The 129,880-nt window shown below is 34.5% G+C and overlaps 3 protein-coding genes and 4 long non-coding RNA genes across 11 annotated transcripts; 3 read left to right on the top strand and 4 right to left on the bottom strand.

Moving 5' to 3' along the window:
* The first annotated feature begins 12,373 nt into the window (after positions 1 to 12,373).
* LOC126693764 (thioredoxin reductase NTRC) lies at positions 12,374 to 28,938 on the top strand. The gene is made up of 10 exons (XM_050389894.1): positions 12,374 to 12,677; positions 16,235 to 16,442; positions 16,561 to 16,666; positions 20,704 to 20,969; positions 22,962 to 23,241; positions 23,875 to 23,982; positions 26,077 to 26,163; positions 26,303 to 26,407; positions 28,015 to 28,145; positions 28,660 to 28,938. Exons 1-10 carry the CDS (start codon positions 12,401 to 12,403, stop codon positions 28,718 to 28,720), a joined length of 1,629 nt encoding a protein of 542 aa, XP_050245851.1. The 5' UTR covers positions 12,374 to 12,400; the 3' UTR covers positions 28,721 to 28,938.
* Positions 28,939 to 33,700: 4,762 nt separating this feature from the next.
* On the top strand, positions 33,701 to 65,983 carry LOC126693759 (putative disease resistance protein RGA1). Its single transcript, XM_050389884.1, has 2 exons — positions 33,701 to 36,265; positions 65,846 to 65,983. Exon 1 carries the CDS (start codon positions 33,701 to 33,703, stop codon positions 36,236 to 36,238), a length of 2,538 nt encoding a protein of 845 aa, XP_050245841.1. The 3' UTR covers positions 36,239 to 36,265; positions 65,846 to 65,983.
* Positions 62,963 to 66,716, top strand: LOC126693757 (putative disease resistance protein RGA1). The gene is made up of 2 exons (XM_050389882.1): positions 62,963 to 65,845; positions 66,446 to 66,716. The coding sequence occupies exon 1, from the start codon at positions 63,206 to 63,208 to the stop codon at positions 65,816 to 65,818; it is 2,613 nt and encodes an 870-aa protein (XP_050245839.1). The 5' UTR covers positions 62,963 to 63,205; the 3' UTR covers positions 65,819 to 65,845; positions 66,446 to 66,716.
* A 3,708-nt stretch (positions 66,717 to 70,424) lies between these two features.
* Positions 70,425 to 71,960, bottom strand: LOC126693767 (uncharacterized). The gene is made up of 3 exons (XR_007645520.1): positions 71,816 to 71,960; positions 71,158 to 71,602; positions 70,425 to 70,844 (listed from the first exon to the last, which is right to left on the bottom strand). It is a non-coding gene; the product is annotated as an uncharacterized LOC126693767 (long non-coding RNA).
* A 24,073-nt stretch (positions 71,961 to 96,033) lies between these two features.
* On the bottom strand, positions 96,034 to 101,227 carry LOC126693768 (uncharacterized). Of its 4 annotated transcripts, none has more exons than XR_007645521.1 (7): positions 101,038 to 101,227; positions 100,451 to 100,525; positions 99,937 to 100,045; positions 99,671 to 99,767; positions 98,911 to 99,128; positions 97,389 to 97,461; positions 96,034 to 96,779 (listed from the first exon to the last, which is right to left on the bottom strand). It is a non-coding gene; the product is annotated as an uncharacterized LOC126693768 (long non-coding RNA). The 4 variants fall into 4 exon arrangements; XR_007645523.1 differs by having other exon boundaries at positions 100,451 to 100,520; XR_007645522.1 differs by lacking the exon at positions 99,937 to 100,045.
* An 11,190-nt stretch (positions 101,228 to 112,417) lies between these two features.
* LOC126693769 (uncharacterized) lies at positions 112,418 to 115,454 on the bottom strand. 2 transcript variants are annotated; one of them, XR_007645526.1, is made up of 3 exons: positions 115,003 to 115,454; positions 114,753 to 114,893; positions 112,418 to 112,717 (listed from the first exon to the last, which is right to left on the bottom strand). It is a non-coding gene; the product is annotated as an uncharacterized LOC126693769 (long non-coding RNA). The 2 variants fall into 2 exon arrangements; XR_007645525.1 differs by lacking the exon at positions 112,418 to 112,717 and adding an exon at positions 113,586 to 113,734.
* A 5,746-nt stretch (positions 115,455 to 121,200) lies between these two features.
* LOC126693766 (uncharacterized) lies at positions 121,201 to 127,060 on the bottom strand. Its single transcript, XR_007645519.1, has 3 exons — positions 123,959 to 127,060; positions 123,223 to 123,329; positions 121,201 to 121,701 (listed from the first exon to the last, which is right to left on the bottom strand). It is a non-coding gene; the product is annotated as an uncharacterized LOC126693766 (long non-coding RNA).
* Between the last annotated feature and the right edge of the window lie 2,820 nt (positions 127,061 to 129,880).

Here is a 129,880-nt window from a genome sequence, read left to right as displayed (position 1 = left end):
CCACGGCTTTGCTGGGTGCAAGTTGAGACCAAGTTGAAGTGAGGCAAGCGTCTGGGGATTAGACGACTCTTCCAGCAAGTTTGATGGGTTTGAGTTCAATCGATGGTGGTGGGTTGTTTTTCTCTTAATCTCTGACTTTCTCTTTATCTAAACCCGACTCTCTCTCTCTCTCTTGATTGTTTGATAAGTGTTGGGGTGGTGGCTGGATTTTTCTATGTTTGGGTAGAAAGAAAATTTCTGGGTTTGGGTTCGAGTGGAAAGAAAATTTCTAGGTTTGTGTTTAAGTTTGTTGGTTGGGTTTGTGTTTATGTTTGTTGGCTAGGTTTGATCGGTGGAGGTGGTGGCTGGATTTTTCTGTGTTTGGGTAGAGAGAAAATTTCTAGGTTTGGGTTCGGGTGGAAAGAAAATTTATGGGTTTGTGTTTAAGTTTGTTTGTTAAATGTGACGAATTTTAGTGTTTAGTTTTAAAGAAAATCTTGATTCTCTGGGGAAAATGTTGATGATTGGAGAGAGGACTCAAGGGCATCGATGCGTTATTTTAAATCTTCGATATTTTAAATTTCTGGGCAATCAAACATGTTTAGAGAAGAACATGAAGAATATGAACAATCATGTTCTTCCCAAAAACTAATGATTTTTTTTTTAATTTTAATGTTTGTTTTTAATTTAATTATTTAATGTGTGTGATTATATTATTTTTTTATTCCACCGTCAGCCACGTCAGCTTTTGCCGTTAGTTGGGTGACGGAAAGGACCTAAATGTCACGCATTGATTGGTTTAGGAACTAAAAGTGGTAAAAATAAAATGTAGGGACCAAAATGGAAAAAAGTGCAAAATGTAGGGACTAAAAGTGCATTTTCACCTAATATTTTCCAAGTGTTTAACAAGATAATATCACAATAAAAACCAAAATCTCATAATACAAAATCAATGATTCAATAATATAAAAAGTTTGTTTCTAATAAAGACAAAAGAAAATGTTAAAATTGATACCTTATTTCTAACCTTGATAGAGATTAAAAAAAGAAGAAGAAGAAGAAGAAGATAGAGAACCACGTTAGGTAGAATAAAATAAGCTGATAATATATTTGTTTAAATAGTAGGGTTTTATGGTATGAAAAATTTACAATTTAACTTTTATCAACGCAGGACGAGTCTAAAAAGTCTAAACCCATCCTTACCCCGCCCCAAATCTTGCTCCATCCCCACCCCACCACTTTTGCGGGGTGTGGAAAACCCGTGCAGGGCAAAGTGGAAAGGGGCAGGGTAGGACGGGGCAAAATTGTCATCCCTACTAAATTTTTTACAATACATGAATTGGCAAGCTTGTACGAATAGTTTTATCTGAACTCACAACTGACATCATTTTTAAATTATGTGCAACTAATAATTTGTCGCATCTGCATGTGTTTATTTTTTTTATTTTTTTATTTTTTTTTGTCTCTGCAGACTTCCTCTTTTATCTTTCATGTAATAAGGAATTCCATTTGATTAAATTCAAGATAGACCCACCTATGAGAAGAAGTGTCATTTTTTTGTAGTATCAAATAAATTAATATCTCATATACATAGGATACTTCAAAAAATTTCAAAAGAAAAATCTTTTGGTTGTGTTCTTTAAGGGTTTTTTTTTTTTTTTTTAATAAAGAAATTTGAGTTTAGAACCGCATGAATCACCTAAGATTTTGTAAAATAAAAACCATTGCATTTAGAGAACGTTCAATCCATTGTGGGAAAATTTTCAATCGAAGTAACCTAACCCAATTCACATTATTAATATTTTAAACATTACATGTATTTTAAACTTGCTAGTTTGATTTGTTTTGGATTTTTGAATTTAGTTTAAATTTATTTACTTTTATTTATTTTGAGATTTAGTTTCGAATAATTTTAATTATTAGTTCAAATTGTGTAAAATGTAATCATTATTGAAATAATGAGCTTAAATAGTTAAATAAAAATCTAGGTATTTTGTAATGAAAATTACAAGAGGGAAGAGGGTATTTTTAAAAATTTAGGGGGAGCCTTGGCATCCCCTTCCCCCTCCCTCTCTGTCAATGCAAGCATACCTTATACTTGACTAGACTTACCCTTTGGGGTTGACTTATCATGCTTCTTCATAAAATAAACCAAGATATATGATATATAAGCTTAACCTTTTTATTTTTTATTTGTAATTTGATAGTTACAATAAGGGGAGGTGGGATTTAAATCTTGGTTCCCCTTATAAAGAAGCATATAAAGCCACTAAGATGCAAGATTCTTAGCATTGTTGTTGTTGTTGTTATTATTATTATTAAATAAGAGCTCAATTGGTTTATTAAGTCTAATCTAGTTAAACAAAAGTTCAAATTAACTAATGGGACTAGTATGCAAATCTATTTGAACTTGTTTAATTTTGGAAAATATTTTCCTCCAAATTGGGTTGGAGAAATCTCCTTAAATACATAATGTGGTAAATCATTAAATCATCAATGCATATTAAATCACATGATTCATTTAATTATGGACAAAGTTTAGTTATAAAATTGATTGTAACCTTAGGCTACAATCTTACTCAATATCTTTTTATTAGAGGTGAATTTTGACAAATCCACCATTGGATTATATCTTCTTCTTATATCCTTCATACTTGCAAAATCCCTATAAAATTAAAGATCAATAACTATGTCATCAATAGATTGTTTAAATTGCAAGTTTTTGTAATTAAAAATTATACATAAAATATAAGTTTATAGATCATATAGTAAATAATACCTGATTGACACAAAATTCGACATGTGTATTAAAAGCGTAAAGAACATGCAATTCAACAGTTAGATTTCCAAAATATGCAATAATGTTTATTTTATTGAGTAAAGTTGTATCCTAAAGCTACAACCAATTTTGTAACTAAACTTTGTCCTTTAATTATTTAATCAAGTTACATGACTTTAAAAATAGGTCATGTGATTAAAAGTACTCAAATGGTCATTTAAATCGTCATGTAATGGGTTGAAATCCTCTAACTTAAGGACCTGTCTGGTTGGGAGGATAGAAAATGAAGGATAGAAATGTGCAGAGAAAATGGTATGAGAGGGTATTTGGTTGAAGGGGAAAAATGGAAGAGAGAAAATAGTGGGGCACCGCAGTTTTCTCCCCATGCCCACCATTTGGGGTGATTTTGGAATCTCCCCTAGTTTGAAAAATTACCCATTACCCCCATCTCTTCCCATTTTGTGTTTGACATTAGATTCATTTATTTTCTTATTTTTTTTTTCAATTTTAACATATAGTTTTTGTAGGGGTATTGGGCCCAGGAGCTCATTATCTATGTTTATATTGGGCCAAAGGCCCAAGCCGAAGATAAGGGGTCATCCGAGGAGGGGTAAACATTGTTAAGAGAGCCCGTGTTAGTAAATGAAAAAGTTAGTTTTGATCATAATGGCCTAGGAGGTTAGGGCGAGGATGAATGCCTTCTCGGCTAACCAAAGTTGAGGTCCGTAGAGGTGGTATGTCGTTCGGGGGAATGTTCCAAAAAATTCTGTTGGCATTGATATGCATTGTAAAAACAAATGACAAAGGGGAGTCCTAAAATATTTAAGGAGAAAGTTGCTACCATCGCATTAAATGCTCTACAACTAACTTTCTGGTCGCATTAATGTGCAGGTGATACCTAAACAGTGGTTTTCAGCCTTACAGCTACTACACAAAGATTTCAGGAAGGTGCTGATAGGACAAGTATCAATACCAACCATTTGGCCTGCACGTGGAGGGCAGAAATGAAGGGGGAAGAGGGTATAAAATGAGGCAATGAGAGAGAGAGATCGAGAAATCAAGAAAGAAACATCGTAGCAATCAGGAACCAAACTTGCAATTAAATTTGTGAGAAATATATAAAAACTGATCTCCTCAGATTGTGCCGATGACGATTTCCTTTAGTTTAAATCAATCTATCTTCATGTTCTTGTTATTTGAGCCCACTTTATTTGTTGTTCAACTCATTTTAACCCAGTTTTCCAATCCACTCTCTACAAATTCATTGTTTTGGGCTTTTTGGGCCTAAATCCATTCATCTTTTGGGCTAGAGATCCGAATCTAGTTCTTACAGTTTTTTTTTTTTTACAATTTTTTTTCTTTTAAAATATTAATTTTTTTAATGTAATAGGGGCATTGAAGTAAATTTATACAGACTATATTTTCTATCATTTCATTTTTCTTTTCAACCAAATAAAAGAGTTTTCCATTTCTCTGCTTTTCCACCCACCAAATCAAATACACATAAAGGAAAAACTAAATATTTTCTGTCCCCCAACCAAATAAAACCTAGGGGTAGAGGGAGGTCAAGGTGGATTAGGCTAAAAATAGAACCTACCCATTAATGGTGATTGATTTTCCCATTAATATTTTGTATGTATGTATAAATGATACAAATATTTCTTATTTATACGGTTAAACCTCTTTTTTGAAAGAAGAAAAAGTACCTTTAAGCTATAAATTTGTTGATTTTAAAACTAAGAATGAAGTTAATGTTTTGGCAATACTATAAGAAATAAACCTTCAATTAATGATAGAATTTTTTATTTTTTATTTTTTTTAAATATACAAATTAGAAATTATACTATAGCCTAATTTAAGTGTATATGTGTATGAAGCTTCCTTTTGAAAATTTAAACCCCGACCTTTACCCCTCACACCTCACAAAAATTTATACTTGCCAAGAGTGCGCGGTGGGGTGCTAAAGATTCAATAGTAAAGCTTTTCGCACTATACAACTTCAACCAAAAAGCTCTTTAATGTTTTGAGTCATGTGGCAAGTTATAATAATAGTCTTAAAACGTTGGATTTATAAAACATGAAACATGAACATTAAAATGTAGAGCTTTTTTTTTTTTTTTTTTTTTTTTTGGGTTCAGCTTTTACTTGTAATGCTTTTGAGTGGAAAAAAAAAATCTTTTTATAGAGTTTCCTAGGGTAGGATTTTCAAATTTATTTAATTATTAATTATAATTATTATTATTATTTAAAAGAGCTCTTTAGCTCAAAAAACTTAGTAAGGCTTTGCTTAACACAGAGTCAGATAAAGCCTAGACCTATTTATAGAGACAAATTAAATAAGAAAAATGTTAAAGGATGCCCTTAGGATAATGGTTAACAAACCATTTTAAGAAAGTTATTATTGAAAAAAGAAAAGAAAAAAGTAATTAATATTTTGACAGCTTTTTCTATTTCTCATAAAAGTTGTATTAAATTTTTCCTAAAATAGATTGTTAACTATTGCTCTAAGAGCACCCAGTAACATGACCCGTTAAATAAAAGAGATTATACTCTTTCTATAAGGAATTGCCTTGCTTGCATTACTTTTATATAAAGCCTAGACCTATTTGTGGAGATTAATTAAATAAAAGAGATTATACTCTTTCTATAAGGAAGTGCCTCACTTGCATTTCTTTTATATAAAGTTTAGACCTATTTGTAGGGATAAATTAAATAAAAGAGATTATACTCTTTCGATAAGGAATTGCCCTCACTTGCATTTCTTTTATATTTTCCTTTAAAAAAAAATTATTTAGGGCAAATTACACTCCCCTCCCTTAACATTTAAGGAAATAACACTCTTCTGCACACCTGAAGGGAAAAAACAATTTCCCCCCTTGCAATTCATTTGACCATACTATGTTAAGTTAAAGTTAACAATTTTGTATTAATCTGCCTTTTGGTTAAGGGCAAATTTTCAAAATTACCCTCCACTTATTCTTAAAAAAATTCCTAAACCCAAAATTACCCTTAATGTTTATCTCATAAATTTTGGTGCAAAGCATTGGTGAAGGGTGCAATTAAAAAATTCAAGAATTTGCATACTTAAATAATATCAATTGGTAAGGTGCTACAAAAAGCAACTAAAAAATCCACTTTAGCTACATGTTTTATAATATGCTCTTTTTTTTTTTCCTTTTTTTTTTCTTTTTTTAATGTGAATGCTCTTTTTATTAACCATAGTTAAACTTAGGTAAAATGGATTTTTTAAAAATTTGGAATATTCTGTTACTAATATTAATAGAAAGGGGGTGATAAGGGTAATTTTGTAGTATTGATAAACTCGTCCATATTAGGCAAAGGCGACGGTCCTAATGAACTCGTCAGGTTCCCTTACGCGTTCATAGCCAAACAACGATAGGATAAAGTCGATGGTTCCACCTAAAAGCTGACGATGCACCTTGAAATCAACAAACACCTGAACAAGACAACTAGAATATATAGACGGAATAAGAAGTTGATGGAAGGAAGCTGAAGGGGATAAACGAACCTTTGACGAGTCTGACATGGCCTTACTTGGCCTCCACGTATGAGTATATAAAGAAATATCTTGTGCTCCACGATTAACCCTAATCAAGGAAGTCCCATAAGGAAAGGATCCTGTAAGATACGCGAAATTAAAGAAGATGTCTCCCACAAGGAAAGATCTTCTAAGCCAAGGAGCGTATGTCAACCCCATGCTACTATAAAAACCCCCCAAGACCCTCACAAATCAAGGTACGTATAATTTCCCCAGCCATGGCACTCTAGAGTTGTGAAAGTTCTCTAACTTGACCTTCGAAGGGTATTTGGCCGGTACCACACCGGTATCCTTTACAAGGTCTTCTTTGTTGTTGTTTTGTAGGTGTTGTTTTGAGCACGTGAAGATTATGTGACTTACTGACGATTTTCGGCATCATCAAGGAGAGTGTCATTTTCTTCAAACTTCAAGAGAGGTGAGTGTTTTTTCCTTTCATGTTGGGGGTGAGTATCATTCCTCCAAACCTCAAGAGAGAAAAATGTAATTTGCCCATTTATTTATAACTGTCCTTTTAGTTTTCCTCTAATTAAGTTGAAAAAAAGAGGTATTGTATTGTATTTGTAGAATGCATTTAAAAAACGAGGCTGTACATTTATAGAATGCATTTTAACATGGAACATGGTATAAGCATTAATTTTATTAATTAAGCTAATTAGAATCCATGTCCTAACTATTTTTTTTTTTTTTTGTATTATGTAAACAATATGAGCATATTGTTTACATAATACAAAAAATAATAATAATAATAGTTAGGATGTAAATTCTAATTAGCTTAATTGATAAGTTGTAGACTTAAGACCTGGGTTTGAATCCCACCAAAAAAAAAAATTAATTTTTTTTGAGAAACAAACTAACTGTTAAACACACACACGCACGCATACACACACACACACACACACACACACACACACACACACACACACATTTAATTACACTCTCTCACAAAACTCAAACACATTATTTCGGTTTGATAAAAAGAAGAAGTAATTATCATAAAATAAATGTCATAGATTTGAAATCTAACCTCACATACTTAAGTAAAAGGGAGTGGTGTCTCATACAGGAATAGAGCCAAAATTTGAAGTTAGGAGGAGCGGTTTTGCTATTGGTTACGTGTGGCTACTCCATCCTCTAGCTCTGTTGCTTAACCACTAAGTTTTAAAAAAAAAAATTAATTTACTATTTTTTTTTATGTGTGCGTTGGCTATTAGGTAAGAACAATTTTTTTTTTTAATTTTTTAAAGGACTGGGTTGTTTTTTTTAGGTAAAATTAGTTGATTGAGTTTAATTGTTTTTAAGCTATTATTGGTATTTTTTGTTGTTGGGTTACTTTTTTTGGGCTTGCATATTTTGTTTAAGATTTTAGGTTTATAAATTTTTTTTTATGCCTTTTAAAATGAGGAAAATGCAAGAGTTACAAATAAACCCAGATACAAATCAATAAGAATTTACTACCTAAGTAGTTTGTAAAAATGTTATAAAAAAGTTTCTAGCTATAATATTACTCTTAAAGAATCAAATGATATTATTAAAGGGAAAGGTAAAGTGTAATTTTATTCTATAAAATTACTTAAATTTATACCTATATATACTAATATTAAAAAAAAAAAAAAACCAATTAGGGGTGGCCATTGCCCCTTAGTTAAAAATCTGAGACCCAACACACATAATGCAGTTCAGTCTCCGTTTGTCTGGAATCGTGTAGTGCTAGTCCATTAGAATTTAGGACTCGAGCCCAAAAAAAAACAAAAAAACAAAAATTATAACATGCTTATTAGAAGGAACCAATATCCATAGCCAAAATCTAAATAGATTCAAGAGAACAAGGAAAGAAACACGAAGGTGAATGTCTCAGTACACTAAAAGGTAACCATAAACCATATATATCATCAATTATTATCTAACAAAAAATAAAATTACAAATTAATATCAGGTCTGGGTTAAACTTAATAGAGGGTTTAAGTTGGCTATGCTTTAGGTCACTCTGGGCCCAAAATCTGTTGGCCCAGAATAATGATAGTATGTTATATATGGTTGCATCTCCTGCATAAGCCATGTGTCCATTGATAAGGATTCTTAATTCCTTTTGGATATGGTAATTGGTAAGACCTTCTTTTTTTTTTTTTTTTTTTGAAAAGGGTAAGACTTGAAACTAAGATATCTGTTTAATGGATAAAAAACACATATGTTTTGCATAGATTGATATATTTTTTAGATAGGTAAATAGACGAGATAGAGGTAGAGTTCAAACCATAAACATAAGTAACCACAAAAGAATGTATTATTAGATTATCACTCTCCATGCATAATGTATGAGAAACAATTAATACTTTGTGCATGCATTATGCATGTGCTTGAAAAGTTTTTTTGTTTTTGTTTTTGTTTTCTAATCTCATTACGTGATTTTTTTATTTTTATTGTCAAAATAAGTAAATGTCTGAATGTGAAAGAGTTTTGAAAGTGTTTTGTGGTTATAACTATGGATAAGACATGGGGTAGGGAATTAGATAGATTTAAGAGATTTTTTCAATTTGATTATTTGACCCTTTATATTCTTTTTTATTTTTTATTTCAACTTGTTAGTTAAATATTTTTCAAAGCATTTTTTTTTTCATTAATTTTTTGAACTAAAAAAATAAGGATAGTTTAAGAAATATGGAAAAGTATACACCAAAAACTCTTAGTCCAATTATATAAGTAGCTTATGAAGTGATTCAATACTAATAACAGAATTTTATTAGGCCTTTTTGTACTGGTATTTTGGGTTAAATAATGTGTTTGAACTTAGTAAGAGAGTATAATTAAGTGTACATTTAATAGTTAGATTGTTTCTTAAAAAAAAAAAAAAAAACTTTATGGAGTGGTTACTTCACTAAGGCTCGAGTCTAAGTTTGGCCCAAAACTTAAACACTAAAAAAATGTGGCCCAAAGGCCATTTATTAGCTAAAATTTGGATGACAGAATACTAAGGCGAAAAATATCTCATGAAATTTCTCTCTTATAGTATATGTAAGTTCTACATATATAAATCCACAATGCTATGAGAGATTAATATTATGAGACAGTGTAATGAGATATTTCTCATCAGTCATGAACATACTAAACAATTTTTGTTTGATCTCGTTCTATTTTTGTTGGTGGAGGCCAAAAAAAATTCATTTTGGTATTCTCTCTGTCATTAGTTGGTGGATTTGTAGATTAGTCAATAGTTTCATATTTGAAAAGTTAATACACACAAATATTAAAAACTTTTTTCTTAACTTATGTCTACTTAATTTGTAAAGCTAATATCTTTTTTCATTAGCTTAGATTTTTTTCATTTATTTTGTTAAAATATAGTATACATTTTTCTTTCTTATATATCAAAAATAGGATGAATAAAATGGCTAGAGAGTAGAGACTACCAATTCCCATTAAAGATTTTACACATTAAAACATAATTAGAAAAAAAAAGAAAGATATATAGTGGTACTTGCACATTATTAATACTAGTTGTGATTTGAGATTTAGAATTTTTTTTTTTTTTTGAGAAGGCTTAGAAATTTAGGATAGTATTATTTTTATGGGAAACGTTTTGTTACATATCAAAGATATGTGATAGTAAAAAGAAAAAGGACAAGTGTCTAAGACTCACCTGATCATATGTATTACACATAACTCTTAAACACATGTTACTTTTTTTTCTTTTTTTTTTTTTGCTACATACTTTATTTTCCCCATTTTTATATACCTAAAAAAACTATAAAATCATTATTTTTACGGGAATTTATTATTAATTTCAAATTTTCAATCATAACACATCAAAATAATAAATTATATAATAAAAAAATTGTGACTTATAGGCTTATAGCACGTAAAATCATGTATACTGGATCTGGATGCAGAAGCCCGACACCAAGTGAGAGTAACTGGCAGCCGTTGATAGTTGAGGTCCCCAAAATCGACGGTGTATGTTTCGCAGACACCGGAGTCACCAAGATTTCTCGTCAGGACTTGGCAAACAACAAGGTCCATGCTTGTCTTGATTGGACCTACGGATAGAAGTTGAATGGTTTAAAACGTACCTTCACAGTATATACTCGCTTCGTTTGTGTTAGTTACTTTGTCTCTTTTTGTCTTTTTCTTATTTTTTTTAAAGTAACTATATATAAAAACTTCTAATTCCAAAAATACAAATCCCCTACTTGATAAAATAAATAAAAAAATTGAAAGAAAAGAGAAGCCTGTTTTGCATTTTTTTTTTAAATTTATAAAAAGCTTTTCATCATTTATCATGCATTTTGGCTCCTAAATTTTTGAAGGAAGGTTTAAATAAATTGTAAAAAACATATTTTAAGACTTTCATATGAATTGAGTAAATATAAATTTAAATAATTCTAAGAAATAATGAGTTCATTTTGAAAGTTTAGTAATAGAAAACAATTTGAAAATTTGATTATCTGATGCAACAATTTGTCAATAAGTTATATGTCAAATGTCATTTTATGGTGTTTTCTAACAAAAATATTTAGGGTTCGAATCTGAAATTCCCACTAAAATTTCTCCCACCTCCCAAAAAAAAAAAAAAAACAATATTCATTTGCTTTAACAAAAGATGTTTTCAATAACATAAATAATTTTTCTAGGAAACTAATTTGTTTTATGTTGTTTTGATGTGACCTTGAAAATGGGATAAAAATTATTATTTTTAATGTTTTTGGATCACACAGAAGTTCATTATATTTTTTGTAATTCTAAATAATTATATGTAAACAAAATTTTCATTCATGGAAAGATAACCTATATATGAAATTATTTTCTTCTTAGGTAATTTGGCAGCCTTAAATGGAAATAAGAAAACCCATAAATTTGGAATATAAGCACAGAATTAAGTTGGAAAGTGGCTAATTTACATTTTTAAAAAGTCATTTAAAAGAAATTTTATGGTTGGTCAACGCCAGTTAATAGTTGACATGTGGAGAGAGAGGGGATTAAGAAATAGAAGCACCATTGAGAAGGGTTTTTTTTTTTGGTGGTTTGTTGAGTATGTGACATTCCAAAAAATGTTTTTCAATTTATTAGGTTTACTTTACATTTACTTGCATTTTTTGTTGTATCAAACATAACAAGGAAAATGTTTTTCATGTAGAACAAATTTAAATTAATGAAAGTGATTATTGCACCAATGAGGGAGAACCTATTGATTCAAGTGGAGAGAATGAAAAAATGTTGGGTTTGGGACGGATTGACGACATTTTGCCATCCATGATGAGGTAAAGATGAAACAAATAAGGAAGGGAAAATTATGAGAGTTCTAAGAGAGCAAAAATAATAGCACTCGTATTATTTGGTGTATAGTAGATAAACGTGTAAAATTTAAACAGTTTTGCTTAAAAATGATCCACATTAATCAGTGTATAATTGTGTAAATTTACAAATTTTTTTTACAATAATTGTGTAAATTTACATTGATACTATTTATTTTGCATTTAGTTTTTATCATTTCTTTATGTATCTTAAGGACAAAGGAATATAGTGAATAATGGTTGTCGTGTGTAAAGAAAGAAAAATAATTAAAAAAAAATCAAGAAAATTTGATATTTTAATAAAATATAGTATAAAATAGATAACTTAATTTGGGAGTTTTGAAAAATGAATATATAAAACAGGAAAAAAAAAAGTTCTTATACTAAAATAAATAAGAATTTTTACAAGAGTTGATGCGAATACTCTAAATATTTTGGAGATAATAATAGAATGATATAGAACGGGGTTGGATATTTAATCAAGGCAATATTTAACCCTATACTTTTGGTAATATGACCTAAGATATTACAATTCACATATTGTTCAAATAAATTTCAATTCTATGAACAAAACTTAAAAATGATTTTTTTCCCACTAATACTACCATAAATTATCTGAGACTAAAAATTAAAAAAGAAAACAAAAAATTCTAGCGAGTTGCAAAACTAACCGCTAGTCTTGCAAACACAGCTACCTATCCAGAGCGTGTGCCACAGTTGCTGACCCCAACAAACAAAATTACGAAACGCCTCATTATAAACAGGCTAACCGAAAGTCTATTGTATGGTCTGAAACAAATGTGTGTTGCTGCTGCTGCCTACTCCAAGATAGGAATCGGATTCGGACTCGGAATCGGATCTCCTACTACTGTGTCGACTCAGCGAGTCAGACTCACAGCCATGTCCACCACCACCACCACTGCTTCAACTCCTCCTGCTTCCGCTGCACACATCCACAGCCTATTCCTCCTCAACTCCTTCTCCACTCGCCCACGCGCTCTCCGCTTCCTCTCTCACCGTACTCGCCCACGCGCTCTCCTCCAAGTCCGTGCCTCTTCCTCATCTACCTCTCCAGGTAAGTTTAGCTTTAGCTTAAGGTGGTGTTTGGTTGTGCATTTTGGAAATAGTTTTTTGAGGACAGTTATTTCAGTTAAATTGCTTTTTGGTTAAAGAATTTGAGTTGGTAAACGGACCTTCCTGCTTTCTTCAAAGATTGCTTTTTGTGTGAATGAAAATTTTACGATAAATCACTCTCTTAAGGAAGCTTAAAATCAAGTTTTGGTTTAGAAAACTGGTTTTTAGTACTTTCAAGATGGACTTGTGTAAATTATTGACTAAACCTACATTGTGTAGTTTAGCTTATTTTTATATTTATTTCCTAGTTAGTGTTAGCTCGTACAAGTTTGATTAATAGTGAGGGTTGTTGTATAGTATGCTCTGCTAAGTTTGATTAATAGTGAGGGTTGTTGTATAATTAATCTGAGTGAAGTTCTCCTACGTCATAATATATATAATTCACATTGAGTCAGATAAATGTTTAGTCACTATGTGGCGATTCAAACAACCATTCACATGAAGTTTTAGTCATATGACTCGATTAAATAATTTAATAAGTTGTGTATGATTTAATGCATGCATATGGTTTTATGATTCGCCACATAATGTGAACGCGTTTGGAGGAAAACCGTGTCTTTCTTAGAAACTCTTGGTTGTAGAATTTTAATTGAGTAGTATTTTTTGAACTTTTTAAAAATTTGGCAATGGAATTTTACCTAAAGCAACTATGTTAATTATTTTCATTTAATTATGAAGAAAAAATAATAAAAAAGTAGGGGGTGGGCATCTGGCTCAATTACAGTGTATAGGACACAATTTTTATTATGATATGATATGATTTAGGCATGATCTTATATAATATATGATTTACTGTAAATTTTTTGGTGACAGTTACTAAATGATTGATAATTATATAATTTTATTACTCTCATAGGGTATAAAGAGGTCTTAGAATTTTTATGTGAATTTATGTTAGTTAATAGTGAGCCATTGAGGGTGGGAATGGCAAAGATTTGAAATTTTAATGGTTTTAATTAAAATGGTTTAAAATTTAGGGTTTAATTTGAAGCAACCCCAAACTATAGGAAAATTTTGTACTTTGCCTAAGTTTTTAATAAAGAGTAGCCAGTTGGTGCAATCACGGGTTCTAAGACCCAACTTTTATTATATAGTATATGATTTGTGAGCTTTATTTATGGCAAGGTTGTTGAGAATTTGTCAAATGTGCTAAATAATTTTATTAGAAATTATTGGAATTTTAAGGTGGGCAATATTTTGCAATCAAATTATGCATGTACTTGTGTTATATTGAGAACTTGTAACTAAACTAGGTGGAATTACTGCATTAGTTGATAGGAGGTTGATACGACCCCCACCTCGGCCACGTGTAGCACCTCTTTTCCTGCGTGGGGCTATGGTTAGATCGAGGAAATTAACAGAAAAAAGAAGGATAAATTTTTGGTTATGCTTCGAGGGATAACCGGGACCTCCTTTTTTGATAAGTAATAAGAATTCATTGATAATAAAAAGATACACCCAAGCACACAGGAAGTATACAAGGGGGAGCAAGTCAAGAACGAAAATTACAAAAGTCAAGTAAATCCAAAATAGAAAAAGGATGGTTTCTCCACACAGAGAACCAATCAAGTAAGGTTCGGAAGAAAAGAAGCTTGAGGTCAGGCATAGCACGCTCAGAGTCTTCAAAGCATCTACTATTCCTCTCCTTCCAAATACACCACATCAAACAAAGAGGAATGACCTTCCAAATAACTCAATTGCGGAGGCGACCAAAGTGACCTTGCCAGCAAGCTAAGAGACCAACAACAAACGAGGGCATGATCCAACACACTCCAAATAAACCAAAAACCATATCCCATAACTCCGAAGCAACCGGGCAATGAAGGAAAAGATGGTCAACACTTTCACTACTACGCTTGCACATATAACACCAATCCAAAATACAAACCTTTCTTTTCCTAAGATTGTCAATAGTCAAACATTTCCCCAAGGCTGCGGTCCAGACAAAAAAAGCCACTCTAGAGGGGATCTTCTGCTTCCAAATACTTTTCCAAGGGAAAAAATGCTCACTATGGCCAACAAGAAGATGGTAGTAAGAACTAACCGTGAACCCCTTACTCTTACAAGGCAGCCAAAATCTCTTATCCTCCTCGATTCCCCTTACAGGAGTGCTATAAATGGAGTTGATGAAGCACCTGAAAGCTTCCAATTCACGATTATGCACCTCCCTACAAAACTGAATCTCCCAATGAAGGACTCCATTGGAGAATCTCATAAGATCCGCCACACTTGCCTCTTTGCTACAGCTAATCCTATATAAATCGGGATAGCGGACAGCGAGAGAGGAAGTCCCACACCAACGATCTAGCCAAAACTGCACTTTTGAACCATCACCAATCTCATACATAAAAAACCGAGATAAAGAGTGCCACCCCCTGCTAATATTTTTCCACAAACTAACACCATAAGGACTAGAGGAAGGGCTAGAACACCAACCACCCCAATCACAGCCATACTTTACCTCTATCACTTGACGCCAGAGGGCATCCCTTTCTTGCCCAAATCTCCAAAGCCATTTCCCTAAAAGAGCTATATTGAAAGTTCTCAGGTTCCTAATCCCTAAACCACCTGAAGAAAGCGGGGAACACACCGTAGACCAATCAACCAAATGAAATTTGGGCTCATCTCCTAGGCCACCCCACAGAAAGTCCCGGTGTGTTCAGATAACCGGGACCTCCTTAACAAGCAAAAGCTTGATTGTTTTACTGGAATATTCAGATGACTTCTTATTAATAAACATAGACTATAAATAGCCTCCAACTGAGCATACAATGCATTCCTAATGATAAAGATAAAATAGCATCAAGTCCTATCCTATTTCCAACTCCTATCTCTGTTGGACACACCCAAGCAGAGTCATTATTTGAAAAGCAACCCTATAAACATAAATAAGATAACCATTAATAACTCCTAAACAATCAGATAACTTCAACAAGCTAGAATCAATCTTGTGCAGCAGATAACACCCATCCAGAGCAGCCAAGAGATATTAACAACTGTGCTGCATAATCTGATCTGATTTGCTGTCCAAATCCACTTCAACAAGCTGGTTCGTAACAGAGGTTCATAACGAACCTTATTCATATGTCATCAAACCATTCAGTTGAGTTGAGCTAGAATGGCATTAAACCATTCAGTTTCTCTGATGAGCCCTATGTTTAAATTGTTGTTTAAATATGCCTACAGACCTTGGTTACATCTTGACATTTGTGGCTTTGATTCAACATTATAGACGTAAGCACATAATTGTGACATTTGGTTTAATATGATATACTATTATGTTTTACTTTCTTTATGCCCTGATTGATTAACCAAAGGCATCTTAGCTTAAGCTAGGATTGGATTGGGTTCTTCTTTTTTCTTTGGATGCTGTAAATCCCTTGGTTTGAAATGAAAATCTGGCTTCTCAATTCAGGGCTATGCTTCTATAAAGGAGTTGTTTTGTTATTTGTGATAACTATCAAAATCTAGGGAATGATTGTTTTGCTATTCTTGCAGCAAAAAACATCGAGAATGTGGTTATTATTGGTTCAGGTCCTGCAGGATACACAGCAGCAATATATTCAGCTCGGGCTAATTTGAAGCCTCTAGTGTTTGAGGGATATCAAGTGGGTGGTGTTCCTGGGGGACAGTTGATGACTACCACTGAAGTCGAGAATTTTCCTGGGTTTCCAGATGGAATAACGGGTCCAGATTTGATGGACAAGTATAGTAAACATATATGATGTCAATTTTATTTTTGGACTGTTTTCATGTTCTGTTATTAATTGTCGGCATAGGAAGATGCGATTTCAAATAGACTCTTGACATTTGGTATTGTTTAGGATGAGACGGCAAGCAGAGCGTTGGGGAGCAGAGTTGTTCCAAGAAGATGTGGAATCTATTGATGTAAAAAGTCGTCCTTTTACTGTGCAAAGTAGTGAACGTAAGGTGATATATTATCTTTTCAGCAGGTTGTTTAATATATCTGTTGAATTAATTGCATACTTCATTACTGAACTTCCAAATTGTTTAATAAAGAACAACTTGATTTGAACTGTTTCTTTGAATCTGCTCATCAGAGATGACCTTTTATGAATGTGATTCCAGTAAGTTCTTTGTAAACCATGCATCATGATTCATGCATCAACTAAGCACTTATCTTGTCTTGGTTGTAATTGTCATTAAATCGGTGGGGCATGAGTAGAACATGATTTGTCAATGTGGTACATTCTAGAAAAGGATTGTGCATCGCTCTCTTACAGAGGCTAGAAACTATGATGGAAGCAGCCAATGTGTTACACAGAAAAAAACCAGGTAGCAAAAAAGTGGCTAAGTCCAAAAATAAGGGACGTAGAGAGTTGCAAAACTTGATCTATTCGGTGAACTATGACAGGAGATAGAGGGTGGTCTTGTGCTGGTGTCAGTAGTTGGGGATAGATCTGTGTTTATGAAGATAAAAATGATTTCATGGAATATTAGAGGTTTAAATGATCCTCGGAAATGTCTTGTGGTGAAGAATTTGTTGCAGGAGTGGAAATGTGATGTTGTTTGTTTACAAGAGACGAAAATTGCTAGCATGAATAGACAGCTGGTTTGTAGTTTGTGGAGCTGTCCATATGTGGATTGGGCTGTTTTGGAGGCTGATCGGACTGCTAGTGGTATCTTGATTATGTGGGATAGAAGGGTTTTGGAGAAGGTGGAGGTTATGGTTGGTACTTTCTCAGTTTCGGTAAAGTGGCAAGGGGTGGGGGACGGTTTTATATGGGCATGCTCATTGGTGTATGGCCCAAATGAGAATACTATGAGGGGTCATATGTGGGATGAGCTAGTGGGTATTCAGCAGTATTGGAGGTTACCGTGGTGCTGCATTGGGGATTTTAATATTGTTTGCTTTCCTAGTGAGCGTAGGGGTGAGACTCGTTTGACCTTGGCTATGGAAAAATTCTTTGAATTTATTGAGGATCTTAACATGATTGATTTGCCTTTGGAAGGAGGTAGCTATACATGGTCAAGTGGTACTGATCAACCAGCGATGTCTAGGGTTGATAGAGCTTTGGTCACTCCAGATTGGGAGGACCATTTTCCAGATGTTATTCAAAGGATTTTACCTCGTCCTATTTCAGATCACAGTCCAATTCTTTTGGAGGCAGGGGGAATGGAAAGGGGGAAAAGTCCGTTCAGATTTGAAAACAGGTGGTTGAAGTCGGAGGGATTTGTGGATAGAGTTTAGTCCTAGTGGAATCGACATTCTTTTGCAAGTACACCAAGTTTCGTGCTTGCAAAAAAATTGAAGGCTCTGAAAGAAGACATTGTGCAATGGAATCGCCGAGAGTTTGGTAATGTAGAGCGTCAAAAGAAACAATTATTGGAGGAGCTGAAAAAATTAGACGCCAAGGAAGGGGACTTTGGTCTCATTGATGGGGAGAAAGGTCATAGGGCTGCTTTGAGGTCCTAGGTGGAGCATCTTCTTTCCCTGGAAGAAATATCCTGGAGACAAAAATCTAGGATGTTATGTATCAAGGAAGGGGATAATAACACCAAATTTTTTCATGAAATGGCTAATTCCCATAGAAGGTTTAATCATCTAAGGACCTTGGAGGTGGATGGGGTGGTTTTTGAGGAGGAATCCGAGGTAAATAATTAGGTAGTACAATTCTATAAAAATTTGTACAAGGAGTCTGAGGGGTGGAGGCCTTTTGTGGAGGGTTTGGAATTTGATCGTATTGGGGATATAGAGAGGGTTTGGCTTGAAAGGAAGTTTGAGAGGGAGGAGATACTTCAAGTTGTAAGTGAATTGGAAGGGGACAAAGCTCCAGGTCTGGATGGGTTTACTATGGCTTTTTATCATTATTGTTGGAGAGTAGTGGAGAAAGATGTCTTAGCAGTCTTTGAAGAGTTTTTTCAACATTGTAAGTTTGAAAAATCCCTTAATGCTACCTTCATTGCATTAATTCCTAAAAAGAATGATGTCTCTAATATTAGAGATTTCCGACCTATCAGCTTGGTGGGAAGTGTGTATAAAATCTTGTCTAAGGTTTTGGCAAACCGATTGAGAGTGGTTTTAGATCAGTTGATTTCTGAGACTCAGAATAGCTTTGTGGGTGGGAGACAAATTCTTGACTCAGTTCTCATTGCGAATGAGTGTGTGGATAGCCGAGGGAAGAGTAGGGTTCCTGGAGTCATTTGTAAACTTGATATTGAAAAAGCCTACGATCATGTGAATTGGGAGGCTTTGTTGAATTTGTTGAATTGAATGGGCTTTGGAGTGAAGTGGTGTAAGTGGATCCGTACTTGTATCTCCATAATTCAGTTCTCTGTTTTGATTAATGGGTCTCCAGCTGATTTTTTTGGTAGTTCGAGGGGTTTAAGATAAGGGGATCCGCTATCTCCTATGCTGTTTTTGATTATGATGGAGGTGTTTAGTAGGATGTTGAGAAGAGTGGAGGGAGTTGGCTTGATCCGTGGTTTTAAAGTAGAGGGTAGGAGGGGTGGTGGAGAATGTGTTACTCATCTTTTATTTGCAGACAATAATATCCTTTTTTGTGATGCGGATGTGGAGCAAATTCTTCATATTCGGTTGTTGTTACTTAGTTTTTAGGCGGTAACAGGTTTGAAGGTTAATGTGCATAAGAGTGAAATGGTTCCAATAGGGGAGGTTGATGATGTGCATGCCCTGGCTGAAATTTTGGGTTGTAGAGTTGGAGAGTTGCCTATGTCTTATCTTGGTATGCCGTTGGGGGCTTCTCATAACTCCCCTTCAATTTGGAATCCTATTTTGGAAAAATTGAGCGGAAACTTGCCGGGTGGAAGAAGTTGTATTTGTCTAAGGGGGGTCGGTTGATGTTACTCAAGAGCACGCTATCTAGTCTTCCTGCCTATTTTCTTTCGTTATTCACAATTCCTACTCATGTGGCTAATAAAATTGAAAAGTTGCGAAGGGACTTTCTTTGGGGTGATAGCAAGATTCATTTGGTAGGTTGGGATAAAATTTGTGCGCCTATAGCCAATGGTGGCTTAGGGATTAGGAAACTTACTACTTTCAATAAGGCCTTATTGGGGAAATGGTTGTAGCGGTTTGGGAAGGAAGAGGATCGGTTATGCAGGAGAGTAGTAGCTTCAAAATATGAGGAAGAATGGGGGGGTTGGACCTCTAAGCTAGGTAGGGGAGCTCATGGGTGTGGGTTGTGGAGAGGTATTCGCATGGGATGGGAGGATTTTAGTAAAAATTGTCAGTTTGTTGTTAGGTTGGGAAATAGAGTGAGGTTTTGGCAAGATGGTTGGTATGGGGATCAACCTTTTAAATTGGCTTTCCCAAAGCTGTACGGTATTGCCATTGATAAGGAGGTTTCTGTAGAAGCTTCTTTGTCAAGGCAGGGGGTGGAGGATAGAAGAATTTGGGATGTTCGTTTTATTCGAGAATTTAATGATTGGGAGATGGTTGAAGGGTTGCATTTTCTTCATATTTTGGGAGCTAATACTCCTCCAATGGACTTTAGGAACCAATTTGATAGAGAATCAAAGTTAGAGGGTATTATAAGTAATGAAGTCTACTTTTTATTTAAAAAATCAGGCCTGATTGTTGGGATTCAAAATAGATATTATCACATGTAGGGGAGAGAGAATCAAAGTTAGAGGGTATAATAAGTAATGAAGTCTACTTTTTATTTAAAAAATCAGGCATGATTGTTGGGATTCAAAATAGATATTATCACATGTAGGGGAGAGAGAGAGAGAAGCAAGAAGAGAAAAATTTCTTGTTCCCTATATTGCATGCATTTTATATTATATATATATATATATAATATTTGATAATCTGTCATAGCCATTGTTAAAAATAGCTACATATCCCCTTCCATTATGTCCTTATTAATTAGTCTATATGTTATGCGTATAGGCTGCCAATCCTCATTTCTTGGTTATATAAAGAAATCTGGTTGGTTCAATTTTTGTGAAGGTTCATTTTTTTGCTCATGTTTATATCTCAGGTTAAGTGCCACAGTGTCATTTTTGCCACAGGAGCTACCGCTAAAAGGCTCGGGTTACCCCGTGAAGATGAATTTTGGAGTAGGGGAATTAGTGCTTGTGCGATTTGTGATGGAGCATCACCATTGTTTAAGGGCCAAGTTCTTGCTGTTGTTGGTGGAGGAGATACAGCTACTGAGGAAGCAATTTACCTAACTAAATATGCTCGTCACGTTCATTTACTTGTACGTAGAGACCAACTAAAGGCTTCCAAAGCAATGCAAGATAGGTGAGTTCTGGTGGCCCTTCCTTCAATGTTGTTGTTTTGAAGTTATCATTTACTTGTACAGCTACTGAAGTTCTTGTTTGTGCTACTCAGTCTCATTGTCAGTTTGTGTCTCATACCATATATAAAATGTAGTGAAACTTCTCATTCTCTGAAAGATTGTCTTCGTCCTTTTACTAGCTTCTTAGTTATTTATCTATTAATTTATAGTTTCTTTTGATGTATCAGATCTGTATCTATCTTTGTTCCTTTATCCGTTTTTTTTCCCTGCCACATGCTCCTTAGTAATTTCATGGGACCTTCCAGTTGAGTCTATCTGTCTTAATCTTTGTTCCTTTATGCTTTATCCTTTATCCATTTATTTTTTAATACATAACTCTGTCTTAATTATTATTTTTCCTTTTGTGAGCAAATAGATTGATGGTGAAGTCATAGGTTCAATCTAGTATAGATGCATGAGTTGGCCTGTCAAGGTGGGGGGGGGGGGGGGGGGGTGAAGAATAGGGCACAGAAATTCCCCACATCCTCACCCAACACAGATTGAGACTCATAGATGCCACTAGGGATATTGATGGAACCATTTGGTCCAGGGACAAAGATGAGAAGCATAGGCTGCTTGATCTGGATGGTACATGGATTTGGAATTGTTGTAAAAATGATTAAATAAAAAAAATTAAAAAAAAAATCCTATCAGCTTGAGCTTTTGGGACAGGAGTCAGTATATCATGGTATTAGAGTACGTGGTTTTGAGTTCAAACCTTGTGTCCATTCTACCTCCCTTTTTAAGAAAAATTAAAATTTCAATATGTTGGGCCCCACTTATTTAGAGGGAGCTTGGGCCCATACATGAGTGGGAGTGTTAGAATAATTATTAAACGATTAAACAAACTCATTTCCTATTGGCTTAAAGTTTTTGGATATGTGGTTTATTAGATACGTACAACCCATGTAGCTGGAATTTGATGAGTTACTTTAAAATGCAGGTTCCTATGTATTTATAATAAAGTAATTGATATTTAAAATAATCTCTGAATTCATTTTTTCTCTAGATATTGGGAAAACTTGTTTTATATGGATTTTGGAGAATATGACATGCTTTCTGTTTACATTTAGGTCTTGATGAACTGGGCCTTGCATGTCTTCCAAGAAGCCCTCTCTAGTAATTTTCAGTCCATTGGGTTCTAAAGCTTTTCCTTGTTTAAGAGGGAAAAAGAGAGGAAAAAAGTGGGTTGGGGGGGGGGGGGGGGGGTGGGGGGTGGTGGGGTGAGGAGATCAAATTGGACACTTTAGGATTTAATTGTGCCCCATTGATAATTTTGCTACTGGGTACAAGGATTATAAAAAGGGGAACATTGTTGTTTATTGATAAATAGTTATTAGATTGACTTCATGAACAATGCTGACCTTGAGTGGTTTTATCAAACAATTTATTTGTTGCAAGTAGCAGCTAACTTTTGTACCTATGCGGTTGGGGGCATCAAATAACACCAATTAGATTATAGCATATCACCTTTAAATTTCTTTGTTGTTTACATGATTGATTTTGGTCCTTTCTAACTTAACATGGCATGTTGCAGATGGTAGTGCATTGTAATGTGTAGGAAGGTAGTCTTGCTTATAACAACATTTTTTACACAATCTTTAGTGTGATGCCCATCATAGAAGTGATAGAACTTTATATTTTTACCTGAATTACCATGCAATAATTTCTATTGTTTAAATTGTCTAGTGAGAGCCAACTTCAAAGAAGGTTAAATCTCATTTATGCCATTGTTTAAACCTTGTGTCTTATGGGACTTGTAATGGCCCTCTGCCTTGACACTAATTATAAGCCACTGTCAATTTCTTAGTAGTGGCTAAAAAGTTTCAGTTTGTGGTGGTCTGTTTTTTTGGCTGCCTTTTTGCTGGTGAATTATCTACTAATGAACAACTTGTATGTGAGTTTTCAACTCCCTGAATGTTTGCTTAACAGGTTGATTATCGCGAATGTTTCAGAGTGTACAACAATCCCAATATCACCGTGCACTTCAATACAGAGACCATGGATATTGTTAGCAATACAAAAGGCCAGATGTCTGGAATTTTACTTCGAAAAGCTGATACTGGGGAGGAATCTGTGCTTGAGGCCAAGGGGTTATTTTATGGTATAGGTCATTCACCGAATAGCCAGTTGTTGGAAGGCCAAGTTGAGCTTGACAGATCTGGGTACGTGTTAGTTGAAGAGGGTACTGCAAATACTTCAGTTGAAGGTGTATTTGCTGCTGGAGATGTACAGGTAATCCTCTCCAGGGTTAGCATATTTATTTCTTCAGTTTTCAATTGGTCCAGGGCCTGTCAAGATTTATTGTGTCTCCCAGATACCTTACCCTAGCCTCTGGCCCAAATGTTGCAACAGTTCAACTAGTGGTCATCTTGTTGGTTAAGAAATTGTATTGATTAGATATGTAATGACAAAGCTTGTGTCTATTAATTATTGCTTGTTGGATTTATGAAGAATCAGGATACATTCAAGGAAATTCTTTGAACAAGTTGGGGAAAATTTTGTATGAATGGAAGTGATGCATGCTACAAACTTTGTCATCTAATCAGTTTCTTGGCATGCACCATTTATAGAGGAAAGAGATAGTGCAAGGCATTAGGTTTTAGCCTTCTGTTACATTTTGTATTGGAAGCTGTGAATCTTCACAATGTCAAGAAAACCTCTTTGTTAATATTTCTAAACAACAGAAATAATTGAATTTTATAGCTAAGCAGAAAGCACATCTGCCTATCAAGTTTAATTACATTGTCATTTGGCTGTATAAGTCCAATCTCATCTTGTGATCTGAATCATCTGATTTTACCATATGTTTGTGAATCATTATCATAGTGGATAATTTTCTAATTCAAATTCTTGTTATCTTAATAGGACCATGAATGGAGGCAAGCTGTAACCGCTGCTGGATCTGGATGCGTTGCTGCTTTATCAGTTGAGAGATATCTTGTGAGCAAAGATCTCCTTATTGAGTTTCACCAGGTATTTGATGAGGTTCAAATTCATCTGTTCTACTTGTCTATAGACTCTAGAGATAAGAGTACCTTAACATGTGCTTATCATCCCCATGCATTGGAAATTTGTTGTTAACATGACTCTGGTAGAGAACTTATTAAAAAAAAAAAAAAAAAAGCTCCAGTGGAGAAGGGAATTTTGATTGCTTAAATACACAGACAAAGCTGAACATAGGATGTGCAATTAATTATTGTGTAAGAATTTGGTGCACATAATTTTTGTTAGCTTAATTCTTATACTAGCATTTGTTGGGACAAATATTGGTTAGCCTAGTGGTCAAGTCAATGCATTATCTTTCTTAAAGCTGGTCAATTGGTTAATTTAACCATAGGCATATTTTAGTTAATGGTTGTATAGTAAACGAACCAAGTTATCGCTGCAAACCCCAAGACTTTATTACAGCCAGTGAAGCCATGGAGAGCAAAAGAAGTCTGCAGACCACCTAGATGTAACAATGAGTAAAATCTCCTAGTGCTTTTGGACCCATGCCCATATTAACTACAAAGAGTGTTAAGCTATTAGCAGTTGCAGTCTCAAGTACAAAGTTGCCAATCACTATGCATACTATGCAGCTACAATGGTTGTACCTGTTAACCATCTCTGTAATGTGAAATTGGCACAGGGAAGAGCAATAGACTGGACCAACTATCTTGTTGATCACGTATTGACCAATAAACCTTGTAAAACACGTAGTAGGGTACCATGCATATATAATCAAGATGGTGGATGTGTCTCTCTTCCAATTACTAATGGCTTATCCAAAAAGAAAGGAAAACGTTTGCTTATTTACAGAGCAAGATTTCAGATCCTTTTGGTTAAATTTGGATAGTCCCATACTCAACTAATCCATTGAAGGGTTTATCTCTTATTATATTTTAATTGGTAAGTACACATTGGCGTGGGACAAAACTAAATCCAATACATAAATAAATTTTAAAGGAAAGAAAAATAAAAAAAATAGATAACCCAGGAGTCAACACCATTGGAAGGTACCTAAAAGGGTGTCTTTCTTTTTATGTACAGCTACTTGGGGTAGAATTCTTACCATTGACAATATTTTTCTAAGAGCTCTATCCCTGGTTAATTGGTGTTGCTTGTGTCGTTGTGATGAGGCAAATGTGGATCATCTTGTGCTCCATTGTAAGTATGCTTATGCTTTTTGGTGCGAAGTTTTTTTGATGTTTGGGATCCAGTGGATGATGCTGAAGACAATAGCCGCTCTTCTTTTTGGATGGAGGAATTGGCTAGGGAAGCATTTTTCTAAAATTTGGAATATGGTTCCAACTTGTCTTATGCGATTAATTTGGAGGGAACGGAATACTCATACTTTTGAAGTTACCGTGAGATTTGCAGATATTTTGAAGTCTTAGCTAGTTGGGACTCTATTTCAGTGGTCTAGAATTTGGGGTTTTACACAACGTATTTCCATTTCTTATTTTCTACTTTCTGTTCGTATCTCTTCTTGAGTTACTTGTATTTTGTCACCATCGTGAACTTGATGTTCTTTTTATGCAATAAAACTTTGATTACCTATCAAAAAGGGGGGGAAAAACACATTGGAAGATTCCAAGAGAAATTTTATTAATCAACTAAACTGTTAATTGTCTCCATAGGAGTACAATACTGTGTTTATATAGATTAGTAGGACTAAACCTTAATTTTAATTGACATAGGAAAACACTAATTCTAATTGACTTGGGAAATCCCAATTATTGAATCACAAAAATGCCCGTGACTCTAGGAATTAAATAAAATACTAGTAACCTAATTAAATATGAAGATCTAAAATAAAATCTAACTGACTTCCAACATTAAAATAAATTACATTGCACTTTCCACATCAAACATATACCTATTTTGAACCCATGACCTTATCTCTTATCTTTCATCCCATTCTTGTTGGATGAGGAAGTGCCATTTAGGCTAGAGCTCATTGGCTCCTAGGAAGTTTAGAATGAATCGAGTAATTTTGGTTAAAAGGTTCTAAGTGTTGACCAGGGATGTTGATAAATTTTGGTTAAAAGGTTCTAACTTTTGTCTTAATGAATTTTCTTGTGACAGCCCCAAACTGAAGAGGTTAAGAAGGAACTTACTGATAGGGATGTCCAAGCAGGCTTTGACATTACACTTACAAAGCATAAGGGCCAGGTACATGTTATTTCCAAAATGCTTGCTTCAATGTGAACTTACATGTTAATTGAAATCTCACGTCAACGAAGCATTCCCATTTTTGGTTTTTCTGTATAAGTTGGCTCAGTGCTTACATTTTTTCCCTCTCTTTCTTCAGTATGCATTAAGAAAATTGTACCATGAAAGTCCAAGGCTTATATGTGTACTATATACTGCACCAACCTGTGGTCCATGCAGGACTTTGAAGCCAATTCTTAGTAAGGTACTTAGTTTGAAACCTGTTCTGCTTTTGCATTATATATCAATGCCAGCTAAGTTGTCATGGTAAATGATATCTCAGTTATGATACACATGATAGAACCCATTCTAGCCATGTGAAATTCTGGTAAAAGAAATTCATTATGTTGTATAAAATCTTGACGTGCATGCAGCATGTTGCAGATGACAATCTGTTAATAAAAGAGGAGATGGTAATTTAAAGAAAATTTGCTTGTTTCATATGTTGGGCATAATACAAATTACATTATGATCATAGTGACTCTCTGAGCCTTATTTCTCATACAACAGTCCGATAAAGTGCCTCAGGAGAAGTGACAGACATATGGGAAAATAATGTGCCTTTCACTTAAAGCTTGCACAACATGAAAGGATGGTTGCAAAGTATATCTATGTTATTTTTTTCTTCTAGCATGGTTGACTCTAGGGCGTACCCAATCAGTTGGGAACTGCATCTCATAAGGAAAAGGTCACTGACTTTAATATTACATCCTTAGGGCCAAAGTCATTAATCCCCCCCAAAAAAAAACATTTATGGTTGAGTATGAATATTTTATAGGAACTTTAAAAAAAAATTATGAAGTTATATATATATATATATGTTGGGGTCAAGTTTCTCCTAGTGTAATTCTTTCTTAATATTATACCTCTTAATAACTTTGTATTGAATCCATATTTTGAAAATTCTAATGTTGAATTACACATTCTCTTTGTTTTTAACATGCCAAATTTATCAGATGGATGTTAGTTACTATCCAATCTATACATGAGATAGTTTTTGATCTTTGTTTACTTTGATATTTTGCAAGCATGGAGTGTGAAAAGAGAAAATGTAATTGAATGATGGATTTGTCAAAAATCTCATCCAAAGCAAAGTTTGAAAGTGGTGTAATATTAACAAGAGTTACAATAGGTGTAACCTAAACCTAACCATAAACCAAAAGGAGGAAGGAATGTGCACTTAAAATCCAAATATTGTAGCACAATGAATTTCTCTTGGAAGTTGGTGTTAGTTTAATAAGTAAAAGCATGAGCCAAAGGCAGTAGCATTAGTATAATATAGGTTTCATCATGTATCAAGTTTGGCTTTATAGATGGAAGATGTAGTCCCAAGTACATGTAAATATAACATATCTTGATTTTCTGCATTGAATGCCACATATTTTCCACCAGAAAAACAAGCCATTTTATAATCCTTAATGAATAAGATGACATCTCCAAAAATTTCTTAAATCAGAACATGGCGAACTGCAGTACCAATATCCTTAATGGCCAACGTATCACATGGAACCTTATCACTTTTGCAATTGGTCCATACTTAAGTGTGGATTGTGAGTGGAAGTTGCATCTTGTAAGTGATTTGCATATTCTGTTAAAATTGCATAGAATATGGTATAGCCAAGTCAACTCAAGACCAGATATAGGGTATTACTGGGAAGAAGTTACCAATGTTGTGTGAAGAGAATAAATAAGCAATGCTTCTCATGCATGATGGAAACTTTACATTATGTTTCATGATTAATGATTCATGCTTTATATTGTCGAATGACTTACTAAGAATATGTCAAACTTTCACTTAACTTCTGGTGGCAGGTGATAGACGAATTTGATCAGAATGTTCATTTTGTTGAAATTGATATTGAGGAAGATCCAGAGATAGCAGAAGCAGCTGGAATTATGGGTACACCATGTGTGCAGTTTTTTAAAAATAAGGAAATGATCAGGTTGGTTATATATTGTCCTTTCATTTGTCCCACTGCATGTGTTTTCTTGGATTTGTTTTATTTTATTTTTTCTTTTGTCCTCTCAGACTTAATTCTTTCTATCTGGTTATGTTTTTCTAAGTCTTCTTATTTTATTGGTCCAACTAAACACTTTAAATTCAACGGATCCCCCGTTTTCTTCTTTTTCTTCTTTGGACTATGACAGACAAACTCATTGTGTTAACGAATTTTTGTTGTTGCATGGAGGTGTTTTATTTGGCAAAATTTTGCATATTCATGTGAAATGTTATGATATTGATACACAGTACAAAAGTAGTTCTTTTTTTTGTGTATTAGTGGTTGATTGATTTTGACTTTGGAAAGCTTTCTTTTCAATTTATGGAGAGGGAGTTGGTGAAATTATAATCTTGTGTTGACTCTCTATGAATGTCTTTTGCATGAATCTAGGCCCTATTCTATTTATGTGGTTAGTGGTTCTCGGCCGCCACTTACTGTTTCTATTCTGGTTATGCAGGACTGTGTCAGGGGTGAAAATGAAGAGAGAGTACAAAGAATTCATTGAAGAAAATAAATGAGAGAATTTCAAATTGGGTGATGCCCTCATTTCGTGATCCAATTTTGTTCCTTCTAAAGAATCTAGTTGAATAATGCCTTCAATTTTTTCAGTTGTATCTCATATTGATCAACTACACTGTAAATTATACAAGCAGAGCAACCAATGCATTGGTTACGAGTTTTGAATCTCTTTCTTTTGAATTTCAATGATTTTGTAAAGCTTTGAATTTTGTTCTCATATCGACTACTTGCTACTAACTAGAATAATTTGCAGTCGTGCCCAATTACAACCCTTCTGTTTTGATGATTTTCCTCCATTTGCAAATGTAGTTGTCCACTTGTCCCCAATATAAGAGGGATGGTTGAGAAGCACGTGGATGTAGACATGAGTTCTATAGCCACAACAAAATCTTACAACATTTTCACAATAAGTGAGGTGTCAATCCACCATAGGTCAAAATAAAATGAAAAAAAAAAAAAAAAAAAAGATTATACCAGGACTCACTAGTGCCCAAAATAACAGTTTTTTTAAAATGTTGATAGATTTTATTGTGTCCCTCAGCTTTCTCTATAAAAATATGGTCTTACACCAGTGAAGTATGATGCAATTTTTTGTTTGTGAGGTCTGCAACGCACTGTCAATTGCATTAGAGTACAAGATTGGTGATTAATTACTCTTGCCAGAGAAATTTCTTTGTAATTATATTTGTTGCTCATTTTTCACTACACTAGTGACATTACATTACTAGCCCAAAAGAAGAAGAAAAAGACCAAGAAATCAATAAGATATCCTTTATTGGAAGGAGAGAAATAAGCTAGAATAGCTAGGAAAAAGAAGAGAAAGGAAAAAGAAATTGATAAGATTTTAACTTCTGGCGTCTGTAATATGATAATTACTCTTTATCACCAGGCTAAAACACCGAATATGGTTTATTTGATGAGAAGAGATTTTACCTATTTTTGAACTTAAAAAATTTTCATTGGAAACTCCAAGAGGTGTTTATTCTTTCCATTTGTTTTTCTATTTTATTTTGGCGTGTTTCATAATATGATCTATTTTTAGAAATCAATAAACATAATTTTTTTGAAGTTGTTTTTCTTTTATGTATTAGAAATTTCAATAACAAATTAAATTAAAGAGAGTGACGTATTTTTATTTGAAAGATGATATATTAATGATATTGTGATATTTCAGTACAATGTTGGATCTTCTAAACATTGATATTTCAGTAAATATAGGACCAAGGGAGTATTAAAGGGAGGGAGGCATTGTAGTCAATGCTATTATGATATTTCAGTAGTTTGATGATCTTCTCTCCCTTGCTTTCAGATTCAATTGAGGCCATAGCAACACAAGCCAGATTCAATTAATTAATTCAATTGCTATTACAATAGTCGTTCATTTTAATTGACAGTAGGAATCCCCTCCTATTTATTTGACTTTGTGTGGTTTTCATTTCTTTGCAAGGCTTTTTGGTGTTTGACATACAACATGGTCCACATAGTGGACATTTTTTATTTTGGCATGCAAACGAAGTGGACTATATTAACTTAGCAAAATACAAACGAAGTATTATGTACCAAAATAAGTTACAACCATGAACCAACAAATATATATACAAAACGTTAGGGGTATGCATGTGCATCATCCTTATATGGTTGCAAAAGAAAGAAGTAAAACAAAAACAGGTGGGATATTTGCCCTAAAGTATTTTCCTCTGCATTTGGTTAGCTAGTCTGTCTCCACATCTATTTGCCTCTCGAAACACATGCTCAACTGAGATTACCCGTACCTCCAATCATTGATTAAATTTGCTAGCAATGGAGTATATGAATAGTTCTCTGATATAGTCAATTGAACTGCTAACAGGGAATCCGATTCTAATTGGATCTTGTTGTAATCTCGATTCCAAGCCAATTGTAATCCAGAGTTTGAAACTATACTATTATGGTAATACCCAAATCAAGAGAGAATCTCTTTAGCCAACATCCTTTATCAACTCAAGGAATCTCTTTACATTTACATTTTCATTATAAAATTAACTCTTAAAGAATAGTTCATATTTCATTTTTAAAATTCCATGCAAGTAACCAAGAGCTTATGAAATTTCGGTGCCAATATTGGTAAGAAAGGAATCATTCTTTGTATGGTATGTCACGGCTTCCAGCCCCTCCTTTTGCTATCAAACAAATAATGAGATTCCACTAAACTATCTAAATTACAGTTCATAAATACAGTTTATCTATTGTCAACTAGAGCATGAGTTGAACTGTTAATTTACTTGCACCTAAAGAAAAAAGATCTTACCCCAATAAAATTAAAGGATATACTTTGTCTCCAGGATTAAGTCATTTCTATTCCATGCTTTTCTAATGGCCTAAGAAAGCATCATGTGCCAAGTCATGATCCTTGGTGCAATAAGTCCACCTATGTAAAAAAGGCTTCTACAACTGATTTAGTTATTACAAACTTTTGATCATTAAAACAGAGACCTAACCCTGATAGTTATATTCCCCAATTCACATAAACCTACAGACACTTGCTAGCTTTAAAAATATATATATATATATATATATATATCAAAAGCAAAACATAGAAATATAAATTAGCAAGAAAGCTAGGGGGAAATTCAATCCATTAAGCCAAAAATATGATCCAAGATTGTAAACATATTGTTCCTTTTCATCAATAAAACTCTTATTATCTATCAAAAAAAATATATATATATAATCCAAGTCATAGTAATTCCCCGTACTTTATCTGTGGTCAAACAATATAACACAATTCAAAATAAGTCCATAACTTCCTAGCAATCAGTCTACTGCTCATAAAAGCAAGAACATCAACAAAATGTTAAGTGATAATGGTAACAAAACAATTCACAACCAAATGGTCCAAATCTACAAGATCGTCCTACCAACAATATCAATATCAGGGTCCAATCTCAGATTTTGAGTCTTGATTGTTGAATGCTAACAACCATGAAACACACTTATTATTATTGTTATTGTTATTCTTCTTATTATATTGTTATTGTTATCATGTTCTCCTGCACTATGAAAGAAAACCGAAGTCGTTATTGGTCAATAATTTACTAACCTTCACCACAGTTTCATCCAACCATTATGTAGCAAAAACATAGTAATAACTACCAGAAAAGAAAGTGTTAAATATTAGCATAGAGATGTGTTATATCATGTTGTGTATGCTAAAGTAGATGCGGAAGAGGAAGCATAGAGGAGGAACACTGAGAACACGAGGGTTACGTGGTTCAGCCTTACGGCCTACATCCACGGAGGAATCCCTTAAGGGCTACATCTTTATTGTATGAGAGTGTAGTACAATAACCTGTGTTACAATGAACCCTAACATGAGTATATATAGGCGACTAAACCCTAGACTACTAGTACAAGCAGGAATGGGCTTGGGCCTATTACATTGGGCTAATATGTCTAATATATATCTCTAACAGAAAGCAAGAAGACGCAATTTGATGGATTGAATTAATTAAAGCTGACTTTCCAACATTAGGAATGCCAAGCACCAAAACAAGTAGAGTAGGTTCCCTCGAAATCACTTCCTCTAGCTTGAACTCCACAAGCTCAAGAAGCTTTTGGTACATGAACCATGATAAGAGACCATCATAACAACATATTTTAATAAACCAGAGAGTCCAAGTTACTATCTAAGAAGCATGTACAAGGACACTGATTGACACTAACACGGACACAGACAAGATAGGACAGGACAGGATACAACAACAACATAATTTTTGAAAAATTAGGACATGATTGATACAATATATATATATATATATATATCTTCATTTCTAGGTATATTTTATGTTTATTTAAAGTCTTAAAAATAAATAATAAGTTAATAACTACCATAGTTTTTAAAAATATATCTAAAATTGAATTACTGATTTTAATATTAAAAAAATGATAAAACTCAAGTTAGTCTCTTGACTTTTACTTCAATTGCCAATTAGTCCTCAAAATTTAATTTTTGTCAATTTAGTACCTCACTTTGTCAAAATGAGTCAATCCAATCCTCCAATCCAGATTTTTTTCAGCAAATTAAGCTGTTTTAGCATTATTCTTTATATATATATATATATATATATATATATATAATAGTCATTAAACAACAAAATTTATTAAATGATGCATCTCAAGAATATTTTCAATAAAATTGCTTATATATATATATATATATATATATAGTTTAAATTGCATCATTTGCTGATAGATTTTGATAAAATGACACTCATTTTACAAAGTGAGGGACTAATTGGATTCTGTTGTAATCTCGATTCCAAGTCAATTGTAATCCAGAGTTCTGCAACTATACTATTAGTGATACCCAAATTAAGAGATAATCTCATTAGCCAACATCCTTTATCGACTCAAAGAATGCCCCCTGCACCAGCCATTCCTGGATTTCCATTTACACTTTCATTTAACAATCAACTCTTATAGAATAGTTCATATTTCATTTTAAAATTCCATGTAATTAACCAAGATTATATGAAATTTCAGTGCCAATATTGGTAAGAAAGGAATCATTCTTTGTATAGTATGTCACGGCTTCCAGCCCCTCCTTTTGCTATCAGACAAATAATGAGATTCCACTAAACTATCTAAATTACACTTCATGAACACAGTTTATCTATTGTCAACTAGAGTAGGTATTGAACTGTTTACTTGCATCTAAAGAAAAGAGATCTTACCCCAATAAAATAAAAGGATATACTTAGTCTCCAGGATTAAGTCATTCATATTCCATGCTTTGCCAATGGCCTAAGAAAGAATCATGTTCCAAGTCATGATCCTTGGTGCAATAAATCCACCTACGTACAATTTTGCCTTCACTTAGTTGCAATTATATCTGCCCTCTTGGAATTTCTCTGTGATAAAAACAACTGCTAAGATTTAAAAGGCATTGATTTACTTCACTATCTCCTTCCTTACCATTCCACCACCACGAACACAACAACATGGCTGAAATTGCCTACAGTGTCGCAGGGAAGGTCCTAGAGCAGCTTGGATCCCGTACTTTCCAAGAAATCAGCTCAGCATGGGGTGTCCGAAGTGATCTGAAAAAGCTTGAGGACATAGTCTTAGCCGTTAAAGCTGTACTCTGTGATGCTGAGGAGAAGCAAGCAAGTGACCAAAGGCTAAGGACTTGGTTAGGGAAGCTCAAAGATGTCCTTAATGATGCGGAGAATGTGCTGGATGAATTTCAGTACCGAGTCCTCCAGAAGGAAGTGATGAAGAGATATTGGAGCACTAGCAAAAAGGTGCGTTATTTCTTTTCTTGTCCTAATCCACTTGTATTTCGTTTTGAAATGGCACATAAAATCAAGGATATTAGGGGGAGGGTAGATAATATTGCAGCTGATAAGGATAAATTCAACCTTGCTCAAGCATTTGAAGATAGGAAGATTACAATGCATGGGCGGGACATGACCCACTCCTTTGTTCATTCTTCTGATGTCATCGGTAGGGATGATGATAGAGAAAAGATAATACATCTTTTAATGGAACAAGATGCTGGCAGAAATGTCAGTGTAATTCCCATAGTTGGGATTGGAGATTTGGGGAAGACCACACTTACCAAGTTGGTGTATAATGATGAACGGGTAGCTAGACATTTTCAATTGAGAAAATGGGTGTGTGTGTCTGAGGACTTTGATGTTAGAAGTTTGATAATAGAAATTATTAAATCTCATGTTGGTTCAATTAATGAGAATTTGAGCATAGATCAGTTGCAAATTCTCTTAAGAGAACTTTTAAAAGATAACAAATTTCTACTTGTCTTGGATGACGTTTGGAATGAGGATCGTAATAAATGGATGGAATTGGAAGATTTGTTACGTGATGGTTACAATGGAAGTAAAATCATAGTAACAACACGAAATAACTCGGTTGCTACAATTATGGGTACTGTTCCCACATACCATTTAGATGGTCTATCCAATGAGGAGTGTATGTCTTTGTTTGTGAAATTGGCGTTTAAGGAAGGAGAAGAAAAACAGTATCCAAACCTCTTAGAAATTGGGAATGACATTGTTAAAAAATGTAAAGGGGTTCCATTGGCAGTGAGGACTTTAGCCAGCCTACTTTATTCAAAAGTTGATGAAAGGGAGTGGAAATCTATTAGAGATAATGAGATATGGCATTTAAAACAGAATGAGGGTGACATCTTACCTGCATTGAGGTTGAGTTACAATCAATTGCCATTTCACTTGAAGCAATGCTTTGCCTACTGCTCTCTTTTCCCAAAGGATTATGAATTCAAAAGTCTTCTTTTGGTTCAATTTTGGATGGCACATGGACTTCTTCAATCACCTGACAATGAAAATCAAGATTTGGAAGATATTGGTAACTTGTATATCAAGGAGTTAATGTCAAGATCTTTGTTTCAAGATGTATATCAAGACACTGTGTTATTTTATACCTTTAAAATGCACGATCTTGTCCATGATCTTGCACTCGCAATTGCCAAAGGTGAGTGTTTGGTAGTGACCAAGAAGTCCTCCGTTTCTGCAGGAGTTTGTCATTTGTCAATTTCGGAGAATGGGCAAGAAGTTACAACACAATTAGAGAGGTTGAGCAAAGTTCAGACTATTATTTTCAAAACAGAGCAACACATGTCCATACTTGAAACATGTATCTCAAGATTTAAGTACTTGCGGGTGCTTGATCTGGAAAATTCATCCTTTGAGGTGTTGCCAAATTCTATTGGAAGTTTGAAACATTTGAGATATCTCGACCTATCAGAGAATCGCAGAATCAAGCAACTTCCAGATTCCATTTGCAAGCTACACAGTTTGCAAACTTTACTGCTTGGTGGTTGCAGCAATCTTGAATGGTTGCCCAAAGGTATAAGGGACATAATCAGCCTCAGGTTTTTGGTTGTTACAACAAAGCATACCTGCTTGTCGGAGAAGGCAGTGGGTTGCTTGGATTCTCTTCGATTTTTGTTGATAGTTGGATGTGAGAATCTAAAATGTTTGTTTGAAGGGATGGAGGGGCGCCTCACCAATCTTCGAACATTGGTTGTTGGAGGTTGTCCAAGTTTGACTTCTTTATCACTCAGTATCAAACACCTAACTGCCCTAGAGACCCTGGGAATTGGGGATTGTATAGAGCTTAGTTTGATGGAGATGGAGGGAGAAGACAATCAAGATCTCAAGTTGAGCCTCCAGAATTTGATGATTGAAGGTTTACCTAAGTTGGAGGTTTTGCCCCAATGGCTCCAAGGATCTGCAAACACTTTACAACAGCTTTTGATTGGAGAATGTGAAAATTTGAAGGCTTTGCCGGAGTGGCTACCACGTCTAAAATCACTTCACACACTTCGGATTGTCGAATGCCCTAAGTTGTCATCTCTCCCGGAGGGGATGGAAGCTCTCACTGCACTAAGACAATTGGAGATCACAGATTGTCCTGATTTGAGTAGAAAATGCAGAGAAGAAGATTCGCACAAGATTGCTCATGTACCAAAGATTGAACTCGACGAGGATAGTTGAAGTTCATGGTCATCATCAGAAGAAGAGGTAAGGGTAGATCTATCTTCTTGTTCTTTCTTGTGTTAGTAAAGTATTGTTCTATTCTTAACGTGGTTTATTCTTTTGAATTTTTTTTCTAAATAACAATAAATATTAAAAAATTTAGTTAGTTGTCACGTTTCAAAACAATATTGAAAACTAGCATCTCGAGTGTCTAAAACTCGAGTTCCAAGATAAAACTCGAGTTTTTAAGTCTCGATTTGTAAGCGGATGGGTCTGAAGCGGAAAAAAATCCACGTGAAAATCGAGTTTTAAAGACTCGATTTCTATAAATTGCATAAAAATGCCGCTATAGGGCCCCCAGAACCTGGTATGATCACACTTATAAAATTTTTTTTGCAGGAAAACGCCGCTGTAAGGCTTTAAAACGTCACTATAGGACTTAAAAACGCCACTATAGGGGAATTTTTTTTTGCATGGAACTTGAGTCTTAAAGACTCGAGATCTATGTGGCATTTTCAGTCCAAATCGTTCAACCAAACACTAGTAAAGCGAGTCTTTGGGACTCGGGTTTTAATATGGATCTCGAGTTTCTAAAACTCGAGATGCTATTTTTCTTAAAACTTTGAAACGTTGCCTAACTTACTACATACTTGCCCATCACACTGCTACTCTGCCCATTCCCTCTTATTCTTTTCCATATATCTTTTTGTTCTTTGTACCGCTGATTTAGTGATTTATCTCGAAGGGACCAGGTTCACAATAGAAAAGAAGATGGTGTCAGCGAGTACTTCTAGAAGAAGAAGAAAGAAAGATGATGTAAGGGCATATCTGTCTTTTTATTCTTCTTCTTTGTGTTATTTAATTAGTATTTATTATGGTTTTTAAGTTTTTAGTTTATTTACGCTTAACACTGACTACTGATAGTTGATACTAATCCTGAATGTTGGTTAATGGTTATGTGTAGCCCTTTTTGTCCAAATAGTTTTAAAGTAAATTGAAACAAAAAAATATCTTTTTGAATGAAAATTGAAAATAAAATTCAAAAACTTAAGTGGTATTTAAAATTTTTCCCCCCACCCTTTCCTCACAAAAATATAAAAATAAATGGAAAAGAGAAAAAGAGAAAAAGAAACATTGATCTATTTAGGAGTAATTCATGGACAAATTAAATCTTGTTTATGGAACATTGTGTTTCAATGTTTGGGCAATAAGGCATATAATCTTGAATGAATATACTAAAATTTTATTTATTTGTTTTTCTTTTGTATAATCATTTTTATACTAGTATTATTCTCATTGTAAGTTTCTTATATACTATATAATTACAAATTTCATTTCAGGAGTTCGACATAAGTCACATACAATAGAATTTGAACATTGCTCAATTCAAAGTCACAAGTTCCTTCCATAATTCGTAAGCATTTATTCATTGCAATTTGGATTACAAGATGTAAATAAATAAATACTTCTATTATTTAATTTCCTTTTAAGTCATGTAAATAAATAAATATTTCTGTTATTGTAATTTGAACTAAATGATGTAAATAAATAAACATATACGTCATTGTAATTCAAAGGAAGAGATGTAAATAAATAAAGAAGTGTTGTGTATACTCCCTTGAGTACATTCTTGCGTATAAAGTTGAGAGATCCATGGATTGGTGTGTGCAAGCATCTGTTCTAATATTCATGTTTTATTCTTCTTCTTCATTAGCAATAAGCATCATATATATTAACATGCTTATTTAATTCGAAAATATGGGGTATAATTCACATTGAAGGAAGTGACATTTGTATTTGGAATTATAAATTTTCATTTCTGTCAAAAGCTTTTTCTAACTTAAACCAAAATTACAAATGATATATTAAAATTAAGTTTAGAGAAAAATGACATGCCAATGATTACAGGCAGTTTGTTCTTAGGTTTGGGAACAATGAGTGTCATTTTTCAAATACTTCAATGTAAGCATTTGTTAACTTTGAAATACAACTTGAGCTTTGTAATACAAATTGAGTAAATGTGAGACATCAGCACAAGAAAGGAAGGGAAAAAAGGAGGAAGAAGAAAAGACTAGCATATACAACCATAATGTTAAACCAAAAAAGAAGAAGTGACTAACAGCTCAAGACACAGCATTAGCATCAGGGGTATCATCAAGGATGAATGGACCAAGGTTACCTGCCCTAAATAAAGTAAGAAGCTTTTTTGATACCATTAAACGAGCTTCTGAGTCCTTATGAGGTATCTTAAATGCCTTTTGTAGTGCTTCATATTGCTTCTCTGTAGTCACTCTTGTATTCTACATTACCAGTGAATTCTCGAGAGTTAAATACAAAGCACATTGGAATTCTTTGACAAGATCTTGAAAGGGAAAACGTAAAGAGTTAGAAATTCAGAAATGACATAAAATAAAGCAAGATATTCACAGGTCACATGGAGACCTGATCTAAGCTACATTGGAGGGTTAAGGGTTTAAAGCTAGCATTTTTTCTAAAAGTAAAAACTGGGAAATAGAAATGAAAATGGGGCTGTCCATGGCATAGATCTAATTGGCTTGGGTTTTAATTAAAAAAATAAAAGATTAAATTCCAAATTATATCCCTTAAAGTTTCAAAATTTTGATATGATCCCCAAATGTTATGATTTGCTCACACCATGCTTAATTTTTGTTAAGTGCCGGCCAAATTTGGCATCCCAACTACACCCTCTATATTTGTATTTATTTTGATTTTGCACCCTATATGTTTGAAATTCTTTTGATTAATCTAGTGCTTAACGGACACAAGTAGGCATAGCACATTGGCAGAAGTGAACAAATCCAAACAATACCTAGTGTTAAGGGAGTAACTCGAATTTTGAAATTTTATGAACAAAATCAAAATTATCCCAAACTTTAGGGTGTAATTTGCAAATTAATCTAAACAAAAAAATCAATACAACTTCTTTAGCTTGAGAAACATCCACTCATGATAATTCTAAAAATTAACTCAATTCAACCCATAAAGATTGAATTGAGTCGTGTTAGGATGTTCCTTAGAGTGCTGTCAAGCGTTGGGGTTGGAGGTGGTGGCTGGCTAAGGAGAATGGAATGCGGAGCTTGGCCACATTGGGGGAATATCGATCACATTTGTTCAGTTCAGCTTACAATTCTCTACATTTGGTCATTGCAAATTGATAGTCTGTTGGAGGTTTAAGGGTTTAAAGCTAGCATTTTTTAAAAAAACTAGGGGAAAAAAAAAAGTGAAAATGGGGGTTGTCCATGGATTTAATTGGGTCGTGTTTGAATTAAAATAATAATAAAAATATCCTAAAATTTGGATTAGTTTTGATTTTATCACCTAAAGTTTTAAATTTTTTAAGTGATTCCCAAATGTTATGTATCATTACAATTTGCTACCTTCCAATGCCCAACGACATCTTCTATATTTGTATTTATTTTGATTTTGTGCCCTATATGTTTGAAATTGTTTTGATTAATCTAGAGCTTCATGGTTGTGTTGTATATAAACTAAGTTATTTATGAAAAATTTGAGCTTGACTTGTGAAAAAGTTTATTTATGTTCGTTTGTTTAGCAAACGAGTCAAGCTCAGGCCTAAGTTTAGACTCAATTATTAAATGAGTCAAATTCAAACATAATAATTTATTTGTGAACATAAAAGCTCGATTTAATTATGTATAATATTATATTTTTATATGTATAATTGTCTTGAAATATATTTATTTATACTTGAAATTGAATTGTATAAATTTATAAATAAATTCATATAATGTTAAACACTTAATTCATAATAAAAATTTGGGATGGTCTTGTTTTATTTGGATTTTGTAGAATGTGACATGCTTTCTCTTTATATTTTGGTCTTGATGAACTGGGTCTTGCATGTCTTTCGAGAATCCCTTTCTCTAGTAATTTCAATCCACTATGTTCTAAAGCTTTTCCTTGAATAAGAGAGAATTAGCAAAGAAAAAAAGAGGGGAGATCAAATTTGATATATATATATATATATATATATATCAAATTTGATACTTTTAGGATTTAAGTGTACCCTTCGATAATTGTGCTATTGGCTACAAGGATTAAAAAAAGAGGGGTATTGTGGCTTATTGATACCTATGCGGTTGGGGCATCAAATAACACCAATTAGATTATAGTATATCACCCTTAAATTTCTCTGTTGTTGACATGATTGATTTTGGTCCTTTCTAACTTTAATATGGCATGTAGCAGACGGTAGTGCATTATTTTACTTGCAGGAAGGTAGTCTTGCTTATAACAGCATTTCTTACACAATCTTTATTGTGATGCTCACCATATAACGTTCATAGTTTTACCTCAATTGCCATGCAATCATTTCTATCATTTAAATTCTCTACTGAAAGCCACTTCAAAGAATGTTAAATCTCATTTATGCCATTTGTTTAAACCTACAATTGTCTTGTGGGACTTGCAATGATCCTCTTCCTTGACACTAATTCTTGAATGTTTCAGAGTGTACAACAAACCAAATATCACCGTGCACTTCAATATAGAGACCATGGATATTGTTAGCAATACAAAAGGCCAGACGTCTGGAATTTTACTTCAAAATCTGTGTTTGAGGCAAAGGGGTTATTTTAAGGTATTGGTCATTCACCGAATTGCCAATTGTTGGAAGGCCAAGTTGAGCTTGACATCTATGGGTACGTTTTAGTTGAAGAGGGTATTGCAAACGAATTCGATCAGAATGTACATTTTGTAATCTATTATTATATTAATCATTCTCCGCTAGAGAAATTTTTTTGTAATTTATTCCATTTATGTATTATTTATAAATTCAAGTCCTAACCGCTGTATCATACACAAAAAAAGCGGGGAATAGATTTGTGGCACGATAACTTGTAAGAAAAAAATTACACAACACTATTTGGACACCTCCTCTCTTCACCTCTCTATTGCGCATGTATCTAGCCCAATATCTAAATTAATACATATTAGCTCATTAATCACCACAATTAAAATGAATAAAATAATCTCTCTCATTTTCCATGTGGGATTAAACATTTTCACTACCTAATTTTTTATATTAACTCTCACATCTTTACATTTATGTTGTAATACAAATCAATTTTAGTTATATAATATTAAAATGCCCCAACAATTTTTTATTATAAAGTAAGGACACTAAAAAGAGTTTATTCGATGATAAGAGACTTGACTAGTTGAGCTAACTAAGTCCTACTTATAAGATGTCCTTTATTTTATTTGATAAGCTAATATTTTCTTTTTAATACACATTTACTTATTTATTTTCAAAGCTAGAAGTCTTCGTTTGAAAACATTAAAAGGTGTTAATTCTTTCCATTTGATCTTTTATTTCATTTTGGCATGATTCATAATACGATCTACTTTTTTAGAAATTGATAAACATAATGTTAGTAATTTTTCAAACCTGCCTTCTATTTTATGAGAAAATTCAATGCAGATTAAATTAAAGAGAGTCACATTTTTATTTGAAAGATAATACATTAATGATATTTCAGTACAATGTTGGATCTTCTAAACATGATTAGAATATAGGGCCAAGGGTGTATTAAAGGAAGGAAGGCATTATAGTCAATGTGTAGAAAAGGATTTGGTTTATAAGTTCAATGATTTTCTCTCCCTTGCTTCAAACTCAATTGAGGCCTTAGCAACACAAGCCAGATTCAATAAACTAATTACTTTTTGTAATAATCCTTCATTTTAATTCTCCATTTTTTTATATTAAATATGAGACGTGATATTTATTTGATTCTGTGTGGTTTTCATCTCTCTTAAGTTACCTTTTACACTTAAGGCCAACTCTAGTATTAATTCACTTTGGCAACTATCCAAGGCTTCCAAACGGAAGAATGACTCATAATTTTGTTCCTAAAATAAAATACATCTTATCCTCTTAAATTTTTTTTTTCTTTTTTTTTTTAATTTGAAAAAAAAAATTAACAAATACTCTAAAGACATTGGTTTAATAACTATTTTAAAATTTTTTTTTTTATGGGATTTAATAAAAGTAACTAACTTTTTTGATAATTTGTTATATTTTTCATGAAAGTGGTATTAAAACTTTTTTAAAATGATTCATTAACGAATGCCATAGAAGTATCCATTAACAAGCACTCTTTTTTAATTTTATTTTTAAGTGGTCCACGTCTAGCTAAAAATAGCATGCAGTTGCAAGACACTTTGGTGTTTGACATACATGGTCCAAATAGTGGACACAATTTTTTTTTTTGGCATGCAAACGGAGTGGACTTATCAACTTAGCAAAATACAATCGAAGTATTATGCACCAAAATAAGTTACAAGTTACAACCAACAAAAATATATACAAAAAATTAGGGGTATGCTGTATGCATTTGCACCATCCTTATATGGTCCCAAAAGAAAGAAGTAATAAAAAAGGTGGGATATGTGTCATGAAGTGGATACCTGCACATCTATTTGTCTCTGTGTCCTTGTTTGTGTAAGTAGATACCTGCAATCATTGATTAAATTTATTGGAAGTGGAGGATATTAATTGTTCTCTGATGTAATCCATTGAACTGCTAGCTGGGAATCAGATTCTAATCGCAATTCCAAGCCAATCAAATAAGACCTAAGAAGCTACTTGCCAAGCATTCCTCTTTAACATTAAGTATCACTCTGACCCATCTGCCTTCCACCTCTAGCAAATTAGTGATTCTTCACATGACCTGCATTTTCATTCAAACACAAAATCCATGACCTACTTCAAGTAGCTAGAGGAGACTAAAATCCATATATCATTATATTACAACTATCAAAAGCATCTCAGGAACAGCCACTCAACAGCTTACTTATAAACATTAATATCGGAAACTCTCTCCAAAATTTGGATGTACAAACAGATGACATCAAGTACAGCTTATCAAAAATGTAAACATCACATTGTCAAACTATTTGCCCTAATAATAAATAGAGCGATGCCTTTAAATTGCAGTAATATAGATGGCTAGTGCTGATGGTTATCACACCACAAAGTACATTGCATGATTAAACAATACACATTGAGAGTAGTATATTATGAAAACAAAATACAGATGAAACTACAGGACGTTTTGGAAAAGAGAACACTTTTCAGATAGGCATTTATACAATGGTGTGATACACCATAATGGTAGTGATACACAAGCAGAAACCACTACTTTACTAATAACCTGATAAGCTCTTTTAAATATATATATGATCGTTAGTCGTGAATTGTATAGCATCACAACAATTTGAGTTTTCAACCTATACAAAAGTTATCACCAATGTCTACAAGTACCAAAATCTACAATTCTGAGACTGAGACTAAAAGCAAAAACTAAGAACCATTCATTGCACCAAACCAAAATGCCAAAGAAAAACAAAGGTCATATTCAAACCATCTCCAATAAATGGTAGAGGAAGAATACCATCAATAAGATCATAAAATCAATTTCACAATTTCTCATAATGCTTCTATCTCAAATTTTCATTATCATTTTCAAAAAGCCATACTACAATTTCTAATCCTCTAACAATGGGGGTAATATCAATTTATCCCTATGCATTTAATTGTGTCAAAATTTTTCACTCATAACTTTTAAACCAAGTTTGTGTTTGTGACTACCGTATAAGCCATTTTATGTACAACTTTTTAAAATTTCACTTTTTCTCACATTTTCATACTACAAGTATTTTGTACACTTTCAACAAAAAGGATTTTAACAAAAAACTAAGGCCATGTTTGGTTCAATAATTTTCATCACTCAATTTCCGTCACTCATCATTCATCACTCATTACTCATTACTCATTACTCATCACTCATCACTCAAAATACCCTACCCGTTTGGTACCATCACTCAATACTTTTCACACTGTTTGTGGGTCCCATACCTGTCACTCAGTGCATTTTTTTTTGATGAGCAGGTAGTTAGGCATTTTCAATTGAAAATGTGGGTGTGTGTGTCTAAGGATTTTGATGTTAAAAGGTTGATAACAGAAATCCTCAAATCAGCAGTTGAAATTGAGGAGAATTTGAGCATAGATCAGTTGCAAATGCGTTTAAGAGAACATATAAAGATAAGAAATTTCTTCTTGTCTTAGATGATGTTTACCTACACTGCTACACACGACAAAGATGATTGCAAGCCCTTTCCATAAAAGGACCATGATGAAACCGTACTATGCACGCTGAAAACATAAATTTGCCCCACACTTATTTTTACGCATGGACCTACTACCATCAATTAAAATCTTCCAAGTTAAAAGTATATGGATATATGAATAAGCAACATAAGGTTCAATATTATATCTTGCTTTGCAGATGCCGAACCCATTGAGCAAACACCTTCAATTACCAAACAATCAATCATGCAAGTTACATGAATCTATCAAATCAAAAACAGAACATAATGGCTGACTATGCAAAGCTGACATCCAGTCCAAATGGGTTCTAAAGATAATTAATTTGAGATCAGGCATTGCTCTCTCCGTATCCTCAAAATTCCAGTTGTCCTTCTCTCTCCATAAGCACCACATCAAGCAATGCAGGGGCAACCATCCACAAATTCCCATTCTGATGATGACAAAAACGATCAGGCCAGCAAGCTAACAATTCAACAACATTCTTCAACATCACCCAACAAGCTCCAAATAAACCACACACCATAGACCACAATTTGGGAATAAAACCAGATACGTAAACCAGATAGTTTATTTTCCTATTAATGTAAACCTACAAACGCTTGCCAGCTAAAAAAGAAAATCAAAAGTAAAAAAATAAATAAGAATTAGTAAGACAGCTAGCAAAATTGGGTCGGGGGGTGGGGGTGACAATCAACCAATTAAGATAGAATATAATACAAAGTCATTGTAATCTGATTACCATCACTTTTTCTGTGGTCAAATAATATAACACAAGTCAGAAATAAATTCCTTGCAATCAGTTTGCTTCTCATAAAAGCAACATCAACTATATCTGTGAAAGACACATGAAACTAGACTTTCAGTCTCTCTTTACTTTCTAAGGTAATAAACCATAAAACACAGAATCTCTTCACCTTGTATCCAGCAATATCTTGAGTAACACCAGGCAGTGGGATGACAGTAGCACACTTCATCTTCTCCTGCACTATGAAAGAAAACAAAAGCAGTTATTGTTCAATAAAATTTAATAAACTTCCCCATAGTTCCATTTAAAGACAATGACATTCAAACATAATCTAGCATAACATAGTAACAGCTTACCAGGAAAGCAAGACGATGCAATTTGATGGATTGAATTAATTAAAACCGACTTGGCAATGAAAATAGGAAGAGAAGCTTCCCTTGAAATCCACTTCCTTCGGCTTGAACTCCACTAGCTCAAGAAGCTTTTGGTACATGAACCATGATAAAACACCATCATCACCACACGCATTCTAAAATATTAGAGAGAGTGGACAAAGACACTGATTGACACTGACACAGACATTGAAACAGACAATATAGGACAGGACGCGAAAACACCATAACTCTTGAAAAATTAGGACAGGATTGCTACAACAAAGAATTAATCAAATGAATAATATATCTTCATATTTATAGACATATTTTATGTTTAGTTTAAGTTTTAAAAATAAATAATTACTGTCAAAATTTTTAAAAACATGTCTAAAATCAAATGAATCTTTTTTAAATAAAAAAAAAATGCTAAAGTTCAATTTTAGTCTCTTGACATTTACTTCAATTGTCAAATTAGTCCTTAAGATTTATTCTTAGTAAATTTAGTACTTTATTTTGTGAAAACGAGTTAATAATTCGGTCCAAATCTTTTAGCAAATTAAACATTGTACATGGTTAATTTTATTAAAAATATATATAATCATCAAACAATAAGATCTATGAAATGACAACGTTTTTAGTAAAATTTATAATTTAAAATGAATGTTAAAATTGTACCATTGACTAACAGATTTTGATGAAATGATCCTATTGACTCATTTTTTTCATGGTGAGGGAATCAATTGAACTTCAACCACCCAAAAAAAAAAAAAAAAATCCCCCTAACACAAAACAAAGAGGACCCGCGTGGAGTGTCCAGGCGAGTCCGACACGGACACGCGTGGTTGTTAGCACGCTATATTCACTAATTACAAACCTTGTGAACAGAGGTTTTGCTATGGGCATTAATGGCGATGCAATCTTGATGATGTTTGTTAGGGTTGGCCAAGTCTTTCTTTTTTGGAGGAGAAGAAGGGAATGCGGACTTCAACCACAACACCGGCGTGTCTCTGATGGCGCGTGTGTCATTTAATGGGCCCACCACCACCACCACCACCACCACCGGCGTTGAAACCAAATTTCTTTTTTTTTCTTTTTTTTTTTGACCAAACCCAATTTCAATTTCAATCCCATAATCTATCTCACAAACAATAACATGTTGTATGGTTTTGCCGTTTTGGAAGGAACAATGTCTCTTTTTTTAACTTATTGAATTTTGGTGGTGGCTACTTCTTTGGTAGTGGAGCTGCCGGTAGATAAAGTACTGCAAAAAAATAAAATAAAAAATAAAAAACTGAAAATGGGCTGTCCATGGAATCGATATTGGGTTGGGCTGGAATTAAAATATAAAATAAAAACCCAGCCCAACTTCTTCACCTTGAGAAGTCTAAAATTAACTCAATTCAACCAAATTTAATGATGCAAAATAGGCCAACAAATTTTAGTGTTGACTCTTGAGTCATGACTTTTACTTGTATTGAATTCAAATTTGCTGATATATTTTTAAATTTTGAATCATTAAACAAATCAAGGTAAAATTTGATTTTTTTAGAAGAGCACAAAAGAGTGTACCATACTCTAACAACAAGAAATTCAAGCTCAAGCAAATCAATAAAGGACAAAAGTCTCATTTGTCCATCACTTGAGTGTGTTTGGGGAAAGATGTTCATTGATTCTTTTTTTTTTTTTAATTAATTTTTATGTCACCAGTTTATAGTTTTCCTCTAAATAAAAGGAGGTCATAGTCTATGCTATTTTTAAAAAAAAAAATTATAGAGTTTCAACCTATAAAAACCAATTTATGTAAGCGAGGATTGAGCCCTAAATTTCTTATTCAATCATCAAAAACTTTATTAGTTGAGCTAACTGAAACCCATAAAGAGGTTTTCATTAAATTTTCACTTTGTTACTAATTCTTTTGAGATTAAGCCTAATCTTTCAAATTTGAACTAAACCTTATTTTTTTAATCTTAACTTGTAGAGGAAGGGGAAAGGGGAAAGAGCAGCACTCATTTAGAAAGACTTTTAACCACACAGCACTTCCAAAAGGGATCTATATCAAACTAACTAATTAAAAAAAAAAAAAACTCAAAATATTTATAAAAAAAATGCATATATTTTTCAAAATATTAATAGCATAGATTGAGTTGGATTTTTGTATTAAAATTTTGCTAATTTGAACATAATTCAATTCTTTTTTTTTAAGGGGGGGGGAGCATTTAACCCACAAAAAAACCAATTTGAAATGGCATATTAATTTTTTTTTTTTTTTTTTTTTTTTTTTGTGTGTCAATCAAATGGCATATTAAGTTGGATTAGGTTAAGTATGTCGAATTGGTGGGATCAATGCATACCTTTATGACAATTATTTTCATTTTTAAGATAACTATCAAAAATGTAATTAACTTGGTTTTAAGAATTTAGTAATAACGTCGATAAATCTAATAGTAAGTGGACCAAATTAGTAATTTAATTCTTAATCAATAATTTATATAATACATTATTAAATAAACAATACTAGTTACCGATAAAATATTTATAAAAAAAACAACAATACATTTATGAATAGGTAAGAAGACCACAACTTTTTTATAAGAAATTTGAGAGATGTGTCACTTATTTTTGTCTGTTTACAAATGTGATCTTTCAAGCAAGATTTAGCATTCCTTAAACTTAAAAAGCATTCCTTAAACTTATTTTTGTGCGTATTAATCATAGAGAAGTCTCTTAAGAAACTAAAGAGAAATTATTTGCAAGAGGATGATACCTGCAAGAGCCAACTTTAATCCTGTCTCTATGTCAGGGATAGTTGGAACCATTAATACACCCAGAGTGTCTAGGACATATATGCTAAGCTAATGCGCAATCTGCAGCTTAACAATTCAATGCTAATGAGCAAAATAGGGGGAGGGGGTGAATCAATCAATTAAGCCAGAAATATAACACAAGTCATTGTAATCCCCTTCACCTTATCTATGGTTAAATAATATACCACAAATCATAAATAAATTAATTGCAATAAGTTCACTTTTCATAAAAGCAACAACATCAACTATTCGTTAAGTGATAATGGTCAATCAAACAATTCACAACCAAACCTACAACATCTTTTTACCAACAATATCCATATCAGTGTCCAATCTCAAATACAAAGACTTAATTATTGAATGCAAATATTGAAAAAAGCATGAAGCTATCAATTCAGTTTCTTTTAAAGACAGAATTATTTGACCTTGTATCTTGCAATATATTAAGTAACACCGGGCAATGGGCCAACTGTGGCTCGTTTCATCTTCTGCTGCACTATTTTTTTTTTTTTTTTTACAAGATAGAATTTCTACTCTAGTCTAATCAAAATGTATGTGTGTGAAACTCCTTCTTGGAGACTTGAACCCCGACCCTTGCCCCCCACACCCACAAACATTTATACTTGCGGAGTGACCACCACACCAAGGGTGCGCGGTGGTTCTGTTGCACTATGAAAGAAAACCAAAGATGTTAATGTTTAATAAAATTTATTAAACATTAACATCTTTGGTTTTCTTTTAATAACCTTCACCGTCATTACCACACACATTTTAATAAATCACCGGCATTGAAACCTATCTCCTATCTTTTATCACACTATAACAATTTAGAGGTTGGTCACTTTGGGGGAATGAATATTGATCGCATTAATTGTTCAAATAAATGTAAATTGATAGTCATACTCGAAGGGTTAAGGGTTCAAAGGTAGCATTGCTTACCATCGCATAACCTTAGTGCGATGGTCACTCCACAAGTATAAGTACTTGTGGGTGTGGGGGGCAAGGGTCTGAGTTCAAGTCACCAATAAAGAGCTTCACACACATACACTTAAATTAGGTTAGAGTAGAAATTCTATCTTTTATCAAAAAAAAAAAAAAAAAAATGTAGCATTGCTTTAAAAATTGGGAAAATAGATGTGAAAATGGGGTTATCCATTGATTTAATTGGGTCGGGTGGGAATTTAAAAAGAAAAAGTGAATAAAACAAAAACTAAATTGCAAATTTATATCCTAAAATTTGGATTGATTTTGATTTTTTCTCCTAAATTTTCAAAATTTTAATATGATCCACAAATGTTATGTATCTTTATGATTTGCTCCCATACAATGCACCATGCCTGTTAAGTGCCAAATTGGCAACCCAACCACATCCTCTATATTTGTATTTATTTTGATTTTGCACTCGACTGTTTTAATTAATCAAGTGCTTAATGGATAGCCAAGCACAACACATTAGCGGAAGTAAGCAAATCCAAACAATTCCTAGCATTAAGGGAGTATAACATAATAATTATATTTATATTGTGTCATCTGAACATGCACTCTATTTTGTAAAAAATCAAAACTGCACAGTAAACGAAGACACTTAAAAAATGAAAATAAATAATTATTTAATATTAGGACAGCCCACATGGACCTCTCTCTCTCTCTCTCTCTCTCTCTCTCTCTCTCTCTCTCTCTATATATATATATATTTATAAAAGTCCAATTTCTTCCTATGTGGGACTCATGGATTCTACCAATTAAAACCATCTTCAATTGGTCATTTTATGAGTCAATTTCTCATTCACTCATAACCTATCAACATTTTGAAGTTCTCTGATGCAACAAATTGAGAACAAAATAAGTTTACCTAAACCAAACTTTATTTAATTTGTAAAGAAAAAGCCAATGTGAAAATTTGATGTGCAACAGTAAAAGTTGAAAAGAAGTTGATCAAGTTAAGAGAAAAATAGAGAATAGGATATGAGATATAGGTTAGATGTTTGAGTTATGGGAATTGAGTTTTGAGTTATAGGAATTGAAGTTTGAGTTATGGGAATTGAGTTTTGAACATAGTGATATTTGTATTTAGTATTATAAATTTTCATTTCTAAAGAAAGTTCTTTCTACCTTAAACCAGATTTATAAATGAGATACTAAAATTAAGTTTACCAATGAGTATTGCTTTAATCTCCACTACTATGGTGTGTTCATTGATCAATTTTATGTTGTCAGAATTCCCTCGTACGTCCACATTAAAGTTGAAGAATAAAATTGCATTCCCACTAAAAATATTGAGGACAAGTTTGAGGGGATAAAAATTTATGACCAATAATCTAATGGAATTATCTATGAAGTTGCATTAAGATAATTAGGTTTATTTACCAAGCGAGTGTCATCGCTCGGCCCCACGTACATCTATAAAAAATATAAGGTTAGTATTTAGAGATTTTAACTTGAATTCAACCCTTTTTAAGTGTCATTCAAAATCCAAATACTATAAAACATTAACAGGAACAATCATTACTTTTCTTGAAAGCTAATTTATGCTTCAAATTTAAGGACACTAAGACCAGAACAATTATCGCCTTTGTTAAAAGCTAGTTTATTCTTAAAAATTAAGAACACTTAAGCACCTCAATATGAATGATTCCAGCAATTATTCCCACATAGTCTTGTTGAATAATTGCTTCATTTATTTTCAATGATATCACATATTGATTAGCTACACTGTACATTATACAAGCAGAGAGACCAATGCATTGGTCACGAGTTTAGGATTTTGATCTCCTCACTTGAATTTTAATTATTCTGTAAATTGGATTTAGATTTCAATTTTTTGCCCCTCATATCAACTACTTGCTACTCAATAGTGCTTTAAACCGTTGCTCTATAAGACCCTTCAAGTCACTCTCATCTTCCACATTACCAATGAATTCTGAAAAAGTTAAATACAAAGCACATTGGACTTCTATGACAAGATCCTGAACGGTAAAAAATAAAGAACTAGAAATTCAAAAATTACAAAATGAAATAAGATATTCATAGGTCACGTGGAGACCTAGTCTAAGTTACAACAATAAAAAGAACTACAAATGACATAAAATGTAAGGTGCAAGCATAAACTGATTAGCAGTCAAGTAAATTTTATTCTTGATAAGTATTATTTAGGGGTTTGAATTAAAAGTCTGAATTTGGTAAGGATAAGGTGCAAAACCCATGTTTTACACTATTCAATAAGAGATTGTCACATTAACTTTTTACTTAAGACTCAACTCATCCTACCGCACATAATAGTATCTCAATAAACTCATAGTTAAGTTGGATTTTCAAATGGATATTATAATTGATTAAGTGCGATTGTGCTTATTCTTTAATATGTAATATGATGATGTGGCATGTTGGGATTGGAGGGGTAAAACTTAGGTTTTACACTGCATCCTTATTGTTTGACATCAACTTTAGGTTTTAGAATTTAGTTTTTAGTTTTTATGTATAACTTTTTAGAACCTCACATTTTTCCGCATTTTCTCACTTTTTCAAATTTTTTCAAGATACAAATATACCTTAGTACACTTTTAGCAAAAAGTTTTCAGTAAAAAGCTAAATAAGTTGTTTTCAAATGGATACTTAGAGTCCGTTTGGGAATAACTTATTTAGCTGAAACTGAAAACTTTTTGTTGAAAGTACTGTAGATAAAGGTAAAAGTTAGCTAAAATAGTACAGTGAGATCTATAAATAATACCAAAAAGTGTAGTGAGACCCATGAATAGTAACAAAAATAAGTTGAATAGTAAAATAAGCTAACTTTAAATTCACTTTCCAAACGCAACCTTAGTGTCTGTTTGGGAAAAACTTATAATTAACTGAAACTGAATTTTTTTTACTAAAAGTACTGTAAATAAAACTAAAAGGTAGCTAAAATAGTATAGTGGGACCCACAAATAGTATCAAAAAATGCAATGGGGCCCATGAATAATAGCAAAAATAAACTGAATTGTAAAAAAAATGAGCTTTTTAAGCCAATGCCAAACAGACACTTAATCTCTTGAATTAAAAGATAAACCGGATTTTTTATAGTTCATATTAATTTCATGCATGGAGGAGTCATCATCGATCAATCCTCATTCCAAATTTTTTATTTACCTACCTTCTGCTAATATTATAGAAAAAGGGTCATCTAGATGGATGCTATAGGATACAAAATACTCTCACAAACGTTTATTAGTTCTCCGATCTTTTATTGCTCTTAAACTCCTTTCATACAAATACAGTTGAGGGCTTGGCCCTTTTGGGGTAGTAAATATTGATCACAAATTGTAGGAATGGCAATGAGTCGGGTTCAGGCTGGGTTTTTCCATACCCGGACCCGACTTGCGAGCCAAGACCCTCGACCCAGACCCGGCCCGTTTACTAAACGGATTTTTTTCCCAGGGCCTAGACCCACCCCTGCCGAGCCTCGCGAGCTCCATGGGCCCCGTTGGGCCATGGTACTTCAGGGCTCATTTTGTGGCCCAACAAAAAAAAAATGTTTGCTTGATATTGATTTTCTCAACAACCAAATAGGAGGGGAAAAAGAACACTCAAGAAAACCCATTATTTTCTCAGCAACCAACAGATCGGAAACCTTTTTTTTTTCATTACTATATTTTCCCACATCAAAAGTAAAAACAAGAATTAACATACAAACCCTAGGTCTGAACAATAAGACCCTACAAAATCAAATCAAACAAGTCGATCCTATTCAACCAAAATAACACTAAAACTAGAAATTACAAATTTGATTCTTTGAAAAAAAAGAACAATTTTCATTGCAAAAGTTTGAGTTCACAACGAGGTGAGGGAGATGAGAGAGTTGCGGCCTTGTGAGATGGAGGAGGGCCTGGCGAGGTGAGGGAGGAGCAGCGACATTTGCAGGCTGTGGCAAGGTGAAGGAGGCAAGGAGGAAAGACCAACGAGGTGGAGGAATGGAGTGGTGCCGGCGAGGTGAGGTATGCAAGAGCAGCGGTGCCGGCGAAGTGAGCAACAACAGTTTTACTCAAGTGAGAGTGAGAGTGAGGGTGAGGGAGAGAATGAGAGGCGGCTTGGGAGAGAATGAGAGGGTGAAAGAATACGTCTGAGGGATTTAGGGTTGGAAAAGTGAGTATTTATACTTAGGGATTTTTTTAAAAAAATATTATATATACAGGTCGGGTTCAGGTCGGGTATGCCTAATACCCGAACCCGACCCAAACCCGCTTCGGTTTTTTTTTAATGAAAACCCAAACCCGACCCTAATGTTAAACGAGCTGGGTACCCGCAGGTCGGGTACATTTTGCTATCCCTAACAAATTGTTCGTTTCAATTCACAACTCTAAAGATTTAGTGAGTGGAAACTGATAATGGGAGGTGGAAGGGTTTAAAACTTTAAAGCAGGCTTCTTTTATGGCTTTAATTGGTAGATAAAATAAAAAATAAAAGGACCTGGGACAATGAAGCATAGTTTTAGTAATAAAAACGGCCAAAAAAATAAGTGAAAATGGGCTATCCATAAATTCAATTGGGTTGGAGTGGAGAATCTAAAAAAAATAAAAAGAAAAGACTAAATTGTAAATGATTTCCCTAAAATTTAGGGTAATTTTGATTTTATCCTCTAAAATTTTGATATGTTCCTACCAGTAGGTATCATTTCGATTTGCTCCCTTCCAATACACCATGTCTAATTGTTTGTTAGTGCTAGATGGCAACCCAACGACACCCTCTATATTTGTATTTGTCTTGATTTTACACCCTTTAGAGTTGGTATTGTTTTTAGTTTGCACCCTTTATGTTGAAACTGTTTTGATTAATCTAGTGCTTAATGGACAGGCAAGCACAACACATTGATGGAATTGAGCAAATCTAAACAATACCTAGTGTTTAGGGAGTAGATCAAAATTTTGAAGTTTTGAGGGACAAAATATTGCCCCAAACTTTAGAAGTATAATTTGCAATATAGTATTAAAAAATCCAATCCAACTTCTTCACCTCAAGAAATATCCACTTGTGATGGTTATAAAAATGAACTTAATTCAAGTAGTATAGATGAAGTTGAGTTATGTCAGGAGTTTCATTGGAGTGCCTCGGGGGTTATGGTTTGTGTGGAGGAAATCATTAAGATTCCAAAGGTTCCAAAACAACAGTAGAGGTTTGGCAAGTGGGTTGTTTGTAGAAAGTTTAGATTTCAAAGGTTTTGTGTGTCCTAACTATTTATAACAGTTCTATTATTTTGAATTTTATAGGATTGTTTGTGTCCTTAGGAGTGTTATTTACTTTAAAGACTTAAAAAAAAAAAAAAAAAAAAAAAATTATTCCAATTCATTACCAAATCTTGTGTTGCCCTTTATTGCTTAAAACATCGATTTAATAAGGATGTATTGGCTCCATGAGAAGCCATAAAATCTAGCCTAGTTATAATCACCTCTTCACCCTTATTGCAGCTTTTGAGAGTTCCATAAGAAGCCGTTGAGGCTTCTCATGTAGAAGTACAAGCTACAAGCTACAAACTACAACCTCTTTAAACAGCCTTGCTATTCCATTATCCCACCTAAACTTAAATGACTTTTTCGTATCACACTATCACTTTCATTATCCCAGGCACGTTGCTTTGAAAAATGAGGGGTCATTCAGTTCAGACAAGGGTGGTGTGAAACACTAACGCAATTCATCGCTTTACCTGAATACAAATGACACATTCTCAGCCCTTTAAGAAGGTCCCATAACCCACTACCAAAAAATGAGAGCCCCACTGCAAAGATGCTTCCATTATTTTTCCACTATGCCCCCACCATTGACAATTCTTCACCTTTACTTGTGTTGAAAATAAGAAAGAAGCACATCAGTGCAAAACGGCATCACTTCAGTTGCAACTAAATGAAGCTCAAAATACGACAGCGTTTTGTGTGAATACGACAGCGTTTTGCTACTCCTTCCACAATGACTTGATTCACCTTATGCAAACGATGTCGTCTCACTTAGCAGAATCTTTACCTGTTTTAGTTAATAATGGACACGTGTTGACAGTTTACTGGTTATTAGTTGTAACGGTTTTATTTTCCGCTTTTTAAGGAAAGTAGTTAAGAGTTAGTTTCTTCCTTCTTCTTGATTCAGCTGGTATATATAGCGTAGGAGTTGTATCTTGTGATTTAACACTTTCATTTTCTCTGTTTTTCATTCAATAAGAGCAGAAGTTCTATTTAGAGAGCGTGCTTAGATATTTTCCCAAATACTCAGATTTTTTACAACTTGGAAATTGGCAAGACATGAAGGGGCCTGCTTGCATTTTTTGGGGCATTGTCATCAATGATCAATCCCTGTTTTGACAAAAGCTAAAAAGGAAAAAGCAAGAAATATGGAATTGGAATGTGACTTAGATTGCAATTTGAACCGAGAGAACAACTAAATTTACAGGGGTTGATAAGGATATATAAAATTATGAATCAAGGCGTGGGTTTAAGGAGCATGGAATTAATGAATATTTTTTATGGGACCGTGGAAAAGTGTACCCATTACAAACCCCCCCCACTAAACCATCTTTGTCGGTCACGGCAGAACCCAACCCATTGTAGATCCACAAGAATCACAAGATGAAGCCCCACGCCACCTAATTCAACCCATGGCAGACCCACAGGGAAAAGTGTACCTACCACAGACCCACTCCAATAATAACGTAGATTGAGTCAGTTATTTGTGTTAAAAATTTTGCTAACCCAAACCTAACCCAACTCATTTTTGTTTTTCATTTTTTTAAAAACAATTTAACCTATTAACCCTAGAAAAAACTAATTTGAGATGTGAAAGATCGGTTGGATTGAGTTAAATTTGTCAAAAATACATACCTCTATGGTATGGTGTTATTTTCTATTTAAAGATTCCTTTGTAACAAGAATGCAACATTGATAAGTAATAGTCATTACATCATATTAGTAGTATAAGTAAAAAATATGTAATATATGTTATAATAACTAATACTAGTTTAGGGGCTTTAGGGGCTTTTTCTCAACCAAAAAAAGAAAAAAAAAAGAAAAAAAAAAGAAGAAGCTAATACTAGTTACCTAATTTTTTTTGCTTATTTATCACATCTGTTCATTTCAGCTCATGATTCGGTCACTGCAAATTAATTGTCATACTCGGAAAGGGTTTAAAGCTAGCATAATTTTAAAAACTGGGTAAAAGAAGTGATAATGGGGGCTGTCCATGGACTTAATTAGGTGGGGTTGGAATTTAATAAACAAAACCAAGACTAAATTGCAAATTATATCTCTCAAATTTGGATTAATTTTGATTTTATCTCCTAAAGTTTCAAATTTTTTATATGATTTTATCTATCTTAACGCTATGTATCACCTTATTGTCTGTTAAGTGCCAGATTGGCAATCCAATAAAACTCTATATATTTGTATTTATTTTGATTTTTCACCCTATATGTTTGAAAGTATTTTGATTAATTTAGTGCTTAATGGATAAGTAGGCACAGCACATTGGTGGAAGTGAACAAATCCATATGATACTTAGCATTAAGGTAGTATATCAAATTTTTAAATTTTAAGGAACAAGATCAAAATTACCACAAACTTTAAATGAGTGGAAACTGATAGTGGGAGGTGGAAGGGTTTAAAGCTTTAAAGTGAGCTTCTTTTATGGTTTTAATTGGTAGATAAAATAAAAAAATAAAAGGATCCGGGACAGTGAAGCATAGTACTTTAGTATTAAAAACTGCCAAAAAATAAGTGAAAATTGGCTATCCATAAATTCAATTAGGTCGGAGTGGAGGACTTAAAAAAATATAAAGAAAAGACTAAATTGTAAATGATATCCCTAAAATTTAGGGTAATTTTGATTCTATCCTCTAAAATTTTGATATGTTTCCTTACCAGTAGGTATCATTTCAATTTGCTCCCTTCTAATACACCATGTCTAATTGTTTGTTAAGTGCTAGATTAGCAACCCAACGACACCCTCTATATTTATATTTGTCTTGATTTTACACCCTTTATATTTGGTATTGTTCTTAGTTTGCACCCTTTATTTTGAAATCGTTTTGATTAATCTAGTGCTTAATGGGCAGGCAGGCACAACACGTTGATGGAATTGAGCAAATCTAAACAATACCTAGTGTTTAGGGAATAGATCAAAATTTTGAAATTTTGAGGGACAAAATATTGCCCCAAACTTTAGAGATATAATTTGCAATTTAGTCTTAAAAAATAAAATAAAAAATCCAATCCAATTTCTTCACCTCGAGAAATATCCACCTGTGATAATTCTAAAAATGAACATAATTCAACCAGTATAGATGAAGTTGAGTTATGTTAGGAGTTTTATTGGAGTGCGTCAAGGGTTATGGTTTGTGTGGAGGAAATCACTAAGAAGGATTCCAAAGGTTTCAAAACTATAAAAGTGGTTTGGCAAGTGAGTTGTTTGTAGAGGTTGCATAGAAAGTTTAGATTTCAAAGGTTTTGTGAGTTCTAACTATTTGTATCAGACTATCAATTCTATTATATTGAATTTTATAGGATTGTTTGTGTCCTCGTTTTACATTTTTCATCACTTTTCCACTTCATTACCAAAATTTATGTTGCACTTAATTGCTTAAAACATCGATTTAATAAGGATGTATAGGCTCCATGAGAAGCCATAAAATCTAGCCTAGTTATAATCACCTCCCAACCTTTTTACAGCTTTGAGTGTTCCACAGGAAGCCGTTGAGGCTTCTCATGTAGAAGTACAGACTACAAACTACGACCTCTTTAAACAGCCTTGCTGTTCCATTATCCACCTAAACTCGAATGACTTTTTCGTATCACACTATCACTTTCTTTATCCCAGGCACGTTTCTTTAAAAAATGGGGGGCCATTCAGACAAGGGTGGTGTGAAACACTAATGCAATTCCTCGCTTTACATGAATACAAATGAAACATGCTCAGCCCTTTAAGAAGGTCCCACAACCCACTACCAAAAAATGAGAGACCCACTACAAAGGTGCTTCCATCATTTTCCACTACGCCCCCACCATTGATTCAAAAAACAAGAGCATATTAGGTGAGCTTTTGACAATTCTTCATCTTTACTTGGAAATTGGCAAGGCATGAAGGGGCCTGCTTGCATTTTTTAGGGCATTGTCATCAATGATCAATCCCTCTTTTGACAAAAAGCTAAAAGAAAAGGAAAAAGCTAGAAATATGGAATTGGAATGTGACTTTGATTGCAATTTGAGCCGAGGGAACAACTAAATTTGCGGAGATTGATAAGGATATATAAAATTATAAATTAAGTTGTAGGTTAAGGAGCATGGAATGAGTTTTTTATAGGATTGTGGAAAAGTGTACCCACCACAGACCCACCCCCACTAAAAACATAGATTGACTCAATTATTTGGGTTAAAAATTTTGCTAACCCAAACCTAACCCAACACATTTTTGTTTTTCATTTTTAGAAAACAATTTAACCTATTAACCCTAAAAAAAGAAAAACTAATTTGAGATGTCAAAGCTAGGTTGGATTGAGTTAAATTTGTCTAATTGGTGGGTTGAATTTGAATACATACCTCTATGATGTCATTTTCGGTTTTAAGATTCCTTTGTACCAAGAATGCAACATTGATAACTAATAGTCATTACACCATATTAGTAGTATAAGTAAAAAATATGTAATATATGTTATAATAACTAATAGTAGTTACCTAATATTTTTTTTCTAGTAAAAATAAGTAAATTTTTGTTTCTTACTTTTTAGAGCATATACAATATTTGATCTCAAAAAAGAAAAAAGAAAAAAAAAAGAGCATATACAATAATATTTATGAAAAAGAATTAAAGAAAAGCAACAGTCTTTCTTAATATACAAAATTTTACCTAAAATCTCTAAAAAATAATTCAAAATTATATGAAGGAATATAAAGTTTTTTTTTTTTTTTTTGGTTGAGAATCATAAATATTTTTTCAAATTGTGATCGTGTTTGACATCTCCACACACACACACACACATATATATATATATATATATATATAATCTGAGCAATCCATGCATAGTGAAATATGAAGATTTTATATATTCACATAACTTTAAATCACCCATATTTATTTATTTTAATAGCTTTGGAAAAATTTATACTATAAATATTGGGACTATGAAGATGGACCCTACCAAAATGAAAAGAGCATGGTCTCCAAAAATAAAAAATAAAGAGAGAGAATTACTCATAACATGCAAACTATATTCGGTGACTTAGAAATATCTAAGTTGGTGAACAGAGTGTGGTGAATCTACGACCAAATATCTGATTTGTTAATTAGAAGCTATATCAATAGTAATAATACTTGTAGATTATGCCTGTAATTTACATGAAAAAACCTTCTTTTTTTTCTTTTTTTTGCTGAATACATGAAAAAACTTAATAAAAAGAGTTAATACTTAATATACATACAACTGATTTTCCTTTTATCTTTGCTATAATACCAATATATAGATATAGTGTCCGCACTTGCGGGTACAGAGCTCCGTCCCCACACGGCCACACCCTCCGGCCTCCACGCATAAATGACTTTTAACAGTCTAAAATACTTTTAAGGTCTCTCACCAAATCCAATAAAGTCTCTTTGCTTTGTTGTTTTTATGTTTTACACTTTACCATTCTCGCTACTGAGCAGTGAGCACTCATTCATCTTCACATTTGATTGTCTTTGCTCTTCACCACCCCCAAGAACATGGCTGAAATTGGCTACGGCATCGCAGTGAATATAAGTTATATAACTCAAGTCATTGTAAACCCCTTCACTTTATTTGTGGTCGAATAATATACCACAAGTCATAAATAAATTCCTTACAACGAGTTCACTTTTCATAAAAGCAATATCAACTATTCGTTAAGTGAAAAAAACTATTCACCCTCAAAAAAAAAAAACTATTCGTTAAGTGAAAATGGTCAATTAAACAATTCACAACCAAACCTACAATATCGGGGTCCAATCTCAAATACCAAGTCTTAATTATTGAATGCTAACAAGTATGAAAAAAAAAAAAAAAAAAAAAAAAACCATGAAGCTAGAAATTCAGTTTTCTTTTTACTTTCTAAGGTATATAAGCCACAAGATTCAGAATCTCCTGCCCTTGTATCCAGCAATATCTTGAGTATCACCGGGTACTGGGCTGACTGTAGCTTGCTTCATCTTCTCCTGCACTATGAGAGATAACTAAAGCCGTTATTGTTCAATAATTTAATAAGCTTCACCATAGTTCCATTTAAAGACAATAATGACATTCAAACATAATCTAGGAAATACATAGTAAGTTAGTAACAGCTTACAAAGAAAGTGAGGCAATGCAATTTGATGGATTGAATTAAAAAAGGCAACTTGCCAATGTTAGGAACACCAACCACCAAAGCAAGTAGAGTAGGTTCAATTTGACGGATTGAATTAATTAAGGCAACTTGCCAATGTTAGGAACACTAACCACCAAAACAAGTAGAGTATGTTCCCTTGAAATCACTTCCTTTAGCTTGAACTCCACAAGCTCAAGAAGCTTTTGGTACATGATAAAATCATATGACTGATTTAATTTTTTTTTTTTTAAATGATAAAATTCATTTGGGTCTCTTGACTAGTTTTAAACCTTTAAAAACGAGCTTTGTTGTATGGTTGTTTTTTTTTTTTTTAATAATTCAAATTAAATTTTTTGAATTTTTTGCTTGGTAAATAAAGGGAGCGTGGATTCAATTGGGTCGGGTTGGAATTAAAAACAAAGTACCCATACCGACTTCTCCCCCTTGAGATATCTCCATTCATGATAATTCCTTTTTTTTTTTTATGGGATAATAATTTCAAAAATTAAGTCAATCTAATCCGTAGTACCAAGAAAAGAGTGTTTGATTTTGTGAAATACTAAAACCACAAAAATTTATCATTGTGAGGTTCATTGTAGAGAACTATTCAATGAGACTGTATTAAAGTTTATGGTTCACGTGGAGGAAATCATTATAGAAAGATTTCGAAGGTTCATAGACTAATGTACTAGAGGCAAAGGCAACCAAGAGCGGGTTTGTTTGCAAAGGATGCATAGAGGGTGGTCTATAATATAAAGGTTTTGTAAGTCTTGACCATTTGTAATTATTCCTTTATTTTGAATTATATAGGACTTTTTCAGTTTGTGTCATTAGAGTGGGGTTTCATTTGAAGAGTTTCTTAATTAGTTTTCTACTTAGTTACCAAATTTTGTATTGTACTTTATCGCTTATACATTCTTGTTTTATGGTGGCAATCTTTGATTTGTGTTGAAGTATAATAATATTGTGGATCACTTAATTGAGATTTTGAAAATTAATTAATAATTTCACTACAAATTTAACAAAGAGGTCCAAACAATAACGCCTCGTTTGATACACTCACTTAAACACATGTTTTCAATTTTTAAACAACATTACATGTATTTTCACACACTTTTTCACCTACACGTATTTCCACACATGTTTTCAGTTTTTAAGTACATGTACCAAACACCCTCTAATTTTTTAAACCTATGGTGGCCACCCTAAGCGACAAATTTGATAGTGAGTCTAAGGGTGAAGGTGTCCATATGTTTTTTGTTTTTTGGTTTTTTTTTTTTTTTTTTGGTTGTTGTTGTTGCAAAAAGCTAATCGAAGAAGACCAAGTCTATAAGTGATTTAAATTCTATTGCTTTCATGTATACATATTTTTCTTCTTCTTTGTGCAATTATTATATTATGACAATTATTATTAGACCATTAATTTAAGGATTATTGGAATTTTGTCTTGAGTTTTTTTGTTTTTTGTTTTTGTTTTATTTGTATGGAAATAAATACGAAAAAAGAGGTTAGAAGCTATTTTTACTTCATTACCAAATATTAGGCTAAATCACATATTGCACTCTCTAACTTTGTCTAAAATTCAATTAAGTTATATAACTTCAATTTCGTTCAATACAATCCTCTAAATTTCATGGTAGGTCTTAATAGTTTCTCTACCATGGGAACTTATCTTGATGCTGGTCCTAAAGAACGCATGATCTTAAGGTTTGATGAAGTGGCTAGATTAGTGTTTGTGAGAATTTGGTAGTGGGGGTTTTGGTTATAATTACTGATTATTGATAGTCAATGAGTGAGGTATTTTGGGTTTTGTGTGTTGTGTGTTGTATTGGTTGGTCGTGTGTGTTGGGGTTGGGATCACCATGAGCCACCAAAAACCCATTCACCACCACCCACAAATCTCAAACACTTAAAACTCATAAAAATTTCTCACTACTTGCAATCCAATAGTAGAAGCTACAAAATAAGGCATTCTTTTTTTTAATTCTTCCTTTTTTGTGTATTCTTCTTTAGTTTAATTATTTTTTAAATCCCAAATAATAATTTTTATTATTTTTATTTTTATTTTTTCAAAAATATTCTTTATTAATTTTATGAATTTTTTAATGTAAGAAAAAAAAATTGTTTTGGGAGTCATTAACACTGCAATTTTGACAAACACTAATAGAAGGATTAAATTAAATAAAGTTTAAACTTAAGGAGCCAAATTGAATAAAATCAACAATACAAGATTGAATTGAATTTTAGGTAAGACTAAAAGGTGCATTTTGTAATTTAAGAAAAATATTATTATTATTTAAATTGTGGTCCACTGTAGAAGCATTATTATACCTTCAACGTTTTATTGTTTTCTTCCACTACAACGCTCAGGAACTCTCAAAGTCTTCGCTCCACCCGAACCTGTACTCTTCCCCGTAACCAAACACCATCTGAACCCATCTCCCAAAGTCAAACCCTAGATCTGAAGCTGTCCGCCTATAATAAAGCCTCTCATCCTGTAAATCTGACTTTCCACTTCCAACCCAGCAAGAGAGCACTCACATTTGATTTACTTCCTTTCCAGTTTCCGTTGCACCAGATCAAGAACATGGCTGAAATTGGCTACGGCATCGCAGTGAAGGTCCTGGAGCTGCTCGGATCGGTTATTTACGAAGAGCTCAGTTCAGCATGGGGCGTCCGAAGTGATCTGACAAAGCTTGAGCGCACTGTCAAAGCCATCAAAGCCGTACTCTTGGATGCTGAGGAGAAGCAAGCCAGTGACCATAGGCTGAGTATTTGGCTAGGGGAGCTCAAAGACGTCCTTCAAGATGCTGAGAATGTGCTGGATGAATTTCAATACCGAATTCTGCAGAAGGAAGTTATGAAGAGACACTGGAGCACTAGCAAAAAGGTGAGTAACTTATTTTCAAGTTCTAATCCAGTTGCAGTCCGTTTTGAAATGGCACATAAAATCAAAAATATTAGGAAGAGGGTAGATGAAATTGCAGCTGAGAAAGATAAATTCAATCTTGCTCAAGGACTTGTAGATAGGAAGTTAAATATGCAGGAAATGAGGGACATGACCCACTCCTTTGTTGATCCTCGGAATGTCATCGGTAGGGAAGATGCTAAAAAAAATATAATACATCTTTTGACGGACCTAAATGAAAATTCCAGCAGAAATGTGGATGTAATTCCTATCGTTGGGATTGGAGGTTTGGGGAAGACTGCAATTGCCAAGTTGGTGTATAGCGATGAACAGGTAGTTGGTCATTTTCAATTGAGAATGTGGGTGTGTGCGTCTGATGATTTCAATGTTACAAGGTTGATAAAAGAAATCCTTAAATCTGCAATTCATAAGATTGATGAGAATTTTGGTGTGGATGGGTTGCAAATTAGCTTTAGAGAACTTTTGAGAGATAAGAAATTTATAGATAATTTGGGTGTGGATGAGTTGCAATTTAGATTAAGAGAACTTTTAAAAGATAACAAATTTCTACTTGTCTTGGATGACGTTTGGAATGAGGATCGTAATAAATGGATGGAATTGGAAGATTTGTTACTTGGTGGTTGCAATGGAAGTAAAATCATAGTGACAACACGAAATAACTCGGTTGCTACTATTATGGGTACTGCTCGTACATACCATTTAGATGGCCTCTCCCAAGAAGATTGTTTGTCTTTGTTTGTGAAATTGGCATTTAAGGAAGGAGAAGAAAAACAGTATCCAAACCTCTTAGAAATTGGAAATGACATTGTTAAAAAATGTAAAGGGGTTCCATTGGCAGTGAGGACTTTAGCCAGCCTACTTTATTCAAAAATTGATGAAAGGGAGTGGAAATCTGTTAGAGATAATGAGATATGGCATTTAAAACAGAATGAGGGTGACATCTTACCTGCATTGAGGTTGAGTTACAACCAATTGCCATTTCACTTGAAGCAATGCTTTGCCTATTGCTCTCTTTTCCCAAAGGATTATGAAATCTATAGTTGTCATTTGATTCAATTTTGGATGGCACATGGACTTCTTCAATCACCTGACAATGAAAATCAAGATTTGGAAGATATTGGTGACTTGTATATCAAGGAGTTAATGTCAAGATCTTTGTTTCAAGATGTATATGAAGATGTTTGGTTCTCTTATTGCTTTAAAATGCATGATCTTGTCCATGATCTTGCAATCTCAATTGCCAAAGGTGAGTGTTCGGTAGTGACCAAGACGTCCACCCTTGCTGCAGAAGTTTGTCCTCTGTCAATTTTGGAGAGTGGGCAAGAAGTTACAACACAATTAGAGAGGTTGAACAAAGTTCAGACTATCATTTTCAAAACACAGCGACCCATGTCCACACTTAAAGCATGTATCTCAAGATTTAAGTACTTGCGGGTGCTTGATTTGAGCAAATCATCCTTTGAGGTGTTGCCAAATTCTATCGGAAGTTTGAAACATTTGAGATATCTCGACCTATCAGAGAATAGCATAATCAAGCAACTTCCAGATTCCATTTGCAAGCTGCACAGTTTGCAAACTTTACTGCTTGGTGATTGCAGCAATCTTGAACGGTTGCCCAAAGGTATAAGGGACATAATCAGCCTCAGGTTTTTGGCTGTTACAACAAAGGATACCTGCTTGTTGGAGAAGGCAGTGGATTGCTTGGATTCTCTTCGATTTTTGGGGATATTGGAATGTGAGAATCTAAAATGTCTGTTTGAAGGGATGGAGGGGCGCCTCACCAATCTTCGAACATTGCTTGTTTTCGAATGTCCAAGGTTGACTTCTTTATCACTCAGTATCAAACACCTAACTGCCCTAGAGAACCTGGTAATTGGGGATTGTAAAGAGCTTAGTTTGATAGAGATGGAGGGAGAAGACAATCAAGATCTCAAGTTAAGCCTTCAGAAATTGGTGATTAAAGGTTTACCAAAGTTGGAGGTTTTGCCCCAATGGCTCCAAGGATCTGCAAACACTTTACAGCAGCTATTGATTGGAGAATGTGAAAATTTGAAGGCTTTGCCGGAGTGGCTGCCACGTCTGAAATCACTTCACACACTTCGGATTGTCGAATGCCCTAAGTTGTCATCTCTCCCGGAGGGGATGGAAGCTCTCACTGCACTAAGACAATTGGAGATCACAGATTGTCCTGATTTGAGTAGAAAATGCAGAGAAGAAGATTCGCACAAGATTGCTCATGTACCACAGATTGAACTCGACGAGGATAGTTGAAGTTCATCGTTATCATCAGAAGAAGAGGTAAGGGTAGATCTGTCTTCTTGTTCTTCTTTCTTGTGTTAGTAAAAGTATTGTTCTATTCTTAACGTGGTTGATTCTTTTCCATCTATATTTTTGTTCTTTGTACTATTTAATTATTTATTATGGTTTATATATTTTTAGTTTTTATGCTTATCAATGGGTACTGATCTCTTGAATGTTGGTTATGTTTAATTTCGTTAAATAAAAAACAAAAGCCCTTTTTGTACAAATAGTTTTACAGTAAATTAAAACAAGAAATATTTTTTGGATGAAAATTAAATAAATTCCAAAACTCAAATGGCTTTTTAAATCTTTATTTTTCCCACACCCTTTTGCTCACAAATATATAAAAACAAATGAAAAAGAGAAAAATAGAAGAATAGAAGAAGAAACATTGATCTATTTAATTTATGAAGGAATTAAATCTTGTTTATGGAACATTGTGTTTCAAAGTTTGGCCAGCAAGGCATTGGCATCAATAATCTTTAATGAATATATTAAATTTTTATTTATTTATTTTTCTATTATATTATCTTTTTTCATAGTATTATTCTCACGGTAAGTTTATTATATACTATATAATTACAAATTACATTTCAGGAGTTCAACATTGGTCACATCCAATAGAATATGAACATTGCTCAATTCAAAGTCACAAATTCCTTTCAGAATTCGTAAGCATTCCTTCATTGCAATTTGGATTAGAAGATGTAAATAAATAAATACTTATGTTATTTAATTTGCTTTCAAGTGATGTAATTAAATAAATATAGCACTAAATGATGTAAATAAATAAACATATAAGTCATTGTAATTCCATGTAAAAGATATAAATAAATAAATAAGTGATGTGTATACTCCCTTGGGTACATTCTTATGTGTAAAGTTGAGAGATCCATAGATTGGTGTGAGTACATCCTTGTGTATAAAGTTGAGAGATCCATGGATTGGTATGTGCAAGCATATATTCTTATATTCATATTTTATGATTCTTTTTCGTAATCAGTAAGCAAAGTGTATATTAACATGCTTAATTAATTAGAAAATATGGGCCGTAATTTGCATTGAAAGGGGTGGCTTTAGTATTTGGAATTATAAATTTTCATTTCCATCAAAAGCTCCTTCTAACTTAAACCAAAATTATAAATAATATATTAAGAATACGTTTAGAGAAAAAATGACACACCAATGATTATAGGCTACTGGTTATCATGTTTGGGAATAATGAGTGTCATTGTTCAAATCCTTCTTATGCCAAAGGAGTTAGAAAACTCTGATTTCTCAAAAAGAATTACTCTAATCTCCACTACTATCATATTAGTTATTGAATTTTATATTGTTGGAATTCACTCTAATATTGTCCATATCAAAATTGAAGAACATAAATGCAATCCCACAAAAATTATTGGAAAATAGTTTGAGGGGATAACATGAAATGGCCAATTATATAATGGAATTCTCTGATATCCCATTAAAATTCGAGATCGAACTTCTAAGAACTAGAATTTAACTACCCAAGAGCCAGTGTCCAATTAAAATAACAATAATTTGGTCAATATTAAGATCATATGGTTAATATTTAGAGGTTGTAACTTAATCACAACCCTTTTTAAATAAATATGTGAAAGCAAGTAACACAATCCCCCCCCCCCCCCCCCCACAAATAAATAAAAAAGAGTGTCACTTAAAATAAAAGAAGGCACAAAACTTAAAAAAGAACAACATTTTCCAAATTTGAGGACACTAGAACCAAAACGATCATTGCATTTGTTAACAACTAAATAATGCTTAAAATTTAAGAAAAATAGCATCTCAATATGAATGATTTCTCCAATTATTTCCAAACAGTTTTGTTGAATAATGCCTCCAGTTTTTTTCAATGATATCTCATTTTGATCAACTTTGCTCTACATTATACATGCAAAGGAACCAATGAATTTTGATCTCCTCTCTTGAATTTTAATCATTTTTTGAATTAGATTCAGCTTTGAATTTTTCTCGCATCAATTACTTGCTACTCACTAGATTAATTAGTGACCATGCTCAAATAAAACTCTATTGTTATACTCTTATTACATCAAAAGATGAAAGAAAAGATTGTAAAAAATAGACAAAATTGTAAATTCCATTTATTTAAACATTTTCTCCCCTACTTTTCCTCCTCTTTTGTCTTTTCCACCACATCAAACAAAGAAAACCTCTCATTTTCCTACATTTTCCATCCTCTCCCTTTTACACCCAACCAAACAGAACGTTCAATGGAATTTTTAGAGCCATCCATTTAAATATATATATCTGCAATTTGTAATCAGTGTCGGAATAAAAATCGCAAAGATTGCTATAATCCCATCAAAAAACAAAAGATTGCTATCATCTAGTGCGTCCAAAATATAGCATCATTAGCATTGAAAGCCAAATTTTTCATTAAGAATGTGACAAGAACTCACCAACACATGCAAGCATCTGTTAGCTTTGTAATATAACTTGAGTAAATTTGAGACATCAACACAAGAAAGTAGGAGAGAAAAAGGAGGAAAAAAATTACTAGCATATACAATTGTAATGTTACACCAAAAAAAGAAAAAATAGTGACTAACAACTCAAGACACAGTATTTGCATCAAGGATATCATGAAGGATGAATGGACCAAGTTTACCCGCCCTAAATAAAGTAAGAAGTTTTTTTGATACCATCAAACGAGCTTCTGAGGCCTTATGAGGTATCTTAAATGCCTTCTGCAATACTTCAAACTGCTGCTCTATAAGACTCTCCAAGTTACTCTCATCTTCTACATTACCAATGAATTCTAACAGAGTTAAATACAAAGCACATTGGACTTTTGTGACAAGATCCTGAAAGGAAAATTGTAAAGAACTATAAATTCAGGAATGACATAAAATAAAACAAGAGATTCACAAGTCACATGGAGACCAGCTGATATAAGCCACAACAATAAGAACTACAAATGGCATAAAAAGTTACGTGCAAAAGGGCTAGAGTGTGTTTATATATAGAAAACTATTTTTGAAAAGCTTGGTAGATTTTGATTCCATGTAGTGACAAATGTTTGTTCTCCTATCTTTTACCACTAATCCCATTTATTCTTTTTCAAATCTTCTAATTGAAATCAAAATATCCACCTCAAGCAACACAATCTTACTCAATGATATTGCAAAACATGTGAATTTACTCTTCCCCAATTTATGTATTGCCTATAGGGTTCCTTGTAAGTTTTCTCTTATTTACTTCTAAATCAAATACCATATTTTTGCTTACCTTGACATCATCTCAACTCCAGAACAAGCTTCTCATCCTTTTTTAAAAAGCCATCAATTGAAGCTAAATAAATAAATAAAGAAAGATCATTTTTTTCTGAATTTTCTGATCATCTATTTCAAATTAAGCATGCCATATTTATAATGATAGTTCATTTACTCTGTCTAGTATTTACCAACATTTCTAGATTTACCTCCTCTTGCGTAGTCATAAAAAACCCCTTCATACACTAAGCACAACAGAATAACTTCATGATGTTCTACACGAATGTCCATAACTAGCAAGTAAAACATGTTATCAAAACTAAAAGCTCTTTGTTCATGACAAGAAAACTAACCGTCCCAAAACAATTTTCTTATGTTGATCATTTGCCATCCATTTAGGAGAATGAAGATTATATTAATAACCATGTAATAATCCTACAACAAGACTTATCATGAAGTTCATTCGGACCTATGTTGTCCCAATAACAAAATGTTTTAAAATACTTTGGCCATCCTACATAAATTAAGGAAATGAGAAGCATCCTATATTATCTCAACGTAAAGCATATCAAAATCATTTGGTGGCTTCCTCCTTTTTGGCCGAAGATTTTTCAGGTTATACTCATGTTTTTCCTTAGAATCATACCGAATCCCTTGCAGTCTCCTGTTGTTCAAATGCTTCCAATGAAGGGGGGGTCCCTTGAGAATTTAAAACTGCCAGCAAGTGTTGTGCAATACGCTCCTCACCTACCACTGAATCTTTCACAGACCCTTTAATGCAGGAGCAAAATCAAATGTTATTTCAATATTTCATTTTAGATTTTCAGTGGATAATTTCAGATTGTAAGGTAGTTATTTGTTTAGTTTGGATTGGTATTTGAGTTGGTTAGGATTAGTTGTTCGTCATTATCCTTTGTTTAGGATTATCGAATTAGTATTTGAAATTTTTTAGGATTATCAGATTAGTATTTGAAATTGTTTAGGATTTTTTTAAGAAAATTTATCCTTATCTTTGTGATTCATCGAAGCTACATATAAAGTTCTGGATGATTTCTTTTGTATTCACAGACTATGATTATTATTATTGAGATTATTTGTAGAGATTGCATTGTGTTTGTTTGGTGGTGAATCCAAACACCTTAGGTGGGAAGCCTAAGGTCTACGGTAGGACTAATCTAGGTGGGAAGCCTAGGTTGTCCTGCATCACCCTTCATGTGAATTTAAGAAATTGGTAAGCTTTATTTGATAGAACAAGCAATACAATATGGCAATGGTAAAAAAAACCAAAAAAAAACCACATATGAGCAATAGTAAAAGAAAAAATAATGATAAAATTTAAGACGTCAAGGTTGAAAATTTTACTAGCTGTAGTTTGGGCAACTTGTGTTGGTTGGAGGTCAACAAGAGGATTAAACCAACACAACTTCAAGCGTAAAACTTTTAGGCCTCAACCAACATTACTTAAGCTGATCCAGTTACTTTGTTGCAACCAAATCAACTCCGGTGTTGAGTAGGGATATGGCTTCTCTTAATAGTGATTGGAGAGAGGTGGCACTTATTTTTGTCCATTTACAACAGTCAAGCATGGTTTAGCATATCTTAAACTAAAAGTTAGGAGAAATTATTTGCAAGAGGATGATTCCTGCAAGAGCTAGCTTCAGTCCTGTCTCAATGTTAGGGATACTTGGAACCAATACACCTGGAGTGTCTAGGACATATATGCTAGGCTGATGCGCAATCTGCAATTAAAAATCCAATGTAAGCAATTCAACATACAAAAATGTTCAAACAGAAGTATTCAGCCAAAGATATATAATAGAAGGAGAAAGGTAGTAGCAGATAGAAGAAAGCATTAAGATTTAAGCCAAATGCTTGATGATTTGGCCTGATGTTCAAAACATGTCATTAAATAAGGCGTATGCAACTGATTCGGTTATTACGAACTTTTGATAATTAAACCAGAAACCTAAGCCTAATAGTTTATTCCAATATAATCCACATGCATGACGGTCAAAATTCTTTGAGATAAGAGGATTTGAGAAGTTCAGATACCGATCAAAATGATGGAAGCTCTCTCCACAAGTCTTAACAGCACCATTAACATTCCCCTTCGAATCAAGGGACCGAAGGGCAGTGAGATCCTTCTTTACAATGATATCATCATCCAAGAACAACACTTTGTTGAGCTTTGGGAAGATCTCTAGCAAATAAAATTGAAGATGATTGAGGATAGATAAGTATTTTGGGTTCCGTACTTCAAATTTGAATCAGAATTGGCTTGATGAGCTCTAAAGTTATAGTCTATCATGGACTGTGAACCCAACTGCTTGAGAACTGGACTATAACTTGCATTTAGCCATGTAAATTCTTCAATGTTCTGAACCTGGATAGAAGCTTTGCCTGGTGGATTTAGCAAAAACCACATCCTCATTGCTGCATAATTTGGCCTATCAGTAACAATGTGGAAAACATGCTTCGAAGGGTCCTCCCAGGATTCCTAACAATAAATTTGAGATGTCAAACAAAAAATATCAAACATTGAAATAGCAGATAATTAATGTGTTTTTTTTTTTTTTTTTTTTTTTTTTTGCAGGTGGGGAAGTTCGACAAAAGAAGGAGGATGTGGGAACAAGAGTCTTAGAATAGCCATTCCAAAATTTCTTTCTTAGCAATTAAAGGAAACAGCAAGTATATCAAGAGTGAAAATTACCTTAGCATATGTTATAGTTGAGTTTACAACAACTGCTGCTGCTAATACCTTATCAGAGAATAATGCATAATGGTACAACTGAGGGTCTTCTAACTTCTCTTGATTTGGAAAGTCATGTTGAGAAGAATTCAAGGTATTATACTCAGTTGTAAGGCGCAACGGAAGACAATGCAGACCTTTAGGAATTGTTTTTGCTGTCAATTGAGTCAAGAATATAGTCAGCTTTTTGTGCAGTCGGAGCTGCTCTTCGGTTGAGTGGAGCATAGGCTGCATAGCCCTCAGCTTCTTCACCACAGAAGCATAGTCATCTTGAAGCTGCTTTCCTTTGGCCAATGTTTGTTCCATTGCCTTCAATTTGTCATAGGCACTGCATAAAAATAAACCATAAAAACAATTTAAGGCAGAGAAAGATGGGACAATTTAAAAAATAGCAAGCCAAAGGAGAACCTAATAACAGATCGATACTTTAAGGAAAATTTCGATAAAATTTGGTTGTCGGCATATTAATATGTTAAAAGAGGAGATTACTTCCTTGGCAGTTCAGAATCTTTTCTCACATCCCTTAAGTACTCGCTAAACTTCCTTCATCCACCCCCGAGACTCCCTTGTAAAGTGAGGATTGTTTCTTGTGGCTGGGAGGGATAGATAAACCTTTGCCCTGATGATCTGATCTTTGAGTTGCCGCACCTGAGTATCCAGCATAGCTGTTTGGTCATTCTGTATGCTAGAGTCAGGTTTATGCATTCCTTCTTTTTAACCTTACTTTGAAGTTTGAGTGGATTGTTGCTCGTCTTTTATTTCCTGGAGGAAAAATGGAAAATAATTAAAAAAAGAAGATTAAAATGCACTATAAATTTTCCAATTTTCCACATGGTAGATAGGGGAAATAGGGGACAAAACGGCCCGGAGTTTGGCATGGAGGCAGTTATTCAAGATAATATGCATGAATCAAAAATAAGAAGTTTGCAAAGAAAGCATATTTCATCATGTGATTAGGATAAAATAATTTAATAACAATAGGCAACAATGATAATGATCAAAATAAATATCAAACGTAATAGTTTAACCCCTATTTCAAGGAGATATGATATAACATGTTAAAAAAAATTCAAATACTAAGTCATACTTAAGGCCGTACTCTTAGATGCTGAGGAGAAGCAAGAAAGTGACCACAGGCTGAACCATTGGCTAGGACAGCTCAAAGATGTCCTTAATGATGCAGAGAATGTCCTGGATGAATTTCAATATCAAATTTTGCAGAAGGAAGTAATGAAGAGATGCAGGAGCACTCGCAAAAAGGTGGGTTATTTCTTTTCTGGTTCTAATCCACTTGTATTCCGTTTTGAAATGGCACGTAAAATCAAGGGTATTGGGGAGAGGTAAGATAATATTTCAGATATTAAGGCTGAATTCAATCTTGTTGTACGACTTGAAGATAGGAAGACAACAATGTACTGGAGGGACATGACCCACTCCTTTATTCCTTCTCAGAATGTCATCGGTAGGGATGATGACAAAAAAAAGATAATAAATCTTTTGATGCAGCATGATGTTAACGGAAATGTCAGTGTAATTCCTATAGTTGGGATTGGGGAAGACCACAATTGCCAAGTTGGTGTATAATGATGAACAGGTGGTTAGACATTTTCAATTGAATATGTGGGTGTGTGTGTCTGAGGATTTTGATGTTAAAAGATTGATAACAGAAATCCTCAAATCAGTAGTTGGTATTGATGAGAATTTGAGCATAGATCAGTTGCAAATGCATTTAAGAGAACATATACAAAATAAGAAATTTCTTCTTGTCTTAGATGATGTTTCAAATGAGGATCATATAAAATGGATTGAATTGAAAATTTTGTTACTTGGTGGTTGCAATGTAAGTAAAATCATAGTGACAACATGGAATAGCTCTGTTGCTACTATTATGAGCACTGTAGAGTCTTACAATTTAGATGGTCTATCCCAAAAGGATTGTTTGTCTTTGTTTGTGAAATTGGCATTTAAGGAAGGAGAAGAAGAACAATATCCAAACCTCTTAGAAATTGGAAAAGAAATCGTCAAAAAATGTAGAGGGGTTCCATTGGCAGTGAATACTTTAGCCTGCCTACTCTATTCAAAAGTTTATGAACATGAGTGGATATCTATTAGAGATAATGAGATATGGAGTTTAAATCAAAAGGAGAGTGGCATCTTCCCTGCATTGAAGCTTAGTTAAAATCAATTGCCATTTCACTTAAAGCCATGTTTTGCACATTGTTCTATTTTCCCAAAGGATTTTGTATTCAATAATCTTCTCTTGATTCAATTTTGGATGGCACATGGAATTCTTCAATCACCTAAGGATGAAAATCCAGAGTTGGAAGATGTTGGCAACTTGTATATCAAGGAGTTGTTGTCGAGATATTTCTTTCAAGATGTTGAACAAGAAAATATCTTGTATTTTACCTTTAAAATGCATGATCTTATCCATGATCTCGCACTCTCAATTGCTAAAAGAGAGTGTTCAGTAGTGACCAAGAAGTCTACCCTTGCTGTGGAAGTTTGTCACCTATCATTTTTAGACAATGGGCAAGAAGTTACAACACAATTAGAGAAGTTGAGCAAAGTTTAGACTATTATTTTCCAAACAGACCAATCCATGTCCTTACTTGAAACATGCTTCTCAAGATTTAGGTACTTGTGGGTGCTTGATCTGAAAAATTCATCCTTTGAGGTGTTGCCAAGTTCAATCGGAAGTTTGAAACATTTGAGATATCTCAACCTATCATATAATTACATAATCAAGCAACTTCCAGATTCCATTTGCAAGCTGCACAATTTACAAACTTTACTGCTTGAAAATTGCCACAATCTTGAACGGTTGCCAAAAGGTATAGGGGACTTAATCAAGCTCAGGCTTTTTATTGTTACAACAAAGCACACCTGCTTGTTGGAGAACGCAGTAGGTTGCTTGAGTTCTCTTCGATCTTTGTGGATATGGAGATGTGTGAATCTAAAAAGTGTTTTTGAAGGGATGGAGGAAGGGCACCTCACCTATCTTCGAACATTGGTAGTTGGAAATTATCCAAGTTTGACCACTTTGACATTGAGTATGAAACACCTAACTGCCCTAGAGACCATGATAATTAGGGATTGTAAAGAGCTTAGTTTGATGGAGGTAGCGGGAGAAGAAGACAATCAAGATCCCAAGTTGAGCCTCCAAAATTTAATGTTTTTCTGTTTACCAAAGTTGGAGGTTTTTCCCCAATGGCTCCAAGGATCTGCAAACACTTTACAGCTACTATGGATTGGAGGATGTGAAAATTTAACGACTTTGCTGGATTGGCTACCACATCTGAAATCACTTCAGACACTTTGGATTGACAATTGTCCTAAGTTGTCATCTCTCCCGGAGGGGATGGAGGCACTAACAAAATTGTTGATTTATGGTCGTCCTGATTTGAGTAGAAAATGTAGAGGAGATCGCTCATTTACCACAAATTGTTCTTGATGAGGGTAGCATAAATATACCAAGAGAAGATGATGAGGTAAGGGCAGATTTGTTTTCTTATTAGTATTTTTGTCCTATTATTATAGATAGTCTTTACAACTCTCTTCTTTTTTTTTTTTTTTTTTTTTTTTTGCTATGAACCCAAACCCCCTATTTCATTTATCTATAAATAAAATAAATATTTAAAAAAAAACAGCTAAAGCCCTCTTTGTCCAAATTAGATTCAAATTAAATTAAAACCAAAAATATTTTTTTGGATGAAATTGAATTTCCAAAACTAAACTGGTCTTCTAAATATTTATATTCCCCACACTGGTTCCGAAGAAGAGAGAGAGAGAAGAAGAAACATTTAATCCTATTTAATTCATGGAGGAATTGAATCTTGTTTCAAGAACATTGTGTTTCGAAGTTTGGGCAGCAAGATATTGACACATAAAATCTTAAATGAACATATTAAATTTTGATTTATTTATTTTTCTTTTGTATAATCATTTTTCATAGTATTATTATTATTTTTTTTTTTCTCACTGCTAGTTTCCAATATACCATATAACTACAAATTTCATTTAAGGAGTTCAACACAAGTCACAACCAATAGAATCTAGATGTTGCTCAATTCAAAGTCACAAGTTCCTTCCATAATTCGTAAGCATTTCTTCATTACAATTTGGATTACAAGACATAAATAAATAAATACTTCCTTTATTTAATTTGCTTTTAAGTGATGTAAATAAATATATAAATATGTTATTTTGCATTTTGTATTTTATGTAAAAATAAACATTTATGTCATTGTAATTCAAAGTAAGATGTGTAAATAAATAAATGTGTTACGTGTATACTACCCTAACTACATTCTTGTGTATAAAGTTGAGAGATCCATGGATTAATATGTTCAAGCATTTTTCTTTAAGATTATACTCATGTTTTTCCTTAAAATCATATCGAATCCCTTCTAGTCTCCTACTGTTCAAGTGCTTCCAATGAAGGGGAGTCCCTTGAGTATTTAAAACTGCCAGCAAGTATTGTGCAATTCACTCCTCACATACCACTGAATCTTTTACAGAACCTTCACGTGCATTTAAGAATTTGGTAAGCTGAATCCAATTTCCTTATTGCAACCAAATCAGCTCAAGTTGAGTAGTCTATGACTTCTCTTAATCGTGATTGTAGACTCACTCATTTTTGAATGTTTACAACACTGATCTTTCAAGCAAGATTAGCACATCTAAAACTAAAAAAGCATGCAGGTAGTTGTGTGTATATGTTTGGGCACATTCACATGTGTACTGTAAGAAATCTAACAAGAAACTGAAGAGAAATTATTTGCAAGAGCATGATACCTGCAAGAGCCAGCTTCAGTTCTGTCTCTACGTCAGGGATACTTGGAACCAATACACCCGGAGATTCTAGGACATATATGCTGGGCTCATGCGTAATCTGCAGCTTAACAATTCAACGTCAGCATTTAAACATACATAGATGTTGACCAAAAGAATTCAACAGCAGATCAACAACAGCGGGAGAAAGGAAACAGTAGATAGAATAAAAAATAATATTTTAAAAAGAAAAGGAAAGAGGCAAATGATTGATGATTTAGCCTGACCTTAAAAACATGTCTTCAAATAAAGTTTATGCAACTAATTTAATGTCCGTTTGGGAATAACTTATTAATTTTTTGCTGAAATTTTTTTGTTAAAAGTATGCTAAATATATACTTATACTTTGAAAAAGTAAGAAAAAGTGAGGCTTTAAAAAAGTGTAAATAAAAGCTAAAAAGTAAAAAACTAGCTTGTTACAATTTTTTTTTTTTTTAATAAGTAATGCAATTTTGTTGATATCAAAAAAATAGTGTGGCCCAACTATACAAATGAATCTATCAAATCAAAAACAGAACATAATGGCTGACTATGCAAAGTTGACATCCAGTCCAACAAGGTTCTAAAGATAAATAATATGAGATCAGGCATAGCTCTCACTGTATCCTCAAAATTCCAATCATTCCTCTCTCTCCATAAGCACCACATCAAACAATGCGGGGGGAACCATCCACAAATTCCCATTCCGATGACAACAAAAACGACCAGACCAGCAAGCTAACAACTCAACAACATTCTTCAACATCACCCAACAAACTCCAAATAAACCAAATACCATAGACCACAATTTGGCAATAAAACTAGATACCTAAGCCAGATAGTTTATTTTCCTAATCATGTAAACCTACAAATGCTTGCCAGCTAAAAAAGAAAATCGAAAGTAAAAAAATAAATAAGAATTAGTAAGACAGCTAGCAAAATTGGGTTGGGAGGTGGGGGTGGCAATCAACCAATTAAGATAGATTATAGTAAGTCATTGTAATCTAATTACCATCACTGTGTCTGTGGTCAAATAATACAACACAAGTCAGAAATAAATTCCTTGCAATCAGTTTGCTTCTCATAAAAGCAACAACGTCAACTATATCTGTGAAAGACGCATGAAACTAGACATTTAGTCTCTCTTTACTTTCTAAGGTAATAAACCATAAAACACAGAATCTCTTCACCTTGTATCCAGCAATATCTTGAGTAACACCAGGCAGTGGGACGACAGTAGCACACTTCATCTTCTCCTGCACTATGAAAGAAAACAAAAGCAGTTATTGCTCAATAAAATTTAATAAACTTCTCCATAGTTCCATTTAAAGACAATGACTTTCAAACATAATCTAGCAAAACATGGTAACAGCTTACCAGTGAAGAGAGGTTTTGCTATGGGCATTAATGGCGATGAAATCTTGATGATGTTTGTTAGGGTTGGCCAAGTCTTTCTTTTTTGGCGAAGAAGGGAATGCGGACTACAACGACAACTCCGGCGTGTCTCTGATGGCGCGTGTCTCATTTGATGGGCCCATCACCACCACCACCACCGGCGTTGAAACCCAATTTTAATTTCAATTTCAATCCCATAATCTATATCACACAAACAATAATTGAAAATGGTGGTGGCAACTTCCTCGGAAGTGGACCTACCGGTAGATAAAAGTACTGCAAAAAAGATAATTGAAAATGGGCTGCCTATGGAATCAATATTGGGTTGGGCTGGATTTAATTTATAAAATAAAAACCCAGCCCAACTTCTTAATTTTGAGAACTCTAAAATTAACCCAATTCAACCAAATTTAATGAAGCAAAATACACCGACAAATTTTATTGTTGACTCATGACTTTTACTTGTATTGAATTCAAATTTGAGTCTATACTTTTTAAATTTTGAATCATTAAACAAATCAAGGTAAAATCTATTTTTTAGTAGAGCACAAAAGAGTGTACCATATTCCAACAACAAGAAAGAGGCAAGCTTAAGCCAATCAGTAAAGAAAAAAAGCCTTGTTTGTCCCTCACTCGAGTGTGTTTGAGGAAAAATGTTCATTGATTCTTTTTTTTTTTTTAATTAATTTTTATGTCACCACTTTATAGTTTTCCTCTAAATAAAAGGAGGTCATAGTCTATGTTATTAAAAACCAATTTGAAATGACACATTAAGTTGAATTGGGTTAAGTATGTCAAATTGGTGGGATCAATGTATACCTTTATGACAATCATTTTCATTTTTAAGATAACTATTAGGAATGTAATTAACTTGTTTTTAAGAATTTAGTAATAACGCCGATAAATCTAATAGTAAGTGGACCAAATTAGTAATTTAATTCTTAATCAATACTTTATATAATATATTATAAAATAAACAATACTAGTTACCAACAAAATATTTATAAAAAAATAAAAAAAAAATATTTATAAAAAAAAAAATTATTAACTAACTCTTTAAACCATATACAATAATACATTTATGAATAGGTAAGAAGGCCATAACTTTTTTATAAGTAATTTGAGAGATGTGTCACTTATTTTTGTCTATTTACAAATGTGATCTTTCAGGCAAGATTTAGCTTCCTTATACTTAAAAAGCATGCTTGCATCACTGTGTGAACACTCACATGTGTATTGTATTAATCATAGAGAAGTCTCTTAAGAAACTAAAGAGAAATTACTTGCAAGAGGATGATACTTTCAAGAGCCAGCTTTAGTCCTGTCTCTATGTCAGGGATACTTGGAACCATTAATACACCCAGAGTGTCTAGGACATATATGCTAGGCTGATGCACAATCTGCAGCATAACAATTCAATGTTAGCGAGCAAAATAGGGGGAGGGGTGAATCAATCAATTAAGCCAGAAATATTACACAAGTCATTGTAATCCCTTTCACTTTATCTATGGTAAAATAATATACCACAAGTTATACATAAATTCCTTACAATCAGTTCACTTTTCATAAAAGCAACAACATCAAATATTCGTTAAGTGATAATGGTCAATTAAACAATTCACAACCAAACCTACAACATTTTTCTACCAACAATATTCATATCAGGGTCCAATCTCAAATACGAAGACTTAATTATTGAATTCTAAGTATGAAAAAAAACATGAAGCTAGAAATTAAGTTACTTTAAAAGACAAAATCAATTGACCTTGTATCCAACAAATACATTGAGTAACACCGGGCTATGAAAGAAAACCAGAGATGTTAATGTTCAATAAAATTTAATAACCTTCACCATCATTACCTCACACATTTTAATAAATCACCAGTGTTGAAACCCATCTCCCCTAATTTCAATTTCAATCCCTTGTTTGTTACTACTCTCTTTGCCTCTCCCAATCCCTTGTTTGTTTTAAAGGTTGGTCGCTTTGGGGGAATGACTATTGATCGCATTAATTGTTCAAATAAATACAAATTGATAATCGAACTTGGAGGTTTAAGGGTTTAAGAGCATTCCCATCAAAGCTTTCAAAATGCTAAAAAGCTATATTTTAGCAACACAACCCACAAAAAGCATCTACATCAATGATGTTAAAACTTAAAATTTTTTAACATCCAAGCATCTACTGTAATAGGAAACTTAAAAAAAAAAAAAAAAAAAAAATTAATCCATTCTCTCTCTTATCCTATTAAATAATATTCGTTTTTCTTTCATCTTAAATTTCTCTATTTCCTATCTTCTTCTTTGTTCACCACACAAAGCTAAAACAAAATACTTCATAAACTGGAAAGCTAAAACACCACCATATTATCCAAACTGAAATCTCAAACCATATGTAAAAGGTTATATCTCACCATTGATAACTCTATTGTGTGCTTACACACGAAAATTTTCAAACTTTGATTGTCATATTTCGCATCTCCCTCTCTGCTGAAATTTGTCATCGTTAGATTTGCATGCGTCCTCTGGCTCAAACTCTCTCAAAAAAAATGTGGTGGTGCTAAATGGTTTTGGGTCGTGATTTGCTATGTTGTGGTGGTGGTAGTTGATTTTGGGTCATGCCTTTGGTGTGTTGTGGTGGTGGTAGATTTTGGGCCATGGTGGTAATGGTGGGTGTAGGGACACGTTTCTCAAACGGCCCAATAATGACGTTGGGCTTGAGCGTGAAGGATCCCTCACAATAAAATTTGTAAAGAGTGGGTTTGAAAGGCTAGCGTTTGGTCACTGGGCGTTGGTCCAAACCGAATTTTAAGGAACTTAGATAAGAAAAGGCTTCCGCCGAGATATCCAAGCCCCACAGTTTTATAACTTGAGGGATTGGACTCCTCGGATAAGGTCCGAGGAGCACTAATGTTTTTCTTCGGTTACCCGGCGATGGGTTTTCGTGGTGGTGTACATATATTATCCGGGCATTCTCATCCCTGGAGTTTTTCCCCAGGAAGTAAGATGGATCCCCTTCTCTAATTAGTTTACCTTACCTTTTATACTAGCCTACGTTTGTTGTCTCTCGTCCACGTGTAGGGTCAACTTTTCCAGGACTGATATTTGTCCCATCAATCTAATCCCAGAATTGTTGGGGAGGGTTAATAAAGCCTAAAAATCAGGTTCTGTTAGGTGTAAAGTCTTATCAGTGAAGGGTATTAAGGACAACTTTCCTGAGATATTTTAGATCTTCTTATGGATTTGTCCTTATAACTTTCTTTTACCCCTTTTGTCAAGGGAGCTTTAGGCTTGCCGAGGACTAAACCGTCCTCGGCTGCATATCTGGGCCATCCTCGGCCTTATACTTTTAAGCTTGGGCCATAACTTTCTTCAGCTTGGGCCTGCGGGCTCCCCATGAGCAAGTGGGCCTGGCCCATAAACTATTGGGCCCCACAATAGCCCCTCAAAACCCTGCTGTCCAACATCTTGGTTGGAAAGGTGGGTTTTGGTAATACCGAGCCTTTATTATGGCCCATTCATTTCAGCCCTTGAAGGACGCGGATAACTCTTCACATGCCCAAGGAACGTACCGGTCTACGAGCTGTTCCCCTTAATTTGCGCACGTTGCCCTTATGCCGTTTGGGTATTCAAGGCGCGTTTTTAATATCCTCCCTTTACGAGGCCTCCCAGATCTGACGGTTATTAATGGTGTGGGAGAACGAAACGGCGTATCCTTATTTGCAGGTTTCACTGGGGATCTGAACGTGTTATGTGCCCTTTTCTTCGTCCCTTATATAAAGAGAGAAGACAAAAGGTGATTCTCTCATATCTGAATCCCCCAGGCTCTTCCCAGAGTTCACTTTTTCCCTCTGGTTATACCCTATCCAATAATACGTTCACCATAGTAGTCAGTCATGAATAAGCCATTCCTTTCCCAGAAACGCTATGCTCTAGCGAAGCTTAAAAATGGCCCGGTCAGGGCAAAGATGGCGGAGACTCAAGATTCGTCCCGCCGTCCTTTTAGCCAAAATCCGAAGCAGGGACTCGTCACGCCACCCTTTCGGCGTGGCTGAGCCGAAGAAACACATCCTCATTACCACCCGCTCTTTCACGAGCATATCTAATATGGCGCCAGCGTGTTAGGAGTCAGGAATGGGGCAGGGACTAAGTGCCCCTGCTTCTTCCTCTCTTTGTTCACTGGCGTCCCCCTTTGCCTCTCTCTCTTCTTCTCCTCCTTCCTACTCATGTCCTCCATCTTCTTCATTCATCTCCTCCATCTTCTGCTCATGTCCTCCATCTTCTTTTTCCTTTGCGCTCCTTGATGTCAAGAGCTTGCTGAAGTGCTTCCATGTGTTCCAATTCTTCTTCCTTCTCCTTCATCTTTTTCTAAAGAATGTTCTTCTCCTGATATGAGCAGTGCTCAAACTTAGCCAAGATGAGGACTGAGTATTCGATACGGTGTAAGAAGTAACTATTCGAGGACATGTCATCCGCAAAACGAACAGTTTCCTTAGGCTATTGAATAGGGGATCATTTTGCCATCTTAACATATTGGCTTTAACATTTTACAGTATTGGAGCCGAGGAATTTCACGTCCGAGTACTTGGTTTCCTCATAGGCTTGAGTCCGAGGGCCGTGCAATGCCTAGGTTCTGTCCAAAACTTTTTAGAGTACTTGGTTTCCCCATAGGCTTGAGTCCGAGGACCATGCAATGCCTTGGTTCTGTCCAAAACTTTTTAGAGTACTTGGTTTCCCCATAGGCTTGGGTCCGAGGACCATGCAATGCCTTGGTTCTGTCCAAAACTTTTTAGAGTACTTGGTTTCCCCATAGGCTTGAGTCCGAGGACCATGCAATGCCTTGGTTCTGTCCAAAACTTTTTAGAGTATTTGGTTTCCCCATAGGCTTGGGTCCGAGGACCATGCAATGCCTTGGTTCTGTCCAAAACTTTTTAGAGTACTTGGTTTCCCCATAGGCTTGGGTCCGAGGACCATGCAATGCCTTGGTTCTGTCCAAAACTTTTTGAGTACTTGGTTTCCCCATAGGCTTGGGTCGAGGACCATGCAATGCCTTGGTTCTGTCCAAAACTTTTTAGAGTACTTGGTTTCCCCATAGGCTTGGGTCCGAGGACCATGCAATGCCTTGGTTCTGTCCAAAACTTTTTGAGTACTTGGTTTCCCCATAGGCTTGGGTCCGAGGACCATGCAATGCCTTGGTTCTGTCCAAAACTTTTTAGAGTACTTGGTTTCCCCATAGGCTTGGGTTCGAGGACCATGCAATGCCTTAGTTCTGTCCAAAACTTTTTAGAGTACTTGGTTTCCCCATAGGCTTGGGTCCGAGGACCATGCAATGCCTTGGTTCTATCCAAAACTTTTTGAGTTCAATTTCTCCCTTTCTTCAGGTATATCACGAGGCGCCAAGCAGGAGGTTGCCCTCGGCAGCGGCTATTCCTCGGTGTGGGCCATAGTCCCTGGGCCCTTATGCAGGACGGGCCTGGGCCGCGAATTCACTAGGCCCACGAATTAAGAGGTATTTATGCAATCTCTGGCCACGCGGCACTTTCTGATGTCCCAGTGTTCGAGGTGCGCCTTTACGAGGTTCCTTTAATCTTGTGGTTGCAGTTGACGTTGGAAGTTGGGCCGGAGCCATTTTGTCTGTAGCGTTCCTTGGGACGCTGCGTGAGTTGACTGCCACCACCTTATCTTTTCAAATAAATAGGAGGGAGAAAGAGTTGCTTTATATACACACCGCTCCTTCAGTTTCCTCCCAAATCACAATTCCTATATTCAGTGCTATCCTCTCTTAACACAACATGTTTGAGGCGAAGGTTGGGAAGGAAGAAATCTCTCCGCCACAGAAGCGCCGTGTCCTCATGAGACTCAAAATAGTAAGGTATGGGCACAGGAAGCATAAATTCAGGGGAATACTCCGTTTCGACCGAGGGGAAAGGGTGTCTCTCCCTCTTTTAGTCAAAATCCGAAGCAGGTTCTGTTCATGCCAGAATTTTGGTGTGTCAGAAGAAAGATTCTCCGCCATCAGCGCCTTTGCCTTGTGGCAGGCAAATATTTAGAGAAAGCCCCTCAACTTCCAACTCCCTGCACCTTTCCTTCAGCGGTGTCAGGCTCAAGTTGGGTCTCTTTTGCTGTTTGAGTTGTGGGCATGTGAAAGCATTGAGGAAGAACAAGGTCTTGGAGCTGTAGCCAATCTCTCCTCTGATCTACTTCCTCGGCTTTATCTTATTCTCTTGTATCTTCCTTTCTTTTTGGTTATGTAGTGAGTTTTGACACAAACTGATTCCAGCTTTTCATTGTACGCTGTACTATTTCTTTGTTTTAGAAAAAATGGAAATTTCTTTACTTGTTTTGAATACTGTTCCTTTGACAACACTACTTTGTGAATGGGTGTGCCCTATGTGTGTGTTTCTTCAAGAATATTTAGAGCAAAATAGCTTGAAACATAATCTAACTAACTCCAATTTACCAATACTACCAGGCATTATATCGATAATTCATAGTAAATCAAACTTAGGAAACTAACCGGGATAACAGTTGAATATTCTGTGATAAGCGCATGAATACCGTCCAAGGCTGATAATCTCTAAATAATCCATCCGAGCAGTCGACTGGGAAGCAGGGAACTCCGATTGTGCTTCTGCGTACTTGGTCTCCCCATAGGCTTGGGTCCGAGGACCATACAAGGCCTTGGTTCTGTCCAAAACTTGTAAGATTTCTTTTTTGTACTTGGTTTCCCCATAGGCTTGGGTCCGAGGACCATACAAGGCCTTGGTTCTGTCCAAAACTTGTAAGATTTCTTTTTTGTACTTGGTTTCCCCATAGGCTTGGGTCCGAGGACCATACAAGGCCTTAGTTCTGTCCAAAACTTGTAAGATTTCCTTTTTTGTACTTGGTTTCCCCATAGGCTTGGGTCCGAGGACCATACAAGGCCTTGGTTCTGTCCAAAACTTGTAAGATTTCTTTTTTGTACTTGGTTTCCCCATAGGCTTGGGTCCGAGGACCATACAAGGCCTTGGTTCTGTCCAAAACTTGTAAGATTTCCTTTTTTGTACTTGGTTTCCCCATAGGCTTGGGTCCGAGGACCATACAAGGCCTTGGTTCTGTCCAAAACTTGTAAGATTTCTTTTTTGTACTTGGTTTCCCCATAGGCTTGGGTCCGAGGACCATACAAGGCCTTGGTTCTGTCCAAAACTTGTAAGATTTCTTTTTTGTACTTGGTTTCCCCATAGGCTTGGGTCCGAGGACCATACAAGGCCTTGGTTCTGTCCAAAACTTGTAAGATTTCTTTTTTGTACTTGGTTTCCCCATAGGCTTGGGTCCGAGGACCATACAAGGCCTTGGTTCTGTCCAAAACTTGTAAGATTTCTTTTTTGTACTTGGTTTCCCCATAGGCTTGGGTCCGAGGACCATACAAGGCCTTGGTTCTGTCCAAAACTTGTAAGATTTCTTTTTAAGTAATTTTTTCTCTATACTCATTTATTTTTCGAAGGTTAACCCCTAGGCCAGGGAGGGGGGAGTTGGCTTGAGGCCGGAAGCCCCTAGAGCTGCCCGCGCCGTTAGCAGTGCAAGGCGTAGCCCCTAGCAGAAGCTTATGTCAGAGCCACAACTGCACGTCGCCGGAAATGGGAAAAACTCGCGAATCTCTGCTTGCTAGAGAGTCGACTCATGCACCACCTGTGCCAACGCACAAGCCTTCCCACAGACGGCGCCAATTGTAGGGACACGTTTCTCAAACGGCCCAATAATGACGTTGGGCTCGAGCGTGAAGGATCCCTCACAATAAAATTTGTAGAGAGTGGGTTTGAAAGGCTAGCGTTTGGTCACTGGGCGTTGGTCCAAACCGAATTTTAAGGAACTTAGATAAGAAAAGGCTTCCGCCGGGATATCCAAGCCCCACAGTTTTATAACTTGAGGGATTGGACTCCTCGGATAAGGTCCGAGGAGCACTAATGTTTTTCTCCGGTTACCCGGCGGTGGGTTTTCGTGGTGGTGTACATATATTATCCGGGCATTCTCATCCCTGGAGTTTTTCCCCAGGAAGTGAGATGGATCCCCTTCTCTAATTAGTTTACCTTACCTTTTATACTAGCCTACGTTTGTTGTCCCTCGTCCACGTGTAGGGTCAACTTTTCCAGGACTGATATTTGTCCCGTCAATCTAATCCCAGAATTGTTGGGGAGGGTTAATAAAGCCTAAAAATCAGGTTCTGTTAGGTGTAAAGTCTTATCAGTGAAGGGTATTAAGGACAACTTTCCTGAGATATTTTAAATCTTCTTATGGATTTGTCCTTATAACTTTCTTTTACCCCTTTTTTCAAGGGAGCTTTAGGCTTGCCGAGGACTAAACCGTCCTCGGCTGCATATCTGGGCCATCCTCGGCCTTATACTTTTAAGCTTGGGCCATAACTTTCTTCAGCTTGGGCCTGCGGGCTCCCCATGAGCAAGTGGGCCTGGCACATAAACTATTGGGCCCCACAGTGGGCAACGGTGTTTTTTTTTTTTTTTTTTTTTTTTTTGGGGTTGTGGTCTTGGTGGATTGTTTGGTTTTTTTTTTTTTTGGGTGGTGGCTTGTGATTGTGACGGTGGTTGTTGTTGCTAGTGGTGTTGGTTTATTGTAATAGGTTTTGTGGTGGGTTATTGATGATGGAGGTGGTTGTTGTTTTGGTTGTGGTGGTGGTTGTTGTTTTGGGTTTGTTTTTTTTTTGGCGGTGGGTTGTGATTCTCACGGTGGTGGTGGTGAAAGTGGCTAGTGGCTGGTTGCTTTGAATTTTTTGTTAGGAAGTTTTATTTTATTTTAATAAATTGTTTATATTATTTTAATAAGAAGAATGTAAAAATAGAATCTTTTTTTTTTATTTTTTTTTATAGGAAACCACACACTTAATATTAATCAAATAACAGTAAAGTTTGCATCATGAAGAATTGCTAATTCTAAGAAACTAGGACAATTCTCCATCCACATACACTGATGAACTATGCCTTTGGCATACTTTGCTAGTAAATGAGCTAGGGAATTTGCATTACATTTTGCATGAGAAAAATAGACATTATGGAACTCCAAGGCAGCTGATCTAATGCCCATAATCACCGCATCAATCGAGGTCGGAACTGAGGAAGATTGACTCAACGCCCTAGAGACAAGTAGCAAATCACCTTCAATTATGAAATCAGAAACTCCAAGCTGCTTTATGAATTGCAACCCAACTTCAACAGCCTTCAATTCCGCTTCAAGAGGCCCCAATGGTGCATGAATTCGCTTGCACATTCCTGGTACAAATTTGCCATTCCAGTCCCATCCTATGACTCCAACTCCCACAGAGTGCAACTTTGCAAATATTGCATCATCAACATTGAACTTTAAAGACGGTGCAGGTGGCGGACTCCATCTCATAATGTGCTAGACAGACTCTTGGGCAACTAGTAATAAATCCACAGCAGTCCGATATTCCTCTAGGTATTGCGTTGCCCATTGAAGAAGCATTTTTCCATCTTTACGCGTTCCGCCATACCGAATATCATTCCTGTTACCCCACATCGCCCACGCATAGGTCAATATCATCTCAATGTTTTCCGGTGAACACTTTTCATCCATCATTAAGCACCACAACATCTCCTTAAAAGAGCTAAGCTAGTCCAACACGTTGGGAAAAACCAGCTTCAACGAAGACTACAATTATTTAGCTCGGGTACATTTCCAAAAAAAATGGATTGAATCCTCTGCCTCCACGTTGCATCCATCGCATATATCAACCTGTAAAACATTTCTTTTAACCAAGTTAGTTTTCAACAGTAGGATGTCCCGACAAGCTCTCCAAGCGAAGTGCCTGATTTTATGAGGCACATTGATTTGCCATATGCATTTCCAAAAGCTTCTTTCTTGGCTGTCATCATATGATGAACCCGTGGACTCAGCTAGAGACATTTAAGACGCAACCCAGTAGGCATTTTTTACTGAAAAAGCTCCATTAGTGCTCCAAGCCCAAATTTGTTTGCCTTTAGGCAGATTAGAACTTATAGGTTTAGCTTTTATAACCTCTGCTTCATGCAGCAAGAACAGGGCATCAACAGCCCCCACCTTCCATAAGGCCTCTTCCTTATCTATCAATTCTCCAACCTTCATATCTTATGGCATAAACAACCTAGGAGATGAAACCATAAAAGTTGAAGGCTTGGGCATCCATCTATCACCCCAAATCCGGATTCTCTCACCATTACCAAGTCTTCACTGTAAACCATACTTAATAAGAGGTTGAGCAAACATAATACTCCGCCAAGTAAAAGAAGGATTATTATCCAAAACAACTTGTGAAAATTTAGTTGTGGGGAATTATTTAGCCTTCAAAACCTTGTACACCAATGAGTCATGACCCTGTTGAAGTCTCCACCCTTACTTTGCCAATAAAGCCAAGTTGAACTCCTTAAGCTTTTTAAAACCCATCCCACCACAACTCTTCAAAGCACATAATTTCTCCCAACTCATCCAAGCTATTTTCCTCTCATCATTTCCTTGCCCCCACCAAAAATTACGAATCATACTAGTGAAATCCTCATATAGAGAGTCAGGCAATTTGAAAGCACTCATAGTATACGTCGGAATTGCTTGTGCCACAACTTTTATCAACACTTCTTTCCCTGCCTTAGACAATAACTTCTCTTTCCATCCAACAAGCTTTTTTCTTAATTTGTCCTTAATAGAATTAAAGGTGTTTTTCTTATTCCTTCCCACTAATGATGGCAAACCAAGATATTTTTCATAGTGCTTAATTACTTGGGCCCCAAACCTCTCTTTGATTATTTCTTGAATATCAATAGGAGTATTACTACTAAAAAATAGAGAAGTTTTAGCACGATTTAACTGCTTCCCCGAAGCACCCTCATATACCCTCAACACCCTCTGAAGGGCATCACACTCCTTCAAGGAAGCTCTACAAAATATCAAACTATCATCGACAAAGAAAAGATAGGATATTTTAGGACCCCTATGGCAAACTGCAACTCCCCCCAACCTTCCATTCTCCACCTCTTTCTTAATAAGAGCAGAAAATCCTTCCATATATAACAAGAAAAGGTAAGGAGATAGTGGATCACCCTGCCTAATTCCCCTACTTGGAACAATATGCCTTTTAGGCTTTCCATTAACCTTCACAAAATAAGAAACAGTAGTGAAACACTTCATAATCAAAGCACATCATTTATTATCAAAACCCAACTTTTGCATAATTTTTTCCAACCATATCCACTCTACCTTATCATATGCCTTACTCATATCAAACTTTAGAGCCAAATCACCCACTCTTCCACTCTTCTTTTGACTAATATGATGCGTCATCTCATATGCTATAAGAACATTATCAGTGATTAATCTACCATACACAAATGCATTTTGGGTATCACTAATAATAGAAAGAAGAACTTTTTTCAACCTATTAGTAATGGCTTTTGATGCAATTTTATAAACAACATTGCAAAAACTAATGGGTCTATAATCAGTCACAATTTTTGGCTCTTTACATTTAGGAATAAGGGCAATATGTGTATGATTGAAGTTTGGAGGAATGATACCTGAATTGAGGAAAGCCAAAACTGTTGAAGTAACCATACCACCAATCTTGGGCCAAAAGTGTTGATAAAACAGTGGAGGCATGCCATCTGGTCTAGGAGACTTCAAAGGGTACATTTGCTTAATGGCATTTTTCACTACAACTTTTGAAAACTCCCTTACAAGTACCTGATTCATCCTAAGGGTGACTTTATGTTGAACTACATCTAGAATTTCTTTAAACTCCGCAGGATCACTACTAAAAAGCCTCTCATAGTACTGCAACATCAACTCCTCCACATGCTTATCTCCTTCCAACCACCTACCATTCTCATCCATTAAACCCTCTATGAGATTCTTTTTGTATCTTGCTGAAGCTTTCTCATGGAAAAACCTAGTATTCATATCATCTTCCTTATCCATCCAACAATTCAACTAAATTCTAGTGTTCCTCAAAGATCTAATCATATCCGGAGTTGAAGGTTGCAGCTCTAACCATTCTAACTTTTTCTGTAATTTAGCCACTGTTTTCCCCACATTACCAAATTCTACGTCATTCCACACCTCAAGTCTAGCACAGCAACTCTCCAACCATCTATTCAGAACATCACCCGACCCTCCATAAAAGCCTTCATCCCAAGCTTCCTCCACAATGGCCTCACATCTTGGATCCTTTAACCACATTGATTCAAATCGGAAAACCTTACCCATCCTCTTTTTTCTTGGTTTTGCAAACAATTGAAGAACAAGAGGGGAATGATCTGAAGCCGATGATGAAAGATAAGTAAGCTTAGCCATCGAAAATAAATGAAACCACTCCACCGTAGCCAAAGCTCTATCCAACCTTTCTCTAATTTGAGACCCATCCTCTTTTAAATACAACCAAGTAAACAATGGCCCCGTGAATGGAACTTCCTTAAGACCACAACAATTAATAGTGTCAACAAAATATTTCATTTGCTGTCTAGTTCTAGTACGTCCCCCCTCCATTTCAACCATGCTAGTAATTTCATTAAAATCCCCAATTGCTAGCCACGGTAAAGAGGATGTTCCATGTAAATGTTTGAGTTTTTGCCATGACTCCCATCTCTTAGAAGTATCAGGTTCACCATAAAAACCTGTAAGGTGCCACCAATCAATACCATCCCCCCCATCTACTCATGCATCAATATGTGAATGAGAATAAGTTTGAATATCAAGCTTAATCTCTTGTTTCCAAAATAAAGCTAAGCCACCACTACTTCCCCTACTAGGCACAATAAGACCATTTTTATATTTACACCAATCACAAACCTTTAACATCCAATCCAAACTAGATTTTGTCTCCATTAAAAAGACAATATTGGGATCTTGTTTATTGATTACCTTGACTAAGGCATGAACTGTCCAACGGTTCCCAAGCCCTTGGAAGTTCCAACTCAATAGACTCATAATACCCGGTGGGGTTGCGTAGACAGTCTTCCTCGACTCGGCCCCACTTGAGCGTTAATCTCCCTACTTTCAAAATTGCCACCATTGTTTGCAAAAGTATTGGTTTTATGAAACTCGGCCTTCAACCATTCACCATAAGGAAGTTCGTGCTGATGGTCATCATGAAGAAAACAATATCTGGCTTCATGACCAATCCGGCCACACTTGACACAGAGCCCCACTAATCTTTCATTTTTAAATCCAATACAAACCTTATCTCCTTCAGGACTTGCGACAACACCACCTCGACTTAGCGGTTTATCCAATGGCAAGTCAACCCTAACACATAGAAAATGGGCTTGATCTGATGAAAAGGCTTTCAAATCAACCTCCATAACCTTACCCAGTCCATTACCAATATCTCTTCCTACTTCCTCAGACAATAGATCAAAAGGAAGTCCCCAAACCTGGACCCACATTGGTATTGAAGTAAAACGAACAGAAGTAGGAATTATACCTCGCTCCCATCTACACAATGGGTGATCCTCAAAACTCCAAGGACCATTTGCTAGCACCCACTTCAACTGGCTCTCCAAGGAAAATTTAAATTGAAATACACCATCTCCAACATCAACAATACAACCATTAGAACCCATCTTCCATACAGATCGCAGTAAAGTCTTGGCGACACGTTGGTTAAAAGACCTATTAGTGAGAAATCTCCCCAACAGACTGAGAGAGCATTCTTCCAACATCCTGTCCCTATGCATAGTTCCAACCCTAATAACCACTCCTTCATCTTCCATCAACTTAATGTTTTGTAGTTTTTGAACAAAATCCGAATCCATAATTGAAACACGCAAAACAAAAAGAAGTTTAATAAAACAAATTGCTAGAGAAAGACCAATCACACTACACGTCTCACTAATAATGTGAGAAGGATATTCCCATGAAGAGAAGAAAACTCACCTTGTGTGAGAAGAAAAAAAAGTTCAGGCTATTTGTTTTTGTAAAAATAGAAGCTTTGATGTTGGTGTATTATAAAATGAGTTGTTAAAATAGATAGAGTGGCTTTTTGAGATGCTAAAAGCTAAATTTTCTAGAAGCTAAATTTTCTAGAAGCTTTGATGGGAATGCTCTAAAGGTAGCATTGCTTTAAAAACTGGGAAAATAGAAGTGAAAATGGGGCTATCCATGGATTTAATTGGGTTGGGTTGGAATTTAAAAAAAAAAACTAAATTGCAAATTTATATCCTAAAATTTGGATTAATTTAGATTTTTTCTCCTAGAGTTTCAAAATTTTAATATGATCCTCAAATGAATTTTAATATGATCCCCAAATGTTATGCATCTTTCTTATTTGCTCCCAAACAATGCACCATGCCTATTAAGTGTGTGTTTGGTAAAAATTAAAAAGACAGATTATTTTATTATTCAGCTTATTGTTGATACTATCCATAGGCTCTACTGCACTTTTTGGTATTATTCATGGGTTCTACTGTACTATTTCACTTAACTTTTACCTTTATCTATAGTACTTTTAGCAAAAAGTTTTAGTTTCAGTAAAATAAGCAGTTCTCAAAGAGACTCTAAGTGCCAAATTGGCAACCCAACCACATCTTCTATATTTGAATTTATTTTGATTTTGTACTCTCTATGTTTGAAACTGTATTGATTAATCTAGTGCTTAATAGATAGCCAAGCACAACACATTGGCGGAAGTAAGCAAATCCAAATGATACCTAGCATTAAGGGAGTATAACATAATAATTATGTTTATATTGTGTCATCTGAACATGCACTCTATTTCGTAAAAAATCAAAACTGTGCAGTAAACAAAGACACTTAAAGAAAAAAAAATTATTTAATATTAGGATAGCCCACATGGACCTCTCTCTCTCTCTCTCTCTCCCTTTCTAAATATATATACATACATATATATATATATATATATATATATATATGGGTTCAAGTTACACCTGGTGTAACTTCAAAAGAGTTACACTTATTTTAAACCATTGATTTCTCACATATCTAACAGTAGAAAAAATGCTAGTATTTATTGTTTTCCAACTCATCTCATCTAATTAATACTAGCATTTTTGTCTCTCTCTTATTTATTAAATATAACCATTTATAAACATCTTATAATAAAGTAAAAGTCAGCTAACTTCTCCGATCTCTATCTCTCTCATTTGTACCATTAAAGAAAAAATATCTCTCGGTTAACTCTCAAACCCAAATGCAGGTTTTCTCCCAAAAAAAAAAAAAAAAACCCAAATGCAGGAATTTATCAATGTCCATCACAAGAACATTTTCAATGATACTCAGCAATTTCAGTGAAATCGAGAGCCATTATTTGTGACTACCTCACTGACTACATGCCCACGGCCCAAATATTTAATAAATAAACTCCATGGGAAAGGGAAAAGCAAGCCAAAGTCACTGCCGCCTTGCCCAAAGATGGCTAGGAAGACCAAGCTCAAGTCGCCTTGGCACATAATAAGTAGGGGAAAACTTTAAAGTAAAAAATATTGGGATTGATTTAGATTTTAGAAAAAAAGATGGTTTTATTTTGTAGGAGAAAAATCAAACAAGGTTTGTTTAGATCAAACATATAAAAAGGAATTCTTTGGTACCTAATAAAAATCCATTTACAGAGGCTCTAGCAAAGTTCTTGTTGAAAAGTCGTCATCTTTGTTTTCTCTCCCTACCTGATACATAGCTTCACAATTTCCTGTTTCATTGTTTTTTTTAGTTTTGGATGTAATCCAATTTCGTAGTTATCGGTGATTTTGCAATTCTTTTTTATTTCCCTAAAGGTTAAGATGCTTATAAATGTAATAATCCTTTTTTATCTCCCTAAATGTTAAGATACTTATAAATGTAATAAATAAGAGAGAGACTAAAATGCTAGTATTAATTAGATGAGATGAAGCAATAAATACTAGCTTTTTTTCTACCGTTAGATATGTGAGAAATCAATGGTTTAAAATAGGTGTAATACTTTTGAAGTTACACCAGGTATAACTTGAACTCATCTCATATATATATATATATATATATATATATTTATTTATAAAAGTCCAATTTCTTCCTATGTGGGACTCATGGATTCTATCCATTAAAACCATCTTCAATTGGCCATTTTATGAGTCAATTTCTCATTCGCTCATAACCTATCAACATTTTGAAGTTCTCTGACGCAACAAATTGAGAACAATTTTTACCTAAACCAAACTTTATTTGATTTGTTAAGAAAGAGCCAATATGACAATTTGATGTGTAACTGTAAAAGCTGAAAAGAAGTTAAGCAAGTTAAGAGAAAAATAGAGAATAGGATATGAGATATAGGTTAGAAGTTTGAGTTATGGGAATTGAGTTTTGAACATAGTGATATTTGCATTTAGTATTATAAATTTTCATTTCTAAAGAAAGTTCTTATATCTTAAACCAGAATTGTAAATGAGATACTAAAATTAAGTTTACCAATGAGTATTGCTTTAATCTCCACTACTATAGTGTGTTCATTGATCTATGTTGTCAGAATTCCCTCATACATCCACATTAAAGTTAAAGAACAAAATTGCATTCCCACTAAAAATATTGAAGACAAGTTTGAGGGGATAAAAATTTATGACCAATAATCTAACAGAATTTTCTATGAAGTCGCATTAAGATAATTAGGTTTATTTACCAAGTGAGTGTCATCGCACAGCCCTACACCTATAAAAAAAAATAAGGTTAATATTTAGAGATTTTAACTTGAATCCAACCTTTATTAAGTATCACTCAAAATCCAAATGCCACAAAACATTAACAAGAACAACCATTACTTTTTTTGAAAGCTCATTTATGCTTCAAATTTAAGGACACTAAGACCAGAACAATTATTGCCTTTGTTAAAAGCTAGTTTATGCTTAAAATTTAAGAACACTTAAGCACCTCAACATGAATGATTCCAGCAATTATTCCCACATAGTCTTGTTGAATAATTCCTTCATTTATTTTCAATGATATCTCATGTGCGTACCCAACCTCTATTTAATGGACCGGGCTAAGGGTTGGGCTCACAACTTACTTGTAGAGTGGGCCTAGTGTTTCCTACTAAGGGTAGTTCCTCCCTAAGTGACCCTGTGACACCCTTTAGCTCCAGTGAACACCCTCACTTTTCTCTCTTGTGTTGCTCTCTCCCTTGGTATCGCTAGCTCTCTCTCTCTCTCTAGAATTGCCAACCCCCTCTTCTCGTTCTATTCTCCTATTTATAGCCTGAAGTGGGTGGAGGCATTATGATTACTTTCTAATCTCACTCGTGTGGGTGGGGTCCAATCTAATTATTCCTGATAAGGATTTGCTTTGTTGGAAACGGTGATAATGGTATTGGAACTGGTTCCAGCCTCCATAAGACTGCTCGGTGGCGATATTCCCCAAGGCAATATCAGGCCGCCGAGAACATAGGCTGTCTCGAGCAAGTACGTTCCCAATCAAGTTACAGTTGATCGGCAGGGGCTTGCTTCTGATATGTTTAAGACATGATGGACTCATTACAAGACAATGACATCCAACCATGATCCAGCAGAAACATAGTAACAGCTTACCAGGAAAGCAAGATGACACAATTTGATGGATCAAATTAATTAAAGATGACTTGCCAACATTCAGAACACCAACCACCAAAACAAGTAGAGTAGGTTCCCTTGAAATCACTTCCTTCAGCTTGAACTCCAGTAGCTTTTGGTACATGAAGCATGATAGGACACCATAATCACCACCCATATTTCAATAAATCAGTCAGAGTCCGAACTCCTCACTGTCACTATCTAAGAAGCATGGACAAGGGCACTAACTGACACTCACAAGCACTAGAAGGGATTGTCATCCACTATCTAATAAGCATGACCAAGGGCACCCCACAAAAGTTGGAGCTTTGTGCACTAGGTAAAACCTTTATAAATTATTGTCATTCACTCTTTCCACAATTCTTCATTTTTTTTTCAGTATTACAAAAGAACATTACTGTCAAAAATAACAAAAAAACTTCACATCCTTCTTAAAAGCCACCTACTGAAGCTAGAAACCAGATTATTTTGTCTGAACTTACTGATCATCTGTTTCAAATTAAGCCTACCATATCTAAAGTCATAGTTCATTGACTCTGTCAGTTTGTCTAGCATTTGCCCACATTTCAAGTTTACATTCTCCTTTCTTGTCCCTGGTCATAAAAAAAACCCCTTCATACAGTAAGCACAACAAAATAACTTCATTATGTCCTACATGAATGTCAATAAAATATGTTATCAAAACATAGGCTCATTGTAACACATTCATGACCAAAAAATATGTTATCAAAATTAAATCTTCATTCATGACAAGAAAACTAAATTTCCTTGAAAAAATTTCTGATCTGATAATTTGCCATCCATTCATAAGAACCAAAATGGTGTCTAACGCATGTAATATCTCAACAACAAGACCTATCATGAAGTTTATTTGGTTCTATGCAGTCCCTAGAACAATTTTTCTTGTGCCCATAGTTAAGTTTGTCTCCTTTCTGACTTTGGGTCATCCCGAATAAAATGATTAAATGAGAACGATCCTATATTACTCAATGTAAAGCATATTAGAGTCATTTGGCAGCTTCCTCCTTTTTGGCCGAAAATCTTTAAGATTATACTCATGTTTTTCCTTAGAATCGTATTGAATCCCTTCCAGTCTCCTATTGTTCAAGTGCTTCCAATGAAGGGGAGTCCCTTGAGTATTTAAAATTGCTGGCAAGTTCTGTGCATTTAAAAATTTGGTAAGCTTTAACAGATAGAATAAGCAATACAACTTGATAAAAGTAATTTCATGTTGACTTGAACATTTCCCCCTAACCCCCAAAAAAACCACAAATACAGAAAATTAAAAGAAAAAAGACTGATAAAATTCCAAGACACCAAGTATAATGTTTTAGAAGCTGCAGCTTGGGCAACCTGTGTTGGTTGGAGGTCAACAAAGGGTTTAAGTCTCATCCCTAGTTGACGCATCTTGAGGCAAAAAACATTTCACACTTGGTCCTTAAAGAATTTGACAAAAACTCACCAACACACAGCATTTTCTAGCTTTGTAGTACGATTTCAGTAAATTCAAGACATCAACACAATACAGGTGGGGGAAAAAAGTAAGAAAAGACCAGCATATACAACGCACTCCCCACCCCCACACCCCTACCCCCCCCAAAATAAAAATGAATAAAGAAACCCTAGAAGTTACAACGCAGGACACAACATTTGCATCATAGACATTATCAAGGATGAAAGGACCAAGTTTGCCTTCCCTAAATAAAGTCAGAAACATTTTTGATACCATCAAATGAGCTTCTTAGGCCTTATGAGGTATCTTAATTACCTTCTGTAGTGCTTCAAGCTGCTGTTTTATAAGACCCTCAAAGTCACTCTCACCTCTACAATACTGGTGAATTCTGAGAGTTAAATACAAAGCAAATTGGACTTCCGTGACAAGATCCCGAAAGGGAAAAAGTAAAGAACTAAAAATTCAGAAATGACATAAAATAAAGCAAGATATTCAAAGGTCACATGGAGATCTGTCTAAGCTACAACAATAAGAACTACAAATGACATTTAACTTGCAAAAGAGCTAGAATTTTTATATCTTAACATAAGTATTTAAAAGCATTTCAGAAAAGCTTTATGTGTACAAGCATTAGCCTATTAGCAATCAAAATGGCATTTTATTCTTGATAATTATTTAAGAGTTTAAATTGAAATATAAACCTTATTTTTCATAAATCATATTCATGCATTGAGTCATCATTGATCAATTCTCATTCCAATTTTTTTTTTAATCACCATTACCAAAAGATTGGGCCCCTACCTTCTGCAAAAATTATAGAAAAAGGGGGTCATTTAGATGGATCCTATAGGATAAAAATACTCTCATAAGAGCTTACTCACAAACATTTGTCAGTTCTCCTATCTTTTATCACTACTCCCATTTATTCTTTTTCAAACCATTTCATTGAAATCAAAATATCCACATCAAGCAACACAATCTTACTCAATGATACTACCAAATGTGCGAATTTACACTTCCTCCATATATGTATTGTTTATAGGGTTACCTGTGAGTTTTCCCCATTTACTTCTTCTAAATCAATTACTACCTTTTTGCTTACCTTGGCATCATCTCAACCACCCTGAACATGCTTTTCTTGTTTGCTCATTTCTCTCTACCACAAATTATTTTCATTCACTAGTATTAACAAAAGAACATTACTGTCACAGAAAAACAAAAAAGTTTCTTATCCTTCTTAAAAACCATCAACTGAAACTAAAAACCAGATTATTTTCTCCGAACTAATTAATAATCAGTTTCCAATTAAGCATGTTATATCTAAAGTCATAGTTCATTGACCAGTCTAGCATTTGCAAACATTTCTAAATTTACATGCTCCTTTTTTTGGGTTGCCTGGCCATAAAAAACCTCTTCATACACAAATCACAATAGAATAACTTTATGATGTCCTACATGAATGTCCATAACCAGTAAGTAAAATATGTTATTGAAACTTAGGCTCACTGCAAATCATTCATGACCAGAAAATATGATATAAAAACTTAATCTTCATTCATGGCAAGAAAACTCCTTTCTTTTTTACTAACTATCCTAAAAAAAGTTTTCTGATCTGATCATTTGCCATCCATTTGGAAGAATGAAAATGGTGTCATACCCATATAATTATTCTATGACCAAACTGATCATAAAGTTCATTCAGTTCTATGTTGTTTCTAGATCAATATTTCCTATGCCCATAGTTTGTCTCATTTCAGATTTGTGATGTGACAAAAAATTTTAAGATACTTTGGGTCATCCTGCACAAAATGATTAATTGAGAACGATCCTATATTACCTCAATGCAAGGCATATCAGAATCATTTGGCAGCTTCCTCCTCTTTGGCCGAAGATCTTTAAGATTATACTCATGTTTTTCCTTAGAATCATATCAAATCCCTTCTAGTCTCCTGTTGTTCAAGTGCTTCCAATGAAGGGGAGTCCCTCGAGTATTTAAACCTGCCAGCAAGTATTGTGCAATTCACTCCTCACCTACCACTGAATCTTTTACAGACCCTTCATGTGCATTTAAGAATTTGGTATGCTTTATCAGATAGAATAAGAAATACAATGTGACAAAAGTAATTTCATGTTGACTCGAACAACTCTCCCCAAGCCCTAAAAAAACCACATAAACACAACAATAAAAGAAAAAAGACTTCTAAATTCCAAGACACCAAGTATAATATTTTAGAAGCTGTAGCTTGGGCAACCTGCGTTGCTTGGAGGTTAACAAGAGGGTTTAAGTCTCATCCCTAACCGACACATCTTGAGGCATAAAACTTTTAGGCCGTACCCAACATAACTGAAGCTGAATACAGTTGGGTTTGTTGCAACCAAATCAGCTCAGGTTGAGTGGTCTATGGCTTCTCTTAATAGTGAATGGAGAGTCACTTATTTTTGTCTATTTACAAAAGTGATCTTTCAAGCAAGATTAGCACATCTAAAACTAAAAAAGCATGCAGGTAGCTGTGTGCATATGTGTGTGCACATTCACATGTGTACTGTAAGAAATCTCATAAGAAACTAAAGAGAAATTATTTGTAAGAGGATGATACCTGCAAGAGCCAGCTTCAGTTCTGTCTCTATGTCAGGGATACTTGGAACCAATACACCTGGAATGTCTAGGACATATATGCTAGGCTGATGTGCAATCTGCAGATTCACAATTCAACGTCAGCATTTAAACATACATTGATGTTGAAACAGAAGTTTTCAGCAGCAGATCAACATCAGAAGGAGAAAGGAAACAGTAGATAGAACAAACAAATTAAGATTTTAAAAAGAAATGGAAAGAGGCAAATGCTTGATGATTTGGGCTGACCTTCAAAACATGTCTGAGTTATTTCTTAGAAACTTTTGATATTTAAACCAGATACATAAGCCTGATAGTATATTCCCCTATTCATATAAACCCACAGACACTTGCCAGCCTAAAATGAAAATCAAAAGTAAAAAAAAAAAAAAAGGATAAATAAATTAGAAAGACAGTGAGCAAAATAGGGGTTGAATGAATCAATATTAATAAAGCGAGAAATATAACACAACTCATTGTAACCCCTTCACTTTATCTGTGGTAAAATAATACATCACAAGTTAGAAATAACTTCCTTGCCATCAGTTTGCTTCTCATAAAAGCAACAACAACAACTATACGTTAAGTGATAATGGCCAATCAAACAATTCACAACCAAACCTAAAATATCGGGGTCCAATCTCAAATACCAAGTCTTAATAACTGAATGCTAACAAGTATGAAAAATAACATGAAGCTAGAAATTCAGTTTCCTTTTCAATTTTCAAGGTATATAAAACCACAAGATGCAGAATCTCCTGACCTTGTACCCAGCAATTAATATCTTGAGTAACACTGGGTAATGGGCCGACTGTAGCTCGCTTCATCTTTTCCTGCACTATGAGAGATAACTACAGCTCTCATTGTTCAATAATTTAATAACCTTCACTACAGTTCCATTTAAAGACACTAATTGACACTGACACTAACATTGAAACAGACAAGAAAACACCATAATTCTTGAAAAATTAGGACACGATTGACACAACAAATAATTAATTAAATGAATATTTTTAGAATTTAAAATAAAAATGCTAAAATTTAATTTAGTCGCTTGACTTTTAGTTCTATTGTCTAATTAGTCGTTACTAGCATTCAATTTTTGTCAATTGAGAGTACCTTACTTTGTCAAAATGAGTCAATCCAGTCCTTCTGTCCAAATCTTTTATACTGACTCGTTTTTACAAAGGGAGCGACTAAATTGAATTTTAAACATATTTTTCCTCTCAACCAAAAAACAAAAAGGACATGCATGCAGAGTGAGTGAGTGTCCGACACGGACACTTGTCGGACACGTTTGGAAGGTGTCGGTGCTTCTTAGTTAAGTCAGAATAGTATTGACTAACTTACCTTATGAACAGAACAGAGGTGTTGCTATGGGCATTAATAGCGATGCAGTCTTGTTTGTTAGTACTCTTTTCTCTTTGCCTCTCCCAAACCCATCTTTTATCGCTCGCAAACTCTTATCACACTATTACAGTTCAGGGCTTGGACGCTTTGGGGGAATATTGATCACAATTCAGTCACCATAAATTGATAGTCGGACTCGGGAGGGTTTAAATTAAAGCTAGCATAATTTTAAAAACTGAGTAAAAGAAATGAAAATGGGGGCTGTCCATGGACTTAATTGGGTCGGGTTGGAATTAAGAAAAATAATTAAATAAAAAAAAAATACTAAATTGCAAATTATATCCCTCAAATTTTGATTTTATTTTTTAAAATTTTCAAAATTTCAATATGATCCCCAAATGTTACGTATCATTATGATTTGCTCCCTAACTGTGTGTTAAGTGTAAAATGGGTAGTCCAACCACACCCTCTATATTTTTTAATTTATTTTGATTTTGCATCCTATATGTTTGAAATTGTTTTGATTAATTTAGTGCTTAATGGATAGGTAAGCACAATACATTGGTAGAAGTGGGTAAATCCATATGATACAAAGCATTAAGAGAGTAGATCAAATTTTGAAATTGATCCAAATTACCCAGAGCCAATTTAGATTTAGACTAAGCAAATTAAAGCAAAAACCCAATTTGACTTCTTCGCATTGAGAAATATTCACTTATGATAATTCTAAAAATTAACTTAATTTAACCCATAGAAATTGAGTTGAGTTGTCTTAAGAGATTCTTGGAGTGCGTAAATGGTTATGGTTTGTGTGGTAAAAATCACTATAGAAAGATTCCAAAGGTTCTTGAACTACTGTAGTAGAAAGGTAAGTGGGTCGTTTGTAGAAGTTGAGTAGAGGGTTTAGACTTCAAAGATTTTTTGAGTCTTAACTATCTGTAGCTATTCTTTTATATTAAATTTTATGGGTTTGTTTGTGTCCTTGGAGTGGTATTTACTTTTAAGAGGGTTTTCATTAGTTTTTTACTTCGTTACTAAGTTTTGTGTTACACTTTATTGTTTTTATATTTTCTAATTTGTTATAACGCTAAATTGTGATGAAATATGATTATATTGTTATCACTTAACTAAGGTAATTCGATAATTAATTAATAATAATTTTATTGCGTATTTATCAATTCAAAACGCCATCTTTTGTTTGTAGTCCAACTGACTATTGAGTGAGGTTTTATTATTATTATTTATTTTTTAGAGAGTTTTAAAATTCTAATTGTTAATTATATTGCTCTTGTTCCTAAAAAGGTTGCTGCTCCAGATTTGGAGGATTATACACATCCTTTAAAAATAAATAAATAAATAAGCTCTTCAAATGTGACTCAACCCGATTTAAACATCCCAAGTAACCTGTCCATGGATTAAAATACCAATAAAGCTAGGCCACATTTTTGCACCCCGAAAGACAGCCCACATTTTCCACAACAACAAAACAAAGCCCTATGTGAAGGCCTACAAAACCCAGCCCACAACGAAAAAGCCTTTTTTAAAACCCCCACCACACAAACTCACTCTCTCGCTCTCACCGTCTCATATTTACAAGACCAAAGAGACTGAAAAGACAGTTCTGGACCGAAATAGACCGAAATGGACCGAACGGTCTATCACTCACAGACACACTTCTGTCTCTCTCACTCACAGTCAGTCAGTCACAGCAAGAAGAGAGAGAGAGAGAGAAGAGCAAGAAGTGCAAAATTTATTGTTCCCTATATTACATGCATTTTATAATATATATATATATATATGTAATTCGATTATCTGTCACATAGCCATTGTTAAAAATGGCTACACATCCCCTTCCTTTTATGTCCTTATTAATTAGTCTATATGCCATGCCGTGTATAGGCTGTCAATCCCCATTCCTTCGTTATTTAAAGAAATCAGGTTGGTTCATTTTTTGTGAAGATTCTTTTTTTTTTTTTTTTTTTGTTCATGTTTATTATATCTCTCAGGTTAAGCGTCACATATTTTGCATAATATGCTCCTCGTGTTCATTTACTTGTATGTAGATCACCAACTAAAGGCTTCCAAAGCAATGCAAGATATCAGGTGAGTTTTGGTGGGCCTTCCTTCAATGTTGTTCTTTTGAAGTTATCATTGCATATATACCTTCTGCATAAGACACTCATGATAATTCATTTTACATTGCTTATAATGAATGTAAAATTTGTTGCGACAACAATATTATAAATTTATGTCCTATTAATTTACTTATCAAATAAGCGAAAATGTCATAACCTGTTAATGGAACATCTGACTGAAGTTCTTGTTTGTGCTACTCAGTCTCATTATCAGTTTGCGTCTCATACCATATATAAATCGTAGTGAAACTTCTCATTATCTGAAAGATTGTCTTCCTCCTTTTTCTAGCTTCCCAGTTATTTATCTATTAATTTATAGTTTTTTTTTATGTAAATCTATCCTTGTTCCTTTATCCGTTTTTTTTCCCTGCCACATGCTTCTTAATTAGTAATTTCATGGGACCTTCTAGTTGAATCTATCTGTATTGTTTTCATTTAGTGCCACGTATGTTTTCGCTCTACGTACTGAGTTGTAATTTTTTGTATTTTGCATAATTGGCTTCTAATAGATGAGGACACGCACTTTTATGATAGTGTCTAGTTGTAAATGAAGTATACCATGTGTTTTCCTCTTCACTGCTGTTTGTTTGATGATGTGAAAATTGCTGTCAAGCTTTTGTAGATTTTTGATAATTGTCTTGGGATGAAGGAACTCAAATTTTTACTACTACGATCTTTTTGAAGCATTCCATTTTTTTTTTCTTATGCTCTAAAATATAATATACATTTTTTTTAACACAAAACCCCGTCTTAATTATTAATTTTCCTTTTGTGAGCAAATAGATTGATGGTGAAGTCATAGGTCCAATCTTGTATCGATGCACGAGTTGGCCTATCAGTGTGGGGGGAAGAAGAGGGCACACAAATTTCCCACATCCTCATAGATGCCACTAGGGATATTGATGGAACCATTTGGTCCAGGGACAAAGATTAGAAGCATAGGCTGCTTGATCTGGATGGTATATGGGTTTGGAACTGTTGAAAAAATTATTAAATAAATAATTTCCTATTAGCTTGAGCATTTGAGACAGGAGTTAGTTTATCATGATATTAGAGTAAGTGGTTTTGAGTTCAAGCCTTGTATCTATTCTACCTCCTTTTTTGAGAAAAATTAAAATTCACGTGTTGGAGTCCACTTATTTAGGGGGAGCTTGGGCCTATACATGAGTGGAAGTGTTAAAATAATTATTAAATGATTAAACTAACTCATCAAATTCCAACTATACGAGTTGTATGTATCTGATAAACCACATATGCAAAAACTTTAAACTACTAGGAAATGAGTTAATTTAAAATGCAGGTTCCTATGGATTTATAATAAAGTAATTGATATTTAAAATCATCTTTGAATTCATATTTTCTCTAGATATTGGGAAAACTTGTTTTATATGGATTTTGAAGAATATGACATGCTTTCTCTTTACATTTAGATCTTGATGAACTAAGTCTTGCATGTCTTCGGAGAAGCCCTCTTTAGTAACTTTCATTTGATTGTGTTCTAATTTCTAAAGCTCTTACTTGTATAAGAGGGAAAAAGAGGGAAAAAAAGTGGGGGGGGGGGGAAGGGGGGGTACGGGTAAGAGTGATTCATTGATAATTGTGCCACTGGGTGCAAGGATTATAAAAAGAGGAACATTGTGGTTTATTGATAAATAGTTATTGGCTTCAACTTCACAAAAAAATTGACTTCATGAACAATGCAGACCTTGTGTGGTTTTATCAAACAATTTATTTGTTGCAAGTAGCAACTAATTTTTGTACCTATTAGGTCAGGAGCATCAAATAAGACCAATTATATTATATCATATCACCCTTAAATTTCTTTGTTGTTGACATGATTGATATTTATTTTTTGATAGGTAAAAAGAGTAATCTATATCTATCTATATATATCTAAAAGTTAAAAAGTAACATTTATTATTGCTACACTCCAGTTGATCCACATCAACATCCACGTCATTATCTTTTTTCTTTCCAATTTTCCTATATTTTTTTTAATTTACTTTTTTTTTTAATAATTATACTTTCTCCTTCCCTTACCTTTTCATTTCCCTACTACCCTTAACCTTAATATCATTATTCATCTTCCCTTCTTCTTCCTTTATTTTGTCTCTTCATCTTTCCCTCCCTTACCTTTTCATCTCCCCACTATCCTCAACTTTAATATCACTATTCATCTTTCTTTTTATCTTCATTTATTTTGTCTCTTCATACTCACATCATCTTACTATAAATTTGTCATTCTCTCTTCCATTCTTTGCATAGTTTTTCCTCACAAAAGGCTCTCTCTCTCTCTCTCTCTCTCTCTCTCTCTCAATATTTTTTGGAGTATTTTTTTAGTTTTCCTACATCTCTACTTTCAGTTAATAAATTTTTGTGTTCGTTATAACTCTATTTTGGGTTGATGTGATCTAGTTTTGTGTTTTAAGTTTTTTTTGTGCTCTTTGATTGTTAAATGTTATCCTATTGCGTTATAAAAAATTAAAGATAATATATATGAATATAATATATATTATTCTACTACATAACATGATTTGGGTAATTTGATGTTTATTATTATTATTTTTTTTTTACATATTTTTTCTTTTCATCTTATTTTATTCAATATTTAAACTCAGCCACATCCTCCATATAATTAAATTGTTTTTATTTTCTTATTTTTTATTTTAAAAAATTAAACATATAATATTTTATTTAAATTCAAATAAATAAAATTATACTCATTTTTTTAACATTTACACTTTCTCCAACCTTTCTCATTCCCTTTACATTTTTATCTCCCCACTACCCTCTATCTTAATATCACTCCTCATCTTTCCATTTATCTTCCTTATTATTTTACTCATTTTGTTTCTTCTTATTATCATCCTTTTAGTATAAATTTGACATTCTCTCTTCCATTATATGCATAATTTTTCCTCACAAGAAATTTATTTCTCTCTCTTTCTCTCTCAATTTTTTGGTGGATTTTTTTATTTATTTATTTTTCCATTTCTACTTTAGGTTGATAAATTTTTGTGCTTTTTAGAACTCCACTTTAGGTTGCTGTGATTTAATTGTGTTTTAAGTTTTTTTTTTGGTTCACTTTGATTGTTAAATTTTATTATATTGCATTATAAAGAATTAAAAACAATATGTGAGAATGTAATATAATTATATTACATAGCATGATTTGGATAATTTGGTATTTATTTAGAGATAATTAATTTGGTATTTATTGTTATATATTTTATTTTTACTTTTTTTTCTTCTCATATTATTTTATTCAACATATTGCATTATAAAAAATGATAAACTAATTAGCCACTATCATTATGGAGTAGTAGTTTATGATTTTACATATATAAAGAAATGGACTATATAGAGTTTATATTTGTATATGTAAACATTCACATTAAGTAAATAATATATATTTGTCTAAAAAAAAAGTAAATAATATATATAAATATATATATATAAAGGTTTAAAAAAAATACATGTATGGTTTTTATTAACTTAAAAGATAAAGAAAAACCAACTGTTAATAAATAATAACTAAAACAATAATATTATCACGTGCAATGCGCATGTTTGCGACTAGTATTATTAATATGGCACGTAGCAGATGGTAGTGCATTGTAACGTATATGAAGGTAGTTTTGCTTATAACAACATTTCTTACACAATCTTTAGTGTGATGCCCAGCATAGAAGTGATAAAACTTTCATATTTTTACCTCAATTACCATGCAATAATTTCTATTATTTAAATTTTCTAGTGAGAGCCACTTCAAAGAATGATAAATCTCATTTATGCCATTGTTTAAACCTTGTGTCTTATGGGACTTGCAATGACCCTCTGCCTTGACATTAATTGTGGCTAAAAAGTTTCAGTTTGTGGTGGTCTTTTTTGGCTGCCTTTTCGCTGGTGAATAATTTGTAGTAATGAACAACTTGTATGTGAGTTTTCAACTCCCTGAATGTTTGCTTAACAGGTTGATTAACTTGAATGTTTCAGAGTGTACAACAATCCAAATATCACCGTGCACTTCAATACAGAGACCATGGATATTGTTAGCAATACAGAAGGCCAGATGTCTGGAATTTTGCCATCACTTCTGTTAAGAATATAAAGTGTGAGAAAGACTGAATAGTCTGTATATTGATGTGTATAAAATAATGTACAATAGAGAGCCTTATATAGGCTAGATATGTGTGCAGTACAAGTAAAAGGAGTAAACTACAAGTATAGTATACTGGGCTAAGCCCAATGGGCTAAACTAGTCTAAGCTATACACTAACATCCCCCCTCAAACTCGAGGTGGCAAGGAGGAAGCCAACTGGAGTTTGGATATAAGATCTCGAAGACGACCAGGTGGGTGAGTCTTGGTAAAGATATCAGCAGGCTGGTCAGCAGAGGAGATGGAGAATAACTGGAGATTTCCTTTCTTAAGATGTTGTCGAGTGATGTGGCAGTCGATCTCAATATGCTTAGTGCGTTCATGGAAGACATCATTATGAGCAATGTAGATAGCACTACGATTGTCACAATAAAGAGGAGTGGCAGTGGGCTGTGGAGCATCCATGTCAGCCAAGAGCCAGCGAAGCCAAACAAGCTCACAAGTGGTGTCGGCAAGGGCACGATACTCAGCCTCAGTACTAGAACGGGAAACCACATCCTGCTTCTTGCTGCGCCACGAGACCAGAGAAGTACCTAACAGGAAACAGAAACCTGTGATAGAGCATCGATCAGTCGGATCACCTGCCCAGTCAGCATCTGAATAAGCATGAAGCTCAAGAGAAGATCGAGAGGAGTAATGCAGACCATGATAAAGTGTGCCTTTGACATATCGGAGAATCCGAAGAACAGCAGCATAGTGGACAGAACGAGGTGCATCCATGAACTTACTAACCATACCCACAGCATGTGAAATATCTGGACGAGTAACAGTGAGATAGATCAAACTGCCAACCAACTGATGATAGCGAGTAGCATCGGATATAGGTTCACCGTCCAAGGGTGTGAGCTTTGCATTGTATTCCAAAGGAGTGGAAACAGTCTTGTTATCAGTGACACCGGCTTTGGAGAGAAGATCAGAAGCATATTTAGCCTGGGAAAGATAGTATCCATCAGAGGATGAGGTAACCTCAAGCCCAAGAAAATAGCTGAGAGTGCCCAAATCTTTCATCTCAAAATGCTGACTAAGGAAGTTCTGAAGAGAGCGGATACCTGCAGAATCATCTCCAGTAATAATCATATCATCAACATAAAGAAGAATAAGAGTGATACCAGCAGAGGATCTTCGAACAAAGAGAGCAATGTCATGAGGACTCGAAGTGAAACCCTGCTGAGCAACAACTGAGCTAAACTTTTCAAACCAAGCTCGAGGAGCCTGCTTGAGGCCATAAAGAGCACGGCGAAGGCGGCAAACTTGATTGCCTGAGTGTGGATAGCCAGGGGGTGGTTGCATGTACACTTCTTCATAGAGGTCTCCATTAAGGAAAGCATTCTTCACATCCATTTGATAAAGAGGCCAATGGCGAACAGCAGCCACAGCAATGAGACATCTAACAGATGTAAGACGAGCAACAGGAGCAAATGTTTCCTCATAGTCAATACCATACTCCTGAGTAAAGCCCTTGGCAACTAGGCGAGTCTTGTATCGTTCAACAGATCCAAAAGCCTTGGTCTTGATCTTGTAAACCCACCTACAACCTACTACAGACTAACCAAGAGGCAAATCAACCATATCCCACGTGTGATTCTTATGAAGGGCATCTAGTTCTTCATTCATAGCTTGCTGCCAAAGAGGGTCAGTATGAGCCTCACGATAGGTGTGAGGTTCATAGAGAGTGGCAAGAGCAAAAGAGCAATGATAATCAGTGAGATAAGGGGGAGGAATGCTTACCTGAGTGGAACGACGAAGTTCAGGACCAATAGGAGACTCAGGAGAGGGTGGTGCCACAGGATCCAAAACAGGCGGGTCATATGCCGGAGACAGAACCGGAGATGAGTCGTCTGGAGAGGCAGTCGATGCTGAAGAATCCTCCACAAGTTCAGGATAGAGAGGGAGGAAAAGATCAGTGAAAATGGGAGACTCTGAGGAAGAAGATGTAGGAAACTGCTGAAGACTCGTGAAAGGACGATGTTCCCAAAACTCAACATGACAGGAGACACGAAGGCGATGAGAAATGGGATCATAGCAGCGAAACCCTTTTTGAGACACACCATAACCAAGGAAACAACAGAGACGAGTACGAGGTTGGAGCTTTGTTCGTTCATGAGGAGGAAGAGAGACAAAGCAAGCACAACCAAAAACCCGAAGAGAGGAGTAGTCAGGAGTTTGACCATAGAGAAGCTCAAATGGTGATTTGTTGTGTGTAGTTGGTGAAGGAATACGATTAATAGTGTGCACAGCAGTGAGTGCGGCCTCACCCCAAAATCGCTCATGAAGAGAGGCAGAAATGAGAAGGGTGCGGACAACATCAAGAATGTGACGATGTTTTCGTTCTGCACGACCATTTTGTTGAGAGGTGTAAGGACAAGACCGCTGAGGAAGAGTACCATGTCTGTCTAAAAAGGATAGGAAAGATTTATCATTATATTCTTGAGTATTATCTGATCGAAAGACTTTAACGGTGCGATTGAACTGTGTTTCAATCATTTTATGAAATGTTTGGTAAATAGACACAAGTTCAGACCTATGGTGAAGCAGATAAATCCAAGTATACCGAGAAAAATCATCCACAAATATGACAAAATATTTAGATCCCCCCTCAGTGGGAACAGGTGCAGGACCCCAAATATCAGAATGTATAAGATCAAAAGGAGCAGAAGAAAAGGAGTCACTTTTATTAAATGGAAATTTTGTTTGTTTGCCAAAATGACAGGAAATACAATCAAATTTTGAAAACTGAATTGAACCTAAATGACCTTGAGAAGCTAACAATTGAAGACGAGATAAGGATGGATGACCAAGACGAGCATGTCATAGATCAGGTGAGGAGGTGGCAGTGGTAGCAGCTGCAGAAACAACTTGTGAAGGAATCTTCAAGTCATGAACCTCAAACATGCGACCAACCTTACGGCCTGTCCCAAGCACTTGACCCGTCCGGGGATTCTGCACATCCACACCATGATTAGTAAATAGAAGATCTACGCCTAATTCGCAAAGTTGACCAACAGAAAGCAAATTGAGGGATAACTTTGGAATATGAAAAGTGTCACTAAGGGATAAACAAGGAGAAGAGATTGTTCCTTTATGACTAACAGGCATAGGAGTTCCATCAGCAGTGTAAATGGTGATTGGATGTTCTAAGGGTGCCTTATCAGAAAATTGGGATTCATCGGGAGTCATATGGTTACAACATGCAGTATCAAAAAACCAAGGTTGTTTACCTGAGGTGACAGAAAGGGCAGTGGAAGTGCGGGATAAAACCTGTTGAACAACTGCCTCAATATCAGCCGTAGTAAGTGAGGAAGCCAAAGATGGACCTGTAGGAACCGATGGATCTGAAGGACATACAGCAGCTGCCTGAGGAAGAGAAGCTTTATTCTGCTCTTGCACAAATTTCTGTAGCTTACGACAAACAGAGATGTCATGACCTTTGGCACGGCAAAACTTGCAGTGAGCACCTTTGGAAGACTGAGAGGTGGGACGCCCGGAGTTTATTCGCGGAGGAGCAGTGAATGCAACAATGGGAGGCTGTGGTGAGGGTGTAGCCAAGACATGATCAGATGATGTCATGTGATAAGTGGGCCGACGATTCTCCTCAGAAATGAGCTCCTTTACTGCAGCATCAAGAGAAGGAGTAGGAGACCGGCTAAGTAGAGAAGCCCTAGTAGGCTCAAAATCCTCACGTAAACCCATCATGAAGTGCATAAATCTACGGCGATCCCGATATTTGACAAAGAGCTCAATGTCCTTAGAACACACCAGTGGAGGATCTGCAGCAGAGAGTTGCTCCCACATAGTAGAAGTCTGAGAATAAAAATCAGAAATAGACTGACCTGTCTCTTGGCGTATTTGATAAAGCTTTGATTCAATGTGAAACTCCAAGCTTGAATCATTAGTGCAGTTATAACGATCGGCCAAAAATTTCCAAGCAGCCTCAGCAGTTTCAAGACGAGGAAGAAGATTATGAATGGAGGGAATAGAGGTATTGATAAACCAAGATAAGATCTTACTCTGAATACTCTCCCATTCTTCTAGACGTTCTTCATAATCATCTATTGTAACAGCAGTCTTGGAAGACTCTTCAGCAGCTGTGGCTTTGGACTTAGGGTTTGGTACTGGCTTAGGAATTGAACCAGTCATATATCTCCACAGCTTACGACCCTTGAGAAAGATGGTCATATTCTGAGACCATGCATGATAGCTAGTAGGACCATCCAACATGATGGTGATAGGACGTATGATATCTCGTTCACTTTGTTGAGCCATAATGAAGAAAATGACCAAAAAGTGATATTTAGATACCTCAAATGCAGAAACGGAGTCCAAAATCAGAATCTACACGAAAAACTGAGCAAGACAGGTCCTGTTGAAAAATTTTGACTGGGTCAACGGTCAAAGTCAACGGTCAAGTCAAAGTCAATGGTCAAGCTGGTCCAGTCAACGGCTGCCGTGTGCTGACGTGGCAGGGTGACGTCACATTAGGGCTGACGTGGCAGTTCGCGAAACGGAGCTGGCGCGTGGGGCGCGTGTAAACGCGTGTGGCGCGTGGATGAAGTCTGGTCTGCGCGTGGGGGCGCGTGAACGAGAGTGGCGGCGCGTGGAGGCGCGTGAAGCGCGTGCTCGTGAGGCAGAAACTTCAGGCGGTGCGTGGAGGCGCGTGTGAAGTGTTTTCTGGCCGTTCTTGGTTGGGCTTTGCTCGGGATTATCTGTTCTGTCACTCAATGCCTTTGCTTTGACAGTTGGATGAGCAGAACAATGAGATCCGAGATTTGCTGGGACTGTGGGCGTGACGGCGGTGACTCGCTTCTGACAGTGGCTACTGGATGAAGGCGAGGGCAGCGGAAGAACGCCGAAGATGTCCACAGGAACCAGGAAGTCAGAGGATTGGCTCTGATACCATGTTAAGAATATAAAGTGTGAGAAAGACTGAATAGTCTGTATATTGATGTGTATAAAATAATGTACAATAGAGAGCCTTATATAGGCTAGATATGTGTGCAGTACAAGTAAAAGGAGTAAACTACAAGTATAGTATACTAGGCTAAGCCCAATGGGCTAAACTAGTCTAAGCTATACACTAACAACTTCAATACAGAGACCATGGATAAATCCACCTACTTACAATTTTGCCATCACTTATTTGCAATTATATCCGAACTCTGTGGATCATATTGCCACAGAACCGTTAAGGCCCCAAGGGCTGTCTAATTCAGAATCCCAAGATATAGGATTTCTGGTTATAAAAACAGCTATTAAGACTTTAAAGAATGTGTCATAAAGTATTTCCCTCTGCATTTGGTTGCTCCCTTGGTCAACTATAGTCTGTCTAGAAATCTATTTGCCTCTCGAGAGTCTAGACACATGCTCAACTGAGATTGGCAGTAGGTACCTGCAATCATGATTAAATTTGTTAGAAGTGGAGGAATTGTTCTCTGATGTAATGCATTGAAATGCTAACAGGCAATCCAATTTTAATTGTATCTTGTTGTAATCTCAATTCCAAGCCAATTGTAATCCAGAGTTCTGCAACTATACTATTAAAGTAATACCCAAATTAAGAGGGAATCTCTTTAGCCAACATCCTTTATAGACTCAAAGAATGCCCCCTGTACCGGCCATTCTTTATAAAATCAACTGTTATAGACTAGTTCATATTTCATTTTTAAAATTCCACGTAATTAACCAAGAGCATATGGAATTTTGGTGCCAATATTGGTAAGAAAGGAATCATGCTTCATATTATCACGGCTTCTAGCCTCTCCTTTTGCTTTCAGACAAATAATGAGATTCCACCAAACTATCTAAATTATACTTCATGAACACAGTCCTATCTATTATCAACTAGAGTATGTATTGAGCTTCCCTCACCTAAAGGAAAAATATCTAACCCCAACAAAATTAAAGTATATACTTCGCCTCCATGATTAAGTCATTCCTATTTCCATGCTTTGCCAACGGCCTACGAGAGAATCGTGTGCCAAGTCATGATCTTGGTGCAATAAATCCACCTACGTACAATTTTGCCATCACTTATTTTGCAAATATATCCACCCACTCGGAATTGCTCTGTAATAAAAACAGCTGCTAAGACTTAAAAGGCATTGGTTGACTTAACCATCAAATTCCTTTCCATTCCATCACCACGAGAACATGGCTGAAATTGCCTATGGCGTCGCAGGGAAGGTCCTGGAGCAGCTTGGATCCCGTACATTTCAAGAGATCAGCTCAGCATGGGGCGTCCGAAGTGATCTGAAAAAGCTTGAGCACACAGTCTCAGCCATTAAAGCTATACTCTGATGCTGAGGAGAGGCAAGCAAGTGACCAAAGGCTAAGGACTTGGTTAGGGGAGCTCAAAGATGTCCTTAATGATGCGGAGAATGTGCTGGATGAATTTCAGTACCGAGTTCTGCAAAAGGAAGCAATGAAGAGATACGGGAGCACCAAAAAAAAGGTGTGTTATTTCTTTTCTTGCTCTAATCCACTTGTATTCCACATTGAAATGGCACATAAAATCAAGAATGTTAGGGAGAGGGTAGATGCTATTTCAGGTCATAAGGATAAATTCAACCTTGCCCAAGGACCTGAACCTAGGAATATAAAAATACACAAGAGGGACATGACCCACTCCTTTGTAGATCCTTCTAATGTCATCGGTAGGGATGATGACAGAAAAAAGATCATACGTCTTTTGATGAACCCAGATGATAGAAGAAATGTCAATGTAATTCCTATAGCGCTTGGAGGTTTGGGGAAGACCGCACTTGCAAAATTGGTGTATAATGATAAACTGGTAGTTAGTCATTTTCAATTGAGAATGTGGGTGTGCGCGTCTGAGGATTTTAATGTTACAAGGTTGATAAAAGAAATCCTAAAGTCTGCAATTGATAAGATTGATGAGAATTTCGGTGTGCATGGGTTGCAAAATAACTTAAGAGAACTTTTGAGAGATAAGAAATTTATAGATAATTTGGGTGTGGATGAGTTGCAATTTAGATTAAGAGAATTTTTAAAAGATAACAAATTTCTACTTGTCTTGGATGACGTTTGGAATGAGGATCGTAATAAATGGATGGAATTGCAAGATTTGTTACTTGGTGGTTACAATGGAAGTAAAATCATAGTGACAACACGAAATAACTCAGTTGCTACAATTATGGGTACTGTTCCCACATACCATTTACATGGTCTATCCAAGGAGAATTGTATGTCTTTGTTTGTGAAATTGGCATTTAAGGAAGGAGAAGAAGAACAGTATCCAAACCTCTTAGAAATTGGAAATGACATTGTTAAAAAATGTAAAGGTGTTCCATTGGCAGTGGGGACTTTAGCCAGCCTACTTTATTCAAAAGTTGATGAAAGAGACTGGAAATCTGTTAGAGATAATGAGATATGGCATTTAAAACAGAATGAGGGTGACATCTTACCTGCATTGAGGTTGAGTTACAATCAATTGCCGTTTCACTTGAAGCAATGCTTTGCCTATTGCTCTCTTTTCCCAAAGAATTATAAATTCACTAATTCTCAATTGGTTCAATTTTGGATGGCACATGGAATTCTTCAATCACCTGACAATGAAAAACGAGAGTTGGAAGATATTGGTGAGTTGTATATCAAGGAGTTAATGTCAAGATCTTTGTTTCAAGATGTATATGAAGACGCTTTGTTCAGTTATACCTTTAAAATGCACGATCTTGTCCATGATCTTGCAATCTCAATTGCCAAAGGTGAGTGTTCGGTAGTGACCAAGACGTCCACCCTTGCTGCCAAAGTTTGTCATCTGTCAATTTTGGAGAGTGGGCAAGAAGTTACAACACAATTAGAGAGGTTGAGCAAAGTTCAGACTATTATTTTCAAAACAAAGCAACCCATGTCCATACTTAAAGCATGTATCTCAAGATTTAAGTACTTGCGGGTGCTTGATTTGAGAAAATCATCCTTTGAGGTGTTGCCAAATTCTATCGGAAGTTTGAAACATTTGAGATATCTCGACCTAACAGAAAATCGCAGAATCAAGCAACTTCCAGATTCCATTTGCAAGCTACATAGTTTGCAAACTTTACTGCTTGATAGTTGCAGCAATCTTGAACGGTTGCCCAAAGGTATAAAGGACATAATCAGCCTCAGGTTTTTGGTTGTTAGAACAAAGCATACTTGCTTGTCGGAGAAGGCAGTAGGTTGCTTGGATTCTCTTCGATTTTTGATGATAGGTGAATGTGAGAATCTAAAATGTCTATTTGAAGGGATGGAGGGGCGCCTCACCTATCTTCGAACATTGGTTGTTGGAGATTGTCCAAGTTTGACTTCTTTATCACTAAGTATCAAACACCTAACTGCCCTAGAGACCCTGATGATTGGTGATTGTAAAGAGCTTAGTTTGATGGAGACGGAGGGAGAAGACAATCAAGATCTCAAGTTGAGCCTCCAGAATTTGATAATTTGGGATTTACCTATGTTGGAGGGTTTGCCCCAATGGCTCCAAGGATCTGCAAACACTTTACAGGTGCTAAGGATTGAAGAATGTGAAAATTTGAAGGCTTTGCCAGAGTGGCTGCCACGTCTGAAATCACTTCACAAACTTTGGATTATCAATTGCCCTAAGTTGTCATCTCTCCCGGGGGGGATGGAAGCTCTCACTGCACTAAGAGAATTGGGGATTAGAGGTTGTCCTGATTTGAGTAGAAAATGCAGAGAAGAAGATTCGCACAAGATTGCTCATGTACCACAGATTTATCTCGACGGGATCAAGTTCACAATAGAAAAGAAGATGGCATCAACGAGTACTTCCAAGAAGAAGAAGAAAGGAAGATGAGGTAAGGGCATATTTGTCTTTTTGTTCTTCTTCTTTGTGTTATTTAATTATTTATTATGGTTTTTAAGTTTTTAGCTTTTTTACGCTTAACAATGACTACTGATAGTTATGTTTAGTGCTTTTTGTCCAAATAGTTTTAAAGTGGATTGAAATCAAAAATATCTTTTTGGATGAAAATGGAAAATAAAATTCAAAAACTTAAGTGGCATTTTAAATCTTTTTTTTTCCGCAACCTTTCCTCACAAAAATATAAAAATAAATGGAAAAGAGAAAAAGAGAAGAATAAACATTGATCCATTTAGGTGTAATTTATAGAGGAATTAAATCTTGTTTATGGAACATTGTGTTTCAATGTTTGGGCAATAAGGCATATAATCTTGAATGAATATACTAAACTTCACCAAAAAAAAAAAAAAAGGAATATACTAAAATGTTATTTATTTATTTCTCTTTTGTATAATCATATTTATACTAGTATTATTCTCATTGCAAGTTTCTTATATATAATTACAAATTTCATTTCAGAAGTTCGACATAAGTCACATACAATAGAATTTGAACATTGCACAATTCAAAATCACAAGTTCCTTCCATAATTCGTAAGCATTTATTCCTTGCAATTTAGATTAATTACAAGATGTAAATAAATAAATACTTCTATTATTTAATTTTCTTTTAAGTAATGTAAATAAATAAATATTTCTATTATTGTAATTTGAACTAAATGATGTAAATAATATGTCATTGTAATTCAAAGTAAGAGATGTAAATAAATAAAGAAGTGTTGTGTATACTCCCTTGAGTACATTCTTGTGTATAAAGCTGAGAGATCCATGGATTGGTGTGTGCAAGCATCTGTTCTTATATTCATGTTTTATTCTTTTTCTTCATAAGCAATAACCACCATATATATTAACATGCTTATTTAATTAGAAAATATGGGGTATCATTCACATTGAAGGAAGTGACATTTTTATTTGGAATTATAACTTTTCATTTCCATCAAAAGCTCTTTCTAACTTAAACCAAAATTACAAATGATATATTAAGATTAAGTTTAGAGAAAAATGACATGCCAATGATTATAGGCAGTTTGTTCTTAGGTTTGGGAACAATGAGTGTCATTTTTCAAATACTTCAATGTAAGCATCTGTTAACTTTGAAATACAACTTGAGCTTTGTAATACAACTTGAGTAAATTTGAGACATCAACACAAGAAAGGAGGGGAAAAAAGGAGGAAGAAGAAAAAGACCAGCATATACAACCATAATATTAAACCAAAAAAGAAGAAGTGACTAACAGCTCAAGATACAACATTTGCATCAGGGGCATCATCAAGGATGAATGGACCAAGTTTACCTGCCCTAAATAAAGTAAGATGCTTTTTTGAGACCATCAAACGAGCTTATGAGTCCTTATGAGGTATCTTAAATGCCTTTTGTAGTGCTTCATATTGCTTCTCTGCATTCACTCTCATATTCTACATTACTAGTGAATTCTAATAGAGTTAAATATAAAGCACATTTGAATTCTTTGACAAGATCTTGAAAGGGAAAATGTAAAGAGCTAGAAATTCAAAAATGACATAAAATAAAGCAAGATATTCATAGGTCATATGGAGACATGATCTAAGCTACATTGGAGGGTTAAGGTTTTAAAGCTAGCATTTTTTTAAAAAGTAAAAACTAGGAAATAGAAATGGAAATGGGGCTGTCCATGGCATAGATCTAATTGGCTTGGGTTTTAATTAAAAAAATAAAAGATTAAATTGCAAATTATACCTCTTAAATTTTCAAAATTTTGATATGATCCCCTAATGTTATGATTTGCTTACACCATGCTTAATTTTTGTTAAGTGCCAGCTAGATTTGGCAACCCAACTACACCCTCTATATTTGTATTTATTTTGATTTAGCACCCTATGTGTTTGAAATTCTTTTGATTAATCTAGTGCTTAATGGACACAAGTAGGCATAGCACATTGGCGGAAGTGAACAAATCTAAACAATACCTAGCGTTAAGGGAGTAACTTGAATTTTGAAATTTTTTGAACAAAATCAAAATTGTCCCAAACTTTAGGGCATAATTTGCAAATTAATCTAAACAAAATAAATGAAAAGCCCAATACAACTTCTTCAGCTTAAGAAATATCCACTCATGATAATTCTAAAAATTAACTCAATTCAACCCATAAAGATTGAATTGAGTAGTGTTAGGAGGTTCCTTAGAGTGCTGTCAAGGGTTGGGGTTGGAGGTGATGGCTGGCTAAGGAGAATGGAATGCGGAGCTTGGCCGCATTGGGGGAATATTGATCACATTTGTTCAGTTCAGTTTACAATTCTCTACATTCGGTCACTGCAAATTGATAGTCTGTTGGAGGTTTAAGGGTTTAAAGCTAGCATTGTTTTAAAAACTAGGAAAAAAAAAAAAGTGAAAATGGGGGTTGTCCATGGATTTAATTGGGTCGACTTTGAATTAAAATAATAATAATAATATCCTAAAATTTGGATTAATTTTGATTTTATCACCTAAAGTTTAAATTTTTTTAAGTGATTCTCAAATGTTATGTATCATTACAATTTGCTGCCTTCCAATGCCCAATGACATCTTCTATATTTGTATTTATTTTGATTTTGCACCCTATATGTTTGAAATTGTTTTGATTAATCTAGAGCTTCATGGTAGGGCTGTATATAAACTAAGTTATTTATGAACAGCTTGAGCTTGACTCGTGAAAAAGCTTATTTATGTTCGTTTGTTTAGCAAACGAGTTAAGCTCAAGCCTAACTTTAGACTCAATCATTATATGAGTCAAATTCAAACATAATAATTTATTCGTGAACATGAGGGATCAATTTAATTATGTATAATATTATATTTTTATATATATAATTGTCTTGAAATATATTTATATATACTATATATACTTGAAATTGAATGGTATAAGTTTGTAAATAGATTCATATAATATTAAACGGTCAATTCATAATAAAAACTTGGGAAGGTCTTGCTTTATCTAAATTTTGGAGAATGTGACATGCTTTCTCTTTACATTTTGGTCTTCATGAACTGGACCTTGCATGTCTTCCGATAATCCCTTTCTCTAGTAATTTCAATCCACTATGTTCTAAAGCTTTTCCTTGTATATGAGAGAATTAGCAAAGAAAAAAAGAGGGGAAATCAAATTTTATATATATATATATATATATCTCAAATTTGGCACTTTAGGATTTAAGTGTATCCATCAATAATTGTGCTACTGGGTGCAAGGATTATAAAAAGAGGGACTTTGTGGCTTATTGATACCTATGCGGTTGGGACATCAAATAACACCAATTAGATTATAGTATATCACCCTTGAATTTCTCTGTTGTTGACATGATTGATTTTGGTCCTTTTTAACTTAATATGGCATGTGGTTGACGGTAGTGCATTATTATGTGCAGGAAGGTAGTCTTGCTTATAGCAACATTTCTTACACAATCTTTATTGTGATGCTCACCATAGAACATTCATATTTTTACCTCAATTGCCATTTAATAATTTCTATCATTTAAATTCTCTACTGAAAGCCACTTCAAAGAATGTTAAATTCTCTGCCTTTGACACTAATTATAATGCCACTGTCAATTTCTTATTGGTGGCTAAAAAGTTTCAGTTTGTGATGGTCTTTTTTTTTTTTTTTAAATCTTTTACTGTTGGCTGCCTTTTTGCTGGTGAATTGTGTACCGATGAACAACTTGTACGTGAGTTTTCAACTCCCTGACCTGAATGTTTGCTTAACAGGTTGATTATCTTGAATGTTTCAGAGTATACAACAATCCAAATATCACCGTGCACTTCAATACAGAGACCATAGATATTGTTAGCAATACAAAAGGCCAGATGTCTGGAATTTTACTTCAAAATCTGTGCTTGAGGCAAAGGGGTTATTTTATGGTATTGGTCATTCACCGAATAGCCAGTTGTTGGAAGGCCAAGTTGAGCTTGACAGCTCCGGTTACGTTTTAGTTGAAGAGGGCAATGCAAACGAATTCGATCATAATTTGCATTTTGTTGAAATTGGTATTGAAGAAGATCCAGAAATAGCGGAAGTAGCTGGAATTATGGGTACACTATGTGTGCAGTTTTTCGAAAATAAGGAAATGCTCAGGTTGGTTATATTTTGTCCTTTCATTCTTCGTTTGTCCCTCTGCATATGTTTCCTTGTACTTTTTTTTTTTTTAATTTGCCCTTTTAGACTCTTAATTCTTGCTACCTGGTTATGTTTTCTTGACTATGAGATGACAAAATCATTGTGTTAATCAATTTTTCTCATTGAATGATTGTTTCATTTAGCAATATTTTGGCATATCCAGGTGAAATGTTATGATATTGATACTCTACAAAAGTGGTCAAGACATCAAAAAGAGTTTATTCAATGACAAGAGATTTGATTAATTGAGCTAACTAAATCCCACTAATAAGATATTTTTTATTTTATTTGATAAGCTGATTTTTTTTTTAAATACACATTTATTTATTTATTTTCAAAGCTGGAAGTCTTCATTTGGAAACATCAAAAGGTTTTAATTCTTTCCATTTGATCTTTTATTTCATTTTGGCATGATTCATAATACAACCTACATTTTTAGAAATCGATAAACATAATGTTAGTAGTTTTTCAAACTTGCTTTTTATTTTATGAGAAAATTCAATGCAGATTAAATTAAAGAGAGTCGCATTTTTATTTGAAAGATAATACATTAATGATATTTCAGTACAATGTTGGATCTTCTAAACATGATTAAAATATTGGGCCAAGGGTGTATTTTTAGAAATTTTTTATGGGATTCAAAAAAAAGTAACTAGCTTTTTTGATAACTTTTTATATTTCCTATAAAAGTGGTATTAAAACTTTCTTAAAATGATCTATTAACAGATGCCCTAAGAGCACTCGTTAACAAAGACTCCTTTTTTAATTTTATTTTTAAGTGTTCCACATCTAGCTAAAAATGGAATGTAGTTGCAAGGCACTTTGGTGTTTGACATACACGGTCCAAATAGTGGACACAATTTTTTTCTTTTTTTTTGGCATGCAAACGGAGTGGGCTTAATAACTTAGCAAAATACAATCGAAGTGTGTTATGCACCAAAATAAGTTACAACCAACAAAAATATATACAAAAAGTTAGGGGTATGCAGTATGCATTTGCATCATCCTTATATGGTCCCAAAAGAAAGAAGTAATAAAAAAGGTGGGATATCTGTCACGAAGTATTTACCATCTGCATTTGGTTGCTCCCTCTGTTTTAGTTCATCTTTCTGCACATCTACTTGTCTCTCTGTCCTTGTCTGTGTAAGTAGATACCTGCAATCATTGATTAAATTTGTTGGAAGTGGAGGATATGAATTGTTCTCTGATGTAATCCATTGAACTGCTAGCTGGGAATCAGATTCTAATCCCAATTCCAAGCCAATCAAATAAGACCTGAGAAGCTACTTGCTAAGCATTCCTCTTTAACATTATCACTCTGACCCATCTGCCTTCCACCTCTAGCAAATTAGTGCTTCTTCACATGACCTGCATTTTCATACAAACACAAAATCCATCCTCGTATTAATTATACACCAAAGGTATTTTAAAAAAAAAAAAAAACCAATGTAAGACACTCCTAAACACCTGGCAGATCCATGATCTACTTCAAGTAGCTAGAGGAGACTAAAATCCATATATCATTATATTACAACTATCAAAAGCATCTCAGGAACAGCCTCTCAACAGCTTACTTATAAACATTAATATGGGAAACTCTCTCCAAAATTTGGATGTGCAAACAGATGACATCAAGTACAGCTTATCAAAAATGTAAACATTACATTCTCAAACTATTTGCCCCAATAATAAATACGCGACGCCTTTAAATTGCAGCAATATAGATGGCTAGTGCTGATGGTTATCACAAGTACATTACATGATTAAACAATACACATTGAGAGTTGCACATTATGAAAACAAAATAGAGATGAAACTACAGGACGTTTTAGAAAAGAGAACACTTTTCAGATAGGCATTTATACAATGGTGTGATACACCCAGCAGAAACCACTACTTTACTAATAACCTGATAAGCTCTTTTAAATACTTATTTTTTTGATCATTAGTCGTGAATTATGTAGCATCACAACAATTTGAGTTTTCAACCTATACAAAAGTCTATCACCAATGTCTGCAAATACCAAAATCTACAATTCTGATACTGAGACTAAAAGCAAAAACTAAGAACCATTCATTGCACCAAACCAAAATGCCAAAGAAAAACAAAGATCATATTCAAACCATCTCCAATAAATAGTAGAGGAAGAATACCATCAATAAGATCATAAAATCAATTTCGCAATTTCTCATAATGCTTCCCTCTCAAATTTTCATTATCATTTTCAAAAAGCCATACTACAATTTTTAATCCTCTAACAATGGGGGTAATATCAATTTATCCCTATGCATTTAATTGTGTCAAAATTTTTCACTCATAACTTTTAAACCAAGTTTGTGTTTGTAACTACCTTGTAAGCCATTTTCTGTATAGCTTTTTAAATTTTCATTTTTTCTCACATTTTCAAAGTACAAGTATTTAATACACTTTCAACAAAAAAGATTTTAACAAAAAGCTAAATAAGTTATTCCCAATCAGACCTCAAAAGGTAAACTCAACGTATTAAATTGACTTTTTTTTTTTTTTTTGGAGATTTGAAGCTAGGTTCTCCTATAAAATAAAATTTACTTGGATTTTTGGAAGTTGGGAGACAATATTGTCCCAGTCAATAGTGGAGTGATGAAATTGAAATTTGACTAAAATTGAAGTTTGGATTTTGTCAAATTGACAAACAATGACTCTAATCTAATGGCCTCCATTCATGTTGAGCAATACATGAAATTAATTCATAATTAAACGAGATGATGATAATTCTAGAAACCAATCCTGAATCATCCAAATAAGTATTTACTTTAATCAAAGAATTGCATGCAATCAGTACTACTCACAAAAATGGACGAATATCATCAAGTGCATGTCGAACTTGTGAGAGAGAGAGAGAGAGATACCTTTGCAATCGAACTTGTGGCAGCGCTTAACAAGCGGACACTGTCCTTGGCGAACTCTCTGAGACTGTTAAGGCGGTTTAGGCAAAAATATGAGATTCCAATTATACCTATAAAAATACAAAAATCCAAGGGCATTTCAGGCAAATCACCTATTAGCAAATCAATCACCTAAGCATGACCATTTAGTCATAAGTTGACTTATAGCGGTATTGTTTTCTCTGGTTTGGACCTAGTACACTATCATCATTATTGTTTCAATTTGAAATACATGACCTACATATGCGACAAATAGAGATAGTAACTCCTTTGTGTTAATTAAGATAAATGCATTACAGGGAAAAAAAAGGCTTTCTAATGTTCTGAATGATTTAGAAAAGAACAAAAAGAAAAATTAAAAGGGTATAGTTTGTTCTTGTCAAATGTCTAGAAAAATGTGTCTATATATATGACATGTATATTTTACCTAGAATAATTATACATGTCCACAATTTACCATAAATTGACACATTCTCACAATTCTATTCTATAGCCAATTTGACAAGCAAACTATACTGGCTGCGCTAAGGTCCAACTCATGTGCCCTGGAAAACTATTCAAATTTAAAGTTTAATAAACCAAATAGTGCTTTTTCTTCTCTTAAAGTCAGTTCTAGATACTACAGATTATACATTTTTTCTTGTATTGATGTATTCTATGCAATATTTCTTGAATAATAAAAAAAAATGAATAAACTTACAGGCAGATAATCTGAGGCACCAGACAACCCGGGCTGCATCAAATCCTCACAACCTGTCAAGCTGCAAGGTGCTTTCTGGCAATTGCAGAGTACTTCCATCGTCTCCGAGCTCTGAGCTCTCTCTGGCTAGCACGTCCTCAACAAGAATGAGAAAGAAAACCCTATACCCACTTCACATCTTTAATCACTTTCCCTAAATATAAATGCTAATGTCTTTTTGATATCCCTTTTATCATTTCTATAGAGATGTATAGAACAATAGATAGACAAGTTTAAATCTTAATTAAGCAGTAGAATTATCTCTCTGACTCTATGTATCTCTTTTTCTCTCTTATTTTCTTTCTTGGATAAAGAATTGATTTCGATGAGCAGCCATATTTGACTTAGAAATACAGGAGAGGAAGAAGTAGAAGGTTTGATTCAGTGTTTGGTTATTATGGTTTTACTAGTTTTTGTAAGAGTATGAATTTACTCTTCCCCAATTTATGTATTGTCTCTAGGGTTCCTTGTAAGTTCTCTCTTATTTACTTCTTCTAAATCAAATACCATTTTTTTCTTTACCTTGATGTCATCTCAACCACCCCAGAACAAGCTTGTGTTGTTTGCTCATTTATCCCTACCATAAATTATTGTCATTCACTCTTTCAACAATTCTTCATTTTTTTAAAAGTATTAACAAAAGAACATTACAGCCACAGAAAACAAAAAAGCTTCTCATCCTTTTTAAGAAGTCATCAACCAAGGCTAAATAAAGTTTAAATTTTAAAAAAAGAAAAAGAAAAAGAAAGATCATTTTCCTCTGAACTTACTCATCATCTGTTTCAAATCAAGCATGTTAGAATTTTGTGGTTAAATGATTAAAGGAGTGTTAGAATTGTGTGGTTAAATGATTAAATTTACCATTGTTTGTGCAAGTAGATACCTGCAATCATTGATTTAATTAATTAGAAGTGGACGATATGAATTGTTCTTTGATGTAATACATTGAACTGCTAGCTAGGAATCCGATTCTAATCCCAATTCCAAGCCAATTGTAATCCATAGTACTAGTACTGATATAGGTATTCAATTTAAGGGAGAATATCGTTAGTCAACATCACTTATCAACTCAGAGAATGCCCCCTACACTGGCCAACATTGGAAAGAAAGGCATCATTCTTTGCATAGTATGTCACAGGTTCTATCTAACCCCCTCTTTTTGCTTTCAAACAAATCATGAGATTCCACCAAATCTATTCTCAACTAGAGTATGTATCGAATAGTTAATTTACTTACACCTAAAGGAAAATTATCCCGCCCCAACAAATTAAAAGATATATACTTTGTCTCAATGCTTAAGTCATTCCTATTCCATGCTTTGCCTACGGCCTAAAAAGAATTGTGTGCCAAGTCCAGTCATGATCCATGGTGCAGTAAATCCACCTACGTACAATTTTGCTTCACTTATTTGCAATTATATCTGCCCTCTTGGAATTTCTCTGTAATAAAAACAGCAGCAAATACTTAAAAGGCATTGATTCACTTAACCAACAAATTCCTTTCCATCCCACCACCACAAGAACATGGCTGTAAATGCCTATTGCATTGCAGGGAAGATTGTGGAGCTGCTTGGATCCCTTATTTACAAGGAGCTCAGCTCAGCATGGGGCGTTCAAAGCGATCTGAAAAAGATTGAGTGCACCGTGTTAGCCATTAAGGCCGTACTCTTAGATGCTAAGGAGAAGCAAGAATGTGACCATAGGCTGAACCATTGGCTAGGACAGCTAAAAGATGTCCTTAATGATGCAGAGAGTGTCCTAGATGAATTTCAATATCAAATTCTGCAGAAGGAAATAATGAACAGAAGCAGGAGCACTCGCAAAAAGGTGGGTTATTTCTTTTCTGGTTCTAATCCACTTGTATTCCGTTTTGAAATGGCACATAAATTCAAGGGTATTAGAGAGAGAGTAGATGATATTTCAGATCTTAAGGCTGAATTCAATCTTGCTGCACGACTTGAAGATAGGAAGACAACAATGTACTGGAGGAACATGACCACTCCTTTATTCCTTCTCAAAATATCATCGGTAGGGATGATGACAAAAAACAGATAATAAATATTTTGATGCAGCATGATGCTGAAGGAAATGTCAGTGAGTTGGGATTGGAGGTTTGGGGTAGACCACAATTGCCAAGTTGGTGTATAATGATGAGCAGGTAGTTAGGCATTTTCAATTGAAAATGTGGGTGTGTGTGTCTAAGGATTTTGATGTTAAAAGATTGATAACAGAAATCCTCAAATTAGCAGTTGAAATTGAGGAGAATTTGAGCATAGATCAGTTGCAAATGCGTTTAAGAGAACATATAAAAGATAAGAAATTTCTTCTTGTCTTAGATGATGTTTACCTGCACTGCTACACACTACAAAGATGATTGCAAGCCCTTTCCATAAAAGGACCATGATGAAACCGTACTATGCACGCTGAAAACATAAATTTGCCCCACACTTATTTTTACGCATGGACCTACTAACCATCAATTAAAATCTTCCAAGTTAAAAGTGTATGGATATATGAATAAGCAACATAAGGTTCAATATTATATCTTGCTTTGTAGATGCCGAACCCATTGAGCAAACACCTTCAATTACCAAACAATCAATCATGCAAGTTACATGAATCTATCAAATCAAAAACAGAACATAATGGCTGACTATGCAAAGCTGACATCCAGTCCAAATGGGTTCTAAAGATAATTAATTTGAGATCAGGCATAGCTCTCTCCGTATCCTCAAAATTCCAATTGTCCTTCTCTCTCCATAAGCACCACATCAAGCAATGCAGGGGCAACCATCCACAAATTCCCATTCTGATGATGACAAAAACGATCAGGCCAGCAAGCTAACAACTCGACAACATTCTTCAACATCACCCAACAAGCTCCAAATAAACCAAACACCATAGACCACAATTTGGCAATAAAACCAGATACCTAAACCAGATAGTTTATTTTCCTATTTGTGTAAACCTACAAACGCTTGCCAGCTAAAAAAGAAAATCAAAAGTAAAAAAATAAATAAGAATTAGTAAGACAGCTAGCAAAATTGGGTTTTGGGGGGGGGGGGGGGGGGGGTGTGGCAATCAACCAATTAAGATAGATTATAGTAAGTCATTGTAATCTAATTACCATCATTGTGTCTGTGGTCAGATAATATAACACGTCAGAAATAAATTCCTTGCAATCAGTTTGCTTCTCATAAAAGCAACATCAACTATATCTGTGAAAGACACATGAAACTAGATTTTCAGTCTCTCTTTACTTTCTAAGGTAATAAACCATAAAACACAGAATCTCTTCACCTTGTACCCAGCAATATCTTGAGTAACACCAGGCAGTGGGATGACAGTAGCACACTTCATCTTCTCCTGCACTATGAAAGAAAACAAAAGCAGTTATTGTTCAATAAAATTTAATAAACTTCCCCATAGTTCCAATTAAAGACAATGACATTCAAACATAATCTAGCATAACATAGTAACAGCTTACCAGGAAAGCAAGACGATGCAATTTGATGGATTGAATTAATTAAAACTGACTTGGCAATGTTAGGAACGCCAATCATGAAAATAAGTAGAGTAGGTTCCCTCAAAATCACTTCCTTCAGCTCGAGAAGCTTTTAGTTCATGAACCATGATTAAAACACCATCATCACCACACACATTCTAAAATATTAGAGAGAGTGGACAAAGACACTGATTGAAACTGACACAGACATTGAAACAAACAATATAGGACAGGACGCGAAAACAACATAACTCTTGAAAAATTAGGACAAGATTAATACAACAAAGAATTAATTAAATGAATAATATATCTTCATATTTATAGACATATTTTATGTTTAGTTTAAGTTTTAAAAATAAATAATTACTGTCAAAATTTTAAAAGCATGTCTAAAATCAAATGAATCTTTTTTAAATAAATAAAAAAAATGCTAAAGTTCAATTTTAGTCTCTTGACATTTACTTCAATTGTCAAATTAGTCCTTAAGATTTATTCTTAGTAAATTTAGTACTTCATTTTGTGAAAACGAGTTAATAATTCGGTCCAAATCTTTTAGCAAATTAAACATTGTTCATGGTTAATTTTATTAAAAATATATATAATCATCAAACAATAAGATCTATGAAATGACAACGTTTTTAGTAAAATTTATAATTTAAAATGAATGTTTAAATTGTACCATTGGCTAACAGATTTTGATGAAATGATCCTATTGACTCATTTTTTACATGGTGAGGGAATCAATTGAACTTCAACCACCCAAAAAAAAAAAATCCCCCTAACACAAAACAAAGAGGACTCGCCTGGACACTCCACGCGTATCCTCTTTTTTTTTTTTTTTTTTTTCTTCTCAAAAAAAAAAAAAAGAGGACACGCGTGGAGTGTCCAGGCGAGTCCGACACGGACACGCGTGGTTGTTAGCACGCTATATTCACTAATTACAAACCTTGTGAACAGAGGTTTTGCTATGGGCATTAATGGCGATGCAATCTTGATGATGTTTGTTAGGGTTGGCCAAGTCTTTCTTTTTTGGAGGAGAAGAAGGGAATGCGGACTTCAACGACAACACCGGCATGTCTCTGACGGCGCGTGTGTCATTTAATGGGCCCACCACCACCACCACCACCACGACCGGCGTTGAAACCCAATTTCAATTTCAATCCCATAATCTATCTCACAAACAATAACATGTTGTATGGTTTTGCCGTTTTGGAAGGAACAATGTCTCTTTTTTTAACTTATTGAATTTTGGTGGTGGCTACTTCTTTGGTAATGGAGCTACCGGTGGATAAAGTACTGCAAAAAAAATAAAAATAAAAAATAAAAAACTGAAAATGGGCTGTCCATGGAATCGATATTGGGTTGGGCTGTAATTAAAATATAAAATAAAAACCCAGCCCAACTTCTTCACCTTGAGAAGTCTCAAATTAACTCAATTCAACCAAATTTAATGATGCAAAATAGGCCCACAAATTTTAGTGTTGACTCTTGAGTCATGACTTTTACTTGTATTGAATTCAAATTTGCTGATATATTTTAAAATTTTGAATCATTAAACAAATCAAGGTAAAATTTGTTTTTTTAGAAGAGCACAAAAGAGTGTACCATACTCTAACAACAAGAAATTCAAGCTCAAGCAAATCAGTAAAGGGCAAAAGTCTCATTTGTCTCTCACTTGAGTGTGTTTGGGGAAAGATGTTCATTGATTCTTTTTTTTTTTTTTTTTTAATTAATTTTTATGTCACCAGTTTATAGTTTTCCTCTAAATAAAAGGAGGTCATAGTCTATGCTATTTTTAAAAAAAAATTATAGAGTTTCAACCTATAAAAACCGATTTATGTAAGCGAGGATTGAGCCCTAAATTTCTTATTCAATCATCAAAAATTTTATCAGTTGAGCTAATTGAAACCCATAAAGAGGTTTTCATTAAATTTTCACTTTGTTACTAATTCTTTTGAGATTAAGCCTAATCTTTCAAATTTGAACTAAACCTTATTTTTTTAATCTTAACTTGTAGAGGAAGGGGAAAGGGGAAAGAGCAGCACTCATTTAGAAAGACTTTTAACCACACAGCACTTCCAAAAGGGATCTATATCAAACTAACTAATTAAAAAAAAAAAAAAAAAACTCAAAATATTTATAAAAAAAATGCATATATTTTTCAAAATATTAATAGCATAGATTGAGTTGGATTTTTGTATTAAAATTTTGCTAATTTGAACCTAATTCAATTCTTTTTTTTAGGGGGGGGGGGGGGGGAAGCATTTAACCCACAAAAAAACCAATTTGAAATGGCATATTAAGTTTTTTTTTTTTTTTTTGGGTGTGTCAATCAAATGGCATATTAAGTTGGATTAGGTTAAGTATGTCGAATTGGTG

The sequence above is a fragment of the Quercus robur genome, chromosome 7 (genome assembly GCF_932294415.1).
Source record: "Quercus robur chromosome 7, dhQueRobu3.1, whole genome shotgun sequence".
Lineage (NCBI taxonomy): Eukaryota > Viridiplantae > Streptophyta > Magnoliopsida > Fagales > Fagaceae > Quercus > Quercus robur.
The sequence above is the reverse complement of the archived record's forward strand: the minus strand, read 5'-3'. Positions and strand labels throughout refer to the sequence as shown.

What these genes read in the sequence shown, in the direction of transcription:
- LOC126693764 (XM_050389894.1), top strand. Translation starts at nt 12,401, where the DNA reads ATGTGTGTTGCTGCTGCTGCCTACTCCAAGATAGGAATCGGATTCGGA. An exon ending in GGTCCAGATTTGATGGACAA is followed by an intron (nt 16,443 to 16,560) that starts GTATAGTAAACA and finishes GGTATTGTTTAG; the next exon opens with GATGAGACGGCAAGCAGAGC. An exon ending in TCCTTATTGAGTTTCACCAG is followed by an intron (nt 23,983 to 26,076) that starts GTATTTGATGAG and finishes TTCTTGTGACAG; the next exon opens with CCCCAAACTGAAGAGGTTAA.
- LOC126693757 (XM_050389882.1), top strand. Translation starts at nt 63,206, where the DNA reads ATGGCTGAAATTGGCTACGGCATCGCAGTGAAGGTCCTGGAGCTGCTC.
- LOC126693759 (XM_050389884.1), top strand. Translation starts at nt 33,701, where the DNA reads ATGGCTGAAATTGCCTACAGTGTCGCAGGGAAGGTCCTAGAGCAGCTT.